General features: G+C 47.3%; 1 protein-coding gene across 5 annotated transcripts; it reads right to left on the minus strand.

The window, feature by feature from the left end:
- Positions 1 to 23,463: 23,463 nt before the first annotated feature.
- Positions 23,464 to 115,253, minus strand: tespa1 (thymocyte expressed, positive selection associated 1). Of its 5 annotated transcripts, none has more exons than XM_041174621.1 (11): positions 115,095 to 115,253; positions 112,624 to 112,765; positions 106,593 to 106,735; positions 83,314 to 83,356; positions 75,416 to 75,465; positions 66,086 to 66,145; positions 46,906 to 46,945; positions 44,843 to 44,893; positions 42,062 to 42,154; positions 26,090 to 26,298; positions 23,464 to 24,479 (listed from the first exon to the last, which is right to left on the minus strand). In XM_041174621.1, exons 3-11 carry the CDS (start codon positions 106,723 to 106,725, stop codon positions 23,647 to 23,649), a joined length of 1,512 nt encoding a protein of 503 aa, XP_041030555.1. In that variant the 5' UTR covers positions 106,726 to 106,735; positions 112,624 to 112,765; positions 115,095 to 115,253; the 3' UTR covers positions 23,464 to 23,646. The 5 variants fall into 5 exon arrangements, with proteins under 5 accessions (XP_041030555.1, XP_041030558.1, XP_041030557.1 ...); XM_041174624.1 differs by having other exon boundaries at positions 106,593 to 106,764; XM_041174623.1 differs by lacking the exon at positions 112,624 to 112,765 and having other exon boundaries at positions 106,593 to 106,764.
- Between the last annotated feature and the right edge of the window lie 28,926 nt (positions 115,254 to 144,179).

The raw sequence follows: 144,179 nt of genomic DNA on the forward strand, positions 1-144,179 counted from the left end.
CTTCACTGATGGGAGCCTCAAACCTGGAGTCCCCATTGATCATTGGAAGACGAGGGCACCATGATGCAGATCTCCATTGTCTCACCAGGATGCCTGACATGCACAGTGACATTGTGATAACTTTAACCAATGACATGTCCTTCTTCTCCCTGTTAGGTTCACCAACAGGCAATCACTCTCTGGATCCAAAAGGGTCACCCCTGATGCTGGAGGACCACCAGGCTTCACTTGCATCTGCGTCACACCCGCTCTCTGAAGCGCAGATACCAGCACCTCAGAGGGTGTTAGGTCAGCGGCTGGTATTTCAGTGCACATTGGTGAGGGCACTTCACACTGGCTTGAGGTGCAGGTGGAGGCAGAGAGTGCCCAGGGCGCCGGCATTCGGAGGACTGCTGGGGACCAGGACGATGCAGAGCATAAGGCAGATGATAAGCCTCTGGAATCATCCATTAGGTGGCAGATGCTGGATGTCCAGCGAGATGTGCAGGAGGATCTGGTGGAGATCCATGAGGGTCTGCGAGCCATGGTCTCCATGATGGAGGAGTCCATGCGGAGCATGAGCACTGCATTGACTATCATGGCCGAGCGCACTGCCTCCTCCATTGAGAGAGTGGCGACTCTCATGGAGAGGTAGCTCCAGGGACAGAATCAGGGTTCCTGGGGTTGCATTTAGACCTGCAGCCCTCACACAGGCAATGACCTCAGGCGGTCAGTGTCAGTGTGGGAGATGTTTGAGGTACCCAGTATCCCAGCTAGGTGCCCGTCCATCAATAGTGAGCAGGGAGGTCCACAGGGACCTCACATTGGTGCATGAGCTACTTGTTATCCTTGCAGGCTCCTCTCAGGCGCTCTAGATGATGGCAGCAGCTCTTCCGTCTCCTTGTTGAGGCTTCGATGACTGGGGAGATACCAGGCGTGGCTCTGGCAACTCCCTCCCAGGCGGGAGCAGCACAGGCTCCATGGGCCAGAGGACGCCTGCCAAGGTCATCAAGGTCAACAGGACAGCAGAGTGACCGGGTGTCTCCGATGCCGGTCAGTGAGGTGGGGGGGGCACCAAGGTGTAGCATTCGCAAGTGTAAGTTAAAGGCACCATGAGCACAAGAGGAACAGGTCACGGGTGATGTTATGTTGATTTATGTTTGGTTTGTTATGTTTGCTGGTATGTCATGAAGACCAATGTGATACTGATTTAAATGTGATGATAACATTAAATTTGCTTTGGCTCTGATGGCCTGAGCATGCTTCACATTTTCTTTTTCTGGTGCAGGGTACGCCAGTATGTAATGCTGGACGTAGATGGCTCTGAACTTTATTGCACAGGCACTGAGTGTCCTTTGTGTTCAAATGAAAGGATCCTTTCAGACATCTTGGATGGAGGAGGCAGCCCTCGTATGTGTTTGAAGCTAATCTTTGGTAGCCTAGCTGAAGGAGCGTTGGATCAAAGCATCCCTGGTATCCCTCCCTCCCTGGAGGTTGCCGAGGTCTGGCTCAATACCCTCAGCCCCTCCTCACCGTGCTCATCCTCAGACTCACTACTGGACTTATCATCTGTGGCCTGTGCAGCTGTGTCAACATCCTCTTCCTCCAGTGGGTCCCTCTTTGCCAGTGCCAGATTGTGGAGAGTGCAGTATGCAACCACGATCAGTGACACCCACTCTGGGCGGTTTTGTAGTGCTCCTCCTGAACGGCCCAGGCACTGGAAGCACATCTTGAGAAGACCTATGGTCCTCTCCACCACCGCTCTTGAGCCAAGACTCATATTGTAGCGCGTCTCTGCCTCGTGCTGTTCAGTGGCAGAGAGGCATCGTGAGCCACCTCTTCAAAGGATAGCACTTGTCACCAGCACCATCCATCCAGACAGGCTGGAGCACTGGGAGTGTCTGAGGATGAAGGCATCGTGGGAGCTGCCTGGGTACCTTGCACAGACTTGTAGAATCTGCATCCTGTGATCACACACTATCTGCACGTTCATGGAGTGAATCCCTTCCTGTTGGTGAAGGCACCGGGCTCACCTGCTGGCGCCTTGATGGCCACATGTGTACAGTCTATAGCACCCTGGACACGGGGGAAGCCAGCAATGGCCGCGAAGCCTCTGGCTTACTGTGTCTGGCTGGCCTCATCCATACGGTAATGATTGAAAGCCAATGCCCTCCTGAACGGCGTCTGTCACCAGTTTGATGCAACTGTGGACAGCTGATTGGGAGACTCCACACAGATCTCCCACTGAGCCCCGGAAAGAGCTGGAGACATAGGAGTTGAGGGCCACTATGACCTTCAGAGCCATTGGCATTAGATGTCCACCCACACAATCGGAGCTGATCTCAGGCCCAATCACTGGCAAATGGAGGACATGGTCTCCCTTGAGAGTCAGAGCCTCCTTCGGCACTGCACCTCAGACATATTGAGGTAGCTGCATCGTTGCTGTAAACCCTGGCAGCAGGAGAGTGGTGTCTTCTGCAGGCCCTTCCACCTTGGACTTCCTGTTGGCCCTGCGCCCCTTGTGCTTAAGCCTCTCCACCCAAAGGTTCCTCCCCTGAGAGCTGAACAGGGACACCTGGCCTCCTCTCCCTTCTGCCCCTCACTTCCTCCTCAGAGGAGGTGCCTCCAGTGGAGACCACAATCCCCATTACCAGGGTAAGGGAAGACTGCCTGATACCTGGAAGGGTCCATATGGTCAGAATTCTGTGGGGGCCTTGGAGACACAAAGAAATCCTAAAATGAAGCCTGGAAATACTAACAATGAAGTCCTGAACAGATGTGAAGCTGCCAATTACCAATAAGTCACCAGCAGCAAACTATGTACCAAACTCCTCACTACTCACACTGGCAATGCAGCTGACCCTTTTTATCCTGCCCGTGGACAGGGTTTTTGAAAATGTCGGCTGGCTGCCTGCCCATTTTGCCCATTTTGCCCATTTGATGACCATGAAATTACACGGGTAACGAGAAATCACCATTAATTGGCCTTAAGTGGCTTCTTAATTAACGGCGGATGTGGCTCTAGCACTGAGCAAAATATTGTGCGAGTGCAGGAAGACATTGAGACACTCACCTGATGTCCTTATGCGCTATTTTATGCGCGAGTGTGTTGGGTGCGTGCCTGCATGCCAAGTGTAACATTCGCCCATAGGGAAACACTATTACTGGAATGGAGAGAGGCTGCAGAATGCTGCAGTACAGGCAGGTCTGGACATTCTTGTTACATGAATCACAAAAAGTCAGCAAGCAGTTACAGCAAGTAATAAGGAAGATAAATGGAGCATTGGCCTTTATTGCAAGAGGGATGGAGTATAAAAGTCGGGAAGTCTTGCAACAGCTATTCAGGGCACTGGTGAGTCACACCGAGAACACTGTGCAGTTTTAGTCACCTTACTGAAGGAGGGATATCCTTGTATTGGAGGCAGTTCGGAGAGCTTCACTGGGCTGACTCTTGGGATGACAGGAAACACTAAATATAAAGGATGAGGTCACAATTATCAGGTGTAGGGCCTTTCTGGCAATTTCAATACTTAACAGCACAAGGAGGCACCTGAATGGGAGTCAGGCGGGCAGAACATTTAATAAAAAGAAGAAAGGCAGAAGTACAAGTAACACCCAGACAATTGAAAGGGACCCAGGCGGTGTATATGTACAAATCATTGAAGGTGGCAGATCAGGGTGAGAGTGCAGGATCCTGGGCTTTCTAGGAACTAGAATACAAAAGCAAGAAAATTATGATAAACCTCCATAAAACATTGGTTTGGCCTCAACTGGAGCATTGTGTCCAGTTCTGGGCATCAGAGTCCTGGAGGGATGTGCAGGCCTTAGAGAGGGTGCAGAAAAGATTCACAAGAATGGTTCCAGGGATGAGGAACTTCAGTTATGAGGATGGATTGGAGAAACTGGGATTGTTTTCCTTGGAGAAGAGAAGGCTGAGAGGTGGTTTGATAGAGATATTCAAAATCATGAGAGGCCTGGACAGAGTAAATAGGGAGAAACTGTTCCCATTGGCAGAAGGATTGAGAACCAGAGGGCACAGTATAACAGCGACATGTGGAAAATCTTTTTCATGCAGTGAGTGGTTAGGATCTGGAGATCTGCCTGAGGGTCCAATTCAATCATGGTTTTAAAAGGGAATTGGATAATTATTTAAAGAGAAATGATTTGCAGGCGATGAGAAAGTCAAACTAGCTGAGTTGCTCCTTCATAGAGCTAGCACAGACATGACTGGCTGAATGGCCTCCTGTGCAGTAACCATGCTATGATTGTATTGCCCAGTCAGACGATCTGGGTGATTGTGGTTTACTGCCTTCTTATCGCTGTAATGGAAACCCCATGGGACCAGCATTTCAATACAAACAATCCAAATGTCTCTCCATCAGCAGCACACCATCTTCAATGGTCATGGCAGTTTCAGCATTACCAATGTGCTCTAGCTGGGGGCCCTGGCGACCTTTGCGACCACCTCATTGATCCGCCTAAGAGCAGGGCCATCCTTCCCCAGGCCTTAACCATTTAACTTTATGGGCACATTTCTTCTGCAAGGGCAAGAAGGAGAGGGAGGTAAGGCATTGTGACCCTGCATGGAGAAGAGCAGCTCCTCCAGATGGTCATTGTCTTCGTGTTGCCATGGTCACCTTCCCCAACATTCACTATAACTCAGACCTTTACTGAGGGATGAGTGAGTGTCCTGGGGAACACTCTCCTCCAACGTTGAGGAGTAGCATGTACCCTGAGTCTCCTCCTGCTGTCAAGTGTAGCATCTTTTATGCCCAAGGTCCAGGCAAATTTGGTGGAATCTCATTCACTTTTCCAGACTGCAAATGACCATTGAGCCTCTTGCAACAGTGTATCCATGTGCAGCAATGGACCCCAGTCATACTCAATATCTTCCCATATTCTCTACCCCTGGCAGTCACTGAGGACAGCCCTTGCTGATTGGGAAAGATAGTCTCCCTCCACTCATTGACCAAATCCACAAACCCCTAGTGTCAAAAAAACATGGTTCTTCTGGCTACTCATTATCGGTGACATCCTGACATAAGAATGGAATGAGAATACAGAAGTCAAATGTTTGCTTCATGCTGAGTACATCAGAAGGTGGAAATATTCCCACAGTGTGAGGAGCCAGTGACTTCTGGGTAACATCCATGTGATAAGAGTCTCACGTGAAGGCCTGGGTACATCACTGGAAAGTGTCCATGCCCACATGGCATGGTTTTCTTTTGTGTAGCAAGATTAATTGTAGACCTGATTGAGTCCCTCACTCTCAGCGGATGGTGACAAATTTGGACAGCGCAAGGCATTGTTCATTTGATGGCCTCACATTTTTAGGTTTGTTATATGGGGCTTTGTTAAATTCATTCACAGGATGTGGGCATCACTGGCTAGGTCAGCATTTATTGCCCATCCCATGGCAAGCCATCTCCTCGAACTGCTGCAGTCTGTGTGGTGTAGGTACACCCACAGTGCTGTTAGGGAGGGCGTTCCAGGATTTTGACCCAGCGACAGTGAAGGAATGGGGATATATTTCCAAGTCAGGATGGTGGTTGACTTGGAGAGGAACTTCCAGGTGGTGGTGTTCCCTCTGTCTGCTGCCCTTGTCCTTCTAGATGGTAGAGGTCGTGGGTTTGGAAGGTGCTGTTGAAGGAGCCTTGGTGAGTTGCTGCAGTGCATCTTGTAGATGGTACACACACTGCTGCCACTGTAGGTGGAATTTCTGTGCCCATTGGCATTGGGTGTCATGGCTGGCATGAGCAGACAATATGGTGGGAAGACCAAAAATCAGTTTCACGAGGTTGTTAAACCAGTTTGCAATCGTCTGCTGCGCCCGTCAATGGCAGGGTACATTTCTCACTGCTGCACGTTGGGAACTTCATTTTAATACATCTGCATATCATTATTAGCCCTGCTCACCGGAATCACACCCCACCCCCCCCCACCCCCAACACAGCTAGATCACCCCACAGCTATCTCGACTACAGCTCCTCACACCTCGCTTCCTGTAAGGACTCCATCCCATTCTCTCAGTTCCTTCGCCTCTGTCGCATCTGTTCTGATGATGCTACCTTCAAAAACAGTTCCTCTGACATGTCCTCCTTCTTCCTTAACCGAGGTTTTCCACCCACGGTCGTTGACAGGGCCCTCAACCGTGTCCGGCTCATCTCCCGCGCATCCATCCTCACGCCTTCTCCTCCCTCCCAGAAACATGATAGGGTCCCCCTTGTCCTCACTTATCACCCCACCAGCCTCCGCATTCAAAGGATCATCCTCCGCCATTTCCGCCAACTCCAGCATGATGCCACCATCAAACACATCTTCCCTTCACCCCCCTTATCGGCATTCTGTAGGGATCGCTCCCTCTGGGACACCCTGGTCCACTCCTCCATCACCCCCTACTCCTCAACCCCCTCCTATGGCACCACCCCATGCCCACGCAAAAGATGCAATACCTGCCCCTTCACTTCCTCTCTCCTCACCGTCCAAGGGCCCAAACACTCCTTTCAAGTGAAGCAGCATTTCACTTACATTTCCCCCAACTTAGTCTACTGCATTCGTTGCTCCCAATGTGGTCTCCTCTACATTGGAGAGACCAAACGTAAACTGGGTGACCGCTTTGCAGAACACCTGTGGTCTGTCCGCAAGAATGACCCAAACCTCCCTGTCGCTTGCCATTTTAACACTCCACCCTGCTCTCTTGCCCACATGTCTGTCCTTGGCTTACTGCATTGTTCCAGTGAAGCCCAACGCAAACTGGAGGAACAACACCTCATCTTCCGACTAGGCACTTTACAGCCATCCGGACTGAATATTGAATTCAACAACTTTAGGTCGTGAGCTCCCTCCCCCTTCCCCACCCCCTTTCTGTTTCCCCCTTCCTTTTCTTTTTTTTCCAATAAATTATATAGATTTTCCTTTTCCCACCTATTTCCATTATAAAAAGAGAAAAAGAAAAAAAAAAATATTTATTTATTTATTTTTTACATCTTTTATGCTCTCCCCACCCCCACTAGAGCTGTACCTTGAGTGCTCTACCATCCATTCTTAATTAGCACATTCGTTTAGATAATATTACCAACTTTAACTTTAACACCTATGTGTTCTTTTGTACTATTGTTGTTGACATCTTTTAATGATCTGCTTCTATCACTGCTTGTTTGTCCCTACAACCACACCCCCACTCCACTTCTCTCTCTCTCTCTCTCTCCGCCCCCCACACACACACCTTAAACCAGCTTATATTTCAACTCTTTCTTGGACTCAAACTCAAGTTCTGTCGAAGGGTCATGAGGACTCGAAACGTCAACTCTTTTCTTCTCCGCCGATGCTGCCAGACCTGCTGAGTTTTTCCAAGGTAATTCTGTTTTTGTTTTTGTTTTGAAATTCTACAGAGATGGGTCAGCAATGCTGGGTAATAAAACCCATTCTAACTAGCTATCTAATTAACTCATTGTAGCTGCCTCTCCAGCAGGGAACTTTTTATACCCGGCTAAGACTGAAAGAAACTTAACTTTAACAGTAAATTATAGCTAAATTCAAAATAGACTGGATTTAACCCTTAAAATTAACCAATAAAATTCTCTCACTCATCAAATTCCCAAGCTCACACTTTGTCTCAAGATGTACTTGGTGATGAGCTGCTAACTTTGTGCTTTCTTCCCACTGCATTCTGCAGTCTCTCTCCATATCAGGGTCGGTGAAGCACCCCATGATTATAATTCTATGTTTTTACTCAATTCCATAATGTATCTGCATATTTCTTCTTTCACCTCCCACCCACGTTAGGTGGTCTGTAGGCTACACCTATTAGTCTCATGGATTTATTTTTATAGCTTTACCTATGTGGTGTCTGGGACATTATCTGTAAGGTATGATTCTGTGAGGATGACAATGTCAGGCTGTTGCTTGACTAGTCTATGAGACAGCTCTCCCAATTTTGGCATGTCCCCCCAGATGTTAGTAAGGAGGACTTTACAGGGTCGACAGGGCTGAGTGTGCTGTTGTTGTTTCTGGTGCCTAGGTTGAAGCCGGGTGGTCCGTCAAGTTTCATTCCTTTTTTGTGACTTTGTTACAACTGAGTGTCTGGCTCGGCCATTGCTGTGCTCTGGAGTCACATGTAGGCCAGACCAGGTAAGGACAAATGATTTCCTTCCCTAAAGGGCATTAGTGAACCAGATGGGTTTTTACAACAATTGGCAACGGTTTCATGGTTTCTACTGAATTCAAATCCCACCATCTGCTGTGGCGAGATTCGAACCTGGGTCTCCAGAGCATCACTCTGGGTCTCTAGCAACAATATCACTGCACCATCGCCTCCACAGATGGTACTGTGACAGGTAGGTCAGTGAGGACAAGTAGGTTTCTCCCTCTTGTTTGTTCTCTCACTGCCTGCCACAAGCTTAGTCTGGCACTTATATCCTTCAGGACTTGGCAGTACAACTGAGCCACTCTTGGTGATGGACATTGATATTCCCCACCCAGAGTACATTCTGTGCTCTTACCACCCTCTGTGGTGTTCAACATGGGGAATATTCATCAGCTGAGAGAGGGCGTAAGGTGGAAATCAGTCAGAGTTTCTCCATCTCTTCGCCAGTGGGAACAGTTGTTCCTGATCTTCTTTGTCCAGGCACCTTGTGATTTTGAACAGCTTTAGCAAATCTCCTTTCAACCTTTCATTCTGTAAGAAGCCCCAGCTTCACCAACTCTTCCACATAAAATACCCCATCACCCCTGAAACCACTCTTGTAAATCCTTTCTGCATCTAAAACTTAGGGATAGCAAGATGCCATTCAATTCCCTCATGTCTGTTGCAGTAACAGGAGAAGGCCATTCAGCCCCTCATAGCAATTACACAGGAACAGGAGCCAGCATTATACCCCTGACAGCAAGTTAGAGGAGGGGAAGCCAGAGCCAGTCTTTACTTGGAATAGATTTATTCAGAGTGAAACACTACAGGTATATATCGCCTGACACCACGTACTCCTGTGTAAGTATTTCTTTGATGTAATTCTCTCCAACTATATGCACTTAATTTCAATTGATACAATTAACAGAGGCCATTCAACCCCTCAAGCTTCTATACAGGAGCTGTGGGTGGCTTTAGACATATGATTCTTCCACACAGGAACAAGAGGGGGCCATTCAACCCCTTAAGTCAGTTGTTTGAGAACAGGAGGAAGGTAATTCAGCCCCTCAGCCTGTTACACTGGAACATGAATAAGGTCAATAATTCCCCATATGCAATAACTGCTGCAGGACATTCAGCCCAGCAAGCTCCACTCTGCCTGTACCATCAAACCCGCCCAGGATCATAAATACAGGGTAAATCTTCCTCCGCACTGCCCTATCAAATACGCTTAGGACAAGTACAGTACTGGTTAAATACACAGTAAATCTTCTTCTATACTGCCTTCATGAATACCCAGGGTAGTTAAAGGACATGTTAGATAGACAGTAATGATGCCTGTACAATGCATCATAACTCTCTCCCATGGCATGTACAGAACAGTTAAATACAGAGTAAATCTCACTCTAGACTGTCCTTTGAAACATTCCCAGGACAGGAACAACATGGATTAGATACAGAGCAAAGTTCTCTCTATAGTCTCCCATTCAGCACTCCCAGTGCAGGTACAGAGTAAAGCATGCTCTACACTACCCAAGCAAACCCACCCAATGCAGTTGCAGCATGGGTTAATTGGAGATTAAATCTTCCTCCAGATTTTTCAAAAATTCTTTCATGGAATGTGGGCACCGGTGGCAAGGCCAGCATTTGTTATCCATCCCTAATTGCCCTAGAGCTGATCTTGCTAGGCAGTTAGATGCATGGGGTTAGATACAGAGTAAAGCTCCCTCTATACTGTCCCCACCAAACACTCCCAGGACAGGTACAGCACGGGGTTAGATACAGAGTAAAGCTCCCTCTCTACTGTCCCCATCAAACACTCCCAGGACAGGTACAGCACGGGGTTAGATACAGAGTAGCTCCCTCTACACTGTCCCCATCAAACACTCCCAGGACAGGTACAGCACGGGGTTAGATACAGAGTAAAGCTCCCTCTACACTGTCCCCATCAAACACTCCCAGGACAGGTACAGCACGGGGTTAGATACAGAGTAAAGCTTCCTCTACACTGTCCCCATCAAACACTCCCAGGACAGGTACAGCACGGAGTTAGATACAGAGTAAAGCTCCCTCTGCACTGTCCCCATCAAACACTCCCAGGACAGGTACAGCACGGAGTTAGATACAGAGTAAAGCTCCCTCTCTACTGTCCCCATCAAACACTCCCAGGACAGGTACAGCACGGGGTTAGATACAGAGTGAAGCTCCCTCTACACTGTCCCCATCAAACAGTCCCATGACAGCTGCAGCACAGGGTTAGGTACAGAGTAAGCTTCCTCTACACTGTCCCCATCAAACACTCCCAGGACAGGAACAGCACGGGTTTAGATACAGAGTAAAACTCCCTCAACATTATCCCCATCAAACCTTACTAGGACAGGTACAGCACGGGGTTAGATACAGAGTAAAGCTCCCTCTACACTGTCCCCATCAAACACTCCCAGGACAGGTACAACACAGGGTTAGATACAGAGTAAACCTCCCTCTACACCATCCCCATCAAACACTCCCAGGACAGGTACAACACAGGGTTAGATACAGAGTAGCTCCCTCTACACTGTCCCCATCAAACACTCCCAGGACAGGTACAACACAGGGTTAGATACAGAGTAGCTCCCTCTACACTGTCCCCATCAAACACTCCCAGGACAGGTACAGCACAGGGTTAGATACAGAGTAAAGCTTCCTCTACACTGTCCCCATCAAACACTCCCAGGACAGGTACAGCACGGGGTTAGATACAGAGTAAAGCTCCCTCTACACCGTCCCCATCAAACACTCCCAGGACAGGTACAGCACGGGGTTAGATACAGAGTAAAGCTCCCTCTACACTGTCCACATCAAACACTCCCAGGACAGGTACAGCACGGGGTTAGATACAGAGTAGCTCCCTCTACACTGTCCCCATCAAACACTCCCAGGACAGGTACAGCACGGGGTTAGATACAGAGTAAAGCTCCCTCTACACTGTCCCCATCAAACACTCCCAGGACAGGTACAGCACGGGGTTAGATACAGAGTAAAGCTTCCTCTACACTGTCCCCATCAAACACTCCCAGGACAGGTACAGGACGGGGTTAGATACAGAGTAAAGCTTCCTCTACACTGTCCCCATCAAACACTCCCAGGACAGGTACAGTACGGGGTTAGATACAGAGTAAAGCTCCCTCTACACTGTCCCCATCAAACACTCCCAGGACAGGTACAGCACGGGGTTAGATACAGAGTAGCTCCCTCTACACTGTCCCCATCAAACACTCCCAGGACAGGTACAACACGGGGTTAGATACAGGGTAAAGCTCCCTCTACACTGTCCCCATCAAACACTCCCAGGACAGGTACAGCACGGGGTTAGATACAGAGTAAAGCTCCCTCTACACCGTCCCCATCAAACACTCCCAGGACAGGTACAGCACGGGGTTAGATACAGAGTAAAGCTCCCTCTACACTGTCCCCATCAAACACTCCCAGGACAGGTACAGCACGGGGTTAGATACAGAGTAAGCTCCTCGACACTGTCGCCATCAAACACTCCCAGGATAGGTATAGCATGGGGTTAGATACAGAGTAAAGCTCCATCTGCACTGTCACATCAAACACTCCCAGGACAGGTACAGCATGGGGTTAGATACAGAGTAAGCTCCCTCTACACTGCCCCCATCAAACACTCCCAGGACAGGTACAGCACGGGGTTAGGTACAGAGTAAAGCTCCCTCTACACTGTCCCCATCAAACACTCCCAGGACAGGTACAGCACAGGGTTAGATACAGAGTAAAGCTCCCTCTACATGTCCCCATCAAACACTCCCAGGACAGGTACAGCACAGGGTTAGATACAGAGTAGCTCCCTCTACACTGTCGCCATCAAACACTCCCAGGACAGGTACAGCACGGGGTTAGATACAGAGTAAAGCTCCCTCTATACTGTACCCATCAAACACTCCCAGGACAGGTACAGCACGGGGTTAGATACAGAGTAAATCTCCCTCTACACTGTCCCCATCAAACACTCCCAGGACAGGTACAGCACGGGGTTAGGTACAGAGTAAAGCTCCCTCTACACTGTCCCCATCAAACACTCCCAGGACAGGTACAGCACGGGGTTAGATACAGAGTAAATCTCCCTCTACACTGTCCCCATCAAACACTCCCAGGACAGGTACAGCACAGGGTTAGATACAGAGTGAAGCTCCCTCTATACTGTCCCCATCAAACACTCCCAGGACAGGTACAGCACGGGGTTAGGTACAGAGTAGCTCCCTCTACACCGTCCCCATCAAACACTCCCAGGACAGGTACAACACAGGGTTAGATACAGAGTAAACCTCCCTCTACACCATCCCCATCAAACACTCCCAGGACAGGTACAACACAGGGTTAGATACAGAGTAGCTCCCTCTACACTGTCCCCATCAAACACTCCCAGGACAGGTACAACACAGGGTTAGATACAGAGTAGCTCCCTCTACACTGTCCCCATCAAACACCCCCAGGACAGGTACAGCACAGGGTTAGATACAGAGTAAACCTCCCTCTACACTGTCGCCATCAAACACTCCCAGGACAGATATAGCACAGGGTTAGATACAGAGTAAAGCTCCCTCTATACTGTCCCCATCAAACACTCCCAGGACAGGTACAGCATGGGGTTAGATACAGAGTAAAGCTCCCTCTACACTGTCCCCATCAAACACTCCCAGGACAGGTACAGCACGGGGTTAGATACAGAGTAAAGCTCCCTCTACACCGTCCCCATCAAACACTCCCAGGACAGGTACAGCACGGGGTTAGCTACAGAGTAGCTCCCTCTACACTGTCGCCATCAAACACTCCCAGGACAGATATAGCACAGGGTTAGATACAGAGTAAAGCTCCCTCTACACTGTCCCCATCAAACACTCCCAGGACAGGTACAGCACGGGGTTAGATACAGAGTAAAGCTTCCTCTACACTGTCCCCATCAAACACTCCCAGGACAGGTACAGCACAGGGTTAGATACAGAGTAAATCTCCCTCTATACTGTCCCCATCAAACACTCCCAGGACAGGTACAGCACGGGGTTAGATACAGAGTAAATCTCCCTCTACACTGTCCCATCAAACACTCCCAGGACAGGTACAACACAGGGTTAGATACAGAGTAAAGCTCCCTCTACACTGTCCCCATCAAACACTCCCAGGAAAGGTACAGCACGGGGTTAGATACAGAGTAAAGCTCCCTCTACACTGTCCCCATCAAACACACCCAGGACAGGTACAGCACGGGGTTAGATACAGAGTAAAGCTCCCTCTACACTGTCCCCATCAAACACTCCCAGGACAGGTACAGCACGGGGTTAGATACAGAGTAAAGCTCCCTCTACACCATCCCCATCAAACACTCCCAGGACAGGTACAGCACGGAGTTAGATACAGAGTAAAGCTTCCTCTACACTGTCCCCATCAAACACTCCCAGGACAGGTACAGAACAGGGTTAGATACAGAGTAAAGCTCCCTCTACACTGTCCCCATCAAACACTCCCAGGACAGGTACAGCACGGGGTTAGATACAGAGTAAAGCTCCCTCTACACTGTCCCCATCAAACACTCCCAGGACAGGTACAGCACCCGGTTAGGTACAGAGTAAAGCTCCCTCTACACTGTCCCCATCAAATACTCCCAGGACAGGTACAGCACGGGGTTAGATACAGAGTAAATCTCCCTCTACACTGTCCCCATCAAACACTCACAGGACAGGTACAGGACGGGGTTAGATACAGAGTAAACCTCCCTCTACACTGTCCCCATCAAACACTCCCAGGACAGGTACAGCACGGGGTTAGATACAGAGTAAAGCTCCCTCTACACTGTCCCCATCAAACACTCCCAGGACAGGTACAGCACGGGGTTAGATACAGAGTAAAGCTCCCTCTACACTGTCCCCATCAAACACTCCCAGGACAGGTACAGCACGGGGTTAGATACAGAGTAAAGCTCCCTCTACAGTGTCCCCATCAAACACTCCCAGGACAGGTACAGCACGGGGTTAGATACAGAGTAAAGCTCTCTCTATACCGTCCCCATCAAACACTCCCAGGACAGGTACAGCACGGGGTTAGATACAGAGTAAAGCTCCCTCTACACTGTCCCCATCAAACACTCCCAGGACAGGTACAGCACGGGGTTAGGTACAGAGTAAAGCTCCCTCTACACTGTCCCCATCAAACACTCCCAGGACAGGTACAGCACGGGGTTAGATACAGAGTAAAGCTCTCTCTATACCGTCCCCATCAAACACTCCCAGGACAGGTACAGCACGGGGTTAGATACAGAGTAAAGCTTCCTCTACACCATCCCCATCAAACACTCCCAGGACAGGTACAGCACGGGGTTAGATACAGAGTAAAGCTCCCTCTACACCGTCCCCATCAAACACTCCCAGGACAGGTACAGCACCCGGTTAGGTACAGAGTAAAGCTCCCTCTACACTGTCCCCATCAAACACTCCCAGGACAGATACAGCACGGGGTTAGATACAGAGTAAAGCTCCCTCTACACTGTCCCCATCAAACACTCCCAGGACAGGTACAGCAAGGGGTTAGATACAGAGTAAAGCTTCCTCTACACTGTCCCCATCAAACACTCCCAGGACAGGTACAGCACGGGGTTAGATACAGAGTAAATCTCCCTCTACACTGTCCCCATCAAACACTCCCAGGACAGGTACAGCACGGGGTTAGATACAGAGTAAAGCTCCCTCTATACTGTCCCCATCAAACACTCCCAGGACAGGTACAGGACGGGGTTAGATACAGAGTAAAGCTCCCTCTCTACTGTCCCCATCAAACACTCCCAGGACAGGTACAGCACGGGGTTAGATACAGAGTAGCTCCCTCTACACTGTCCCCATCAAACACTCCCAGGACAGATACAGCAGAGGGTTAGATACAGAGTAAATCTCCCTCTACACCGTCCCCATCAAACACTCCCAGGACAGGTACAGCACGGGGTTAGATACAGAGTAAAGCTCCCTCTACACTGTCCCCATCAAACACTCCCAGGACAGGTACAGCACGGGGTTAGATACAGAGTAAAGCTTCCTCTACACTGTCCCCATCAAACACTCCCAGGACAGGTACAGCACGGGGTTAGATACAGAGTAAATCTCCCTCTACACCGTCCCCATCAAACACTCCCAGGACAGGTACAACACAGGGTTAGATACAGAGTAAAGCTCCCTCTACACTGTCCTCATCAAACACTCCCAGGACAGGTACAACACAGGGTTAGATACAGAGTAAAGCTCCCTCTACACTGTCCCCATCAAACACTCCCAGGACAGGTACAGCACGGGGTTAGATAGAGAGTAAAGCTTCCTCTACACTGTCCCCATCAAACACTCCCAGGACAGGTACAGCACGGGGTTAGATACAGAGTAAATCTCCCTCTACACTGTCCCCATCAAACACTCCCAGGACAGGTACAACACAGGGTTAGATACAGAGTAAAGCTCCCTCTATACTGTACCCATCAAACACTCCCAGGACAGGTACAACACAGGGTTAGATACAGAGTAGCTCCCTCTACACTGTCGCCATCAAACACTCCCAGGACAGGTACAGCACAGTGTTAGATACAGAGTAAAGCTCCCTCTACACTGTCCCCATCAAACACTCCCAGGACAGGTACAGCACAGTGTTAGATACAGAGTAAAGCTCCCTCTACACTGTCCCCATCAAACACTCCCAGGACAGGTACAGCACGGGGTTAGATACAGAGTAAAGCTCCCTCTATACTGTACCCATCAAACACTCCCAGGACAGGTACAGCACGGGGTTAGATACAGAGTAAAGCTCCCTCTACACTGTCCCCATCAAACACTCCCAGGACAGTTACAGCACGGGGTTAGATACAGAGTAAAGCTTCCTCTACACTGACCCCATCAAACACTCCCAGGACAGGGACAGCACGGGGTTAGATACAGAGTGATGCTCCCTCTACACTGTCCCCATCAAACACTCCCAGGACAGGTACAGCACGGGGTTAGGTACAGAGTAGCTTCCTCTACACTGTCCTCATCAAACACTCCCAGGACAGTTACAGCACGGGGTTAGATACAGAGTAAAGCTTCCTCTACACTGTCCCCATCAAACACTCCCAGGACAGGTACAGCACGGGGTTAGATACAGAGTAAAGCTTCCTCTACACTGTCCCCATCAAACACTCCCAGGACAGGTACAGCACGGGGTTAGATACAGAGTAAAGCTCCCTCTACACTGTCCCCATCAAACACTCCCAGGACAGGTACAGCACGGGGTTAGATACAGAGTAAAGCTCCCTCTATACTGTCCCCATCAAACACTCCCAGGACAGGTACAGCACGGGGTTAGATACAGAGTAAAGCTCCCCCTACACTGTCCCCATCAAACACTCCCAGGACAGGTACAGCACGGGGTTAGATACAGAGTAAAGCTCCCCCTACACTGTCCCCATCAAACACTCCCAGGACAGGTACAGCACGGGGTTAGATACAGAGTAAAGCTTCCTCTACACTGTTCCCATCAAACACTCCCAGGGCAGGTACAGCACGGGGTTAGATACAGAGTAAAGCTCCCTCTATACTGTCCCCATCAAACACTCCCAGGACAGGTACAGCACGGGGTTAGATACAGAGTAAAGCTCCCTCTACACTGTCCCCATCAAACACTCCCAGGACAGGTACAGCACGGGGTTAGATACAGAGTAAAGCTCCCTCTACACTGTCCCCATCAAACACTCCCAGGACAGGTACAGCACGGGGTTAGATACAGAGTAAATCTCCCTCTACACTGTCCCCATCAAACACTCCCAGGACAGGTACAGCACGGGGTTAGATACAGAGTAAAGCTCCCTCTACACTGTCCCCATCAAACACTCCCAGGACAGGTACAGCACGGGGTTAGATACAGAGTAAAGCTCCCTCTATACTGTCCCCATCAAACACTCCCAGGACAGGTACAGCACGAGGTTAGATACAGAGTAAAGCTTCCTCTACACTGTCCCCATCAAACACTCCCAGGACAGGTACAGGACGGGGTTAGATACAGAGTAAATCTCCCTCTACACTGTCCCCATCAAACACTCCCAGGACAGGTACAGCACGGGGTTAGATACAGAGTAAAGCTCCCTCTACACCGTCCCCATCAAACACTCCCAGGACAGGTACAGCACGGGGTTAGATACAGAGTAAAGCTCCCTCTATACTGTCCCCATCAAACACTCCCAGGACAGGTACAGCACGGGGTTAGATAAAGAGTAAAGCTCCCTCTACACTGTCCCCATCAAACACTTCCAGGACAGGTACAGCACGGGGTTAGATACAGAGTAAAGCTCCCTCTACACTGTCCCCATCAAACACTCCCAGGACAGGTACAGCACGGGGTTAGATACAGAGTAAAGCTCCCTCTACACTGTCCCCATCAAACACTCCCAGGACAGGTACAGCACAGGGTTAGATACAGAGTAGCTCCCTCTACACTGTCGCCATCAAACACTCCCAGGACAGGTACAGCACGGGGTTAGATACAGAGTAAAGCTCCCTCTACAAAGACCCCATCAAACACTTCCAGGACAGGTATTGAATCTGTCAATCACTGATATTGTTAGTTAGCTTTTTTGGAGTGTCATTTTGAAATTTTGAACAGATGATGTATTTAAATGGAAAAGTTATTTATCACATATTAGGCTTATTAGCAAAATTGATACAAGCGGCAGCAGCTAAAGGATAGGAAAAAGAGTTTTTATTGGCTGTTTTTCAGACTTGCGGAGGTCTATAGTGGAGTTCTCCAAGTTTCAGTACTGGGGCCACTGCTGATTTTGATCTCTTCATAACTTGCTTTTGGGAGCACAATTTCAAAATTTGCAAATGATACAATACTTGGAAGTGCTTTAAGCAGTGAAATAAGTAAAATAGATAATAATAGAGGCCAAGGGGACTGACAGACCAAGGTACTGGGTGGACACATGGTCAATGAAATTCAATGCTGCAAATTGTGTGGTTGTTCGTTCATTGAAGAATAAGGAGAGACAACCCATGCTCAATGGGACCATTCCAAGGAGAGAGAGCAGGGGGCATTCATACACAAATCTTTGAAGGTGGCAGGATAGGTTAATAAAATTAATGAAACAAATGGGATCCTGGACATTATAAATACTGTCATAGAATTCAAAAAACAGGAAGCTACGTTGAATCCGATTAAAACATTAGTTTAGCTCCTGCTGGAGGATGGTGTCCAATTCTGGGCCCCAAACTTTAGGAAGGATGTCAAGCCTTTAGAAAGGGTCGATAAAGGTTATCGGAAGGGTTCTAGGACAGAGGACAGTTACATGGGTAGACTGGAGTCCTGGTGCTGTTCTCCTTAAGAATAGAAAAACTAAGAGGATATAGGTGTTTAAAATTATACACTCATAGATCTTTACAGCATAGGAGGCCATTTGGCCAATCAAGTCCACGCCGGTCAGCAAAGATCTGACTACACTAATCCCATTTTCCAGCGATTGGCCCATAGCCCTGGAGGCTGTGGTAACGTAAGAGAAAATCCAAATAATTCTTAAATGTTACGAGAGTTTCTGACTGAATCACCCTTTCAGGCAGTGAGTTCCAGACTCCCACCACCGTCTGGGTGAAAACATTTCTCCTCAACACCCCTCTTAGCCTCCTACCTCTTACCTTAAATCTATGCCTCCTGGTTATTGACCCCTCTACTAATGGAAAAAATGCTTTCCTATCCACCCTACCTATGCCCCTCATAATCTTATCCACCTCTATCAGGTCCCCTCTCAACCTTCGCTGCTCCAAGGAAAACAACCCCAGCCTATCCAATCTTTCCTCATAGCTCAGACCTTCCAGCCCAGACAGCATCCTGGTAAATCTCCTCTGCACCCTCTCCAATGTAATCACATCCTTTCTGTACAAAAACAAAAATACCTGGAAAAACTCAGCAGGTCTGACAGCATCTGCGGAGAGGAATACAGTTAACGTTTCGAGTCTGTATGACTCTTCAACAGAACTAAGGAGAAATAGAAAAGAGGTGAAATATAAGCTGGTTTAAGGGGGTGTGGGACAGGTAGAGTTGGATAGAGGGCCAGTGATAGGTCGAAATAACCAAAAGATGTCACAGACAAAAGGACAAAGAGGTGCTGAAGGTGGTGATATTATCTAATAAATGTGGTAATAGGTGACACTAAGGGTAGAAAGCAGGACAAGCAAGGTACAGATAGCCCTAGTGGGGGTGGGGTGGGGGGGAAGGAATCAAAAAAGGCTAAAAGGTAGAGATAAAACAATGCATGGAAATTCCATTATTTTTAAATGTAAGAGGTGGGAAAAGAAAAATCTACATAAATTATTGGGGAAAAGGAGCGGGGGGGATCGGAAGGGGGGTGGGGATGGAGGAGAGAGAGTTCATGATTTAAAGTTGTTGAACTCAATATTCAGTCCAGAAGGCTGTAAAGTGCCTAGTCGGAAGATGAGGTGCTGTTCCTCCAGTTTGCGTTGAGCTTCACTGGAACAATGCAGCAGGCCAAGGACGGACATGTGGGCATGAGAGCAGGGTGGTGTGTTGAAATGGCAAGCGACAGGGAGGGCTGGGTCATGCTTGTGGACAGACCGAAGGTGTTCCGCAAAGCGGTCACCCAGTCTGCGTTTGGTCTCTCCAATGTAGAGGAAACCGCATTGGGAGCAATGAATACAGTAGACTAAATTGAGGGAAGTGCAAATGAAATGCTGCTTCACTTGAAAGGAGTGTTTGGGCCCTTGGACAGTGAGGAGAGGAGAAGTAAAGGGGCAGGTGTTACACATTCTGTGGTTGCACAGGAAGGTGCTGTGGGAAGGGGTTGAGGTGTAGAGGGTGATGGAGGAGTGGACCAGGGTGTCCCGGAGGGAATAATCCCTGTGGAATGCCACCAGGGGGGTGAAGGGAAGATGTGTTTGGTGGTGGCATCATGCTGGAGTTGGCGGAAATGGCGGAGGATTATCCTTTGAATGCGAAGGCTGGTGAGGTGATAAGTGAGGACAAGGGAGTCCCTATCATGTTTCTGGGAGGGAGAGAAAGGTGTGAGGGCAGATGCGTGGGAGATGGGCCGGACACGGTTGAGGGCCCTGTCAACAACAGTGGGTGGAAAACCTCGGTTAAAGAAGAAGGAGGACATGTCAGAGGAACTGCTTTTGAAAGTCTGATCATCAGAACAGATGCGACGGAGGTGAAGGAACTGAGAGAATGGGATGGAGTCCTTACAGGAAGCGGGGTGTGAGGAGCTGTATTCGAGGTAGCTGTGGGAGTCGGTAGGCTTGTAATGAATATTAGTGGACAGTCTATCACCAGAAATTGAGACAGAGAGGTCAAGGAAGGGAAGGGAAGTGTCAGAGATGAACCATGTGAAAATGATGGAGGGGTGGAATCCTTCTTTCCTATAATGTGGTGACCAGAACTGCATGCAGTACTACAGTTGTGGCCTAACCAGCGTTTTATTCAGTTCCAGCATAACCTCCCTGCTCTTGTATTCTATGCCTGGGCTAATAAAGGTAAGTATCCCATATGCCTTCTTAACCACCTTATCTCCCTGCCCTGCTACCTTCAAGGATCTGTGGTGATGTACACCAAGGTCCCTCTGATCTTCAATATTTTCCAGGATCCTACCATTCATAGTGTAATTCCTTTGCCTTGTTAGCCCTCCCCAAGTGCATTACCGCACACTTTTCTGGGTTGAATTCCATTTGCCACTGCTCTGCCCACCTGACCAATCCATTGATATCCTCCTGCAGTTTACACTATCCTCCTCACTATTTACCACCCGACCAATTGTCATCTCATCTGCGACCTTCTTGATCATACCCCCTACATTTAAGTCCAAATCATTTTTGTGAACCACAAACAGCAAGGGCCCCAGCACCGAGCCCTGTGGAACCCCATTGGAAACAGGTTTCCAGTCGCTGAAACATCCCTCTCACCTTACCCTCTGCTTCCTGCCTCTCAGCCAATTTTGGATCCAACATGCCACTTTGCCTTGGATCTCATAGGCTCTTACTTTCTTGACCAGTCTGCCATGAGGGACCTTATTAAAAGCCTTATTAAAGTCCATGTAGACCACATCAAAAGCATTACACTCATCAACACGCCTGGTTACCTCCTTAAAAATTCAATCAAATTTGTGAAACACGACCTTCCCTTAACAAACCCATGCTGTCTATCACTGATTAACCTGTGTCTCTCCAATTGCAGATATAGTCTGTCCCTCAGAATTCTTTCTAGTAACTTCCCCACCACCAAGGTTAGACTGACTGGCCTGTAATTTCCTGGTCTAGCCTTTCCTCCTTTTTCAATAATGGGACAATGTTAGCAGCCCCCAGTCCTCTGGCACCTCACCTGTGGCCAGAGAGGATTTGAAAATTACTGCCAGGGCCCCTGATATCTCTTCCCTTTCCTCCCTCAACAGCCTGGGATACATCTCATCCGGGCCTGTGGATTTATCCGCTTTTAAGGCTGTTAAACCCATTGGTACCTCTTCCTCTCTCTATGTTAATTTCCTCTAATATTTCACAGCTCTCCACCCTGATGTCTATACCCATGTTGTCCTTTTCCATTGTGGAGACTGATGCAAAGTATTCATTGAGGACTGTCCCCACATCTTCTGGGTCCACACACACATTAACCTCTATGGTCCCTAATTGACCCTACTCTTTCCCTAGTTATTCTCTTACTCTTTGTATATTTAAAAAACCCCTTTGGGTTTTCTTTATTCTACCCACCAATGTTTCCTCATTCACTCTTAGCTTTCCTAATTTCCTTTTTAAGCTCCTCTGCACTTTTTATACTGCTCTAGAGACTCTGCCGTAAGGAGCCCTCGGTATCTGCCATAAGCTTCTCGTTTTATCTTAATCCTAACCTTTATGTCCCTTGACCTCAGGGTTCTCTGTACTTGGTCCCCCACCTCCCCACCACCCCCCCCCACCCCCACCCACCCCCCCTTTGTCTTTATGGGAAAAGATTTGCCCTGTACTCTCGCTATTTCCTCCTTGAATGCCTCCCACTGCTCTGATACAGTTGTGTCTGCAAATAGCTGCTCCCAGTCCACTTGGGCCAAATCATATCTCATCTTAGTAAAATTAGCCTTTCCCCAGTTTAGAACTTTTATTCTCGGCCCAACCTTATCCTTTTCCATAACTGTCCTAAATGTAACTGAGTTATGGTCACTGTCTCCAAAATGCTCCCCTACTGATACACCTACTGATACAATGAGCCCAGGCTCATTTCCGAATAACTGCCCTCTCCCTTGTTGGGCTTTCTATGTATTGGCTGAAAACATTCTCCTGGATGAAGCTTAAACATTTTGCACCCTCCCCATCCTTGCACACTAACACTATCCCAGTTAATATTTGGGTAGTTAAAATCCCCAACTATTACTGCCCTATTATCCTTACACCTCTCTGAAATGTGATTACATATTTGATCCTCTATCTCTCCCTGGCTGTTTGGGGGCCTATAGTACCCACGCAACAGTGTGTTTGCCCCTCTTGTGTTTTTTCTACCCACATGGCCTCATTTGATGATCCTTCCAGGATATCGTCCTCCTCACTGCTAGAATCGATTCCTTGATCAGTATTGCAGCCCCCCCTCCTCTTCTATCCTCCTCCCTATCTCGTCTGAATACCCTATAACCGGGAATGTTGAGCTGCCAATCCTGCCCTTCTTTTAGCCAAGTCTTGGTCACAGCTATGACACCTTAGTCCCACGTACCTATCTGTGCCCTCAGCTCACCTGTCTTATTCCTCAGGATCCTTGCATTAAAATATATTCCATTTAGCCTTCCTACACCCACTTCTTTCTTATCTAGCCTTTGTTTCCTCTGCCTTCCAGACTCACTTACTAGTGTTTTAACTTCTAATTCCATCTCAGCTTCTCTCTCCTCTGAACTACTTTTCAGGATCCCACCCTCTGCCATCATGGAGGGTTTAGAAAGTGCAAATAAAAGAAGCAATTGCCAATGGCTGAAGATCTGAAGGGTGCAGGTGATTGGCAAAAGAACAATGAGAAAAAACATCTTTACATGATGAGTGGTTAGGTTGGAAACACACTGCCTGATAGGGATGTGGATAATTGTCTTCAATTGGAATTGGATAACCAATGGAGACAAATTGCAAGCTGAAAAGAGTGGCAGAATGGAACAAACTAGATTGTTGTTCGAAAGAGCCGGTAATGCCTTGATGAACCAAATGGCCTCCTCCTGTGCGACTGTATGATAGTGTAAATGCTCCTGGATCCATTTACAACATGGGGAACAGTGAATTCAGCCCACCTCTCTATTCAGAAACTGGTTCATCAAACACTTAAAAAGCAATAATATGTTGATTGTGAAACCTTAATTTATTGTTTAACAATGACTGTTATTTGCAGCTCCACTCATGTCTAAGGAGTGTCCAGGCTGCAAAAGGATAATTCTCAGTCCAGGGTGGTGCAGGTTCATTTGATGTAGTGAGGTGAGTCGATGATCTGTGTTAATGTTGATGTGAACACACCAGGTACCTGCCTCAGTTCCTTCTCACCTGTGTCTCTGTGAGGCTCTGTGCTGTGTGAACACTGAGTTCCAGGCCATTCTTTGTATTTTGGTCAACACTTTTTTGGAATAATGACCCAGCAGAATCATCTGTTTGCAGAACGTTCTGGAGATCCAAATCATGTTTCAAAGCTTCACTTTCTTCTGAGCTGCTTTGGCTGTTCCACTGAAATAATGAGATGGGTTTGACTTCCTGTACATCAATAGACTGCTTCCCAATCTTAACACAGTCCCAAACAGTATCTGAGGAACGGAATGGCTCAGGATTGGAATGCTTCTGCTTACTAGGAATTTCTATTTCCCAGGATTGGTCAGATTCTGTACTGAAGCCATACAGTCTGGATCTCCCAGTGTCTTCCCTCCACATCTCCTTGATCACTGCGCTGCTAGGCTTTCTACCTCCTTCATAATTGGGCTGAGGAGACCCATTGTTAAAAGTTTGTTTACACACTGTTTCCAGGCCTTTCACCTCAGTTCTCACAGAGTTGGCCTTCATGCTGAGATCACCAGACAGCTCCAGTCCTGGGCTCTTCCTGCTTGGAGACCCTGTCTTTTGTTTTGGAGACTCCAAGTCCCGGGACGCTCCGTATAAACATAACTTAGTAATTGTTTTCCTCAGTTTCTGAACTGCTTTTCCAGCTGGCTGCTTCCCTTCCTTATTGGAAGCACCTCCAATGGATTTATCAGGACTGAAAGAAAACTGGTGAGCAGGTCCGATCTTTTGCACTGGTGTCTTCGAAACATGAGAATACAAAGAAGTGAGAGCGTTCGCCATCGTCGTGAGCACCTCGATTTGCCGGAACCGACCTGCAACGAGGATTGAAAGTGTAAGACCGACAGACTCCCTTTGTCTCGTTCTGCAGTACAATTCCCACAGGCATAGGCCTCAACTTTACCCTCCGAATGCACCAAACCTAGAGCGGCCGGAAGTGGATGTAAAACCCGCTCCCAGCTGAGATTGCGCTGTGAACATGATCTTACCCTGGCTGACCAATTAACGGCCATCCAGCATGAAACATGCACTGAGAGCAGCTCAGCACTGGGGTGGGGATGGGAAGAAGGTGACCACCAACATCACTGTGGATGCTGGTGAGCTCTCTGGACAGACAGCTGCCTCGGGGAGCTGCAGACCTCCAGCTAAGAAAATAAAACCCAAAAATGCTGCAAAAAATGCCCAGGCAGCACAATTAATCACCTGAAAGTAGAACTCGTAAACAGAACAGTCCCCAGATATTTCTTTCCATTTTAAATCGTAGCGAAGACTTCATCCCACTCTTGGGTGAGGTTTCATCAAAATACTTTAAACAAAACACCTTTAAAATAATACACTTTACAGGAGAGATCATCATATAAACTTTACACAGAGCAACCTAAGAGTTAGCCTGACAGGTGACAAGAAGTTTGGTCAAAGAGCTAAGTTTTAAGGAACAAGGTGGAAAAAGAGAGTGAGAGAGACACAGAAGCTCAGGAAGGAAATTTCAGAGCTTCAGGAGAGGCAGCTGAAGGCACAGCCGCCAATGGTGAAGCGGAAATTGGAGGAACACTGAGATCTTGGGGGATTCGAGGAGAATGGAAGCTGACAGGAGAGTTAGAGCAGGGGTTGGCTATTTAACATCCTGAGCATATTGCACTGTACAACATCATGACTGACATATGATCTAACTCTGCATACCCTTTCATGCCTATGGATAACACAAATCTATGAATCGCTGGATTAAAATGAACAATTTATCTAGCATCAGTTGCTCTTTGCAGAAGAGAGTTCCAAACACCTTCCATCCTTTCCATGAGGAAGTGTTTTCTAATCTCAAGCCATAATGTCTGGCTCTATTTTCTAGACTCTGCTCCCTGGTCCGAGACTCCCCAGTGAGTGGGAATAGTTTCTTTCTAGCAACCCTATCTGTTCCCCTTAATAACTAGAAACTTCAATCAAGTCACCCCTTAACTTTTTTAATTCAAGGGAATGCAACCCTAAATTTGTGTAATCTTTGCCTGTAATTTAACCCTTAGAGTCCAGATATCATTCTGGTAAATCTAGGCTGCACTCCCTCCCCGACCATTGTATCCTTCCTAAGGTGTGATACCCAGAACTGAACGCAGTCAGTCCAGCTGAGACTTAACCAGGGTTTTGTTTAGCTGAGGCATGACTTCTCCTTCCCTGTCTTTTAGTCCCCTATAAAGATAAAGATCTAAAGACCAACAATCCATGAATGTTTTTGATTATTTCCTGCACCTGTTCATGACATTTTAATGAAGGATCAATGGGTAGTTAAAGACCTTGGGAATTTTGATGAAAGGTTTACAAATTAGAGAGATGATCTTCGCTTGGAGATTTAGGGTGCAGGAAGGTTGGGCTTTGATGGGCCACATGGCCTTTTCCATTCTATAACTCTTCTTGGTTTGAGGTTGTGACTTACTTGCCAGGGTGTAACAGGGATTTTCCTCTCCCAGTCTCTTCACCTGAGCTTCTAAGAAGACCCTGAAGTTAATTCCATTCGCATGAGATGCATAGCTGAAAAAGCGGGATGGAATTTTTGCTGTAATGTTGGGCTCTTCCATTCCAAAGCCAAGGTTATATAGAATCTCCTCAGGATCTTCTTTGTACATATCCAAGATTTCAGCAACGCTAGGAACAAAGAATGCTCAGACTGAGTGAGTACACTATGACCATTTCAATGGGTGTGAAGACAGATGGGACAGTATCTGTGGGGATTCTCACCAAACTCATTTGATATGGTTAAACCTGAACCCAGTGAATAGAGAATCTTCACAGTCAGAAATTAAATTTGTGTTTCTTGTGTAGGAAGGAATTGCTGGTGCACTTCCTGCTCCATTGTCACTGACGGACAAGGTGTAACTTTAAGTATAACAGTGAGGCTGTGAATCTCATTGTTGTGCAGCTTTTGAAATATAACAATTAGCAACCAGTTTCTCAAGGCTTGGGGGATCCCAGCAGCTTCCTCTAGGTGAAGGCTTAGTGGATCCAGGAGGTAAGTGCCTGCACACCTCCCCATTCGATTCAGGTATCTGCCTGATGAACCTCCACATTCTGTGACTCCCCCCTCCCTCAGCAACATTCCCACCAGACCCTGAACCCCCATGAAGTCTCTGATTCCCTTTGACATGAGAGCTCCAACATTCCCCATCTCAGACCCTGAACTCTTGCCTGAGATCAAAAGCCCACCTGATCAGGGGAATCCTGTATTGTGGGCTCCCCTCACTGACAGCCAAGGGAATCAGCCTCCGGCCTTGGACTCCATTGACAGCAGCCACCTCACAAAGGCTTTGAAACTAAACCACCAACAGCCATCTGATCAACTCATGTCATTCCAGACAGCATCATCTCCACCTCAGTCACCACCTCCCTGAGTCCACATCATGTGGAGATCAAACAGTGTGAAGAACGTCCCAAAAACCATCCAAAATTTACCCTCAGAGGTAGCAAGTTCCAGGTTACCACTCACTGCGTGGCTAAAAGGATTCTTCCCCACACCCCCTTTATATCTCCTGTCCAAAACCTTAAATCTGTGTCCCCTGCTCCTTGTACCATCATCATGGATGGGCTAAAAATTGATCAAGATGACATATTAGTTAGGCTGGCTAAACGTTAACATGTATAAGTCACCGGAGCAGGATGAGATGAATTGAGGGACAGTGAGGGTGGAAATCATGTAGCTACTGGCCATAATCCTCCAATCCTCCTTACATATAGCGGTGATGTTAGGGGACTGGAGAATTGCAAATGTTACACACTTGTACAAAAAGGGGTGTAAGGATAAACTTAGCAACAACAGGCCAGTTAGTGGGGAAGTTTTTAGAAATGATAATCTGGGACAAAACTAACAGTCACTGAGAAAGATGTGGATTAATTGGTTAAGGTTTGATACTTGCTTGAGCTTCCTGATGAGGTGACAGAGAAGGTTGATGAGGGAAAGGTGCAGCATACAGACTTCCGAGTGGTTCTTGATAAATGCCAAATAACAGACTTGTCAGCAAAGTTAAAGCCCATGGTATAAAAAGGCAAGTGACAACATGGGCCCAAAATTGGCTGAGTGACAGGGAGCAGAGAATAATGATGAATGGATGCTTTTTAGCCTTGAGGAGGGTTTATAATAGTATTCCCCAGGGTTGGTATTTGGACTCATGCTTTTCTTGACCTAGACTTGGGGGTCCATGGCACAGAGACAAAATTTGCAGTTGAGACAAATCTTGGAAGTATACTGAAATGTGAGGAGGGTAGTGATACATTTCAAGAGGATATACTCAGGTTGGTGAAATGCAATGTCATGTGGCAGACTGACAGCCAGACTGAGCCCTCACTTACCAGTAGTAATAATCAGACTGAGCCCACACTGACTGCCACTCACAGTCAGACTGAGCCCGCACTGACTGCCACTCACAGTCAGACTGAGCCCGCACTGACTGCCACTCACAGTCAGACTGAGCCCGCACTGACTGCCACTCACGGTCAGACTGAGCCCGCACTGACTGCCACTCACAGTCAGACTGAGCCCGCACTGGCTGGCGCTCATAGTCAGACTGAGCTCTCACTCACTGGCACTCACAGTCAGACAGAGCCCTCACTGACTGGCACTCACAGTCAGACTGAGCCCTCACTGACTGGCACTCACAGTCAGACTGAGCCCTCACTGACTGGCGCTCACAGTCAGACTGAGCTCTCACTCACTGGCACTCACAGTCAGTCTGAGCCCTCACTCACCACCAGTCACAGTCAGTCTGAGCCCTCACTCACCACCAGTCACAGTCAGTCTGAGCCCTCACTCATCGGAACTCACAGTCAAACTGAACGCTCACACACCAGCATACACAGTCAGGTTGAGCCTTGACTCAGCAGCACTCACAGTCAGACCGACCCCTCACTGACCACTCCACATGGTCAGACTGACCCCTCACTGACCACTCCACATGGTCAGACTGACCCCTCACTGACCACTCCACATGGTCAGACTGACCCCTCACTGACCACTCCACATGGTCAGACTGACCCCTCACTGACCACTCCACACAGTCAGACTGACCCCTCACTGACCACTCCATACAGTCAGACTGGCCCTTCCCTCACCATCATTCAGAGTCAGACTGACCCCTCACTGACAAGTACATAAATAATTAAATGTTTTTTTACTGTATTTAACTTTAATTAAGGGTTTTTATTTTCAACTAGAGGCTTGGCAGGGCAGCTCAGTCCCGTGTTATGTGCCGCCTGCAACATGTGGGAAGTCCTAGACGCTCCTTGAGCTCTGACTGATCACGTGTGCAGGAAGTGCCACCAGCTGCAGCTACTTGAACTAAGTTTCAGAGTTTCAGCGGCAGCTGGAAGCACTGAGGTACATCCGCAAGGCTGAGAGTTTTGTGGATAGCACGTTTTTAGACGTGGTCACCCCACAGCATATGGAAGTGCAGACAGAGGGAATGGATGACCATTAGTCAGAAGAAAGGTGTCAGGCAGGTAGTCAGGAAATCCCCAGTATGCATCACGCTTGAGAACCATTTTTCTGTGTTGGAAAACGGTGAGAGTGATGCTCTCTGGGGAGAGCAGCCACACTCATGGCACTGAGTGGCTCAGCTGCACAGGGTGGGGAAGTGGTGGGGGGAGAGAAAAGAGGGGGAAGAGCAATAGTGGTAGGAGGCTCGATAGTAAGAGGAACAGACAGGCGTTTCTGCGGCTGTAGATGTGATTCCAGGATGATATGTCGCCTCCCTAGTGCCAGGGTCAAGCATGTCACTGAACAGCTGCAGGGCATTCTAAAGGGGGAGGGCAAACAGACAGAGATCGTGGTGCATATTGGTATCAACGACATAGGTAGAAAGAGGGATGAGGTCCTGCAAGCAGAATTTAGGGAGCTAGGAAACAGATTAAAAACCAGCATCTAAAAAAGTAGGAATCTCTAGATTACCTCCGGTGCCACGCACTAGTGAGTATAGAAATAGGAGGTTAGTCCAGGTGAATGTGTGACTGGAGAGATGGTGCAGGAGGGAGGGCTTTAGATTTCTGGGATATTGGGACCGTTTCTGGGGGCGGTGGGACCTGTACAAGGCGGATGGGTTGTACCTGAGCCGGAATGGGACCAACCTCCTGGCGGGGAGGTTTGCTAGTGCTGTTGGTGAGGGTTTAAACTAACTTGGCAGAGGGGTGGGATCCTGAGAGGAGGTTCAGCAGGGGGAGATGCACAGCCAAAATTAGGTGAGAGCACAAGTGAGCCTGGGAGACATAGAAATTATAGGCCAGGTAAGGCACAAGGGAGTTTGGCAAGGTTGGATGGTATTTCATTTTAATGCAAGGAGCCTGACGAATAAAGCAGATGAGTTGAGGGCACAAATTAACACATGGAAGTATGATGTCATTGCTGTTACAGAGACATGGCTGAGAAAGGGGCAGGATTGGCAGCTCAATATTCCAGGATATAGGGTCTTCAGGTGAGACAGGGAAGGAGGTAAAGGAGGAGGGGGTATCGCAATATTGATTAAGGAATCAACTATAGCACTGAGGAGGGATGACATCTTAGAAGGCTCCTCAAATGAAGCCATATGAGTAGAACTGAAAAACAACAAAGGAGCAATCACATTGCTGGGAGTGTACTGTAGGCCCCCAAACAGTCAGAGAGAAATAGAAGAGCAGCTGTGTAGGCAAATTTCAGAGAAGTGTAAAAATAATAGGGTAGTAATAGTGGGGGATATCAACTTTGCCAATATTAACTGGGTTAGTCATAGTGTAATAGGTTTAGAGGGAGCGGAGTTCTTAAAATGCATCCAGGAGAGTTTTTTAAGCCAGTACATAGAAGGTCCTACAAGGTCCTGGACTGCATTTTAGGGAATAAAGTCAGGCAAGTGGTAGAGGTATCAGTGGGGAGCATTTTGCAGATAGTGATCATAACTCAGTTAGATTCAAGATTGTTATGGAAAAGCTCAAGAATGGGTCAGAAATCAGAGTTCTAAATTGGGGGAAGGCTGACTTTAATAAGGTCAGATATGATTTGGCCAGAGTGGACTGGGAGCAGCTACTTTTAGGTAAATCTGTGTCAGAGCAGTGGGACTCATCCAAGAGGAAATAGGGAGAGTACAGGGCCAACACATTCCAATAAAGACAAAGGATGGAACTAACAAATCCAGGGAACCATGCATGTCAAGGATTGGATAAAGAGAAAAAGGGAGGCATATGGTAGATACCGAGGGCTCAAAACAGCAGAAGCTCTAGAGGAGTATAGAATGTGTAGGGGGGAAATTAAAAAGGAAATTAGGGGAGCAAAAAGGGGACATGAGAAAACATTAGCAGGTAAAATAAAGGAAAATCCAAAGTTATTTTGCAAGTACATTAAGTGTAAGAGGATAACTAGGGAAAAAGTAGGGCCCATTAAGGACCATAGTGGTAATGTGTGTGTGGAGCCGGAAGATGTAGGTAGGGTTCTAAATGAATACTTTGTGTCGGTGTTCACAAGTGAGAGGGACGACATGGGTATGGAAATCAGGCAGAAGGACTATGATATAATTAAAGAAATTAGCATAGAAAGGGAGGAGGTTCTAAGTGGTCTGGCAGGCTTGAAAGTAGATAAATCTCCAGGCCTGGATGAAATGTATCCCAGGCTGTTGAGTGAGGCAAGGGATGAGATAGCAGGGGCGCTGGCAATTATTTTCAATACCTCTCTGGCCACAGGAGAGGTGCCAGAGGACTGGAGGACAGCCAATGTGGTACTGTTATTCAAGAAGGGATAAACCAGGGAATTACAGGCCAGTCAGTCTAACCTCAGTGATGGGGAAACTATTGGAAGCAATTCTGAGGGACAGAATTAATCTACAATTGGAAAGGCAGGGATTAATCAAGGACAGTCAGCATGGTTTTGTTAAGGGGAGGTCATGTCTGGCCAATTTGATTGAATTTTTCAAAGAGGTGACCAGATGTGTAGATGAGGGCAATGCATTTGACATAGTCTACTTGGACCTCAGCAAGGCTTTTGATAAGGTCCCGCATGGGAGACTGATAAAGAAGGTAAGAGCCCATAGGATCCAAGGCAATTTGGCAAATTGGATCCAGAATTGGCTGAGTGGCAGGAAGCAGAGTGTGATGATCGAGGGGTGTTTTTGTGACTGGATGCCTGTGTCCAGTGGGGTTCCACAGGGATCGGTGTTGGGTCCCTTGCTGTTTGCGGTATATATAAATGATTTCGACTTGAATGTGGGAGGGTTGATCAGTAAGTTCGCGGGTGACACGAAAATTGGTGGGGTGGTAAATAGTGAGGAGGATAGCCTTAGATTACAGGAGGATATAGACGGGCTGGTCAGATGGGTTAATCAGTGGCAAATGGAATATATTCTGGATAAGTGTGAGGTGATGCATTCGGGCAGGACAAATAAGGCACGGGAATACACGATGAATGGTAGGACCCTGGGAAGTACCGAGGATCAGAGGGACCTTGGTGTGCATGTCCACCAGTCCCTTAATGTAGTGGGAAGGGTAGATAAGGTGGTTAAGAAGGCAGATGGGATACATGCTTTTATTAGCCAAGGCATAGAACATAAGATCAGGGAGGTTATGCTGGGTGGGAGGGTGAGCTGTGAGGAGGATGCAGAGATGCTTCAGTATGATTTGGACAAGCTGAGTGAGTGGGCAAATGCATGGCAGATGCAGTATAATGTGGATAAATGTGAGGTTATCCACTTTAGCAGCAAAAACAGGAAGGCAGATTATTATCTGAATGGCTATAAATTGAGAGAGGGGAATGTGCAACGAGACCTGGGTGTCCTTGTACACCAGTGGCTGAAGGTAAGCATGCAGGTACAGCAGGCGGTAAAGAAGGCAAATGGTATGTTGGCCTTCATAGCCAGAGGATTCGAGTACAGGAACAGGGATGTCTTGCTGCAATTATACAGGGCCTAGGTGAGACCACACCTGGAATATTGTGTGCAGTTTTGGCCTCCTTATCTGAGGAAGGATGTATTTGCTATAGAGGGAGTGCAGCGACGGTTTACCAGACTGATTCCTGGGATGGTGGGACTGACATATGAGGAGAGATTGAGTCGGTTAGGATTATATTCGCTGGAGTTCAGAATAATGAGGGGGGATCTCATAGAAACCTATAAAATTCTAACAGGACTAGACAGGGTAGATGTAGGAAGGATGTTCCCGATGGTGGGGGAGTCCAGAACCAGGGGTCACAGTCTGAGGATATGGGGTAGACCATTTAGGACTGAGATGAAGAGAAATTTCTTCACCCAGAGAGTGGTGAGCCTGTGGAATTCGCTACCACAGAAAGTAGTTGAGACCAAAACATTGTATGTTTTCAAGAAGGAGTTAGATATAGCTCTTGGGGTGAAAGGGATCAAAGGATATGGGGAGAAAGCGGGAATTGTATTGAGTTGGATGATCAGCCATGATCATAATGAATGGTGGAGCAGGCTCAAAGGGCTGAATGGCCTACTCCTGCTCCTAGTTTCTATGTTTCTATGCTGGAACTGTATAAAACGCTGATTAGGCCACAGCTGGAGTATTGCGTGCAGTTCTGGAATCCGCATTATAGGAAGAATGTGATTGCAGTGGACAGAGGGCAGAGGAGATTTACCAGCATGTTGCCTGGGCTGGAGAGTTTTAGTTATGAGGAGAGATTGGACAGACTGGGGTTATTTTCCCTGGAGCTGAGGAGATATGGGGGGGACGTGATTGAAGTGTATAAAATTATGAAGGGCATAGATAGGGTAGACAGGAAGGAACTTTTCCCCTTGGTGGAGGGATCAATAACCGGGGGGCATAGATTTAAGGTAAGGGACAGGAGGTCTAGAGGGGATGTGGGAGAATTTTTTCACCCAGAGTGTGGTGGGAATCTGGAACTCACCGCCTGAAAGGGTGGTAGAGGCAGAAACCCTCATAACATTTAAGTAGTATTTGGATGTGCACTTGCGATGCCATGGCATACAAGGCCAAGGGCCTAGTGCTGGAAAATGGGATTAGAATAGTTAGATACTTGTTTGACCGGCAAAGGCTCGATGGGCGCAAGGGCCTTTTTCTGTGCTTTAGACCTTTATGACTCTATGACAACTTCACACAGACTGACCCCTCACTGACAACTCCACACAGTCAGACTGACTCCTCACTGACCACTCCACACAGTCAGACTGACTCCTCACTGACCACTCCACACAGTCAGACTGACCCCTCACTGACCATTCCACACAGTCAGACTGAGCACTCACTGACAACTCCACAGTCATAAAGACCCCTCACTGACCACTCCACACAGTCAGACTGACTCCTCACTGACCACTCCACACAGTCAGACTGACCCCTCACTGACCATTCCACACAGTCAGACTGACCACTCACTGACAACTCCACAGTCATAAAGACCCCTCACTGACCACTCCACACAGTCAGACTGACTCCTCACTGACCACTCCACACAGTCAGACTGACCCCTCACTGACCATTCCACACAGTCAGACTGACCACTCACTGACAACTCCACAGTCATAAAGACCCCTCACTGACCACTCCACACAGTCAGACTGACTCCTCACTGACCACTCCACACAGTCAGACGGACTCCTCACTGACCACTCCACACAGTCAGACTGACCCCTCACTGACCACTCCACACAGTCAGACTGACCCCTCACTGACCACTCCACACAGTCAGACTGACCCCTCACTGAACACTCCACACAGTCAGACTGACCCCTCACTGACAACTCCACAGTCATAAAGACCCCTCACTGACAACTCCACAGTCATAAAGACCCCTCACTGACCACTCCACACAGTCAGACTGACTCCTCACTGACCACTCCACACAGTCAGACTGACTCCTCACTGACCACTCCACACAGTCGGACTGACTCTTCACTCACTGTCTCACTCACAGTCAGACAGATCCCTTACTGACAATTCCACACAGTCAGATTGTCCCCTCACTCACTGCCACTCACATTCAGGCTGACCCCCCACCGACCACACCGTCAGACTGACCCTTCAGTCAACAACATTCACAGTCAGACTGATCCCTCACTGACCACTCCACACAGCCGGACTGACCCCTCACTGTCCATTCCATGAAGTCAGACTGACCCTTAGCAGATTGCTCCTTACACAGCCTTACCCCCTCTGACACTGAAGTGAATCAATGTACTGGCAATGGTGCTGAACATTGTGAAATCATCAGTGAACATCCCCACTTCTGACCTTATGATGGAAGGAAGGTCATTGATGAAGCAGAGGAAGATGGTTGGGCCTAGGACACTACCCTGAGGAACTCCTGCACTGATGTCCTGGAGCTGAGATAACTGACCTCCAACAACCACAACCATCTTCCTTTGTGCTAGGTATGACTCCAACCAGCAGAGAGTTTTCCCCCTGATTCCCATTGGCACCAGTTTTGCTAGGGCTCCTTGGCGCTACACTCGGTCAAATGCTGCTTTGATGTCAAGGGCAGTCACTCTCACCTCACCTCAGGAGTTCAGCTCTTTTGTCAATGTCTGAACCAAGGCTGTAATGAGGTCAGGAGCTGAGTGGCCCTGGCGGAACCAAAACTGGGCATCAGTGAGCAGATAATTGCTAAGCAAGTGCCGCTTGACAGCACTGTTGATGACCCCTTCCATTATTTTACTGATGATGGAGAGTAGACTGGTGGGGCGGTAATTGGCCGGGTTGGATTTGTCCTGCTTTTTGTGTACAGGACACACCTGGCAATTATCCACATAGCCGGGTAGATGCCAGTGTTGTAACTGTACTGGAACAGCTTGGCTAGGGATGAGGCAAGTTCTGGAACACAAGTCTTCAGTACTATTGCTGGAATATTGTCAGGGCCCATAGCCTTTGCACTATCCAGCGCCTTCAGCTATTTCTTGATATCATGTGGAGTGAATCAAATTACCTGAAGACTGGCATCTGTGATGCTGGGGATCTCCGGAGGAGGCCGAGATGGATCATCCACTCAGCACTTCTGGCTGAAGATTGTAGTGAATGCTTCAGTCTTATCTTCTGCACTGATGTGCTGGGCTCCTTCATCATTGAGGATGGGGATATTTGTGGGGCCTCCTCCTCCAGTGAGTTGTTTAATTGTCCACCACCATTCACAACTTGGTTGTGGGATCACTTAGCTATTTCTATCACTTGCTGCTTATGCTGTTTGACACACAAGTAGTCCTGTGTTATAGCTTCAACAGGTTGATACCTCATTTTGAGGTATGCCTGGTGCTGCTCCTGGCATGCCCTCCTGCACTCTTCAGTGAACCAGGGTTGATCCCCGGGCTTGATGGTAATGGTAGAGTGGGGGACATGCCGGGCCATGAGGTTACAGGTTGTGTTTGAGTACAATTCTGCTGCTGCTGATGGCCCACAGCACCTCATGGATGCCCAGTCTTGAGTTGCTAGAGCTGTTCGCAATCTATTCCATTTAGTACAGTGGTAGTGCCACACAACACGATGGAGGGTATCCTCAATGTGAAGACGGGATTTCATCTCCACAATGACTGTGCGGTGGTCATTCCTACTGATACTGTCATGGACAGATGCAGCTGGGACAGGCAGGTTGGTAAGGATCAGTCAAGTATGTTTTTCACTACAACTATGTTATTTTGGACTCAGTCAGCTTGGTCAATAGTGGTGCCACTGAGCCACTCATGGTGAAGTCCCCCAGCCAGAGTACGTTCTGCACCCTTGCCACCCTCAGTGCTTCCTCCAAGTGGTATTCAACATGGAGGATCATTGATTCATCAGCTGAAGGAGGGTGGTAAGTGGTAATCAGCAGGAAGTTTCCTTGCCCATGTTTGACCTGATACAAAGAACAAAGAAAAGTACAGCACAGGAACAGGCCCTTCGGCCCTCCAAGCCTGCACCGATCATATTGCCCGTCAACTAAAACATTTTGCATTTCCGGGCTCCGTATCCCTCTATTCTCATCCTATTCATGTATTTGTCAACCATGAGCCTTCATGGGGTCTGGAGTCGATGTTGAGGACTCCCAGGGCAACTCCTTCCCGAGTGTATACCACTGTGCCACCATCTCTGCTGGGTTTGTCCTGCTGGTGGGACAAGGTATAAATCTGCCGGAATTCAAAACCGGGTCCCCAGGGCATTTCCCTGGGTCTCTGGATTACTAGTCCAGCGATAATACCACTACAGTATTGTCCCCCCAACATCGGTCAAATGGTGCCTTGATTTTAAGAGCAGTCACTCTGACTTCACCTCTGGGGTTCAACTCTTTTGTCCATGTTTGAACCAGGATTTAATGAGATCAAGACTGCCATCCAGGGTGGGACCAGACTGATGGGACCCAAACTGAGCATCAAGTAAGTGCTGCTTGGTAGCATCGTGAATGACATCTTCCATTGATTGAGAATAAACTGATGGGCCTGGAATCGGCCGGATTGAATTTTTTGTGCTTTTTGTGGCAGGACACATCTGGGTGATTATCCATATTGTCAGGTAGATGTCAGTGTTGGAGCTGGATTGCAACAGCTTGCCTAGCAACTAGTGCTGGAGAACAAGTTTTTTTAGTACCATAATTGGGATGTTGTTGGGGATCCACAGTAGATGCTGTTAGAGTCTAGTCTTTAAGTTAGAGAATGCTTCGACATGCAAAGTGTGGTAGAGGTTCAGAATTTTCTGCTGCAAAATGCAATTGATTCTGGGTCAATTTTTAATTTTTAATCCGAGAGATAGGTTCTGTTAACCAGAGGTATTAAGTAATAAGGGCGAACACTGATATGGATTTACTTCACAAATTAGTCATGATGCCATTAACATACTTCAGCTGAGGCCTAATCGTGATTTTTAAATTCTACCGTGATCTCTTTGCTTTTATATTTATGTCTCTATTTATAAACCAAAGTAACCTCTGTGCTTTTTGAACAACCTGTTCAACTTGTTCTGCCATCCTTTTGGGGTTGTGTATAGACTAAAGTCTCTCTGCTCAGATTCATGGTGCTCACGCTGTCTTTCCAGATTCTCCATGTTGAACTCCATCAGCTTCTGCCCATTTCATAATGTTTTTGTTTCGAAAAACCAGAACGAGTATTGGACCTAAAACAGGGAACATCACTGCAAAACAAAAACAGAATTACCTGGAAAAACTCAGCAGGTCTGGCAGCATCGGCAGAGAAGAAAAGAGTTGACATTTCGAGTCCTCATGACCCTTCGACAGAACAGTTCTGTCGAAGGGTCATGATGACTCGAAACGTCAACTCTTTTCTTCTCTGCCGATGATGCCAGACCTGCTGAGTTTTTCCAAGTAATTCTGTTTTTGTTTTGGATTTCCAACATCTGCAGTTTTTTGTTTTTAACATCACTGCAAACTGCCTCTGAAAGCCTATACATCCAATATCTACTACACAGCTTTGAACAGCTTTCTCTTTTACCTTATTAAGGAATTCAATCTGGTTGGTCAGGTATGAGCCAGGGTTACACGCCCTCCCCCTCCGTTTCCCCTGGCTCATCTCAATGGAGAGTGAAATGACTGCCACATCCACCAAGGAGACACACCTCACAGGGCCATAAAACCCTGGCCATTCTTTACCTTTAACATTCGATAGTGCTCTGGAGCAGCTGCAATCCCTGCTGAAACATCGAAACATGGTGGAGTTACACTCTTGGCACAGCTGTCCAACCTCGTATCCCTTATCTGGTAAGATGAGTGCATGCCAGGGGATCTTGGGGACACTGTGATTGTGACTATATTCAAGAAGGGAGAAAGTCTGATTGTGGTAAATATAGAGGAGTCACCCTGTTGTCCGTCACAGAGAAGATCATTGTAAGGATCCTCCACAACTGCCTTCTCCCGGTTGCCGAGGAACTCCTTCTAATGTTACAGTGTGGTTTTCACACATCGAGAAGCACCACAGACATGATCTTCAGTGTGTGGAAAATTCAAGAGAAGTGCAAGGAACAGCAGTAACCACTGTACATGGCCTTTTTCAACTTCACAAAATCCTTTGACCCTGTTTATGGTTTATGGAGCACCCTCCTCAAATTTGGCTGCCCACAGAGATTTGTCACCATCCTCTGCCTACTCCACAGTGACATGCAAACTGTGACCTTCACAGACCCTATCTCAGTGAAAACTGGGTTTAAACAAGGCTGTGTCAATTCACCAACTCCCTTCTCCTTTTCCTCACTGCAATTCTTCACCTCCAGCAACTTACCCACAAGTGTGGAGATAATCTACAGAACAGACAGGAACTTTTCAATTTAAGCCGCCTGTGGGATCAAAATCTAAAACTAAAATCACTTCAACTTCAGTGATAGAGCTCCAGTGTGCAGATGACACTGTGTGTGCACTCACTCAGGAACTGAGCTCCAGGCCATTGTCGACTCCTTCATGAAGCTTCTGAGAAAATGGGACTTTCACTAAACGTCAGGAAACAGAACCTCTTCCAACCTGCTCCCACAATGAAACCTCCCTCCATTGATTAAGTTCAACGGCAAGATTCCAGAAATTGTGGATAATGTTTCTGTATCTTGGGAGTCCCCTCTTGATGAAGGCAGACAAAATTCTTCATCGCCTCCAATTTGGCAGCCCAGCCTTCAACTGAGTGAGGAAAAGAGTATTTGAAGACTAGGATCTCAATCCCAGGACTAAGATCAAGGTTCACCTGGCAGCAGTGATTCCCATGCTCCTAATATCTTTCAGAGACTTGGACAACCTACAGCAGGCAGTTCAAAGCACTGGAGAAGTATCACCAGCGAGACCTTCATAAGATCCTCCCAATCCGATGGTAAGAGGGGCAATCCAACAGCAGCGTCCTCTCCCAGGCCAGCTTTTCCAGCATCGAGGTGCTAATCACTCAAAACCAGCTCGGCTGGGAGGACATATCATTCATATGCCTGACACCAGACTCCTGAAGCAACTGCTCTACTCTGAGCTTGGTTGCAGCAGGAGATTCCTAGGAGGACATGCTATACAGCTGCCCTCAAAACATCTCTGAAGAGGTCAGACATCCCCACTGACTCGTGGGTTGTGACCAACCAAATGGAGAAGGTTCATTCGGGAAGACATTGAACACAATGAGAGACTTTTTCAGGAATGGGCTGGAGTGAAATTGAAGCATAGGAGAGAGAGAGAGAGAGAGAGAGTGAGAAAGAGAGAGAGAGTGTGTACAGACCTCCAAACAACTCAAGCCAGCATCCCCTGACATAGCAGAGTCTGTGGATCATGCATTTGACTTGTCAGAATCCATCATACCACAGTGGAAGCAAATATCCTCGATCATAAAGTACTGGCTAATAAGAAATTTAACAAAATCCACACTAGCCCTTCTTGATTAACCCATGACTTTCCAAATGAAAGTTTAATTTGTCCTAATAATGGCTTCCAATAACTTCTTCACCAACAAAGATATGCTGACTCATCTGTAGTTTCTTGATTTATTGAACACTAGTACAAAATTAGCAATCCTACAATCCTCTATCCAATGAGGATTGAAATATTGTGACCAATGCCTCTGATATGTCAATATTTGCTTTCTTCAGCAACCTAGGATGCATTTCATCTCTATCAGGTGACTGACCAACATTTGGCAATGATTTTATCTTAGTATCTTCACTATCTATAATCTAAGCTTTTCCCCTTTTAAAGTAACCTCACATTATCCTCTTCTTTTGAGGAGACTGCTACACTACATTTAATCATTTTAGCCATGTCCTCTGCATTAACTAGCTAACTGCTTTACATGTTTATAAAATGTTTTAGGGTTCAGTTTAATTTCTCATTACCTCTCTCTGCCTCCTTTCCAATTATAATATAGAACCATAGAAAAGTTACAGAACAGAAGGATGCCATTTGGCCCATCTTGTCCATGCCAGCCCGAGGACACCCAGGTGCCCTTTTTAATCCCACCTTCCTGCACCCGGCCCATGGCCCTGCAGCTTACAGCACTTAAGGTGCAGATCCAGGTACTTTTTAAAAGAGTTTAGAGTTTCTGCCTCTACCACCAACTTGGGCAGTGAATTCCAGACACACACTACCCTCTGCGTAAAAAAAGTTCTTCTTCATGTCCCCCCTACACCTCCTGCCACTTATCTTGAATCTATCAGCATTAAGAGGCTCACATTACTTTTAAGCTCCATCTTTCTCTTAATATAATTGTAAAAACCTGCAGTATCCCTCACAAGCTTTTCTCTCATATTCCTAACTTCCAGCTTTTGCTACTTTCTGATTTTTCATTTGATGTTCTTTGTATCTTTTCCAGTAATTAGGATCTCTACTTATCTTTGTCTTCATGTAAGTCATTGTCAATGATGGGGGAGCCAAATACATGAGTGAAAAAGAAAAAGCTGAAGCATTTACAACAATCTTTAACATGAAGTGTTAAGTGGATGGCCCACACCAGCCTCACCCTGAGGTTACCAACATCACAGACGCCAGTCTTCAGCCAATTCGATTCACTCCATGTCATATCAAGAAACGTGTGATATGTGAAACCAAAAAACCTACATTGGATACATCAAAGGCTATAAACCCTGATAACATCCTGCTGAAGACTTGTGCTCTGGAACTAGCTGTGTCCCTAGCCAAAAACTTCCATTACAACCTCAACGCTGGAATCTACTCAGCAACATGGAAAGTTGTTGAGGATGTTTCCAATCCGGTCAATTCCTGCCCCACCAGTCTAGACTCAATCACCAGCACAGCAATGAAAGGTGTCATCAACAATTATACCAAGCAGTACTTACACAGCAATAACCTGCTCACTTCCTGACTCCTGGAATCCTGTCCACTATCTACAAGGCACAAGGCAAGAGTGTGATGGAATACTCTCCACTTGCCTGGATGAGTGTAGCTCCTACAACACTCAAGAAGCTTGACACCATCCAGAACAAAGCAGCCCACTTGATTGGCACCTCATCCACAAACATTCACTCCCTCCACCAACGTGCTACAGTAGCAGCAGTGTGTACCATCCACAAGATGCACTGCAGCAACTCACCAAGGCTCCTTAGGTAGCGCCTTCCTAACCCATAACCACTACCAACTAGAAGGACAAGGGCAGGAGACACATGGGAACACCACCGCCTGGAAGTTCCCCTCCAAGTCACTCACCATCCTGACTTGGAAATATATCGCTGTTCCTTCAATGTCACTGGGTCAAAATCCTGGAACTCCCTTCCTAACAGCACTGTGGGTGTACCTACACCACATGGACTGTGGGGGTTCAAGAAGGCAGCTCACCATCACCTTCTCAAGGGCAACTAGGGATGGGAAATAAATGCTGAACTTATCCAGTAATAATTCTACACAGGATATTATGGTCAATATCTGCCTCATTCCATGTATTGATAATGGAAACCTAGGTGCCTTCTCACCTTTAGATGATTATCGGTCATTTCGGGGCTTTTTACTTTTAAGAAATCAAAGATGACACATAAATGATAGTTATTCTCTTACCTGGAAACTGCTCCAACTGTCCCTTCAGAGACAATAGTTGAGACCTTGCTCCTGCCCATCTGAAAAATCTGTTGATCCTTGGTCACTTGGAAACTGTAATAGATAAGAGGCAGGCTCAGGGTTAGTATACAGGTAGGGACGGTGTTAGTGTACAGGTAGGGACGGTGTTAGTATGCAGCTAGGGACGTTGTTAGTATGTAGGTAGGCTCAGGGTTAGTATACAGCTAGGGACGGTGTCAGTATACAGCTAGGGACGGTGTCAGTATACAGCTAGCGACGGTGTCAGTATACAGCTAGCGACAGTGTCAGAATACCGGTAGGGACAGTGTCAGAATACAGGTAGGGACAGTGTCAGAATACAGGTAGGGACAGTGTCAGAATACAGGTAGGGACAGGGTCAGTATGCAGGTAGGCTCAGGGTCAGTATACAGATGGGGACAGTGTCAGTATACAGATGGGGACAGTGTCAGTATACAGATGGGGACAGTGTCAGTATACAGATGGGGACAGTGTCAGTATACAGATAGGGTCAGAGTTTAATATTGAAACGGGCTCAGTGTCAGCACGCGGACGGGCTCGGTGTCAGCACGCGGACGGGCTCGGTGTCAGCACGCGGACGGGCTCGGTGTCAGCACGCGGACGGGCTCGGTGTCAGTATACAGATGGGGACAGTGTCAGTATACAGATGGGGACAGTGTCAGTATACAGATAGGGTCAGAGTTTAATATTGAAACGGGCTCAGTGTCAGCACGCGGACGGGCTCAGTGTCAGCACGCAGATGGGCTCGGTGTCAGCACGCGGACGGGCTCGGTGTCAGCACGCGGACGGGCTCGGTGTCAGCACGCGGACGGGCTCGGTGTCAGCACGCGGACGGGCTCGGTGTCAGCACGCGGATGGGCTCGGTGTCAGCACGCGGATGGGCTCGGTGTCAGCACGCGGACGGGCTCGGTGTCAGTATACAGATAGGGACAGTGTTAGTACATAGACAGTGTTATTGCAAGTTCACAGATAGGGTCTGTGCTAGGACACAGATAATGTTAGGTTTAATACATAGAGAGGGTCTGTGTTATTACACAGATAGGGTCTGTGGTTAGTACACAGATTGGGTTTGTGTTGGTATACAGATAGGGCCAGTGTTAGTACAGGATAGGTTCAGTGTTAGTACACAGATTATGGCAGTGTTAGTACAGAGATCGGGTCTGTGTTATTACACAGATATTGTCACTGATATTACACTGATAGAGTCTGTGTTAGTGCACAGGTGGTGTCAGCATTAGTACACAGACATGGACATTGTTAGTAAACATATGGCATCAGTGTTAATACACAGATATGGTCAGTGTTAGCATACAGATGGGCTCAGTGGTAGTATAGAGATAGGGTTAATGTTAATATACAGGTAGGGTCAGATTTAGTATAGATATAGGTTCAGTGTTATAATACAAATGGGGTCAGTGTTAGTATACAGATAGGGCCAGTCCTAGTATGCAGATAGTGTTAGATTAATTACACAGATGGGATCAGTGTTAGTACACAGACGGGGTCAGTGTTAGTACACAGACGGGATCAGTGTTAGTACACAGACGGGATCAGTGTTAGTACACAGACGGGATCAGTGTTAGTACACAGACGGGGTCAGTGTTAGTACACAGACGGGGTCAGTGTTAGTACACAGACGGGGTCAGTGTTAGTACACAGACGGGGTCAGTGTTAGTACACAGACGGGGTCAGTGTTAGTACACAGACGGGGTCAGTGTTAGTACACAGACGGGGTCAGTGTTAGTACACAGACGGGGTCAGTGTTAGTACACAGACGGGGTCACTCTTTGTACACAGACGGGATCAGTGTTATTACACAGACGGGGTCAGTGTTAGTACACAGACGGGGTCAGTGTTAGTACACAGACGGGGTGAGTGTTAGTACACAGACGGGGTCAGTGTTAGTACACAGACGGGGTCAGTGTTAGTACACAGATAGCGTCAGAGTTAGTACACAAATAGCGTCAGAGTTAGTACACAGATAGCGTCAGAGTTAGTACACAGATAGCGTCAGTGTTAGTACACAGATAGCGTTAGTGTTAGTACACAGATAGGGACAGTGTTAGTACGCAGACAGTGTCACATGTAGTACATAGATAAGGCCAATGTTAGTACACAGAAATGCTCCTTGTTAGTACACAGATAGGGTCAGTCTTAGAACAGATAGGTCAGAGTCAGTGCGCAGATAGTGTCAGAGTCAGTGCGCACATAGGGTCAGCGTCAGTGCGCAGATAGTGTCAGAGTCAGTGCGCACATAGTGTCAGAGTCAGTGCGCACATAGGGTCAGTGTCAGGGCGCACATAGGGTCAGTGTCAGGGCGCACATAGGGTCAGTGTCAGGGCGCACATAGGGTCAGTGTCAGGGCGCACATAGGGTCAGTGTCAGGGCGCACATAGGGTCAGTGTCAGGGCGCACATAGGGTCAGTGTCAGGGCGCACATAGGGTCAGTGTCAGTGCGCACATAGTGTCAGCGTCAGGGCGCACATAGGGTCAGCGTCAGGGCGCACATAGGGTCAGTGTCAGTGCGCACATAGGGTCAATGTCAGGACGCAGATAGGGTCAGTGTTAGTATGCAGATAGGGTCAGTGTCAGTACGCAGATAGGGTCAGTGTTAGTATGCAGATAGGGTCAGTGTTAGTACGCAGATAGGGTCAGCGTTAGCACGCAAAGAGGTCTGGTGTTAGGACTCAGGTGGGGTCAGTGTGACTGATGAGGACAGGATGTTCTCACAACCTGACATACCTGGAGTTTGAGTTTTCAAGGCTTCTCAATGGTTTTGTTTTGCCCTCAGACCTATCCACAAGGGGATAAATGATTAGTGAAAGCCTGCATGTCAGTCCTGAGGAACATAACTGTACCATGACAACTTTGTTTCACTTAAAGGAAGGACTGCCATTTCGATAGAAAATTTCACAAGCCTGTGTGGTCTTTAGAGTTGACTAGAGCCTTAGGCATTACAGTTACTGCTACAATGTAGGACATTGGCAAGCTCACACAAACTGGACTTCAGAATGACCAGATGAAGATATTTGATTAATGTTGGTTGAGGGATAAATATTGGCCAGAACGCCAGATGAACCATACTGCTCACCTTCAAATATTATCATGGGCTAATTTACTTCCATTTGAGAGGACAGACATCAAATGCAAAAGGAAACAACTCTGACAATGCAGCACTCCCTAGTTACTGCCCCTCCAACAGTGCAGCACTGTCTCAGTACTGACCCTCTGACAATGCAGCACTCCCTCAGTACCGACTCATTCAGTACTGTCCCTCCAACAGCGCAGCATTCCCTCACTACTGACCCTCTGACAGTGCAGCAGTCCTTCAGTAGTGAGCCTCCAACAGTGCAGCACTCCCTTATTAAAGGATAAGTGGAGAAAGTGGGAACAGGATATTGAGTTGGATGATCAGCCATGATCATAATGAATGGTGGAGCAGGCTCGAAGGGCTGAATGGCCTACTCCTGATCCTTGTTTCTATGTTTCTATTACTGACCTGCCAACAATACAGAACTCCCTCAAAACTGCCTCCCTGACAGTGTAGCACTCCGTCTGTACTGATCCTCCAACATTGTGGCATTGCATCAGCACTGACCCCTCCGACAGTGAGGAACTCCCTCAGTACTGTCCCTCCAACAGTGCAGCATTCTCTCCGTATTAACCTTCCAACACTGCAGCACTCCCTCAGTACAGGCCCTCCAACAATGCAGCACTCCCTCAGTACCGACTTGCTGAAAGTGCATTATTCCCTCAGTACTGACCCATTGACCATCAGCAGTCCCTCAGTACTGACCCTCCAAGAGTGCAGCATTCCCTCATTACTGACCCTCTGACAATGTAGCATTCCCTCATTACTGACCCTCGGACAATGCAGCACTCCCTCAGCACTGAGCCTCTGACAGCGCTGCGCTCCCTCAGTACTGACCCTCTGACAGTGCAGCACTCCCTCAGCACTGACCCTCTGACAGCGCAGCGCTCCTTCAGTACTGACCCTCTGACAGCGCAGCACTCCCTCAGTACTGACCCTCTGACAGCACAGCACTCCCTCAGTACTGACCCTCTGACAGCGCAGCACTCCCTCTGTACTGACCCTCTGACAGCGCGGCACTCCCTCAGTACTGACCCTCTGACAGTGCGGCACTCCCTCAGTACTGAACCTCTGACAGCGCGGCATTCCCTCAGTACTGACCCTTTGACAGTGCGGCACTCCCTCAGTACTGAACCTCTGACAGCGCGGCATTCCCTCAGTACTGACCCTCTGACAGTGCGGTGCTTCCTCAATACTGACACTCTGACAGTGCAGCACTCCCTCAGTACTGACCCTCTGACAGTGCAGCACTCCCTCAGTACTGACCCTCTGACAGTGCGGTGCTTCCTCAATACTGACACTCTGACAGTGCAGCACTCCCTCAGTACTGACCCTCTGACAGTGCAGCACTCCCTCAGTACTGACCCTCTGACAGTGCAGCACTCCCTCAGTACTGACCCTCTGACAGTGCAGCACTCCCTCAGTACTGACCCTCTGACAGTGCAGCACTCCCTCAGTACTGACCCTCTGACAGTGCAGCACTCCCTCAGTGCTTCCTTGCCAGTTTCAAGGTACATTTTCAGCTCTCGTGTGAGCTTTGGATACAGAGGAAATTGTGCTACCTACTGAGCCATGGCTGACCCCTAATCTGTTCCCCTGGTAGCCCCGTGAGAATGGCACCACCTTATACAACTCTCAGCTGTACTGACTTGCTAAAATCATTTTCCTGGGTGTAGGAAATGTAATGAGAGAGAATGCAAAGGCCTGTACTTACTGTGTTGTGATTGGCTGTGTTGGACTCTGTAACAGGATGGCTAGGGATGAGAATGCACAAAGTTATTCACTATTATAAGAGAAAGTCATTCTAAAGAACAACCCCAAACATGAAACATTCGTCCTGTATTTCTCTCCGCAGGTGCTGCCTGACCTGTTGAGGATTTCCAGAGTTTTCTGTTTTTATTTCAGATTTGAACATCCACAGCATTTTTCTTTTTTTTTTACAATTCCTGACCTTCCCACAATTTGAGGATAAATCTTGAATTGAGGGTATCCTCTGCATTTGGAGGCAGGAAGCCCATTTGATGTAAGTCTTTGCCCCACTTGCTTTGCTCATCAACAGATTGACTCATTCAATTGAAACATTCTGGCCTGAGTCAGTGATCAAACTCCCAAAGTGTTCAGTTATAGGTGTTGGTTGTTGGACACAAAGAATAGGAACCGATTGCTCAGAACTTTAGAGATTGACAGGTTACTTACATATTCCCAGAGTAAAAGGTGTCAGGGGTATTGAAATACAGTCAGAAGACTTATCAAAGACAAGGCTTTTGGTGAATGTCATTTAGTTATTTGTAGAAGTAACTGGTTGGTGGTGGTGTGCTGTGGATATGGATTTTTGGAAGACATTTGATAAAGTATCACATAATAAATTAGTAGAAAAACAAAAGCCCATGGGGTTCAAGGGATGTTGGCAATGTGGGTAAGAAATTGGATAAGGAATAGAAAGCAGAGAGTGATGATGAATGACTGCTACACTGGAGGGAGAGCAATCCTAAGAGATTAGTATCCACATCTCTGTTCTTTCTGAGATAAATATTAATGACCTGGATAATTGTAAAATTTGCAGATAATGTGAAATTTGGAAAAGTAGTAAACACTAAAGGAGGCAATAACAGGCTTCAAGAAGACCGAGATGGACTGTTGAAATTGTCAGACACATTGGCAGTTCAAATTTAATGAAGAAGTGAAACATTTTGGAAGCAGAAATGAAGGAAAAGCAACAGAAATTAAATGGCACAATTTTAAAGAGGATGCAGGAACTGAGAGACTTTACGGATGTAAATGCACAAACCTCTGAACAAGATAAGTTGAAAAGATTGCTAAAAAGAACCAGAGGTGATCCTACATTAATACATGACTCAAGTCTGAAAGCAAGGCATTGCTGAGCCTTTTATAAAACACTGGTTAGGCCCAGCCAGGGTAATGGCCCAGAATTTGCTGTAACTGCTCACAGCACATTCGTTACTCTGACATTGGCCCATTTAATCTCCATGATAGTGTACATTGCAAATTGCAGTCAGTAGGAGTTAGAATCAGTGTGTTGCCAACTACAGTGCATCTGATTGAAAAGGACAAGCAACTGCACATCTCTTCAACCAATTACTTTGAAGAATTATGAAATTAATAGCACAAAGATTGAGTCGGAATAATTAATTCAATGGCAAATCAGATATAGAAAGCGAAAAAAGAGGGAAAGAAAGACTAGATTAAACTCAACAGACAAAAAGTAACAGAGAGGAAGATGTGAAAATAAAATATAAATTTCCTCCAACAACAGTTAAAACCTGATGTAATGAGACTCCACACTTGTAGTACTTAGGAGCTGCATCTATTTGCAACACTGTGGGCTGGACTAGATTTCTGATTGGTCCCCTTAGAAGATGATATACACCCAATAGTTTATCAATATTGTCTATAATGTGTAATTTTATTCTGGGTGGGGTGGAGTAATTCAATGTTCTCTGCAATTTCCAACCAGGACAAAGCAGCCCGGGTGATTTGCACCCCACCCACCAACTTAAACACATGCTCTCTCCTGCCTTACAGTCACTGCAGTGTGTGTACCATCTACAAGATGCACTGCAGTGTGTGTACCATCTACAAGATGCACTGCAGTGTGTGTACCATCTACAAGATGCACTGCAGTGTGTGTACCATCTACAAGATGCACTGCAGTGTGTGTACCATCTACAAGATGCACTGCAGTGTGTGTACCATCTACAAGATGCACAGCAGTGTGTGTACCATCTACAAGATGCATAGCAGTGTGTGTGCCGTCTACACGATGCACAGCAGTGTGTGTGCCATCTACACGGTGCACTGCAGTGTGTGTGCAATCTACACGGTGCACTGCAGTGTGCATGCCATCTACAAGATGCACAGCAGTGTGCGTACCATCTACACGGTGCACTGCAGTGTGTGTGCCATCTACACGGTGCACTGCAGTGTGCATGCCATCTACAAGATGCACAGCAGTGTGTGTACCATCTACACGGTGCACTGCAGTGTGTGTGCCATCTACAAGATGCACTGCAGTGTGTGTACCATCTACAAGATGCACAGCAGTGTGTGTACCATCTACAAGATGCATAGCAGTGTGTGTGCCGTCTACACGATGCACAGCAGTGTGTGTACCATCTACAAGATGCATAGCAGTGTGTGTGCCGTCTACACGATGCACAGCAGTGTGTGTACCGTCTACACGATGCACAGCAGTGTGTGTACCGTCTACATGATGCACAGCAGTGTGTGTACCATCTACAAGATGCACTGCAGTGTGCGTGCCATCTACAAGATGCACAGCAGTGTGTGTACCATCTACAAGATGCACAGCAGTGTGTGTACCATTTACAAGATGCACTGCAGTGTGTGTACCATCTACAAGATGCACAGCAGTGTGAGAACCATCTACAAGATGCACAGCAGTGTGTGTACCATCTATAAGATGCACAGCAGTGTGTGTACCATCTACAAGATGCACAGCAGTGTGTGTACCATCTACAAGATGCACAGCAGTGTGTGTACCATCTACAAGATGCACAGCAGTGTGTGTACCATCTACAAGATGCACAGCAGTGTGTGTACCATCTACAAGATGCACAGCAGTGTGTGTACCATCTACAAGATGCACAGCAGTGTGTGTACCATCTACACGGTGCACTGCAGTGTGTGTACCATCTACACGATGCACTGCAGTGTGCGTGCCACCTACAAGATGCGCAGCAGTGTGTGTACCATCTACACGGTGCACTGCAGTGTGTGTGCCATCTTCATGGTGCACTGCAGTGTGCGTGCCATCTACAAGATGCGCAGCAGTGTGTGTACCATCTACAAGATGCACAGCAGTGTGCGTACCATCTACAAGATGCGCAGCAGTGTGTGTACCATCTACAAGATGCATAGCAGAGTGTGTGCCGTCTACACAATGCACTGCAGTGTGTGTGCCATCTACAAGATGCACAGCAGTGTGTGTACCATCTACAAGATGCACAGCAGTGTGTGTACCATCTACAAGATGCACAGCAGTGTGTGTACCATCTACAAGATGCACAGCAGTGTGTGTACCATCTACAAGATGCACAGCAGTGTGTGTACCATCTACAAGATGCACAGCAGTGTGTGTACCATCTACAAGATGCACAGCAGTGTGTGTACCATCTACAAGATGCACAGCAGTGTGTGTACCATCTACACGGTGCACTGCAGTGTGCGTACCATCTACACGATGCACTGCAGTGTGCGTGCCATCTACAAGATGCGCAGCAGTGTGTGTACCATCTACACGGTGCACTGCAGTGTGTGTGCCATCTACATGGTGCACTGCAGTGTGCGTGCCATCTACAAGATGCGCAGCAGTGTGTGTACCATCTACAAGATGCACAGCAGTGTGTGTACCATCTACAAGATGCGCAGCAGTGTGTGTACCATCTACAAGATGCATAGCAGTGTGTGTGCCGTCTACACGATGCACAGCAGTGTGTGTGCCATCTACACGGTGCACTGCAGTGTGCATGCCATCTACACGGTGCACTGCAGTGTGCATGCCATCTACAAGATGCGCAGCAGTGTGTGTACCATCTACACGGTGCACTGCAGTGTGTGTGCCATCTACAAGATGCACTGCAGCGTGTGTACCATCTACAAGATGCACAGCAGTGTGTGTACCATCTACAAGATGCACTGCAGTGTGTGTACCATCTACAAAATGCGCTGCAGTGTGTGTACCATCTACAAGATGCGCAGCAGTGTGTGTACCATCTACAAGATGCGCAGCAGTGTGTGTACCATCTACAAGATGCACTGCAGTGTGTGTACCATCTACAAGATGCACAGCAGTGTGTGTACCATCTACAAGATGCACAGCAGTGTGTGTACCATCTACAAGATGCACAGCAGTGTGTGTACCATCTACAAGATGCACAGCAGTGTGTGTACCATCTACAAGATGCACAGCAGTGTGTGTACCATCTACAAGATGCACAGCAGTGTGTGTACCATCTACACGGTGCACTGCAGTGTGTGTGCCATCTACACGGTGCACTGCAGTGTGCATGCCATCTACAAGATGCGCAGCAGTGTGTGTACCATCTACACGGTGCACTGCAGTGTGTGTGCCATCTACAAGATGCACTGCAGTGTGTGTACCATCTACAAGATGCACAGCAGTGTGTGTACCATCTACAAGATGCACTGCAGTGTGTGTACCATCTACAAGATGCACTGCAGTGTGTGTACCATCTACAAGATGCACAGCAGTGTGTGTACCATCTACAAGATGCATAGCAGTGTGTGTGCCGTCTACACGATGCACAGCAGTGTGTGTGCCATCTACACGGTGCACTGCAGTGTGTGTGCAATCTACACGGTGCACTGCAGTGTGCATGCCATCTACAAGATGCACAGCAGTGTGCGTACCATCTACACGGTGCACTGCAGTGTGTGTGCCATCTACACGGTGCACTGCAGTGTGCATGCCATCTACAAGATGCACAGCAGTGTGTGTACCATCTACACGGTGCACTGCAGTGTGTGTGCCATCTACAAGATGCACTGCAGTGTGTGTACCATCTACAAGATGCACAGCAGTGTGTGTACCATCTACAAGATGCATAGCAGTGTGTGTGCCGTCTACACGATGCACAGCAGTGTGTGTACCATCTACAAGATGCATAGCAGTGTGTGTGCCGTCTACACGATGCACAGCAGTGTGTGTACCGTCTACACGATGCACAGCAGTGTGTGTACCGTCTACATGATGCACAGCAGTGTGTGTACCATCTACAAGATGCACTGCAGTGTGCGTGCCATCTACAAGATGCACAGCAGTGTGTGTACCATCTACAAGATGCACAGCAGTGTGTGTACCATTTACAAGATGCACTGCAGTGTGTGTACCATCTACAAGATGCACAGCAGTGTGAGAACCATCTACAAGATGCACAGCAGTGTGTGTACCATCTATAAGATGCACAGCAGTGTGTGTACCATCTACAAGATGCACAGCAGTGTGTGTACCATCTACAAGATGCACAGCAGTGTGTGTACCATCTACAAGATGCACAGCAGTGTGTGTACCATCTACAAGATGCACAGCAGTGTGTGTACCATCTACAAGATGCACAGCAGTGTGTGTACCATCTACACGGTGCACTGCAGTGTGTGTACCATCTACACGATGCACTGCAGTGTGCGTGCCACCTACAAGATGCGCAGCAGTGTGTGTACCATCTACACGGTGCACTGCAGTGTGTGTGCCATCTTCATGGTGCACTGCAGTGTGCGTGCCATCTACAAGATGCGCAGCAGTGTGTGTACCATCTACAAGATGCACAGCAGTGTGCGTACCATCTACAAGATGCGCAGCAGTGTGTGTACCATCTACAAGATGCATAGCAGAGTGTGTGCCGTCTACACAATGCACTGCAGTGTGTGTGCCATCTACAAGATGCACAGCAGTGTGTGTACCATCTACAAGATGCACAGCAGTGTGTGTACCATCTACAAGATGCACAGCAGTGTGTGTACCATCTACAAGATGCACAGCAGTGTGTGTACCATCTACAAGATGCACAGCAGTGTGTGTACCATCTACAAGATGCACAGCAGTGTGTGTACCATCTACAAGATGCACAGCAGTGTGTGTACCATCTACAAGATGCACAGCAGTGTGTGTACCATCTACACGGTGCACTGCAGTGTGCGTACCATCTACACGATGCACTGCAGTGTGCGTGCCATCTACAAGATGCGCAGCAGTGTGTGTACCATCTACACGGTGCACTGCAGTGTGTGTGCCATCTACATGGTGCACTGCAGTGTGCGTGCCATCTACAAGATGCGCAGCAGTGTGTGTACCATCTACAAGATGCACAGCAGTGTGTGTACCATCTACAAGATGCGCAGCAGTGTGTGTACCATCTACAAGATGCATAGCAGTGTGTGTGCCGTCTACACGATGCACAGCAGTGTGTGTGCCATCTACACGGTGCACTGCAGTGTGCATGCCATCTACACGGTGCACTGCAGTGTGCATGCCATCTACAAGATGCGCAGCAGTGTGTGTACCATCTACACGGTGCACTGCAGTGTGTGTGCCATCTACAAGATGCACTGCAGCGTGTGTACCATCTACAAGATGCACAGCAGTGTGTGTACCATCTACAAGATGCACTGCAGTGTGTGTACCATCTACAAAATGCGCTGCAGTGTGTGTACCATCTACAAGATGCGCAGCAGTGTGTGTACCATCTACAAGATGCGCAGCAGTGTGTGTACCATCTACAAGATGCACTGCAGTGTGTGTACCATCTACAAGATGCACAGCAGTGTGTGTACCATCTACAAGATGCACAGCAGTGTGTGTACCATCTACAAGATGCACAGCAGTGTGTGTACCATCTACAAGATGCACAGCAGTGTGTGTACCATCTACAAGATGCACAGCAGTGTGTGTACCATCTACAAGATGCACAGCAGTGTGTGTACCATCTACACGGTGCACTGCAGTGTGCGTACCATCTACACGATGCACTGCAGTGTGCGTGCCATCTACAAGATGCGCAGCAGTGTGTGTACCATCTACACGGTGCACTGCAGTGTGTGTGCCATCTACATGGTGCACTGCAGTGTGCGTGCCATCTACAAGATGCGCAGCAGTGTGTGTACCATCTACAAGATGCACAGCAGTGTGCGTACCATCTACAAGATGCGCAGCAGTGTGTGTACCATCTACAAGATGCATAGCAGTGTGTGTGCCGTCTACACGATGCACAGCAGTGTGTGTGCCATCTACACGGTGCACTGCAGTGTGTGTGCAATCTACACGGTGCACTGCAGTGTGCATGCCATCTACAAGATGCACAGCAGTGTGCGTACCATCTACACGGTGCACTGCAGTGTGTGTGCCATCTACACGGTGCACTGCAGTGTGCATGCCATCTACAAGATGCGCAGCAGTGTGTGTACCATCTACACGGTGCACTGCAGTGTGTGTGCCATCTACAAGATGCACTGCAGTGTGTGTACCATCTACAAGATGCACAGCAGTGTGTGTACCATCTACAAGATGCACTGCAGTGTGTGTACCATCTACAAAATGCGCTGCAGTGTGTGTACCATCTACAAGATGCGCAGCAGTGTGTGTACCATCTACAAGATGCGCAGCAGTGTGTGTACCATCTACAAGATGCACTGCAGTGTGTGTACCATCTACAAGATGCACTGCAGTGTGTGTACCATCTACAAGATGCACAGCAGTGTGTGTACCATCTACAAGATGCACAGCAGTGTGTGTACCATTTACAAGATGCACAGCAGTGTGTGTACCATCTACAAGATGCACTGCAGTGTGTGTGCCATCTACATGGTGCACTGCAGTGTGTGTACCATCTACAAGATGCACAGCAGTGTGTGTACCATCTACAAGATGCATAGCAGTGTGTGTGCCGTCTACACGATGCACAGCAGTGTGTGTACCATCTACAAGATGCATAGCAGTGTGTGTGCCGTCTACACGATGCACAGCAGTGTGTGTGCCATCTACACGGTGCACTGCAGTGTGTGTGCCATCTACACGGTGCACTGCAGTGTGCATGCCATCTACAAGATGCGCAGCAGTGTGTGTACCATCTACACGGTGCACTGCAGTGTGTGTGCCATCTACAAGATGCACTGCAGTGTGTGTACCATCTACAAGATGCACAGCAGTGTGTGTACCATCTACAAGATGCACTGCAGTGTGTGTACCATCTACAAAATGCGCTGCAGTGTGTGTACCATCTACAAGATGCGCAGCAGTGTGTGTACCATCTACAAGATGCGCAGCAGTGTGTGTACCATCTACAAGATGCACTGCAGTGTGTGTACCATCTACAAGATGCACTGCAGTGTGTGTACCATCTACAAGATGCACAGCAGTGTGTGTACCATCTACAAGATGCACAGCAGTGTGTGTACCATTTACAAGATGCACAGCAGTGTGTGTACCATCTACAAGATGCACAGCAGTGTGTGTACCGTCTACAAGATGCACAGCAGTGTGTGTACCATCTACAAGATGCACAGCAGTGTGTGTACCATCTACAAGATGCACAGCAGTGTGTGTACCATCTACACGGTGCACTGCAGTGTGCGTACCATCTACACGATGCACTGCAGTGTGCGTGCCATCTACAAGATGCGCAGCAGTGTGTGTACCATCTACAAGATGCACAGCAGTGTGTGTACCATCTACAAGATGCGCAGCAGTGTGTGTACCATCTACAAGATGCATAGCAGTGTGTGTGCCGTCTACACGATGCATAGCAGTGTGTGTGCCGTCTACAAGATGCGCAGCAGTGTGTGTACCATCTACAAGATGCACAGCAGTGTGTGTGCCGTCTACACGATGCACAGCAGTGTGTGTGCCATCTACACGGTGCACTGCAGTGTGTGTGCCATCTACACGGTGCACTGCAGTGTGCGTACCATCTACAAGATGCACAGCAGTGTGTGTACCATCTACACGGTGCACTGCAGTGTGTGTGCCATCTACAAGATGCACTGCAGTGTGTGTACCATCTACAAGATGCACAGCAGTGTGTGTACCATCTACAAGATGCATAGCAGTGTGTGTGCCGTCTACACGATGCACAGCAGTGTGTGTGCCATCTACACGGTGCACTGCAGTGTGTGTGCCATCTACATGGTGCACTGCAGTGTGCATGCCATCTACAAGATGCACAGCAGTGTGTGTACCATCTACACGGTGCACTGCAGTGTGTGTGCCATCTACACGGTGCACTGCAGTGTGCATGCCATCTACAAGATGCACAGCAGTGTGTGTACCATCTACACGGTGCACTGCAGTGTGTGTGCCATCTACAAGATGCACTGCAGTGTGTGTACCATCTACAAGATGCACAGCAGTGTGTGTACCATCTACAAGATGCATAGCAGTGTGTGTGCCGTCTACACGATGCAGAGCAGTGTGTGTACCATCTACAAGATGCATAGCAGTGTGTGTGCCGTCTACACGATGCACAGCAGTGTGTGTACCGTCTACACGATGCACAGCAGTGTGTGTACCATCTACACGGTGCACTGCAGTGTGCGTACCATCTACACGATGCACTGCAGTGTGCGTGCCATCTACAAGATGCGCAGCAGTGTGTGTACCATCTACAAGATGCACAGCAGTGTGTGTACCATCTACAAGATGCGCAGCAGTGTGTGTACCATCTACAAGATGCATAGCAGTGTGTGTGCCGTCTACACGATGCATAGCAGTGTGTGTGCCGTCTACAAGATGCGCAGCAGTGTGTGTACCATCTACAAGATGCACAGCAGTGTGTGTGCCGTCTACACGATGCACAGCAGTGTGTGTGCCATCTACACGGTGCACTGCAGTGTGTGTGCCATCTACACGGTGCACTGCAGTGTGCGTACCATCTACAAGATGCACAGCAGTGTGTGTACCATCTACACGGTGCACTGCAGTGTGTGTGCCATCTACAAGATGCACTGCAGTGTGTGTACCATCTACAAGATGCACAGCAGTGTGTGTACCATCTACAAGATGCATAGCAGTGTGTGTGCCGTCTACACGATGCACAGCAGTGTGTGTGCCATCTACACGGTGCACTGCAGTGTGTGTGCCATCTACATGGTGCACTGCAGTGTGCATGCCATCTACAAGATGCACAGCAGTGTGTGTACCATCTACACGGTGCACTGCAGTGTGTGTGCCATCTACACGGTGCACTGCAGTGTGCATGCCATCTACAAGATGCACAGCAGTGTGTGTACCATCTACACGGTGCACTGCAGTGTGTGTGCCATCTACAAGATGCACTGCAGTGTGTGTACCATCTACAAGATGCACAGCAGTGTGTGTACCATCTACAAGATGCATAGCAGTGTGTGTGCCGTCTACACGATGCAGAGCAGTGTGTGTACCATCTACAAGATGCATAGCAGTGTGTGTGCCGTCTACACGATGCACAGCAGTGTGTGTACCGTCTACACGATGCACAGCAGTGTGTGTACCATCTACAAGATGCACTGCAGTGTGCGTGCCATCTACAAGATGCACAGCAGTGTGTGTACCGTCTACAAGATGCGCAGCAGTGTGTGTACCATCTACAAAATGCACAGCAGTGTGTGTACCATTTACAAGATGAACTGCAGTGTGTGTACCATCTACAAGATGCACAGCAGTGTGAGAACCATCTACAAGATGCACAGCAGTGTGTGTACCATCTATAAGATGCACAGCAGTGTGTGTACCATCTACAAGATGCACAGCAGTGTGTGTACCATCTACAAGATGCACAGCAGTGTGTGTACCATCTACAAGATGCACAGCAGTGTGTGTACCATCTACAAGATGCACAGCAGTGTGTGTACCTTCTACAAGATGCACTGCAGTGTGTGTACCATCTACACGATGCACTGCAGTGTGCGTGCCACCTACAAGATGCGCAGCAGTGTGTGTACCATCTACACGGTGCACTGCAGTGTGTGTGCCATCTACATGGTGCACTGCAGTGTGCGTGCCATGTACAAGATGGGCAGCAGTGTGTGTACCATCTACAAGATGCACAGCAGTGTGCGTACCATCTACAAGATGCGCAGCAGTGTGTGTACCATCTACAAGATGCATAGCAGAGTGTGTGCCGTCTACACAATGCACTGCAGTGTGTGTGCCATCTACACGATGCACTGCAGTGTGTGTGCCATCTACACGGTGCACTGCAGTGTGTGTACCATCTACAAGATGCGCAGCAGTGTGTGTACCATCTACAAGATGCGCAGCAGTGTGTGTACCATCTACAAGATGCACTGCAGTGTGTGTACCATCTACAAGATGCACTGCAGTGTGTGTACCATCTACAAGATGCACTGCAGTGTGTGTACCATCTACAAGATGCGCTGCAGTGTGTGTACCATCTACAAGATGCGCAGCAGTGTGTGTACCATCTACAAGATGCGCAGCAGTGTGTGTACCATCTACAAGATGCACTGCAGTGTGTGTACCATCTACAAGATGCACAGCAGTGTGTGTACCATCTACAAGATGCACAGCAGTGTGTGTACCATCTACAAGATGCACAGCAGTGTGTGTACCATCTACAAGATGCACAGCAGTGTGTGTACCATCTACAAGATGCACAGCAGTGTTTGTACCATCTACAAGATGCACAGCAGTGTGTGTACCATCTACAAGATGCACAGCAGTGTGTGTACCATCTACACGGTGCACTGCAGTGTGCGTACCACCTACACGATGCACTGCAGTGTGCGTGCCATCTACAAGATGCGCAGCAGTGTGTGTACCATCTACACGGTGCACTGCAGTGTGTGTGCCATCTACATGGTGCACTGCAGTGTGCGTGCCATCTACAAGATGCGCAGCAGTGTGTGTACCATCTACAAGATGCATAGCAGTGTGTGTGCCGTCTACACGATGCACAGCAGTGTGTGTGCCATCTACACGGTGCACTGCAGTGTGTGTGCCATCTACACGGTGCACTGCAGTGTGCATGCCATCTACAAGATGCGCAGCAGTGTGTGTACCATCTACAAGATGCACTGCAGTGTGTGTACCATCTACAAGATGCACAGCAGTGTGTGTACCATCTACAAGATGCATAGCAGTGTGTGTACCGTCTACAAGATGCATAGCAGTGTGTGTGCCGTCTACACGATGCATAGCAGTGTGTGTGCCGTCTACACGATGCACAGCAGTGTGTGTACCATCTACAAGATGCACAGCAGTGTGCGTGCCATCTACAAGATGCACTGCAGTGTGTGTACCATCTACAAGATGCACAGCAGTGTGTGTACCATCTACAAGATGCGCAGCAGTGTGCGTACCATCTACAAGATGCACTGCAGTGTGCGTGCCATCTACAAGATGCACAGCAGTGTGCGTACCATCTACAAGATGCGCAGCAGTGTGTGTACCGTCTACAAGATGCATAGCAGTGTGTGTGCCGTCTACACGATGCACAGCAGTGTGTGTGCCATCTACACGGTGCACTGCAGTGTGTGTGCCATCTACACGGTGCACTGCAGTGTGCATGCCATCTACACGGTGCACTGCAGTGTGCATGCCATCTACAAGATGCACAGCAGTGTGTGTACCATCTACACGGTGCACTGCAGTGTGTGTGCCATCTACAAGATGCACTGCAGTGTGTGTACCATCTACAAGATGCACAGCAGTGTGTATACCATCTACAAGATGCATAGCAGTGTGTGTGCCGTCTACACGATGCACAGCAGTGTGTGTACCATCTACAAGATGCATAGCAGTGTGTGTGCCGTCTACACGATGCACAGCAGTGTGTGTACCGTCTACACGATGCACAGCAGTGTGTGTACCATCTACAAGATGCACTGCAGTGTGCGTGCCATCTACAAGATGCACAGCAGTGTGTGTACCATCTACAAGATGCGCAGCAGTGTGTGTACCATCTACAAGATGCACAGCAGTGTGTGTACCATTTACAAGATGCACTGCAGTGTGTGTACCATCTACAAGATGCACAGCAGTGTGAGAACCATCTACAAGATGCACAGCAGTGTGTGTACCATCTACAAGATGCACAGCAGTGTGTGTACCATCTACAAGATGCACAGCAGTGTGTGTACCATCTACAAGATGCACAGCAGTGTGTGTACCATCTACAAGATGCACAGCAGTGTGTGTACCATCTACAAGATGCACTGCAGTGTGTGTACCATCTACAAGATGCACAGCAGTGTGTGTACCATCTACACGGTGCACTGCAGTGTGTGTACCATCTACACGATGCACTGCAGTGTGCTTGCCATCTACAAGATGCGCAGCAGTGTGTGTACCATCTACACGGTGCACTGCAGTGTGTGTGCCATCTACATGGTGCACTGCAGTGTGCGTGCCATCTACAAGATGCGCAGCCGTGTGTGTACCATCTACAAGATGCACAGCAGTGTGCGTACCATCTACAAGATGCGCAGCAGTGTGTGTACCATCTACAAGATGCATAGCAGAGTGTGTGCCGTCTACACAATGCACTGCAGTGTGTGTGCCATCTACACGATGCACTGCAGTGTGTGTGCCATCTACACGATGCACTGCAGTGTGTGTGCCATCTACACGGTGCACTGCAGTGTGTGTGCCATCTACACGGTGCACTGCAGTGTGCATGCCATCTACAAGATGCGCAGCAGTGTGTGTACCATCTACACGGTGCACTGCAGTGTGTGTGCCATCTACAAGATGCACTGCAGTGTGTGTACCATCTACAAGATGCACAGCAGTGTGTGTACCATCTACAAGATGCACAGCAGTGTGTGTACCATCTACAAGACGCATAGCAGTGTGTGTACCATCTACAAGACGCATAGCAGTGTGTGTGCCGTCTACACGATGCACAGCAGTGTGTGTACCATCTACAAGATGCACTGCAGTGTGCGTGCCATCTACAAGATGCACTGCAGTGTGAGTGCCATCTACAAGATGCACTGCAGTGTGGGTATCATCTACAAGATGCACTGCAGTGTGTGTACCATCTACAAGATGCACAGCAGAGTGTGTACCATCTACAAGATGCACAGCAGTGTGTGTACCGTCTACAAGATGCACAGCAGTGTGTGTACCATCTACAAGATGCACTGCAGAAACTCACCAAGGTCAACATAAAAGGAAACCCAAAAATCTTCTAAATAGTAAATGGTAGTAAGCAGTGGAGTGGGCCTTATTAGGGACAAGGAAGATGAAATATTTTAGAAGCACAGGACAAGGCTGGGTTAATTACTGAGTATTTTGTATTGGCGTTTACAAAGGAGGAGAAGGCTGACAAAGTATTAATAGAAGTGGAGATAGCAGAAGCACTGGATGGGGTGATAATTGAGAGGAAGAAAGTCCTGGAAAAGCTGGCTAAACTTAGGGTAGAAAGTCACCTGGTCTGGAAGGCTGAAGGTGATCGAAGCAAAAAGTAAAGAGGACACTCAGTAGAGTGCATACCTTTGCCATGCTGTGTTAACTTAATGTTATTACAGTTATGCAGCTCTTGAGACTGTCTCCTGCCTCGTAGGTGCTCTGTAACTACAAAGATGACAAAAAGAAATATATTTTTTAAGAGCTTTCATCTCACCGAGGAAGCTTCAAGCCAATCCACATCCAACAACCTGTGCTGAAAACTCTGCTCACATTTTGACAGCTGTGACAAAATTCACCACAACAGCTGAGACAATCCCCACCATTCAGCCTTCAGCGGGGTGGTGGTCAATGATTTCAAAAAGAAATTGGATGGGCAGCTGAAGGGAATACATTTGCAGGGCTATGGGGATAAAGCAGGAGAATGGGACTGACTGGATTGCTTCTCGGAGACATGGCATGGATTCAATTGGCCAATGGCCTCCTGTTATACCATAAATTATGACTGACGCTCTGTCCCTTTGGCCCCTTCAACAGCACCTTCTTATCCTATGATCTCTACTGCCTTTAAGAACAAGGGCAGCAGGTGCATAGGAACACCACCACATGCAGGTTCCTGTCCAGGTCACATACCATCTTGACTTGAAAACATATCACCATTCCTTTATTATTGCTAGGCCCAAATCCTGGAACCCTGTCCCTAATAGCGCTGTGGGTGTATCTACACCACACAAGCTGCTGCTATTCAAGAAGACAACTCACTGCCACATATATAAGGGCAATTAGGGATGGGCAATGAATACAGACCTTGCCAGTGGCGCTCATGTCCAAAGAATAAATAATTTGATCCAGTCATTCACATACGAAATATAGAGTTCAACCAAGGTACAGTGCCAACAGGATGCCTTCAAACAACACACAGCTCTGATACTACCGAGTTCAGGGAACGCACAGCTCTGATACTATCGAGTTCAGGGAACACACAGCTCTGATACTACCGAGTTCAGGGAACACACAGCTCTGATACTACCGAGTTCAGGGAACACACAGCTCTGATACTACCGAGTTCAGGGAACACACAGCTCTGATACTTCCGAGTTCAGGGAACACACAGCTCTGATACTACCGAGTTCAGAGAACACACAGCTGTCTCTGCCAAATTCAGAGAACACACAATGCTCACACAACAGATAGTGAGAGACAGAGAGAGTGAGTCAGAGAGGAAACGGTGCCTGAGACCAATAGATAAGGAGCATGGATCTGAAGGAGCTGTGGGCCAGAACCCAGAGTGAGTGTGAATGTGAGGGAACAAGTTAACAAAAAAAATCTAAAAATTACCTCAGCACAAGAGATGGTTTGGATTGATGAGAAACTGTTGAAGTTTATATGAATCCCTAGTCTATTTCTGATGGTGGCATTTAAATTCAAATAATAAACTCTATTAATTATTAATAATAAGAAATCTGGAATTGTAAAATAATCCCAGTAATGATGACCATGAAACCATCATCAGTTGTTGTAAAAATCCATCTGGTTCACTAATGCCCTTTAGGGAAGGAAATCTGCTGTCCTTACCTGGTCTGACCTACAGGTGTCTCCAGACCCACAGCAATGTGGTTGACTCTTAACTGGCCCCTGAAATGGCCGAGCAAGCCACTCAGTTTCAAGGGCAATTAGGGATGGGCAATAGATGATGGTCATGCCAGGGATACCCACATCCCATGGAAAGAATAAAAAAGAGTTAGTCTGATAACTAAAGGCATGGCAGAGCACCCCATTCCCATGGAATACACATCCTGTTCAATGTGGAAATCCCAGGACACTTCTTTCCTGAACTTCCAAATGTGCAGGACTTTGAGGTGAGTAAAATGGTTTACCAGCTTAGTTGTATTTGACTCTGTGGAAAACTCTCTGCTGCTTGGAGTCATACCTAGCACAAAGGAAGATGGTTGTTGGAGTTCAATCATCTCAGCTCCAGGACATCACTGCAGGAGTTCCTCAGGGTAGTGTCCTCGGCCCAACCATCTTCAGCTGCTTCATCAATAACCTTCCCTCCATCATAGGGTTGGGATGTTCACTGATGATTGCACAACATGCAGCACCATTCACAACTCTTCAGAGACTGAAACAGTCCATGTCCATATGCAGCAAGACATGGATGATATTCAGGCTTGGGCTGACAAGTGGCAAGTTACATTACGGCCACACAAGTGCCAGGCAATGATCATCTCCATCAAGAGAAAATCTAACAATCGCCCCTTGACCTTAATGGCATTACTATTGCTGAATGTCCCACTATCAACATCCTAGGAGTTACCATTGACCAGAAACTGAACTGGATTGGCCATATAAATACTGTGGCTACAAGAGCAGGTCAGAGGCTAGGAATCCTGCAGAGAGTAACTCATCTCCTGACTCCCTAAATCCTGTCCACCATCTACAATGCACAAATCAGGGGTGTGATGGAATACTGCCCACTTGCCTATACAACACTCAAGAAGCTTGACACCATCCAGGACAAAGCAGCCCATTTGACTGGCACCCCATCCACAAACATTCACTCCCTCCACCACCGATGCACAGTAGCAGCAGTGTGTACCACCTACAAGATGCACAGCAGGAATTCACCAAGGCTCCTTCAACAGCACCTTACAAACCCACAACCACTACCATCTAGAAGGACAAGGGCAGCAGACACATGGGAACACCATCACCTGGAAGTTCCCCTCCAAGTCACACACCATCCTGACTTGGAAATATATCTCTGTTCCTTCACTGTCGCTGGGTCAAATCCTGGAACTCCCTCCCTAACAGCACTGTGGGTGTACCTACACCACATGGACTGCAGCAGTTCAAGAAGGCAGCTCACCACCACCTTCTCAAGGGCAATTAGGGATAGGCAATAAATGCTGGCCCAGCCAGCGATGCTCACATTCCTTGAATGAGTTAAAAAAAATAAAGCCAAGGTTCCTGTCGCCTAATTAAGTAATTAGGAAGGCAAATGGGAACTTGTCCTTTATTGCAAGGGTGATTGAGTATAAAAGTGGAGAAGGCTACCTGACTCTGTGCAACCCATTGGTGAGTCACTCCTAGAGACACCTACTATACTGGTCGCCACACTTAAGGAGGGATATACCTGCACTGGAAGCAGTTCAGAGAAGATTCATTAGGCTGATTCCTGGGATGAAGGGGCTGTCTTATAAGGAAAGATTGAGCAGGCTGGGCCTATACTGATTGGAGTTTAGTAGAATGAGAGGTGATCTTATTAGAAAATTGAGGGGGCTTGCAGGTAGATGCTGGGAGGATGTTTTCTCTCATGGGGGAATCTAGAACTAGGTGGCACACTTTAAAGGGCGTCCATTTAAGTTAGAAATGAAGAGAAATTTCTTTTCTCAGATCGTTGATAATCTTTGGAATTCTCTTCCCCAGGGAGCAGAAGAAGCTGGGTCACTGGGTATATTCAAAGCTGAGTTAGACAGAATTTTGATTTACAAGAGAGTCAAGGTTTATGGGGACAGACAGGAAAGTGGAGTTAAGACCACAACTGATCCGCCATGATCTTACTGAATGGTGGTGCTGGCTCGATGGGCTGAATGGCCTACTCCTGCTCCTATTTCTTATGGTCTTTCACCAGTACTTCCTTTTTCACTCCCCCATCAGCCCACCCATAGCAGATGGAATTCAATATGGAGAAGTGTGAAGCAATGATGAACTTTGGGGGTGTTCATATGGAAGGCACTATAGTATAAGTGGTGTACATAAGTAATTGAGTTTGACATCCTATACCTCATGTCATGAAGAAATTGTGCTACAACTTTCTAAATCACTGGCTTGTATAAGGATTGTGTTTCGTGTATTGGTCATAATCCAATAGGTCATTCTGATGAGGTTTCGCTGTCTGGGGATGGCAGAGAACAGACAAAGAAGTCAAAGTTAATGCATGAAGTCTTGGCTCAGCAAGAACAGGAGGGGTTGGTTTAAAAGTGACTGATACTCTGAGGAGTCAGGGCATCAGGGTCTTGGGGGTTGAGCCTAGGAGCCAATCCATTCAACTTAAGAGCTGTGAATATTTGAAAGCCCAAAGTAAGTAATGGACAATTTTCAGAAAGTAGCCAAACTTTGCCTCTTAGCATTCCATGGAACCTTGGAACTAGACCTTAAATAAAACCCTGAGAACCAGGCATTGACACAATGAGTGACTTTTTCAATGTTAGTAAAAAGATGGCTGAGCCCATCACACCACAGAATGAGTATCCACCTATGAGGTCATTCCAATATGTAAGGATTTTCCAGTTTGAGGAGTGCTTTGTGATAGTCATGGTCACAGTGGTGGTTTCTGGTAGTTTTAGGAAATGTGTGTTTAGCAGTAACAGGAGTAGCGGCACTATACAGGATGGGGTTTCTCAAAACATCAGTTTAATAAGGGGAAAGATAAAAACAAAAAGCTGTGGATGCTGGAAATCCAAAACAAAAACAAAAATACCTGGAAAAACTCAGCAGGTCTGACAACATCTGTGGAGAGGAATACAGTTAAAGTTTCAAGTCCATATGACTCATCAGAACTTCTGTTGAAGAGTCATACGGACTGGAAATGTTAACTGTGTTCCTCTCCGCAAATGCTGTCAGACCTGCTGAGTTTTTCCAGGTAGGTTAATAAGGGGTTTGGATGAACTAAAATGGGACCAGCTAAACTAAGGAGCAGCAGGAATAGAAGCAGCAACTTGGCCAGGTTTTTCACAGTGTAAGGTACAGCGCAGAAGCTATGGGAACAATGTTTGTGAATATGGCACTGATTTCAGTTAAGAGCGAGGTGGGTAGTGATGTATGTAAGTCTATTGATGTTATGATAAACTATTAAAGAGAAACATGAGCCTTGACCAATTTCTGAGTTCAATCTTTACCTTAAAGTTCAGAGTGTGAGGGGAGATGGGGGTTGAATGACCCACAGGTTCAATACACGAGGCTCTCCATCAAGAAAGAAAATGCCACTTACCCTCAGCTCCAAGACTCAGATCATCCTCGAAACTGTTCCCAGCACTCAAACCAGAGGCATCTATAAGAAATTAGGGGATAGAGTTTCAATCAAAAAACAACACCAGCTTAGATACCTTGAGCACAGCAAAATCTACATGAGGAGCGTCCCCAAGACTATGAGTAATAAAATCTGACACCAAGACAATGGATTCAGATGTGGGGAGAGGTGAACAAACACTCAGCGAAAGAGGCAAGAGTACAGGAGCTGAAAAGTGGTGGTGGTGGTGGGGGGGGTGGGGGTAATGCCAAGAGAGAGTGAGGTACAGAGTTTAAGGAAGGAAATCCAGATCTCAGGACCTGAGCAGCTAAAGGCAAAATCAGGGACAGCCAAGTCAGGACCAGAGAAGTGTTAGATTGTAGGAGTGTTTGCAAAATGAGTTGAGCTAACAGTCACAGAGAGGGCCAATCACAGAGAGGGCCAATCACAGAGAGGGCCAATCACAGAGAGGGCCAAACAAAGGAAGGGCCAAGCACAGGGAGGGCCAATCACAGGGAGGGCCAAACAAAGGAAGGGCCAAGCACAGGGAGGGCCAAGCACAGAGAGGGCCAATCATAGGGAGGGGCAATCACAGGGAGGGGCAATCACAGGGAGGGTCAATCACAGGGAGGGCCAAACATAGGGAGGGGCAATCACAGGGAGGGGCAATCACAGGGAGGGTCAATCACAGGGAGGGTCAATCACAGGGAGGGTCAATCATAGGGAGGGCCAATCACAGACAGTTAGGTGAAAACAAGGATATGAAAGTTAAAATTGACGGTTTGCCTGAAAGGAAAAAAAAATTCATTCAGTGAGCAGGTCAGTGGGAAGCGAGCGGGTCAGTGAGAAGTGAGCAGGTCAGTGGGAAGCGAGCAGGTCAGTGAGAAGCGAGCGGGTCAGTGAGAAGTGAGCAGGTCAGTGGGAAGCGATCAGGTCAGTGAGAAGTGAGCGGGTCAGTGGGAAGCGAGCGGGTCAGTGAGAAGCGAGCAGGTCAGTGGGAAGCGAGCAGGTCAGTGAGAAGCGAGCGGGTCAGTGAGAAGCGAGCGGGTCAGTGAGAAGCGAGCGGGTCAGTGAGAAGCGAGCGGGTCAGTGGGAAGCGAGTGGGTCAGTGGGAAGCGAGTGGGTCAGTGAGAAGCGAGCGGGTCAGTGAGAGGGGAGCGGGTCAGTGGGAAGCGAGCGGGTCAGTGGGAAGCGAGCGGGTCAGTGAGAAGCGAGCGGGTCAGTGAGAAGCGAGCAGGTCAGTGTGAAGCGAGCGGGTCAGTGAGAAGAGAGCAGGGCAGTGAGAAGCGAGCGGGTCAGTGGGAAGCGAGCGGGTCAGTGAGAAGCGAGCGGGTCAGTGGGAAGCGAGCGGGTCAGTGAGAAGCGAGCGGGTCAGTGGGAAGTGAGCGGGTCAGTGAGAAGAGAGCAGGGCAGTGAGAAGCGAGCGGGTCAGTGGGAAGCGAGCGGGTCAGTGAGAAGCGAGCGGGTCAGTGGGAAGTGAGCGGGTCAGTGAGAAGCGAGCGGGTCAGTGGGAAGCGAGCGGGTCAGTGAGAAGCGAGCGGGTCAGTGGGAAGCGAGCGGGTCAGTGAGAAGAGAGCAGGGCAGTGAGAAGCGAGCGGGTCAGTGGGAAGCGAGCGGGTCAGTGGGAAGCGAGCGGGTCAGTGAGAAGCGAGCGGGTCAGTGGGAAGCGAGCGGGTCAGTGAGAAGCGAGCGGGTCAGTGGGAAGCGAGCGGGTCAGTGAGAAGCGAGCGGGTCAGTGGGAAGCGAGCGGGTCAGTGGGAAGCGAGCGGGTCAGTGAGAAGCGAGCGGGTCAGTGAGAAGCGAGCGGGTTAGTGAGAAGCGAACGGGTCAGTGGGAAGCGAGCGGGTCAGTGGGAAGCGAGCGGGTCAGTGGGAAGCGAGTGGGTCAGTGAGAAGCGAGCGGGTCAGTGGGAAGCGAGCGGGTCAGTGAGAAGCGAGCGGGTCAGTGAGAAGCGAGCAGGTCAGTGGGAAGCGAGCGGGTCAGGTGGGAAGCGAGCGGGTCAGTGGGAAGCGAGCGGGTCAGTGAGAAGCGAGCGGGTCAGTGAGAAGCGAGCGGGTCAGTGGGAAGCGAGCGGGTCAGTGAGAAGTGAGCGGGTCAGTGGGAAGCGAGCGGGTCAGTGAGAAGCGAGCGGGTCAGTGAGAAGCGAGCGGGTCAGTGGGAAGCGAGCGGGTCAGTGAGAAGCGAGCGGGTCCGTGGGAAGCGAGTGGGTCAGTGAGAAGGGAGCGGGTCAGTGGGAAGCGAGTGGGTCAGTGGGAAGCGAGCGGGTCAGTGAGAAGCGAGCGGGTCTGTGGGAAGCAAGCGGGTCAGTGAGAAGCGAGCGGGTCAGTGGGAAGCGAGCGGGTCAGTGAGAAGCGAGCGGGTCAGTGGGAAGCGAGCGGGTCAGTGAGAAGCGAGCGGGTCAGTGGGAAGCGAGCGGGTCAGTGAGAAGCGAACGGGTCAGTGGGAAGCGAGCGGGTCAGTGAGAAGCGAGCGGGTCAGTAGGAAGCGAGCGGGTCAGTGAGAAGCGAGCGGGTCAGTGGGAAGCGAGCGGGTCAGTGAGAAGCGAGCGGGTCAGTGGGAAGCGAGCGGGTCAGTGGGAAGCGAGCAGTCCAATCACAGAGTGGGCCAATCACAGGGAGTTAGGTGAAAACAAAGATAAGAAAGTTAAAATTGACGGTTTGCCTGAAAGGGAAATAAATTCATTCAGTGTGCAGGTCAGTGAGAAGTGAGCAGGGCAGTGATCACAGAATCACAAAATCACACAGAGCAGAAGAGGCCCTTCGGCCCATCGAGTCTGCACCGACACGTGAGAAACACCTGACCTACCTACCTAATCCCATTTACCAGCACCTGGCCCATAGCCTTGAATGTTATGACGTGCCAAGTGCTCATCCAGGTACTTTTTAAAGGATGTGAGGCAACCCACCTCCACCACCCTCCCAGGCAGCGCATTCCAGACCGTCACCACCCTCTGGGTAAAAGGTTTTCCTCACATCCCCCCTAAACCTCCTGCCCCTCACCTTGAACTTATGTCCCCTTGTGACTGACCCTTCAACTAAGGGGAACAGCTGCTCCCTATCCACCCTGTCCATGCCCCTCATAATCTTGTACACCTCGATCAGGTCGCCCCTCAGTCTTCTCTGCTCCAACGAAAACAACCCAAGTCCATCCAACCTCTCTTCATAACTTAAATGTTTCATCCCAGGCAACATCCTGGTGAATCTCCTCTGCACCCCCTCCAGTGTATTCATCCTTTCTATAACGTGGTGACCAGAACTGCACACAGTACTCCAGCTGTGGCCTCGCCAAGCTTCTATACAACTCCAACATTGGATTTGGAATGTTAACTCTGTTTCCCTCTCTCTCCACAGACAATGCCAGACCTGCCGAGTTTTTACAGCACTCCTTGTTTTCAGGTCAGTATGTGTGGGTTTTCTGTTGACTCAAAGTTCTATGAAACAAGTATATCCCTTGTTCAATGCTTTTAGAAATGGCTTGTCAGAAAAGCTAAGATGCAACAATTAAAAACGTTAGTGCTTTCTAATGAATACCATTATTAACTCAGCTTTTTGCTGTTATGAAGTGCATTATTTTAACTTTCCTAAAGAAATTAATATTCTAAATATTGTACAGCAGGAGCCTTTGTAAATACTGAGTTACCTAAGTAGCCAGATTAAAATTCTGCAACTTTAAAATAGAGATATTATCAATGATACACAGTTGTTATATTTAATATTTCGATTGTGTGCAGATGTTCAGTGCTTCTCTTTTGTTACATAAATCTTAGCGAAAAAGTGCAAAGTAAAATCTCTTAATCTTTTAGACCTGCAAATTTGAGGCTGCTGAAAACACTCATGATTTCTGATAGTTGGATAAACAATTGCTTATGCCAAAGAAACACTGGACAGAACTGTCCGTCCCAGATTTGCACTAAGTGCAGTAGCGTAAAACATTTTACCCCTGGCGGGTATTCTCGCCGTATTGTCCCAAACCCACCACATTATTTTTTTAATTCATCCATAGGATGTGGGCATTGCTGACTAGGCTAACATATATTACCCATCCCTAGTTGCCCTTGTTCAGAGGGTGTTTAAGAGTCAACCACATTGCTGTGGGTCTGGAGTCACATGTAGACCAGACCAGGTAAGGACAGCAGATTTCCTTCCCTAAAGGACATTAGTGATTGAACCAGGTGGGTTTTTACAACAATCAGCAATGGTTTCATGGTCATCTTAGATTTTTAATTTCAGATTTTCATTGGATTCAAATTGCACCATCTGCTGTGGTGAGATTCAAACCTGGATCCCCAGAGCATAACCCTGAGTGTCTGGATTACGAATCCAGCAACGATACCGCTCTAGCATCTCCTCCCCCTAGTTCTGCAATCCCAGGAAAGACACATTTCGATGACAGGCAGGCTCTCATTCACCTGTCACACCATCACCTCGCCGCTTCATCACACCGGGCACCATATTTAAAGTCCAGACACGTGGACCCATCTCAGCACTTCCAGCCCAGGGTGACTGCAGGGAAAATCTCCACAAAAGGTTTAGTGACGCATTAATAGAACATCTTTTAGACACTGAGGAGGCCTCTACACCCATCCTGGCTGCAGGATGGGCAGCAGCAAGACCAGCCAGGCATGGGAAGGGCTGGCAGTGCTGGTCAGTGCCAATGCTGCACATAAGAGGTGGGTCATCCAATACAGATAGAGTAATGGTGACCTTGACCTTGATTGTTGTAAGAACACATTTGATTGATCTGCTGGCCTCGCCTCCATGTGACTCCAGACCCACACTGTGGTTTACTCTTCACTGTCCTCCAGCAATTAGGGATGGGCTGTGAAAGGGTAAAGAAAACTAAACATGTGCATTATGGTTCTCCAGTCCCACATTAACCTTTGCTCTGCCTGAATGCACACATAACACCTCCCACCCTAATCCTTACCCAGATAGATTTAAATACAAGCTTCTACACTTGCTACCCCTTCTCCCTGACCACTAACCGCCACCACTACCCACCACCACCACCCCCCCACCCCCCACCCCTCGAGTGGCAGCGCCCAGCTCTCTGTCTTTATAAATCCAGACGGTCTGCAGGCTTGACTATTCTCCCAGACCTTGTCCCTGTCATGTTGGAGGAACAGTTGTCTCTTTGTTGATTTGACATTGAAATTGTGGTACACTGTGTTTTCACACTGGGCTGTCTCCATTTGATTCACTTTTTTAGCTCCTTCACGTTGTGTTTCTCTGTATCGACAGCCCGTCTGCTTTGTTCAGACACTGTGGGTTTGTCCTGTTCCCTCCAAAGGGAATGTTTGCTCCGTTCATTCCTAGAGAGGACTCCGAATTTCTTTTTCTGTGGGACCCACCATGACCTTGCTGGACACAAAGGAATGTTTCAAAAATGGAACATTCATTTCCACTTGTTCCACAATTTCAGCCAACTATGTGTTTACTCCCTTACTTTCCAATCATTTTTCAAGCTCAGACATCTTTTCATTCAGCTCAGTGACCATGCGCTGGTCAGTTCAGTTGCCTTTTTTTCAGAGTTATATGTGGAATCCTTATACAAGCTTAACAACTTTACAAAGGCCTTCAGCAGGCCCCTACAGAATCTTTCTAGATGCTCCTTCAGCTTTTTAAATTCACTCATTAGATCCTCAATCTGTTTCTGAGCATTTTCCTTTTCTGCTTTTAGAGTCTGGGTCTGCCCTTCCACACTGTGCATCTCACCTTTCATGCTCTTCAGATTGGATCAAAGTTCAAGAATTTCATTGCTCTTTTCATGATGAATTTCCAACATTTCATCAGCTTTGGTTGTTAATTCTGCATTCATCCAACTGTTCTGATTCATCAACAATTCCTTCTCCTGTTCCAGGCACCTTTCACAATCCTGAATAAACATTTCTGATACCGGACGTTCATCAAGTTTCAATTTTTCATTAGTAAACTTGTCTTTCATGCATGTTCAGTTCTTTGCACTAACAGCTTTTCCTTAGCAGAGTCTAATCCCTGTGTGCTAACCTTCAGGCGCACATTCTTTACTCTTATTTCTGCCAGTTGTTTCTGAGATTCTTCACACTCCTTTGTGAGAACTTCAATTTTCTTTTGCAACTATTCAACATTTTCTTAATGTCCTAGGTTCTTAATTTTCACTTCAGTTGTCATTTTTCAACAACTCAGTGGTTCTCAGTATATTTGAACCATCCAGTACTTATTCTTCTCGTTCCTGGAACTTCAGCAATGGATTTACATTTTCCAATCCTATTTCTGTCTTTTCTTCCTTTGTGTGCAGCACAGCTTTGTCCTGGTCCTTTGTTTTCATTTCACTACTGCCCAGGCCTGTCTCCAGCAGAGCCTTAACTTGTTTCAGTTCTGTAGTCATGTTACTCATGCTTTCATTATTGACTCGCAGCTTGGAAAGTTCTATAGCTTTTTCTTTCAATGCCGCCTCTTTTCCATTCAGTAGGTTCGCCAGGCTCCTCAGTCTCTTTCTTGTACATCTTGGCTTCCTTCTGGAAGTTAGGACATTGCTGAGTCTTTTTCATCAACTGGTTCTTCAATGCATTCAGAGTGACATTAAATTAATTTTACTTCTCTCTGTAATTTTCCAAATGAACAAACTTTGACCTGAGAGATCCTGATAGCATGTGAAGGTCATTCAACAGGTTTTCCTGTTCCTTGCTCAATTACTTCATCTTGAGTTTGTTTATACTTCAACAGGGTCTCTTTGACTTTGTTCTGTTGTTCTTCTATTCTGCTGTTCAAGACAGTCTTCATGTCTTCATGCTGCTGAAGGCTTATGTACTCCTTTTACATTTTATCTTGAAGGACAATCAGCTGTTCTTTCAATTGTTTACTTTCTTTTTGACCTCTTGCCCAATCATGCTGCACTTCAGTGCATTAGTTTGTAATTACTGATTGTTCCAACGCAGCTTTTTCTGAAGTTATATCCAACACCTTTTTTAATTACTCATGTTTTTCCAGGGCCATGAATTGGATCTTCAAAGTCTTTCAGGGCAGAGAGTTCTTTGAGTTCTTTATCTTCCCGCTGTTGTGCCTGGCTGTACTTCTGGTTGAGTTCCCTCTACTCAGCATTGAAACAAACATTTTCTTGTGAATAGCTTCATCTTATTTTTGTAGGTTCTGTTTCTTTTGGGTTACCTCAGATAGCCTTCCTTCATTCCCAGCCACCCGCTTGCTCCATATTGCCACCTGCTGTTACAATTTGGTAATGTGTTAGCATTTTCAAAAAGACCTATTTTTAAGCCATTCGGCTGCATCCCAGCCTCTTCTATCCTCTGCACTAAACTCTTCAGTTCGTGCACTTCATTGCACTGACATGGTCTATGACTATCTTGTGGTTTGCTTAGGTATTGTCTACCTAGGTATGGGTCTCCCTCCTGTCTCCTGTCTCCCTTGGCCTGGGCTCTCCTGTCACCCTCGGCCTGGGCTCTCCTGTCTCTCTTTCTCTCTCTGTTGCCCCTTCAGTGCCTTATTGGGGGTGTTCTAGACCTTCTTTTAAGGTCTGCGCTTTCCACAACTTGGAGTTTAAAACATTTGTCAAAAGCTCTTAAATATCACTAAATGAGTTTGATTCATCAATTCCTTCTCTTAAGATTACTTCATCTGTAAATACACCAAACAAGTATAAAAATGTATTAACGTAGACTTCTCTGATTTCTTGCCTAATCCTGATGCACTCCTGTAATCTAAACATTCTCTTCTCTATGACACCCAATTTTGCTTCAGGTCTGGTATTTGACTGGACTATCCAGGGCCGATTTCCATAAGGGGAAGGCACCTCTGTCGTTTCTTGTTCTTTAAGGTGACTCTGCAGCTGCTGTTTGTTTTTCTTCTGGTCTTTATTCTTCCTGTGCCTGTGGGGTTTCGGCAGGCTCTCCTTTTCTCAGTTTATCAGCTCTGCTTGAATTCTTCAAACTAGCAGCTTCCACCATCGTTTAGATTGGAGGAAATGTACTGGGAGGGCGATTTGTAAGCTGAGCCATCAGTTTTAAAATGTCTTTCTCTTTGGTGTGAATTTTTCAGGGGGTGGAGGGAACAAGAGTTTCAATCTCCCTGAGGCACAGAGCTGCCTCATCGAGACTGAAGGGCTATTGTAATTATTAACTAAGTGGTTTAAAAATGGATTTAAACATGTCACATGAGCTGGGACATGTTTTGATATTTATGAAGAGTTATTTATTTATTTCATACAGGATTTAGGATCCCTGGCCCCGCTCGTGGATGGGGTTTCCTAAACACCAGGAAGGCCGCTTGGGCTCTTGGCCTGCCGGCCAGCGTTAAGGTTGGGTAGGCAGCATTGACCATTACTTCACTTACTTTCTTAATGGCCTTGACAGGTCGTTTACATATTGGTGGTCGTGCAGCTGACCTCCAGCGAGTGCCCAACGAACGAAATATCGCAGGACTGCGCAATAACGTCAGGATACACGCCCGACAGCATCACGCATCACTTTACACATCGGCATGTCAGGCCCATCCAGGCACACCTACTGAAAAATCCTGCCCTTTCAGCTGAGCTCAGTGTGATGGGGCTGGTGCTGGTGCTTTCTTTGCTGCTGTGTCTGGGGTGCTAATCTTGATCCTGATAGCTGCCTATTTAAAAAAGCTCATCTGAGCTTTTTTGGAGTTTTGCTCACTTTTTTGTGATCTGGCTAGATGCTTTGACTCTGTGTCCAATCAGATCTGGCAGGGGGACCTCCACGTGCTCTGGTGGAGTCCTTCAGCCTCCTGGTCTGCAACAGGGCCTCTTTTTAGGCAATCTCCAATCATGTCTTCAATTTAGGTACACTTTGCTCAGGGTTAGGCTCTAGTTTCTTTACTTTTCCATTCTTTTGGGTTTTTAAAGTCCATCATTCACTGCCACCATGTTGTAAGGTTGTTTGGTGACTAACTGAGAGATCAGGAGGCTCGTATGTTTGAACATAAATCATTTATTGGTGACCCATAACTATAAACATCTCCAAGGCAGAGCCATGCTGGCTCCTTCCAGATCCTACTGGACTGACAGCCCTACCATCATGTGACTCTCTACATCATACCATAGGTGGTACTGTTCTCCAGTCCCACATTAACCCTTGCTCTGCCTGAATGTCCTTTTCTACACTGTCCTTTCCTGGTCTGACCTCATGTGATTTTTACTGCCCTCTGAAATGGTGTAACAAGCTACTTGCTGCAATTAAGGATGGGCAACAAATCCGGGCATTGCCAGCGACACCCACATCCCATGAACGAATAAAAGAAAAATCACATAGATGTTGTTGAACAGCCTGATACTCTGGATTAGCTCAGATGGGACAAATGATACCATTTAATCCGGGTGGGTTGCTCTCTTCCTGTAGGCTCACGTGACAGGACCTGTAAAAAGAAACTTGGTGAAAGTCACATTTAATCACCCATTACAATAGCAAACTAGCCAGCTTAACATGCATTCTTCACATGATTCTGGGCAACTTAATTAGTTTGGAAAAATCTGGTTTAATAAATGGAAAGCAGGGCAGATTTGTTAAAGGCAAGTTGGTTATTAGAGTCCTTACAGCACAGGTGGCCATTCAGCCCTTCCAAGTGATAAGTTTGATTAACTTGATTAGCTTTTTGATGAGTAATGGAGAGGATTAATGAGAATAATGTGGTTAATAGACTTTCAAAACACATTGACAAATTGTAATATTAGCAAATTTAAAATTTGTGAAATTAAAGAGACAGTGACCGTATGGATACAAAATTTGCTAAAAATTATAAAGCAGAGAGTTGAAGTGAATCCAAAAGCAAAATATTGATGATGCTGGAAATCTGAAATAAAAGCTGAAAATGCTGGAAATACTCAGCAGGTCAGACAGCAGCTGTGGAGAGAAAGAGTGAACGTTTCTGATCGTAACCCTTCAAGAGCTGAAGCACATGGTTGTTTTTATATGAGAGGAAGTGCCCGGTATTGTTCCCAGGGTCAGTATTAGGACCACTGTTCTTTTTAATATATATTAATAAGCTGGAGTTGGGTATGTAGGTGGAATTTCAGTGTCAGGATGACACAAAACTAGGAAGTATAGCAAACATTGAGGAAGGTTGTTATAGACTTCAGGAGGACATAGATGCCAGGTGAAATGGACAGATGTAATTTAACGTAGATTTAACAAGTGTGAAATAATTCATTTTTGTAGACAGAATGAAGAGGGGCAATATAAACTAAATGATACAATTTTAGAGAGTTACTTAATTCATTAATGCAATGTAGACATTGCTGACTAGGCCCACCCCTAGTTGCCCTTGAGAAGGTGGTGGTGAGCTGCCTCCTCGAACCGCTGCAGTCCATATGGTGTAGGTACACCCACAGTGCTGTTAGGGAGGGAGTTCCAGGATTTTGACCCAACGACAGTGAAGAAACGAGAATATGTTTCCAAGGCAGAATGGTCTGGGGATTGGTAGATAACTAGCAGGTGGTGGTGTTCCCATGTATCTGCCGCCGTTGTCCTTCTGGATGGTAAAGGTCATGCGTTTGAAAGATGCTATTAAATGAGCCTTGGCAAGTTGCTGTCATGCATCAAGTATCTGGTATACATTGTTGCCACTGTGTGTTGGTGGTGGCGGGAGTGAATGTTGAAGGTGGTGTCAATCCAGCAGTTTGCTTTTTCCTGAATGGTGTTGAGGTGTTGTAGGAGCTGCACAGATCCAGGCAAGTGGGGACTATTCCATCACACTCCTGACTTGTGCCTTATAGATGGTGGACAGGCTTTGGGAGTTAGGAGGTGAGTTACTCACTGCAGAATTCCCAGAGTCTGACCTGCTCTTGTAGCCACAGTATTTATCTGGCTAGTCCAGTTCAGTTTCTGGTTAACGGTAACCCACACCATCCCTTGTCCCATGATAATGATGGTGGGGAGTTCAGCTACTGAATGTCAAAGGGAGGTGGTTAGATTCTCTCTTGTTAGGGGTGGTCATTACTTGGCACTTGTGTGGTGTGAGTATTACTTTTCACTTTTCAGCCCGAAAGTGAGTGTAAATCCATGCCTTACTATCTGTGGACATGGACAATTCATTACCTGAGGGGATGGGGATGAACATTGTGCAATTATCAGAAAACAATCCCCACTTCTGACCTTGTGATTGGGGGGGGTGGGGGGGAGGGGGGTGGGGCAGAGGTGATTGAAGAAGCAGCTGTAGATGGCTGGACCTATGATCTCCAACAACTACAATCTTCTTCCTTTATGCTAGGCATGACTCCAACCAGTAGAGAGTTTTCCTGTGATTCCTACTGACTCCAATTTTACCAGGTTTTTTGATTCCACACTTGATTAAGTTAAGCCTTGATGTCAAGGTCAGTCACTCTCACTTCACCCCCTGAGTTCAGCTGTTTTGCTCGTGTTGGATTAAGACTCTAACGAGGTCAGCAGCCAAATGTTACTGGCAGGAAACAAACCCAGCATAAATGGGCAGATTGTTGGGAGTAAATACAGTTCAATAGTACTATTAATGACACCTTCCATCACTTGGTTGTTGCTTAGGAGTAGACTGATGGGGCGGTAGTTGGCCAGGTTGGATTGTCCTGCTTTTTGTGTACAGGACATACCTGGGAAATTTACCACATAGCCGGGTAGATGCCAGTGTTGTAGCTGTACTGGAACAGCTTGGCTAGGGGTGAGGCAAGTTCTGGAGCACAAGTCTTCAGTACTATTGCTGGAATATTGTCAGGAGTCTTCAGCCATTCCTTGATATTACAGGGATTATGCACTCACAAATACCGACTGTAGGTGGTTGGAACCCTTTTCTTTTTGTGCTTGCTTGCTGCTCCTTGTTTAATTGTCCATCACTATTCATGACTGGATATGGCAGGACTGCAGAGGTTTGATGTGATGCATTAGATGTGGGACCATTTAGCTCTATCAAAGCTGCTTCCACAGTTTAGCATGCATGAAGTCCTGTGTTGTAACCTCACCAGGTTGGTACCTCATTCCTGGAATGTTCTCCGACACTCCCTATTGAACAAGGGCTGATCCCAGGGCTTGGAGGATGCAGGAACAGAGAAATTGGGAGATTAATGAATCATATTAATCAATAAAAGTGGAAGGACAAGTTTATCAGGCTGTTAAGAAAGCTGGCTTTATACAGCAGAATAGAGCACAAAAGCAGGGAGCTATGATACACCTTTTGTAGCAAGATGATTGGGGGTTGGTTGATCAGCCACTGGCTGATGAATGTTCTGATCCTTGAATAAGGAAATGGCCCCTTTAAGAACTTCCCTGAACCAGGAGGACACTTTCCCCAGTCAGGTGAGCATAAAAGGAAACGTTCAGGGCAAGTCAACACAAGGGAGATTGGGAGTTAAAGAGGTGGAAGAGACACTGTGTGATCTTGCTTCATGTTAGGCACATTCAGAGAAGGTGTCTGAAACTTTGAGGATTACTGTTTGTAAAAGAGGGAGGAAGAGCTCCATCAATCCTCGAGCATGTGGTGTATAATTTCAATGTCTAATAGAGAAAGTAACCATTCCAAAATGGAAGAACTATTGAGAAGTGATGTGGGTCACATGAGCTCTATAAAAAGATTCTTGGAGTTGTACAAGAAAGAATGACTCAGGTCCCTGAAGCACAGCAGGAGACAACCTGGTTACTATTGAAACAGTTTGTGCAGAGCTGGATAGCGAATGTGGAATTGAAACACCAGTGAGTCAGGGTGGATGGACAGCAATTCCCCTTCCAACAATCTGAACCAGTCTAATGTTCCAGGAAATGATTCCAGATGGTGATGTGAAGTCATGTCACTTGGCCTTTGAAAGATGTGCAGAGTCAGAGGCAGTCACCAGAATTGTGCTACTATCAGGGGATGCTGCTTCAAAGGTTTACTTTGACCTGGAGCTTCAATCCAACTCCCCACTGGTGAAGATGGAGATCCTCGTCAAGGCTGCACCCCATTTGTGGTACAGCTTCAAGGGTTCATTGCCTGGTCCTCCCAGAAAACCAAAGCACCCACTCAAATGTTTGACTTGGTACAGATACCAATGGTGGTTTCAACCTGATAACAAGCCCTCAGCTAAGATTGTGGAGTTTCTGGTAATGGGTCACTATCTGTCCTTTCCACTCTAAGCCAGGGAGTGGGGATATCAAGCAGACTCAGTCAATCCCAAGAGTTTGTGAAAGATTGAGGCTGCTGAAAGACTGAGAGACTGCTGGGGAACTGTTCAGAGACCCAGTGTTCTCCAACCCATGAAATGTCGGTGGTCCCTGAGCCTAAAGAATTGGACTGAACCTCGGCAGATTAAACGCTAGCTTGGACTAAAAGGGTTGCTGAAGGGTGGCAAAGGGAAGCCAATGGAGTAGTGGGTGGAGCCTATATAGTAAAAACCAGGAAAAATGTATTCGACATACCAGTGTGATGATGGGGACTATGCAGCAGCATCCTGGCCCACTCTCTCCTAATTAGACCATAGCTAGACAGTTCTGAGTACCATATTTCAGGAAGGATGACAGGTTTTTCGAGAGGGTGTGGAAGGGTTTTCTGGAATAGTATCAGGGGTGAAGGATTTTGATGATGTGGAGTGACTGAAAGAACTCAGTGCTGAGTTCAAACAGACTCCATTTTCACTAGAGAAAGGGCCTTACCCCGCAGTGTGAGAGTTACAATTTTTTACAGTAGACATGAATGCTCTTGAAGGGAAGCAGTGAAGGTTCAGGCAGGATGGCTGAATTGATTAGGGAAAATTTGGTAATGTTGGGAAGAGGGGGCAAGGGCAGAATCCATTTCTTACAGTTGAGAAGAAACAAAAGTATAGTTGCACTGCTGGGTGTATTCCATAGACCTCCAGATTGTGAGGTAGATAGAGGAGCAAATTTGCAGAGATATCACAGGGATAAGCCAGAACTACACAGATTTTAATTACCTAAATATTGGTTGGAATAATTTTAGAGTAAAGGGAAATTTCTGAAATGTATTCAGGAGAACTATTTTGACCAAAAAGCTCTCAGTCCAATGTGTCAGGAGGCACTGCTGGATCTGCTGCTGTGGGATGAGATAGACCACATGGAACAAATGTATGCGAGGAACAGGGATTAAACTGGTCACCTAGTCCAGATGGCTTCCATCTCAGGTTACTCAAGAAAGTTGGAATGGAAACAACAGGAGGGCTTGCCTTAATCTTCAGCTGCATTTACCTATGCTGCAACTCCAATGGGAGCACTTCCTACACATGCTCAGATACAGTGTCAGTCTCAGTAACTCAGGGCGTGACAACTGGACAGCCTCTTAAATTAATTTTGAGAAGCAAACTGAAACTTGGCATTAGGAAGTAAAACCAAGCAGAATCATGTTTAGGACTGACTCCCCAAAGCGTTCTCTTCATTTGTTGGTCATTATTATCCTTAAAATTCTTATCAAAAATACATTGGAGTGTTGCTTTTCTACTAGATCGTTTTTGCAGATGCTATCAAAAAGTCTTTGATAAGTATCAAAACGTAGGAGCTTACTCTACATGATTAACTTTTAGGTTTGGAGTCTCACAGAGTCATGGAGACTCCACAGTCTAACCAAAATGATGGACAGACCCCAGATCTGGAAGTCCTACCCCCATATCCGGCAGAAAACATTTCTGCTGGGGTGGGGGTAGGGGGAAGAATTGGGTGGGGGATGTGACTTTCACATCAGGGAAACCCAGACTCAACAAGGCCATTTGAACTCAGTGCTGAGTTCAAACAGATCCCATTTTTACTAGAGAAAGGGCTTTACCCCGCAGTGTGAGAGTTACAATTTTTTAGAGTGGACATGAATGCTCTTGAAGGGAAGATATGGTATGTAAAATGGTCAATTTGTCAAATTATTTAGATCCCCTGCCCTTCAAAATTGAAAAAAAAACTGCCTGCCTGTGTCTGTGAGCTGCAAAAACTATTCTATCAGTTTCAATAGCTGTTTGTTGACACAACCTAAGTTCTATCATTATAGCATTAGTAATGCTTCACTGCTTTCCATAACCTATTGTTATCACAGTTGGGTGGGCTATAATTTCACAGTTTGATGGATCGCTCAAAGAGGTACTTAAAGGACTTGCTGCCTTTGATATGGGATTATGAATACAAATGTTTGTTTTTATAAGGGATTAAGTACTTGTGGGGATATAAATGTTTAGAATGATCTTTCATCAATGAAATGTTTTATCATATTGTGAAGCCTATAATTGATACTTAGAACTTTATTTTATTTCATTTCAGCAGTACTCCTGAGACTGCCCATGATGGATATTAGGTGAGTTGGCACGGAGAGTATAAGGCAAAGGCTGGTATGGAGGGGTCATGAGTTGATGTGAATAGGCACTAAGTTGGCACAGGGGCTTTAAGGAGACATGGGTGTGGGTGGGGGTCCATGTAGAGGTAGTGGGGGAGTATGAGGACCTAATGTTTAAGAAAATAACTGGGACAAAGTTCCAGAAAAACCAAGGTGGGCCTTTTAAACACCCACCTCAGTGCTCAGCAGCCCCTGTGGCCTTCTCCGATCTGCGCCTGGGGGCGGTGAGCCTGATTCCATCCCACGTTCACCCCTGGAATGAAGACCCTGCATTCAGGCACTTTTTTCCAAAGCAGGTGTGGTGAGTCGGGAGATTTCCAGACTGTGCACCTGCCTTTGGAGCAAAAACCCAGGCCTCACTATTTTCTATAAATTATTATATTCTTCAGCAAATAAGTAATAAAGAATCAATAATAAAATGAAAAATCATCACCCAACATGAGGTTCAGACTATGACTGAGAGAGTGAGCACTAACTGAGCATTCACAAAGCCTCTCCGACCTGCCTGAAAGACTTACCTAAACCTGCAATCACTGTTTTCATTTGCTGTCTATCTGTGATGCATTGTACACTCAGCAGATTTACCCCCACTAAAAAAGCAGAAATCTGAAGTGGGATTTGATGCTCTGTAGCTCCAGGTGCACTACTGATGTTCCTGAATGGGAAGGTATCAGGGTCAGTTGTCTACACACCAGTGGCTGCAGCGCAAGCTGAGCGTGTGTATGTGCAACTGCTCCTGAGACCTTTCCAGTCAGCGGAGGAGTTCCAGTGTTAATCTCTCAAATTTCCCCAGATACGAACCAGAAAATTGGAGAGTGGCAAATCTGACATCTCTATTCAAGAAAGGATATGGGAGCATTCTTAGTAGCTACAGGCCAGTCAGTTTAACATGCGAGGTGGGTAAGATTTTAGAAACAATAATCAGGGGGAAAAAAATCAACAGGCACTTGGAGAGATTGGAGTTAAATAATGAGATTCAGCATGGATTTGAAGATGACCAATCTAATGGAATTTTTTGGTGAAGTAAGAGTGAAGATTGAAGATGAAAGGAACACAGCGGATTTTCACACCATGAAAGCCTTTGACAATTAGGCAGCTTAAAAAAATTGAGGCTCATGGAATAGATGGGTCAGTGGCAACTTGGGTAAGAAACATTGGGTGGGATTTTCCGGTCTTGCCAGCAGGTTGCTCTCCAAACTTTTCCAGCCTGCCCACAATGATACCCGCAGGAACCGGAAAATCTTGCCAATTGGCTTTGGGACAGTAGACAATAAGTCATGGTAAATGGTTGTTTTACACCATTTTAATGTGATCTGGAATGCAGTGCCTGAAAGGGTGATGGAAGCTCATTCAATAGTAATTCCCTCAAAAGCAGTTGTATAAGTAGTCAGAGGTCTAGAAACATATGGCAAGGAGCTGTTCAGTCTGATGTACTGTATTCCTAGACCCACATCCCTGCTAGTTATCCACAACCCTCATCCTTAAGAATCTTTCTAACTCCCGTTGAAATTATTTATGGAATTGCCTTCAAACATTTTTTGAAGCAGCACATTTCAGATCCTAACATATCCAAAAAAAACTCATTTCCCCTTAAGAGTTTTGCCACAATTTTTCAATCTCTGACCGCTGGTTATTGACTGACACAAGAGGCTACAACCTACTCTATCAACACCTCTTGTCATCTTGGAAACCTACTTTAAACATTTCAAATTTACAATGTTACAGTGAAACTAGGGGAGGTGAATTATTTGGATATCCTTTCAAAGAGTAGGTGCAATGGGCTTCCTTCAGTTTTGAAAGTCTACACTTACCACAGAGCACAGCGGGTGAAAAGTTCTGAAACATCCGAAAATGTTAACTCTATTTTTCTCTCCACAGACTTTCTGTTTTTATTTCAGATTTCAGAATAGAAAAAGCTTCAGAATTCAGGCATCGTCTTACCCACAATCTTCCAGCCAACTCTTTATTTTGTCAACAGAAGCTCCTGTGAAAACCAACAGGAAACTCACATCAGTCAGAGAGAGAGAGAGAGAGAGAGAGAGAAAACCTCCTCTTCATTACTCCCATTCCCCACGGCTCGGTTACTCCCCTCCGCACTCCATGTTTTTCGGTTGCTCCAGAGGTCAGGCCATCGGGCCAGGCTCTTGCACCCCCACTGAACACCTCCCACTGTTAACAGCACAGAGTTCACTTTGGGTGAACGGGAGGTGAGTGCACAGCCATGTACTGCAGAGCTCGCCAGGGTCACCTGTTGCTTTGCAGGCTTCAGGGGCACCAGGGGGTCGGGGTTAAGTGCTTCCCTGCCTCGGAGCGACTTGTGAGGGTGAAGTGGAGTGGGGGGGGGCAGGTGCAGCCCTGCCTCTGAGGCAATTTGTGAGGGTGAGGGGGAGCAGGGGGCAAGTGCAGCCTTGCAGTTGAGGCAACTTGTGAGGTGGGGGCAAGTGCAGCTTTGCCGTTGAGGCGACCAGTAGTGGGGGGAAGAGGGTGGGGGGGTGGTGGCGGGGGTGGTTAAAGGCAGCCCTGCCTTTGAGGCAACTGGTGGTGGGGTTGGAGGGGATGGTCAAGGGCAGCCCTGCCGTTGAATATAGCACACATTCAGGGTGGGGAGGTAGGGTGGGTGAGGAAAGTGGCCACTTATTCGGGAAACCTGTAGGAAGTGACCATTCTTCTGCGACTGAGAGAGTTCAGGTGCAGCCACATTGATAGGCACCTTCAACACCTCTTTGTTCCATTGTCTGTGACATCTTTTGATTAATTGCTCCTATCACTGTTTGCTTGTCCCTACAACCACACCACACCCCCCCCCCACCCAACTCCCCCACCTTAAACCAGCTTATATTTCACCCCTCTCCTAATATTCACTCAGTTCTGTTGAAGGGTCACAAGGACTCGAAACATCAACTCTTTTCTTCTCCGCCGATGTTGCCAGACCTGCTGAGTTTTTCCAGGTAATTCTGTTTTTGTTTTGATATGGTTGGGGTTGGGCTCCAAGCTTATCTGCCCACTCAAGCAATGCAGAGGCATCAAAGTGCCACCAAGTTCTCCAGAGCTCCCACCACTTGCTGCCACCCCCCCCGCGCCTGCCCACCACCCCCGGCCAACCCTGGCACAAACTGCAAATTCATGAATACTTGAGTGGACTGCAGAGCAGTTGTACTGTACACATTGTAGAATCTCCTTGCTAAAGCTGGCTATATAGCAGTCACTGCTGGAGGCGCTCACAGCCCCTTGCAATGTCACCATTCCGGTTTGGATCAGTCTCCCCCATGGTTCAATCTAACAGGGCAGCCATGCAGCACATTAATCTCTGACCATCCAAGTGGAGGCCAGCACTCTCCAGGAAATGTTAAGGGGCCATCACACTTAACCAGGACAAGTTCTTCGTACACCCATGCTAACCATGTCTCGCTCTTTCATCCCGCAGGAGCAGTATATCAGGATCATGGAGCTTGGTGAACTAGCTGTGTGCCTGATAGCCTACAGAGCGTGAAGAAGATGAGGGAGACAGCGACTGAGAATCCTGGCTGCACAGAGGCAGAAGCAGCAACCTCAGGAAGAAGGGGTGCCTGGGGCTCCTGCACACACTGCCCAAGAGCCACAGCGAACCATCAGAGGCCGGAGCCTAGCCACACCCAGGGTCTATGGAAGCCACCTTTCATTCCTGCAGATGACCAAGAACCAGTGTCGCCGAAGACTGCAAATGTCTAGGGAACTGGTCGCTCACATCCTGCCAATTACTGCAGGAATGGGCGCCAAGGGGACATGGAGGGCATCCACTGCCAGTGGCTGTGAAAGTGACCACGGTACTCCATTTCTATGCCAGCGGCTCCTTTCAGGGCTCTACAGATGACCTCCGTGGGATCTCTCAAGCCTCCACCTACAAATGCATCCATGAGGTCACAGATGTCATCTTCTCCATGTCACACAACTTAATGCATTTTTCCTGGGACTGGGACAGCCAGGATGCCAGGGCCATCGGATTCTCCTGGATCTCGGGGTTCCCACAGGTGCAGGATGCGATTGACTGCACTCCTGTGGCACTCAGGTCTCTGTCACTGCACTTGTTGAACTTCATCAACCACAGGGGCTTCCACTCACTGAACGTGCAGCTGGTATGCGATCACCAGAAACCCATCCTGCAAGCATGTGCACAGTTTACAGGGAGTGTGCACAACACCTACATCCTGAGTCGATCTCAGATCCCTGCAGCCTTCCAGGGTCCACAGAAGCTGCAGGGTTGGCTCCTCGGGGTAAGGGCTACCTGCAGAGGCCGTGGCTGATAACACCCATGTGGTGGCCTCAGACTGCAGCAGAGCGAAGGTATAACGAGACTCATGCTGCAACTCGCAACTTGGTGGAGCAGACCGTCGGGATGCTGAAGATGCGGTTCCGGTGTGTGGGCCGGTCTGGTGGAGCCCTGCAATGCAGTCCGTAGGGGGTGTCACACATCGTCGTCGTCTGCTGTGCCCTTTACTACCTGGTGCTGCAACAGGGAGAGGAGCTGGCTGAGCAGGAGATGGAGGAGCTGGAGGTCTCCTCTGATGAGGAGGACGCTGACAGGGATGAGGATGAGGGAGTCATTGGTGATGACAATGACAAGGATGAGGCCCTCACACTGGCTAGACAAGGCAGGCGCGCTCGGGAGGCCCTCAAAGCTGCCAGATTTGTGGAGGAGGATGACGATATGCAATGAGGTGTCCCCATAGATCCTCACATCACAGTTGTGAACGTTTGACTCCAGTCTGGCTTATCTCCATTGGCAGTGCCAATACCCTCTGTCATGGAGATACAATGGAGGCCCTAATAGTCGCTCAATTGCAGGAGGATAATGACACCATGCAGTGAGGGCACTCCACAGATCTTCACATAACCTCTGAGAATGTCTGACTCCTGTCTGGCCGAGGGCAGGTTGCTTGCGCTCCATGATCAGGACCCTCTCAGAGATGCAGCCATGAAACTTTAGACGCATCTGATGCTGTGTCCGCCTTCAGCACCTCAGCCCTTCAGGAGCTGGTGCACAGCATCACTGGTCGCAGATGCTGGTGTGACGGGGGCCAACCCTGCCTTAAAGTTGCAGAGAGCACACAGAGAGAATGAGAGAACTCTGTGATGCCTGCCCACTACATTCTGGCAGCAATGACCAGCACCGCCGAGGTGCAGGCATCAGTAATGTTTCCAGGGAGTGTGAGGCCAGACCGTCATTTTGTTTTGAAAGCTGCACGAAGCACAGGGAAGAGGCCCTGGACTGAGACACCTGCCATTATCTTGTGCAGAAAGGTTTCACATCGGAGTGGCACAAACACTGCTCATCAGAACAAGGAGCCATAGGCAGGAAGACAATTGTGGGAGTTTATTGACAATAGTGAACATTATGTACAAGTGATTAACACCTGTGTCCAGGCTGTGGAAGTAATCCTCTTTAACCATCCTAATCCTGCCGTCTTGTTGCTTCCCAGACATCCACAGCGGAGGTGGAGCAGCCTGCTGACTGCGACACTCTGTCTGTGATGACTTTAAAGGGCCGAGATCTGGAGGACCCTGGCCTGCATTCAGGCAGTAGCATCTTCTTCAGCCTGTGGAGCTGGAGCTGCTGAGGTCACAGGGAAAGGGGAGTGAGATGTGCCGGACACTCCCAGAGTCACTGGATGGATGGATCCAGAGTGTGCACCTCATCCTCCTCCCTACAGGTGCCCGAGGGCCCCTGGCTGATTCCTTGAGGAGAAGGGGTAGCTCGAGTGAGATCGAACTGACCTGCACCCTTCTCACATACACACTGTTGGAGGCCAAATATGGCATCAGCAATGGAGCCAAACCCACGCAGCAGTGCAGGAGCAACGTCCTGGACCAAGGTCTCTATGCCAGCCACCATCCTGCCAGTGTTGACAGTGCGTTGGCATGCTGGCGCTATCACCCCAGCCTGAAGGTGGGCGGACTCCTCTATCATGTCTTGCAATCTGAGGAGTGCAGTGGACATCCCCTCCTGGTGTTCCCGAACTTGCCTCTACAGCTCCAGCAACTGAGGTAGAACCAAGTCCAGACAGAGGCTCGTCATCTGACTCAGACTCAGCAGATTTCTGGCCTACAGAAGCCCTCTGAGTGCCAGGAGCCTGGTAAGTCCCTGCCGCTGCCTGCTGTGGGTCAGACAGTGCGATGTGCTCACCAGATTGTGATCCTGAGGGTACTCTAGAACAGGGTCCCACTGAGGTGTGTGTCCCTGCGATGGTTGTGGGTGCGGGTGAGCGCTGTGACTGGTCTTCAATTGGGGCTTCAGCAGATGCCTCTTCAGAGGTGTTTTCGGGCCTTAAGTCAAAGACCTGGGTCATGGACTCTGTCGCCTGTTTGGCAGATGTGCCTGTGAAAGCAAGGCGAGATAATTGGTGCATGGCAGTGGCCTGTGAAAGAGGACACATCATTCACAGCATTGTGTCTGATGGATGTTGCACTGCTGGATCCTCACTCAGTAGAGCAGCACCAACCTCAGCGGCAGCACAGGACAGGACCAGATCCTCACCGCCCAGCTGGATGGCTCTGTTTTCAAAGTTCATGAGGACCTTGATTTCAGGCATTCCTCCACCAGTCTGTGGCCTCTCTGTTTTGTTGCATGTCAGTGTGCCTTGAATATGGGGAGAGTGTGAGCAGGACGCCCGACAGGCCAGGTGATAACTATGCCTGGTATGTATGGGTGGTGAGTGGTCCCATGGAAGGGATAAGGACAACAAAGGTGTGAGTGAGAGAGTGAATGGTGATGTACTTTGAAATGTAAGTGAGATCCCTATGGATGTGTGATGGGTTTGTGAGTGTGTGAGTTGAGAGTGATGATCAGAGTGACTTACCCTGGCAGAGCGGAGATCATCACTCATCCTCTTCTGGCACTGGGTGGCTGTCCTCTTTTGCAGGGCATTGACACTGACCAGCACTGCCCCCACCTCCCAGGCTGGATTGGTGATATTGCTGCCCCTCCTGTGGCCAGAGGACATCACAGTGAACCTCCACCACATTGAAAAAGTGTTCCAGGGGCGTGTCGCTGAATCGGGGGCTGTAGTCTTCTTGCCTTTCAGGGCCATGTCTTCTGTTCAGCAGTCCTGGGCTGGAAGCACTGAGAGGGGTGTGTGCAGCTGGACTTTAAATATATTGCACCCAGTTTGTTGAAGCGCTGAGGGCGAATGGGAGCCTGCTCACCATCGAAACGGCGCTTTTCCCAGGAATGCATGATCAGTGAGGGGGGTTCGGGCTGATAGTGTGAAAGGTCACCATTCTGGCCTGTGGGTAAAACAGTCTTTTTCCTGTTCACAACCGCGCTTAACACAAACCTGCAATGATCCCGCCCCAGTACCAAAAATGCAGAAAACCGACAACAGTGATTGTGGAGAACACAGCTGGACTACAGCAAAAGAACATACAAAGGCAGCAAAGAATTGTAAAGTCTTCCCAACATTGAGGGCTGATGGCAGAACTGGTCAACATGAAACCAAAATAGGAGCAGACAAGAGGCAGACAGAACATCAGGAGGAGGAAGCTCAAAGATCCATAAATGAAGGGGTAAGTCAGACAGCAGCTGGAGAGACAACTAAAAGAAATAGAAGAAGTTACAACAGACACCTTGGAAGACGTAGAAGATAGGAACATAGGTGGTAGGACTTAGGAGCAGGAGTAGATCATAGTGAGCCTGCTCCACCACTCAATAAGATCATGGCTGATCTGGTTGTGGTGTCAACTCCGCTTTCCTGTCTGCCCCCAATAACCTTGACTCTCTTGTTTATCAAACATCTAACTCAAGCTTGAATAAATTCCATGACCCAGCCTCCACAGCCTTCTGGGAAAGAGACATTCAAAGACAAGTCCCCCTTGTCCTCACTTATCACCCCACCAGCCTCCACATTCAAAGGATCATCCTCCGCCATTTCCGCCAACTCCAACATGATGACACCACCAAATAAATCTTCCCTTCACCCCTCATCAGCATTCTAGAGGGACCATTCCCTCCGGGACACCCTGGTCCACTCCTCCATCACCCCCTACACCTCATCCCCTTCCCACGGCACCTTCCCATGCAACCACAGAAGGTACAACACCTGCCCCCTTTACTTCCCCCCTCCTCAACGTCCAAGGGCCCAAACAGTCTCTTCAAGTGAAGCAGCATTTCACTTGTACATCCCTCAACTTAGTCTACTGCATTCGCTGCTCCCAATGCAGTTTCCTCTACATCGGAGAGACCAAATGAACACCTTCGGTCTGTCCACAAGCATGACCCAGACACCCCTGTCACTTACCATTTCAACACACCACCCTGCTCTCAGGCCCACATGTCTGTCCTTGGCTTGCTGCATTGTTCCAGTGAAGCTCAACGCAAACTGGAGGAACAGCACCTCATCTTCCGACTAGGCACTTTACAGCCTTCCGGACTGAATATTGAGCTCAACAATTTCAGATCATGAACTGTCTCCTCCATCCCCACCTCCTTTTTGATCCCCTGTTTTCAATATTCATTTTTATTTTGAAATTTTTATTTATTTTTTCCCACTTATCTTTATTATTATTATTTCTTAAATTTATTTCCATTTTTATTCGTTATTTTATCCCCAGCTTTTAGCCTATTTTCGATCTTTTTCCCCATCACCATCCCTTCCCCCCACCCCACTCCCACTAGGGCCATTGTCACTTGCTCATTCTGCTTTCTACTCTTAATGTCACTATTAACATCTCCTTTAGCCAGTATCACCACCATCAACACCCCTTTGACCTTTTGTTCATGACATCTTTTGCAATCTCTCCTTTGCCTCCACCTGTCGCTGGTCTTCTATCCAGCTTCACCTGTTCCACCCCCCTTAAACATTATATATTTCATCAGATTTGTACTTCTCTTTAGCTCTGAAGAGTCATAGACTCAAAACGTTAACTCTGTCTTTCTTTCTAGAGATGCTGTCAGACCTGCTGAGTTTTTCCTGCAGTTTTTGCTTTTGTTTCAGCATCCACAGTATTTTGCCATAATCATCTGTAAATACCTTGCTATATCCTCCTTACTAATGAGATAGTAGAGGCGTAGTGGCGATCTTCAGGAATCACTGGAGTCAGGGAAGGTCCCAGAGGACTGGAAAATTGCTAATGTAACCCCTCTATTTAAGAAGGGAGTGAGGCAAAAGACAGGAAATTACAGGCCGATTAGCCTGACCTCGGTCGTTGGTAAGATTTTAGAGTCCATTATTAAGGACGAGATTTCAGAATACTTGGAAGTGCATGGTAAAATAGGGCAAAGTCAGCATGGTTTCATCAAGGGGAGGTCATGCCTGACAAATCTGTTAGAATTCTTTGAGGAGGTAACAAGTAGGTTAGACAAAGGAGAGCCAATGGATGTTATCTACTTGGACTTCCAGAAGGCCTTTGACAAGGTGCTGCACAGGAGGCTGCTCAGTAAGATAAGAGCCCATGGTGTTAGAGGCAAGGTACTAGCATGGATAGAAGATTGGCTGTCTGGCAGGAGGCAGAGAGTGGGGATAAGGGGGTCCTTCTCAGGATGGCGGCCAGTGACTAGTGGAGTTCCGCAGGGGTCAGTGTTGGGACCACAACTTTTTACTTTATACATTAATGATTTAGATGAAGGAACTGAGGGCATCCTGGCTAAGTTTGCAGATGATACAAAGATAGGTGGAGGAACAGGTAGTATTGAGGAGGCGGGGAGGCTGCAGAAGGAGTTGGACAAGTTAGGAGAATGGGCAAGGAAGTGGCAGATGGAATACAACGTGGGGAAGTGTGAGGTCATGCACTTTGGTGGGAAGAATAGAGGCATAGACTATTTTCTAAATGGGGAGAGAATTCAGAAATCTGGAGTGCAAAGGGACTTGGGAGTCCTAGTCCAGGATTCTCTTAAGGTTGAGTCGGTAGTCTGGAAGGCAAATGCAAAACAAAAACAGAATTACTTGGAAAAACTCAGCAGGTCTGGTAGCATCGGCGGAGAAGAAAAGAGTTGATGTTTTGAGTCCTCATGACCCTTCGACAAATGCAATGCTGGCATTTATTTCGAGAGGACTAGAATATAAAAGCAGAGATGTTCTGCTGATGCTTTATAAGGCTCTGGTCAGACCACATGTAGAATATTGTGAGCAATTTTGGGCTCCATATCTCAGGAAGGATGTGCTGGCCCTGGAGAGGGTCCAGAGGAGGTTCACGAGAATGATCCCAGGAATGAAGGGCTTAACATATGAGGAACGTTTGAGGACTCTGGGTCTATACTCGATGGAGTTTAGAAGGATGAGGGAGGATCTGATTGAAACTTACAGAATACTGAAAGGCCTAGATAGAGTGGACGTGGGGAAGATGTTTCCATTAGTAGGAGAGACTAGCACCCGAGGGCACAGCCTCAAAGTAAAGGGAAGACCTTTTAGAACAGAGATGAGGAGAAACTTCTTTAGCCAGAGAGTGGTGAATCTATGGAATTCATTGCCACAGAAGACTGTGGAGGCCAGGTCATTGAGTATATTTAAGACTGAGATAGATAAGTTCTTGATAAGTAAGGGGATCAAAGGTTACGGGGAGAAGGCGGGAGAATGGGGTTGAGAAACTTATCAGCCATGATTGAATGGTGGAGCAGACTCGATGAGCTGAATGGCCTAATTTCTGCTCCTATATCTTATGGTTTTATGGATTGCAGCAATTTCCCTTTGACAGACGTTAGGCTAAGTGGCCCTGCAGTTTCCTGCTTTCTGTCTCCCTGATTCCCTGAATAAAGGTGTTACATGAGTCACTGTCCAATCCACTGGGACACTTTCAGAATCTAAGGAGAAGTTTATAACCAGTGCATCTACTATCTCTGTTTTCAGTTCCTTCCTTCCTTTTACCTTTTGATTTGCCGTTTCCTATTTAAATACTTGTAGAAACTCTTACTATCTGTTTTTATATGACTGGCTAGCTTTCTCTCATGTTTTTATTTCTCCCTCTTTATTATTTTTTAAAATCATTATTTGCTAGTTCTTAAAATCTGTCCAATCTTCCAACCTACCTCTAATATTTACCGATCTGAAGAGTCATACAGACTCGAAACGTTATCTCTGTCTCTCTCTCTCCACAGATGCTGTCAGATGTGCTGAGCTTTTCCAGCATTTTTTAGTTTTTGTTTCTAGCATTGCAGATTTGACTGTGTTTCTTTCAATTTGATACTATCCTTAAACTCCTTGTTCAGCCATGGATGATATATCCTTCTCAAAGAGCCTTTCTTTCTCACTGGGCTAAGTCTTTCCTGAGAGTTATTTAATATCTCCTTAAAAGTCTGTCACTACATCTCTACTGTCCTACCTTTTAATCTAGTTTCCTAATTCACATTAGCTGCTTTAATACCCCTAGAATTACCTTTATTCAGGTTTAGACTGACATTTCTACCCTTCAACCTGAACATGCAATTCCATCATGTTATGATCACTGTGACATAGAGGCTCCTTAACCATGAGGTTATTGATTAATCTAGTTCTGTCGAAGGGTCATGAGGACTCGAAACGTCAACTCTTTTCTTCTCCGCCGATGCTGCCAGACCTGCTGAGTTTTTCCAGGTAATTCTGTTTTTGTTTTGGATTTCCAGCATCCGCAGTTTTTTTGTTTTTATATTGATTAATCCTGTCTCATTGCTTATTACCAGGTCAAGGGTCCAGGTTCCCTGGTTGGCTCTAGAGTGTATTGCTCTAAGAAATTGTCCCAAATATACTCGATGAACTCATTTTCCAGACTACCTTTCCCAACCTGATTCTCCCAGCCTGTCTATAGATTAGGCCAGACATTGCAAAAATGCTAAAAAAGCATAGATATCGATTAAAGTCACCCATGATTATTGCACGCCCCATTTATTTCTTCCTATATACTCTGTCTTGCAGTGTAACTACTGATAGGGGTTTTTAAACTACTCCCACAAATGACCTCTTAACTTTACTATTTCTTAACTCTACCCAAACTGATTCTATATCTGCTCTTTTGAGATAAGTTCATCCCTCAATACTGTACTAATGACATCTTTAATTAGCAGAGCTACATCAACGTTTCCTCGCTTCCTATCTTATCGAAACATCAAATACCCTTCAACATTCAGGTTCCAGCCTTGGTCATCTTGCAACTATGTCTCTGTAATGACTATCAGATCATACATATTTGTTTCTATCTGTGCTAACAATTCACCCATTTTGTTATAAATGCTGCATGCATTCAGATACAGAGCCTTTAACTCTGCTTTTTTACAATTTTTGCAATCTCTGGCCTTATCTACTGGTGCACTCTTATGTTTGTACTCTCTGTCACTTCTTGCCACACCCTGGTTATCATTACTGAAATCGCTACTCTGCTGTATTACCTCATTGTTTCCCTTTGATTGGTACATCTTCTTTCACACAATCCCTTCCTCCCACTATTTAGGTTAAAGCTCCCTCTATCACCAGCTCACCAGAACAGTTCATGTGTAGACCATTAAACAGTGCAACTCCCACTTTCCCCAACACTGGAGCAAGTGCCCCATGAATCAAAGCCCATTTCTCCCACACCAATCTTTGAGCCATGGATTCATCTCTCGAATCTTATTTGCTCTATGCCAATTTGCTCGTGGCTCAGGTAATAATCCAAAGATTATTACCTTTGAAGTTTTGCTCTTTATTTTAGCAACTGGCTGCTCATGATACTTAAGCAGAACCTCTTTCCTAGTCTTAGCTATGCAAATGGTACCCACATGGACCACAATCACTGGTCCCCCTTATTTCCACTGCAAGTTCCTCTCCAGCCCTAAGTAGATGCCACGAGCCCTGGCATTGGGCAGGCAACACGGCTGTCTAGACACTCGCACTCAGCTGCAGAGAACCTTGGACTATGACATCCCTTACTATCACTACCTTCCTATTTTCCCCCCCCGCCCTCCCATCCCGCTTGCATGGTTTCCTGTACCATGATGCCATGGTTATCACCCTCTTCCAACCTGCATCCCCCACTTTCATCTGTGCAGGCTGCATCAACCTTGAACCTGTTGGACAATTGCAAAGGCTGAGGCTCTTCCACTTCTATCACCTAGATCCCCATACCTGCCTCACTTGTAGTCACATGCTCCTGTCCCTGACCGCTGACCAAATCAGATGACCCTATCCTAAGGGTGTGACTGGATCCTGGAATAAAGTGTCCAGGTAGCTTTCCGCCTCCCTGATCCATGGTTGTTGTCTGTATCTCAGCCCCCCAGCTCAATGAGTCAGCAGAAGCTCCTTAAGCTGTAGACACTTACTACACGGTGTTTGCATGGATCGCACTAGCATCTAAGAGTCCCACATTCTGCAGTTGCAACACGTCACCTGCCCTGCCATCTTTATTATTTGTTAATTAATTATTATTTTGTTAAATAATTTACAATTAATAAGCCCTACTACTCCCATTAAGCTTTACTACTGCTAGTAAACATTACTACTAATGAAACCTTATAATTATTAATAAATTGCACAAGTTTCAAAGATAAACAAGCAAAAGACTGGTCAAACTTGATTCAGAAAATTGGTGTGAAAAATCAGGGAGGAGAAAGTCTAGAAAAGGAACTTGGTGGTGGAAAAAAACCACGGAATGTGGCATAAAAGAAAAGAAGGAATTGTTAAAGAAGCGTAAAGAGTCAGGGCTTAACAAAGATAAACAACAGTACAAAATGGCCAAAAGGAATACACAGGAAGAGACTGCTATGGAAAACTACCTGGCCATGGAAGAAATATGTGAAATGGACTAAAAGGTATCTCCGGAAAAGCAGCTGCTAGAGATAGGTTAGCAATACTTGTAATATGTACAATCACTGATACATGTGGAGGAACCTTAGTGAAAGAGAATGGAATCAAAGAGAGGTGGGGCTAGTTCTTTAACTAATTTATGAATGAAGAAAACCTGAGAACAAAGGCAGAAGAGTTAGCTGCATATCCAGGAATGACAACGAGCATCAATCTGGAAGAAATCAGAACAGCACTGAAATAGACTTATTCTGGGATGAAGGGCTTATCCTATGAAGAAAGGTTGAACAGGTTGGGCCTATACCCATTGGAGTTTAGAAGAATGAGTGGTGATTTTATTGAAACACATAAGATCTTGAGGGGATTTGAAAGGGTGAGTACCAGGAGGATGTTTCCCCTTGAGGGTGAGACTAGAACTTGGGGCATATTTTAAGATTAAGAGATTTCCCTGTTAAGACAGAAATGAGGAGATTTCTTTTCTCGCAAAGGATCATTAGTGTGTGGAATTCCCTTCCCCAGAAAGCACTGGAGGCTGGGGCTTTAAATTTATTCAAGGCTGAGTTAGACAGATTCTTGTTAGGCAAGGGGTTCAAGGGGCAGACAGGAAAGTGGCACTGAGACAACAACCAGCTCAGCCATGATCTTATTGAATGGTGCAGCAGGCTCAAAGGGCCAAATGGCCTCTTCCTGCTCCTATGTTCCCAATGGGATGAATGAAAAATGGCAAAGCAGTGCAACTAGATGAGATACCAGCAGAAGTATGGACCTGCCTAGGTGAATATGGGATCCAGGCACTGAACCAATGACGCAGTTGTGTTACAAGGGCATGGAGGTATCTTAATTGATACCAACATTCAAAGGAAAGGGGTGCATTCGACATTGCAAAAACTACCAAGGAATTAATCTCCTACTACATACTTTCAAAATATGGGAGAGAATCAAAAGCCAGAGACCGAGAAAAATAATGGAATTGATGAAGGTCAGTCTGAATTCATAACCGGAAGAAGACATTTCTTTTGAGAGCAATATTGGGAAGACCAATGCAACATGAAGACTGTATTCACCAATATAGAGAAGGCTTATGACCAGGTACCTAGGGTGGAAGCTTGGAGATGTGCTAGAACTCGTGGAGACCCTGAGAAGTACATATGGCTGTTACAAGACCAGTAGAAGGAGTGCCAGGCAAGAGTAAGGAGCAGTGTCAGGGAGATGGACAGTTTCAAAGTCAACCTCGGATTGCACTGAGGTTCGGCACTGAGCCCCTTTCTTTACCTGATTGTCATGGATGTTTTAACTGAGCAAGTGAGATAGGAAATGCAATGGTCAATGATGTTTTCAGATAGCTTTATGTGATGTACACATGACTAAGTATCTGGAGAACTGGAGAAAAGTCAGGAGTATTAAGTACAGTGGACCAAAGACCCAATGTAGGATTGTCAGTTTGATCCTATATAGAAGAGAGTTGGAGTGAATATGTAAAGATTATGGGTGAAGACCTGGAGAAAGTGAATAGCTTCCAGTATCCGTGGTGCAGGGGTGGGGCATGGGAAGTAGTGCCAGAAGATGGAATTATGGGAATGGAAATTAAGCAATGGATTAGCTCCAGGTGATATGTTTGTTCATGTAAGGAGTGACAAGATAGCGAAAGCAAAATGTCACATGGCGTTATGATATACTGACTATAAAGGAGACTCAGCTTAAACATGAACAGGAATGGGAATAAAAACATTCCTGGCAGCAATATACTCAGGAGGAATAGGAAAAAGAAGAATAAAAGAGGCAATGGAAGCATTGAACAAAGTTTTATATTATAATCCTACAGAGGGATGTAGACGATTCAAAACTGAATCCATTTGGTTAGAGTTAAGGAAGGGAAAAGGAATCCTTAGATTGCTTCATTTTTATGATAGACCCCAGTTAGTGAGAAGGAGATGAAAGAGCAAGTTTGGAGGCTAACTTCTGAGAATTGTAAAAATAGTAGAGCAATAATGGTAATAGATTTCAAATTCCCTAACCTGGAATTCTCTAACATTATTGTGGGTGTCCCTACACCAGATGGACGGAACTCCATTAGGTGGCTCACCACAACCATCTCAAGGATAATTTAAGATGGGCAATAAATTCCAGCCTTGCCTTGGCAATGTTTACATCCCATAAAATAATAAGTAAAATAAACTTGGAAGAAACAGTGAAGAATAATGAGGGTGATGAATTTATAAACGGTGCGCTGGAAAATTAGCTTCATCACTCTGTTTCTACTCTAATGAGAAATGAAGGAATGCTGGATCTAGTTCTAGGAAACAAAGTAGAGCAACTGAAATGCACTACAGTGGGAGGGCATCTGGGTAATAGTGATCATAAAATAATTTGATTTTTCTTTGTCCCTTTCCATAACTACTTTAAATCTAAGGTGAAAATCATTGGTTAGGCCTCAAACAGAATATTGTATATGATTCCACATTCCAGGAGAGATATAAAGACCTTAGAAAGGATGCTGAGAAAATATAGCAGGAATGAAAAATTTCAGTTATGAAGAGAGTTTGGAACATGGAGAGCTAATCAATAACCTAATAGAAGTTTTCAAGATGACAGGAGGTTTTGATAGAGGAATAGAGAAAAATTATTCCCCCTGGTAAGTGGGTTAATAAGCAGAAACCATAGATTCAAGATCATTGGCAAAAGATTAGAAGGAAGGTGTGGAATAAGCTTTTCACTCAGTTATCGGAATCTGGGACACTCTGTCTGAAAAGGTGGTGGAAGCTGATTCTATAGTTTTAAAAGTGAGTTGGACTAGGACCAGAGGATGAGGGTTATGGTCAAAAAGCAAGGATGTGGAGCCAAGAATGGTTGTTCTTTCAAAGGGCCAGCACAGGCAAGATGGGCTGAATGATTTCCTGCCTTGTTGAATTTCAGTGATGGTGAGAAAGGATCTAGCAGAGATCGGCTGGAAACAAAGAGTCACAGAATCATAGAGCGGTGACAGCACAAAAAGAGCCCATTTGACCCATTGTGTCTGTGCTAGCCCTCTGAAGGGCCTACTCACCTAGTGTCACACCCTCACCTTTTCCCATAATCCTGTAATATCTTTCCTTTTCGGATAATGATCCAATTGCCTTTTGCAAACCTCAATTGACTTTGTCTCCATCACACTATCAGGCAGCGCAGTCCAGATCCTAACCAGTCATTGCGTGAAACAGTTTTTCCTCATGTCACCATCAATTCTTTTGCCAATGACCTTAAACCTGTGCCCTGTAGTTCTTGATCCTTCCACCAGTGGGAACAGTTTCTCCCTATCTACTCTGTCCAGACCCCTCATGATGTTGAATCCATTAACAAATCTCCTCCCAACCTTCTCTCCTCCAAGGAAAATACTCCCAGCATTTTCCACTTGAGCTACATAACTGAAGTTCCTCAACCCTGGAGCCATCCTTGTGAATAATTTGTTTTATCAATTCATGGGATGTGGGCTGACTAGGTCAGTATTTATTGCCCATCTCTATTTGCCCTTGAGAAGGTGGTGGTGAGCTGCCTTCTTGAACCGCTGCAGTCCATGTGGTGTAGGTACACCCACAGTGCTGTTAGGGAGGGAGTTTCCAGGATTTTGACCCAGCGACAGTGAAGGAATGACAATATATTTCCAAGTCAGGATGGTGAGTGACTTGGAGGGGAACTTCCAGGTGGTGGTGTTCCATTGTGTCTGCTGCCCTTGTCCTTCTAGATGGTAGTGGTTGTGGGTTTGGAAGGTGCTGCCTCAGGAGCCTTGGTGGATTCCTGCAGTGCATCTTGTAGATGGTACACACACTGCTGCAACTGTGCATCGGTGATGGAGGGAGTGAATGTTTGTGGAATAACCCTTAACACCCTCTCTAATGCCTTCACATCCTGCCTAAAGTGTGGTCCCCAGAACTGGACACAATACTCCAGTTGAGGCTGAAACAATGTTATATACAAGTTTAACAGAGCTTCCTTACTTTTGTACTCTATGCCCCTATTGATAAAGCCTAGAATACTGTTTGCTTTATTGACTGCTCTCTCAACCTGCCAGCTTCATTGATTTATGAGCATATACACCCGAATTCCTCTGGCTCCAGGGGTCGAGCTGGGGAGGGGTGAGACGGACTGGATTGCAACACAGAGAGAGCCGACATAGATCTGATGGGCCAAATGGACTTGCTCTGTACCATAAATCACTCTATGGATGGAATCTTCTACCTTTAAGGGAATTTAAAGAGATGGGATGGTGTCATACCTGAACCCTGCTGCCTTCCCACCTCCGCCAGAAGTAAGTTCTGGGCATAGGGTCCACGGTGAACCTGCCTGTCCCACTGGTTATTCAGGCCCTTAATGGCCAATTAATGCCCACATAAGGGCCTCATCCTGACACTGCTGGTGTGAACCCAGCTATGGGTGGGCCTGTCGCCATGAGGCAAACACGGCAGCTAAACCATGAAGCAGCTGGTTATCTCTGGGGTGGGAGAGTCCCTTGATTGAAGGCACTCAATGCCTAATCGAGGGACTTGACATCGGTAAGGGGAGGCCCACTGAAATCCCACTAACACCTCCCTCGTGACCCCTCACCCCATGAACTCTGCTCCCCTTGGAAATGTGTTTTGCCTAGCTTGGGCTGGGTCACTCTGGGACCCTGCATCTCCAAGCCCATCCTTCTGGCTTGAAGATTGTCATTGCCTGTGTGGAGTTTAAGAAAGCAATTAGGAGAGGAAAGAGGAGATATGAGAGAGCTCTGGCTGGTAAAAGTAGGGAAAATCCCGAGATATTCTATAGGTATATCAATGGGAAGAGGATAACCAGGGAAAGAGTAGGGCCCATAAGGGACCAAGGGGGCAATCTATGGGTGGAGCCGCAGGACATCGGTAGAGTGTTGAATGAATACTTCACATCCGTCTTCACCCAAGAGGATGAGGATGAAGGTATGGAAATGGGGAGAGAGACTGTGAGCTTCTTGAGCAAATTGATATAGGGAGTGACAAGGTGTTGGAGCTTTACGGAACACCTTCGGTCTGTCCGCAAGAATGACCCAGCCCTCCCTGTCGCTTGCCATTTCAACACTCCACCCTGCTCTCTTGCCCACATGTCCGTCCTTGGCTTGCTGCATTGTTCCAGTGAAGCCCAATGCAAACTGGAGGAACAGCACCTCATCTTCCGACTAGGCACTTTACAGCCTTCTGGACTGAATATTGAGTTCAACAATTTTAGATCATAAACTCTCTCCTCCATCCCCACCCCCTTTCCAATCCCCCCCTTTTTTCCAATAATTTATATATATTTTTCTTTTCCCACCTATTTCCATTATTTTTAAATGTATTTCCATCCATTGTTTTATCTCTACCTTTTAGCCTATTTCGATTCCTTCACCCCACCCCACCCCCACTAGGGCTATCTGTACCTTGCTCGTCCTGCTTTCTACCCTTAATTAGCACATTCCTTAGATAATATCACCACCTTCAACACCTCTTTGTCCTTTTGTCTATGACATCTTTTGGTTATCTCCACCTATCACTGGCCCTTCATCCAGCTCTACTTGTCCCACCCCCCTTAAACCAACTTATATTTCACCTCTCGTCTATTTTTCCTTAGTTCTGTTGAAGAGTTATATGCACTCAAAACGTTAACTGTGTTCCTCTCAGATGCTGTCAGACCTGCTGAGTTTTTCCAGTTATTTTTATTTTTGTTTTGGATTTCCAACATCTGCAGTTTTTGCTTTTATATTAAGGTATTAGAGGTGTTGGCAGGCTTAAAAGTGGACAAATATCCAGGTCCAGATGATTTGGGTCCCAGACTGCTGAGGGAGGCAAGGGAGGAGATCGCAGGGGCTCTGACCCAAATTTTTAATCCCTCTCTGGCCTCGGAGGAGATGCCAGAGGACTGGAGGACAGCTAATGTGGTTCCGCTATTTAAGAAGGGTTGTAGAGATAAGCCAGGGAACTACAGGCCAGTGAGTCTCACATCAGTGGTAGGGAAACTATTGGAGAAAATATTAAGTCCAGAACTGTGTAAAAACAATAACAGTAGGGTAATTATATTAGGTGTTTTCAACTTTCCCAACATTAATTGGGATAGACATAGCGTTCAAGGCTTGGATGGAGTGGATTTCTTGAAATGTGTTCAGGAGAACTTTTTAGGTCAATATGTAGAGGGTCCAACAAGGGACGGTGCATTGCTGGACCTAATTCTGGGGAATGAAGCTGGACAAGTGGCTGAGGTAGTGGTGGGGGAGCACTTTAGTGATAGCGACCACAACATGGTACAGTTTAAGTTTGTTATGGACAAAGAAATAGGCAAGTTACAAAAAAATGTTTTGGACTTGGGGGGTAGTGGATTTTAGTAAAATAAGGCAGGATCTGGCCAAGGTGGACTGGGAACAGTTACTTGTGGGGAAATCTACAGAGGAGCAGTGGGGGGTGTTCAAAAAGGAAATGGGGAGGGTACAGGCTCAACATGTTCCCTCTAGGGTGATAGGAAGGAGTAACAAGCCCAGGGAACCATGGATGGCCAGAGATATTCAAGATACGATGAGAAAGAAAAGAGAAGCTTTTAGCAGGTACAAGGGAAGCAAATCAGCGGAGGCATTAGTGGAGTACAGACAGTGCAGGGTGGAGCTTAAGAAAGCAATTAGGAGAGCAAAGAGGGGATACGAGAGAGCTCTGGCTGGTAAAAGTAGGGAAAATCCCGAGATATTCTATAAGTATATCAATGGGAAGAGGGTAACCAGGGAAAGAGTAGGACCCATAAGGGACCAAGGGGGCAATCTATGGGTGGAGCCAGAGGACATCGGTAGAGTGTTGAATGAATACTTCACATCCGTCTTCACCCAAGAGAATGAGGATGAAGGTATTGAACTCAGGGAGAGAGACTGCGAGGTTCTTAAGCAAATTGATATTGGGAGTGACAAGGTATTGGAGGTGTTGGCAGGCTTAAAAGTGGAAAAATCTCCAGGTCCAGATGATTTGTGTCCCAGACTGCTGAGGGAGGCAAGGGAGGAGAGCGCAGGGGCTCTGACCTGAATTTTTGATCCCTCTCTGGCCTCGGAGGAGATGCCAGAGGACTGGAGAACAGCTCATGTGGTTCCGCTATTTAAGAAGGGTTGTAGAGATAAGCCAGGGAACTGCAGGCCAGTGAATCTCATGTCAGTGGTAGGGAAACTATTGGAGAAAATTCTGAAAGAGAGAATCTATCTCCACTTGGAGATGCAAGGTTTGATCAGGGAAAGTCAGCATGGCTTTGTCAGAGGGAGGTCATGCCTAACAAATTTGATTGAATTTTTTGAGGAGGTGACCAGGTGTGTAGATGAGGGTAGTGCAGTTGATGTAGTTTATATGGATTTCAGCAAAGCCTTTGACAAAGTCCCACATGGGAGACTTATAAAGGCGACAAATGCACATGGGATACAGGGAAATTTGATAAGGCGGATTCAAAATTGGCCTAGTTGTAGGAGACAGAGGGTGATGACAGAAGGATGCTTTAGTGACTGGAAGCCAGTGTCCAGTGGCGTACCACAGGGATCTGTGCTGGGTCCCCTATTATTCGTCATTTATATAAACAACATAGACGACTATGTGGGGGGGTAGGATTAGTAAGTTTGCGGATGACACAAAGATTGGCCGGGTGGTTAACAGTGAGGTTGAGTGTCTTGGGCTACAGGAAGATATAGACGGGATGGTCAAATGGGCAGATAAGCGGCAGATGGAATTTAACCCGGAAAAGTGTGAGGTGATACACTTTGGAAGGAATAATTTGACAAGGCAGTATTCAATGAACAGCATGGCACTAGGAAGTTCTGAGGAACAAAGGGACCTTGGCATGTGTGTCCATAGATCTCTGAAGGTGGAGGGGCATGTTAGTGGGGTGGTTAAAAAGGCATATGGGACGCTTGCCTTTATCAATCGAGGCATAGATTACAAAAGTAGGGAGGTCATGTTGGAGTTGTATAGAACCTTGGTGAGGCCACAGCTGGAGTATTGTGTGCAGTTCTGGTCGCCACATTATAGGAAGGATGTGATTGCACTGGAGGGGGTGCAGAGGAGATTCACCAGGATGTTGCCTGGGATGAAACATTTAAGTTATGAAGAGAGTTTGGATAGACTTGGGTTATTTTCGTTGGAGCAGAGAAGACTGAGGGGCGACCTGATCGAGGTGTACAAGATTATGAGGGGCATGGGCAGGGTGGATAGGGAGCAGCTGTTCCCCTTAGTTGAAGGGTCAGTCACGAGGGGACACAAGTTCAAGGTGAGGTAGAGGAGGTTTAGGGGGATGTGAGGAAAAACCTTTTTACCCAGAGGGTGGTGATGGTCTGGAATGCGCTGCCTGGGAGGGTGGTGGAGGCGAGTTGCCTCACACCCTTTAAAAAGTACCTGGATGAGCACTTGGCACGTCATAACATTCAAGGCTATGGGCCAAGTGCTGGTAAATGGGCTTAGGTAGGTAGGTCAGGTTTTTTTTCACATTTCGGTGCAGACTCGATGGGCCGAAGGGCCTCTTCTGCTCTGTGTGATTCTGTGGAGTTGGCAGAAATGGCGGAGGATGATCCTTTGAATGCGGAGGCTGGTGGGGTGATAAGTGAGGACAAGGGGGACCCTATCATGTTTCTCGGGGGGGGGGGGGAAGTTGTGAGGGCAGAAATGCGGGAGATGGGCTGGACACAGTTGAGGGCCCTGTCAACGACCGTGGGGTGGAAGACCTTGGTTAAGGAAGAAGGAGGACATGTCAGAGGAACTGTTTTTGAAGGTAGCATCATCAGAACAGATGCGACAGAGGTGAAGGAACTGAGAGAATGGGATGGAGTCCTTACAGGAAGCGGGGTGTGAGGAGCTTTAGTCGAGATAGCTGTGGGAGTCGGTGGGTTTGTAATGGATATTGGTGGACAGTCTATCACTAGAGATTGAGACAGAGAGGTCAAGGAAGGGAGGGAAGTGTTAGAGTAACTTACAAAGATTACAAGTGATACTCTGGCTATGATTAGAAAGGGAAGATTGGAACAGGTGAGAGTAGTTCTACTGAGCTGAATGACAGTGGATAGATATTGGAAGAGGATGGCATGGTCACTATGTCAGAGGCCACAGACAGGTCGAGAAGGGGGAGGAGCAATAGTTTACCTTTGTCACAGTCACATTGTGACTTTGATAAGAGCCCTGCATCATTGTGGCAGAGGTGGGAAAATGACTGGAGGAATTCAAACATGGAGTTCCAGGAAAGATGGACATGAATTTGGAAGTCAATAATAAGGTGAAAGAGAGGTTAGAAATGGGCAGCGGTGCTCACGGATGGTAAGGTCAAGGGTTGTTCCAGGGAGATTTAAAGGAGAGAGGGAAAGCATCTGAAGAGAGAGAGAGATGTTAACAATATCAGCTAACTGGTGGACTTGGAAGGGAAGTTAGGAAATGAGAACAGTGATCAATATAGCCCAGGAACAATATATCCCATTAAAAAACAAGACCATGGATGAATAAACAGATGAGGGTAAAATTGAAACTGAAGAAAAAAGGCACCTAGTAAACACACAGACAACATGGCCCGGGGGTGACAAAAGAGGAATCTGAAAACATTAGGAAAGAAGTCAAATAAACAATTAGCAAGCCAAAGATAAACAACATAATTAAATGATCAAGGAATATTAAAAGAAATAGTAAAGTATTCTTTGGAACATGCATAACAGAAGAAAGATCAAGATAGAGATAAGGTTAAAAAGAGACATCTTTTTATATTTTTATAAGTATGTATTACATCTATTTAAACATTCATTAGAAATGCCACAGATCTGACAAACAGCTCATATTATTTCTACATTTAAAGAGCAACATAGAAAAAGTCGAGGCAACTATAGACCATCAGCTTAATGTCAGTGGCAGCAAGGGGAATGGTATCAGAATGAACAACACATTAGCTACAAAACAGAAAAGAGCAGAAGGTTCAAGGTGTTTACCCAGACAAGTAGAAGGTGCCAAGCAATGTTCCACAATAATCAGTGCTGGCCACCATTTATAAAAATGATTTGGACTCAGGAATCAGAAGTACAATATCAAAATATGCAGATGATATCAAATTGGGGGAGCACGTGTTAACAGAGAAGAGGACATAAAAAGATACAGGAAACCATTCGTGAATAATGGGCAGAGTTGTCTGCCTGTCGGGTGGGTAGGCCCAACCCAACCTCCAGTGGGCAGGGAGCCGATCCCCACCAGAGAAGTGGGCCCCGCCGCCATTTTACGTGGGCCAGCCAATTAAGGCCCACCCAGTGTGATGTCCGGCGGGAAGCGCTATGTGCTCCCTGTGCGGGGGGTGGGGGGGGGGATTCCCCAAGAGCGAGAGTGTGCTCTTTCACACATGCACACGACAGAGCCCACATCTCCCTGAAGCTAAGTGCAGCCTCAGGGAGATCGCTTCCACTTTGAAAAAGATTAAATATAGAAAAAAAAATTCCCTAATATGTCCCCCACCCCATGTGACAATGTCACATGTTCATAATTTACAGAATAACTTTAATAAACTTTTAAAAACCCTGTACAAAACCTCATCCCGCCGGTGGATGAGGTTTCATGTTTTCTCTATTCCCCACAGGGGTTCCTGGCCGACCCACTAACCTGAAGGGTGGATGGGCAGGTCCTTTAATTGTATAATTGATCCTGTCAATGGCCTCAATTGGCCATTGACAGGTCGGCGGGAGGACAGCTGATCTCGCTGCGCCCCCACCTTCCTGAAAATTTAACTGGAGGGGGGGTGACATCAGGGGTTCCGCCTGACATCATTCCCCATCATTTTACACATCAGCTAGCGGGCCCCACCCCCTGTTCACAGACAGCAAAATTCTGCCCAGTGTGCGGGCATGTAATTCACAAATAAACTTCAATATGGATTGTGTGAAGTGATACATTTTGGTGGGAAAAATAAGAAGGTCACATGTTCTTTGGAAAATAAGTATTTAAACGAGATAGAAGAGCACAGGGACCTGGGAGTCCACCAAGACACATAAAACCATTAAAAAAACGATCAACTCACTGGGGTTGATTTTTAGGGGATAGATCTTATGTTAAACATGGGTAGAAGATTGGGTAGACCATGCCTGAGGCACTGTGTACAGTTCTGGTCTCCATTGGAGGTGTATGAATCTACTAGAGAGATACAAGTCCTGAGAAGCTATACCCATCAGGAAAGGTTGAACAGGCTGAGGCTCTCTCAGCTCCAGAAAAGGGAAGACTGAGGGGTGAAGGGGATGGGAGTGGGGGAGGGAGGGTGGGGTGATGGTGGCTGGGGATAGTGAGAGGATGAATTTCCATAAGAGAGAAGATTCTGTTCAGCTGACAAAAATTTGAAGAAAGACCAGAGAAATCTGGGAAAACTGGCAAAGATAGCTTGTGAGAAAATTACAAAACAAGTTCACTCCTTAAATTAAATGTCAAACAAGAGTGATCCCAGAGCACACCAGCCTACTGCAAGATCCAAGCACCCACCTTTAAGCTGTTCCAGAGCAACTTTCACCTGAAACACTCTTACCTGAATGAGAGGTTGTGTCTGTGAGATTCTCATCGAGAGTCTGCCACTGATCTCTGCTCTTAGCCCAGGCTTTGCGTTTCCTGGAAGTGCTGCTCTCCCAACAAGATGGGCTTTGAGGGGATGAAAGCTCCATCCGTCACTCACTGCAGAATAACATCAGGTAAAGGGGTTTCTGAAAAGTGACCAATAAGCTCCCATTTCTATAGCATCTTTTGCAACTTCAGAACACCCACAGTGCTATCGAAACGTTGACAATGTGATGTAGAAAACAGTGCACAGCACCCTCCCACAAACAGCAAAATGATAATGAGCAGCTATGTTTTAGTAACGCTGGCTGAAGGATAAATATTACCAGGATCCCAGGTGAACTCTGAAATAAAAGCCAAATACTGCAGATGCTGGAAATCTTAAATAAAAACATAGCTGGAAAAACTCAGCAAGCCCAGCTTCATCTTAGAGCAGGTCAACAAAGAGAGATCGTGTTGGTGTTGGTGATGGAGCTGGTTTCAGTTCAGTTGTTAGTGTTGGTGTTGTTGTTGGTTTAGTTGTTCATGCCGGTGTTGGTTTAATTATTAATGTTTAGTTATTAATGCCGGTGTTGGTTTAGTTATTAGTGTTGGAGTTGGTTTAGTTGTTAGTGCTGGTGTTGTTGATTTAATTATAGCATTGGTGTTGGTTTAGTTATTAGTGCTGGAGTTGTTGGTTTAGTTATTAATGTTGGTGGAGAAGAAAAGAGTTGACGTTTCAAGTCCTCATGACCCTACGACAGAACTTGAGTTCGAGTCCAAGAAAGAGTTGAAATATAAGCCGGTTTAAGGTGGGTGGGGGGGGTGGGTGGAGAGAGAGAGAGAAGTGGAGGGGGTTGGTGTGGTTGTAGGGACAAACAAGCAGTGATAGAAGCAGATCATCAAAAGATATCACAAACAACAGAACAAAAGAACACATAGGTGATAAATTGGTGATATTATCTAAACGAATGTGCTAATTAAGAGTGGATGGTAGGGCACTCAAGGTATAGCTCTAGTGGGGGCGGGGAGAGCATAAAAGATTTAAAAATATTTAAAAATAATGGAAATAGGTGGGAAAAGAAAAATCTATATAATTTATTGGAAAAAAACAAAAGGAAGGGGGAAACAGAAAGGGGGTGGGGAAAGAGGAGGGAGCTCAAGGCCTGACGTTGTTGAATTCAATATTCAGTCCGGAAGGCTGTAAAGTGCCTAGTCGGAAGATGAGGTGTTGTTCCTCCAGTTTGCGTTGGGCTTCACTGGAACAATGCAGCAAGCCAAGGACAGACATGTGGGCAAGAGAGCAGGGTGGAGTGTTAAAATGGCAAGCGACAGGGAGGTTTGGGTCATTCTTGCGGACAGACTGAAGGTGTTCTGCAAAGCGGTCACCCAGTTTACGTTAGGTCTCTCCAATGTAGAGGAGACCACATTGGGAGCAACGAATGCAGTAGACTAAGTTGGGGGAAATGCAAGTGAAATGCTGCTTCACTTGAAAGGAGTGTTTGGGCCCTTGGACGGTGAGGAGAGAGGAAGTGAAGGGGCAGGTATTGCATCTTTTGCGTGGGCATGGGGTGGTGCCATAGGAGGGGGTTGAGGAGTAGGGGGTGATGGACGAGTGGACCAGGGTGTCCCGGAGGGAGCGATCCCTACGGAATGCCGATAGGGGGGGTGAAGGGAAGATGTGTTTGGTGGTGGCATCATGCTGGAGTTGGCGGAAATGGCGGAGGATGATCCTTTGAATGCGGAGGCTGGTGGGGTGATAAGTGAGGACAAGGGGGACCCTATCATGTTTCTGGGAGGGAGGAGAAGGCGTGAGGGCGGATGCGCTGGAGATGGGCTGGACACAGTTGAGGGCCCTGTCAACGACCATGGGTGGAAAACCTCGGCTAAGGAAGAAGGAGGACATGTCAGAGGAACTGTTTTTGAAGGTAGCATCATCAGAACAGATGCGACAGAGGTGAAGGAACTGAGAGAATGGGATGGAGTCCTTACAGGAAGCGGAGTGTGAGGAGCTGTAGTCGATGTCGCTGTGGGAGTCGGTGGGTTTGTAATGGATATTGGTGGACATTCTATCACCAGAGATTGAGACAGAGAGATCAAGGAAGGGAAGGGAAGTGTCAGAGATGGACCACGTGAAAATGATGGAGGGGTGGAGATTGGAAGCAAAATTAATAAATTTTTCCAAGTCCCGACGAGAGCATGAAGCAGCACCGAAGTAATCATCGATGTACCGGAGAAAGAGTTGTGGAAGGGGGCCGGAGTAAGACTGGAACAAGGAATGTTCCACATACCCCATAAAGAGACAGGCATAGCTGGGGCCCATGCGGGTACCCATAGCCACACCTTTTATTTGGAGGAAGTGAGAGGAGTTGAAGGAAAAATTGTTCAGTGTGAGAACAAGTTCAGCCAGACGGAGGAGAGGAGTGGTGGATGGGGATTGTTCGGGCCTCTGTTCGAGGAAGAAGTTAAGGGACCTCAGACCATCCTGGTGGGGGATGGAGGTGTCGAGGGATTGGACGTCCATGATGAAGAGGAAGCAGTTGGGGCCAGGGAACTGGAAATTGTTGATGTGACGTAAGGTGTCAGAGGAATCACGGATGTAGGTGGGAAGGGACTGGACAAGGGGAGAGAGAAGGGAGTCAAGATAACGAGAAATGAGTTCTGTGGGGCAGGAGCAAGCTGACACGATCGGTCTACCGGGGCAGTTCTGTTTGTGGATTTTGGGTAGGAGATAGAAGCTGGCCGTCCGAGGTTGGGCGACTATCAGGTTGGAAGCTGTGGGAGGAAGATCCCCAGAGGAGATGAGGTCAGTGACAGTCCTGGAAACAATGGCTTGATGTTCAGTGGTGGGGTCATGGTCCAGGGAGAGGTAGGAGGAAGTGTCTGCGAGTTGACGCTCAGCCTCCGCGAGGTAGAGGTCAGTGCGCCAGACAACAACAGCACCACCCTTGTCAGCGGGTTTGATGACAATGTCAGGGTTGGACCTGAGAGAATGGAGTGCAGTAAGTTCAGAGAGAGAGAGATTAGAATGGGTGAGAGGAGCAGAGAAATTGAGACGACTAATGTCGCGCCGACAGTTCTCAATGAAAAGATCAAGAGAAGGTAAGAATCCAGAGGGAGGGGTCCAGGTGGAGGGAGAATATTGGAGGTGGGTGAAAGGATCTGTTGAATGGGGAGAGGACTCCTGCCCAAAGAAGTGAGCCCGGAGACGAAGACGGCGGTAGAACAGTTCAGCATCATGCCGAGCCCAAAATTCATTGAGGTGAGGGTGTAAGGGTATGAAACTAAATCCTTTGCTGAGAACTGAACGTTCAGCATCGGAGAGGGGAAGGTCAGGGGGTATAGTGAATACATGGCTGGGGCTGTGGGGGCACTTCCTGTAAGGACTCCATCCCATTCTCTCAGTTCCTTCGCCTCCGTCGCATCTGTTCTGATGATGCTACCTTCAAAAACAGTTCCTCTGACATGTCCTCCTTCTTCCTTAACCGAGGTTTTCCACCCACGGTCGTTGACAGGGCCCTCAACCGTGTCCGGCCCATCTCCCGCGCATCCGCCCTCATGCTTTCTCCTCCCTCCCAGAAACATGATAGGTCCCCCTTGTCCTCACTTATCACCTCACCAGCCTCCACATTCAAAGGATCATCCTTCGCCATTTCCGCCAACTCCAGCATGATGCCACCACCAAACACATCTTCCCTTCACCCCCCCTATCGGCATTCCATAGGGATCGCTCCCTCCGGGACACCCTGGTCCACTCCTCCATCACCCCCTACTCCTCAACCCCCTCCTATGGCACCACCCCATGCCCACGCAAAAGATGCAACACCTGCCCCTTCACTTCCTCTCTCCTCACCGTCCAAGGGCCCAAACACTCCTTTCAAGTGAAGCAGCATTTCACTTGCATTTCCCCCAACTTAGTCTACTGCATTCGTTGCTCCCAATGCGGTCTCCTCTACATTGGAGAGACCTAACGTAAACTGGGCGACAGCTTTGCAGAACACCTGCGGTCTGTCCGCAAGAATGACCCAAACCTCCCTGTCGCTTGCCATTTTAACACTCCACCCTGCTCTCTTGCCCACATGTCTGTCCTTGGCTTGCTACATTGTTCCAGTGAAGCCCAACGCAAACTGGAGGAACAACACCTCATCTTCCGACTAGGCACTTTACAGCCTTCTGGACTGAATATTGAGTTCAACAACTTTAGTTCTTGAGCTCCCTCCCCCACCCCACCCCCTTTCTGTTTCTTCCCCCTTCCTTTTGTTTTTTTCCAATAAGTTATATAGATTTTTCTTTTCCCACTTATTCCCATTATTTTTAAATATTTTTAAATCTTTTATGCTCTCCCCACCCCCACTAGAGCTATACCTTGAGTGCCCTACCATCCATTCTTAATTAGCACATTCGTTTAGATAATATCACCAATTTAACACCTATGTGTTCTTTTGTTCTGTTGTTTGTGACATCTTTTGATGATCTGCTTCTATCACTGCTTGTTTGTCCCTACAACCACACCAACCCCCTCCACTTCTCTCTCTCTCTCTCTCTCTCCCCCCACCCCCCCACACACCTTAAACCAGCTTATATTTCAACTCTTTCTTGGACTCGAACTCAAGTTCTGTCGAAGGGTCATGAGGCCTCAAAACGTCAACTCTTTTCTTCTCCGCCGATGCTGCCAGACCTGCTGAGTTTTTCCAGGTAATTCTGTTTTTGTTTTGAATTTCCAGCATCCGCAGTTTTTTTGTTTATATATATATTAATGTTGGTATTGGTTTAGTTATTAATGTTTAGTTATTATTGTCGACATTGGTTTAGTTATTAATGTTGGTGTTGGTTTAGTTATTAGTGTTGGAGTTAGTTTAGTTATTAGTGTCAGTGTTGGTTTAGTTATTAGTGCTGGTGTTGGATTAGTTATTAGTGTCAGTGTTGGTTTAGTTATTGGCATTGGTGTTGTTATTAATGTTGGTGTTGATTTAGTTATTAATGTTTAGTTATCAGTGTCGGTGTTGGTTTAGTTATTAATGTTTAGTTATTAGTATCGGTGTTTGTTTAGTTATTGGTGTTGGTGTTGTTGGTTTAGTTATTAATGTTGGTGTTGGTTTAGTTATTAGTGTTGGTGTTGGTTTAGTTATTGGTGTTGGTGTTGGTTTAGTTATTAATGTTGGTGTTGTTGGTTTAGTTATTGGTGTCGGTGTTGGTTTAGTTATTAGTGTCGGTGTTGGTTTAGTTATTGGTGTTGATGTTGTTGGTTTAGTTATTAGTGTCGGTGTTGGTTTAGGTATTGGTGTCGGTTTTAGTTATTGGTGTTGATGTTGTTGGTTTAGTTATTAGTGTCGGTGTTGGTTTAGTTACTGGTGTTGGTGTTGTTGGTTTAGTTATTAGTGTTGGTGTTGGTTTAGTTATTGGTGTTGGTGTTGTTGGTTTAGTTATTAATGTTGGTGTTGGTTTAGTTATTAGTGTCAGTGTTGGTTTAGTTATTGGTGTTGGTGTTGGTTTAGTTATTGGTGTTGGTGTTGTTGGTTTAGTTATTAGTGTCGGTGTTGGTTTAGTTATTAGTGTTGGTGTTGGTTTAGTTATTAGTGTCGGTGTTGGTTTAGTTATTAGTATCGGTGTTGGTTTAGTTATTGGTGTTGATGTTGTTGGTTTAGTTATTAGTGTCGGTGTTGGTTTAGTTATTAGTGCTGGTGTTGGTTTAGTTATTGGTGTTGATGTTGTTGGTTTAGTTATTAAATTTGGTGTTGGTTTAGTTATTAGTGTCGGGTTGGTTTAGTTATTAGTATCGGTGTTGGTTTAGTTATTGGTGTTGATGTTGTTGGTTTAGTTATTAATGTTGGTGTTGGTTTAGTTATTAATGTTGGTGTTGGTTTAGTTATTAGTGTCGGAGTTGCTGCTGGTTCTGATGTTGGTCATGGTTTGTTGTTGGTCATTTGACCCTCATCTGAGTTCCAACCTAAGGCTACCAAGCACCAATCAACCTGAAGGGATTATGAAATCTCCAAGAATAGAAAGTAAACTCTACCCAAAATTACCGTGATCAAAACCTTTCCCACTAGTCAGCAAGAAAACAACTGTGAAAACTCAGTATTTGGTGCAGTAGTTCCAAGAGTTTGTTTCACTTGTTCTTTTGCCATTGGTTTCTTCCCACAACTTCACTAGCCAGATTCAGGAATCCTATGAAACCAAAGGATGTGAAATTAAATTTAAAATTGTGCTCCAAATCCACTCAAGTTAAACAAAGATGGCAGCAGCTGCCAGGCAGCTTCTCAGCTTTTCTCCAATGTTTGCTGATGTGACTGCCTCAGTTACACCCAATGTCAGGTGATCCACCAGCTTAAATTTCCTCCAGATGATTCTATCAACCCATTTTATAATTAGATGCAGCAATTTTTAAAAAATATACAAAGTGTAAGAGAATAACTAGGGAAAGAGTGGGGCCAATTAGGGACCATAGAGGTTAATCTGTGTGTGGACCCAGAAGATGTGGGGACAGTCCTCAATGAATACTTTGCGTTGGTCTTCACAATGGAAAAGGACAACACGGGTATAGACATCAGGGTGGAGAGCTGTGAAATATTAGAGGAAATTAACATAGAGAGAAGAGCAGGTACTAGCGGGTTTAGCAGCCTTAAAAGTGGATAAATCCATAGGCCTGGATGAGATGTATCCCAGGCTGTTGAGGGAGGAAAGGGAAGAGATATCAGGGGCCCTGGCAGTAATTTTCAAATCCTCTCTGGCCACAGGTGAGGTGTCAGAGGACTGGAGGGCTGCTAACATGGTCCCATTATTGAAAAAGGGAGGAAAGGATAGATCAGGAAATTACAGGCCACTCAGTCTAACCTCGGTGGTGGGGAAGTTACTAGAAAGAATTCTGAGGGACAGAATATATCTACAGTTGGAGAGACACAGGTTAATCAGGGATAGTCAGCATGGGTTTGTTAAGGAAAGGTTTGACAAATTTGATTGAAATTTTAAGGAGGTAACCAGGAGTGTTGATGAGTGTAATGCATTTGATGTAGTCTACATGGACTTTAATAAGGCTTTTGATAAGGTCCCTCATGGCAGGCTGGTCAAGAAAGTAAGAGCCCATGAGATCCAAGGCAAAGTGGCATGTTGGATCCAAAATTGGCTGAGAGGCAGGAAGCAGAGGGTAAGGTAAGAGGGATGTTTCAGCGACTGGAAGTCTGTTTCCAATGGGGTTCCACAGGGCTCGGTGCTGGGGCCCTTGCTGTTTGTAGTTCACATAAATGATTTGGACTTAAATGTAGGGCATATGATCAAGAAGGTCGCAGATGAGATGAAAATTGGTCGGGTGGTAAATAGTGAGGAGGATAGTGTAAACTGCAGGAGGATATCAATGGACTGGTCAGGTGGGCAGAGCAGTGGCAAATGGAATTCAACCCAGAAAAATGTGAGGTAATGCACTTGGGGAGGGCTAACAAGGCAAAGGAATTACACTATGAGAGGTAGGATCCTGGAGAGTACTGAAGATCAGAGGGACCTTGGTGTACATATCCACAGATCTCTGAAGGTAGCGGGACAGGTAGGTAAGGTGGTTAAGAAGACACATAGGATATTTGTCTTTATTAGCCGAGGCATAGAATACAAGAGCAGGGAGGTTATGCTGGAACTGTATAAAACGCTGGTTAGGCCACAGCTGGAGTACTGCATGCAGTTCTGGTCACCACATTATAGGAAGGATGTGATTGCACTGGAGAGGGTGCAGAGGAGATTTACCAGGATGCTGCCTGGGCTGGATGGTCTGAGTTATGAGGAAAGATTGGATAGGCTGGGGTTGTTTTCCTTGGAGCAGTGGAGGTTGAGAGGGGACCTGATAGAGGTGGATAAGATTATGAGGGGCATAGGTAGGGTAGATAGGAAGGCACTTATTCCATTAGTAGAGGGATCATTAACCAGAGGACTTGGATTTAAGGTAAGAGGTAAGAGGCTAAGAGGGGAGTTGAGGAGAATGTTTTCACCCAGAGGTTGGTGGGAGTCTGGAACTCACTGCCTGAAAGGGTGGTTGAGTCAGAAACTCTCGTAACATTTAAGAAGTATTTAAGTATACACTTGTGTTGCCATAGCCTCCAGGGCTATGGACCAAGCCCTGGAAAATGGGATTAGTGAAGTCAGATCTTTGTTACCAGTGTGGACATGATGGGCCAAATGGCCTCCTTCTGTGCTGTAAACATCTATGAATCTACAAGAATATAAATTAGGATCAGAGACAAAAAATGGTTTTCAAACAGATATTAGAAGCAATTTGGTCAAATGGAGCAGGAAGAAAAGTTGGGAGGGAGTCAGAATGAGACCAGATGCTATGAGAGGAGAGTTAGCGACCAAAGAGATAAACTCTGAACAACGTTTCTCACAGTGACTCCTGTTACGCGCTTATTCAACATATATGATATGGAGGCCTCTCTACACTATTTGAAGTTTGAACAGATAAAGGCCTGTCTACCTCTGGCAATACACTGCATTTCACTCAAAATGCTTCACTTACCCAATGTCTGCAATGGTCACACGGATCAATTGTATCATTTATTTCAACAACAGGAGCCACAGGCTGTGACACAATGTCCAGCGATTGGTTTGCTCCAGCAAACACTAACTTCAGTCCCGAGTCTTTCACAGTGGGAGTAGGAAGGAGGAAGCTGAGTGACTTCAACAGCGTAACCGCTCTGCTAAACCACTTCCTGTGTATGTACCAGCTTTGAGTTGATGCACAACACCCATATCCTCAATTCTTAGCAGACATGGATGCTTTGGCGTGTATTGATGTGCTGAAGGATGTTGTCTACATATGGTTGAGCAAATGAATGATGGATTATGTCCTAAGTAACAAAATATTTTCTATTGTCATTGTCAGTGTCCTGGTGCATCTGCCACTGCCCACTAGTCAGTATTTTAGTTTCACTTTCTCAGCCCTTAAACACATCTAATCAGCTTTTCTTGCCTAGTTGTTTAATTGCTTCATCATGAAATTTACTGGGAAGGAAAATGTTGTTCCGCTCATCAAAGCTGTGCTGGTGTTTTGCATAACCTGAGTCTGCAGACTCAGCCCACTCTCTCCACACTGGCAGTATATTTCAATACCCTAGCACTCTCCTGTTTACAACCTGCACAATTTAATGTCCTATCCTGTCAAATCCCAATTTACTCCTTACACCCTGCACTCTTTAATATCCAACCTAGCCTATCACAATCACCCCAACACTCCTTTCTGACCCTATTCTCCATAACATTAACACCCAATTTAATTCCACTTGCCTGATACTGCCTATACAACTTAATATCCCAACCTGTCTAATCTCTCCCCCATGCTCACTTCCCATAACCTATAATATCCCATCCAGATTAATTCTAGTGTCCTGCTTGAACCCCATACCCCAGATCAATGCCACTCTCATACTCACTACTTTTTCACATACTCTCACACTCTTTAATATCTAACGCAGCCCTATTGCTGTCTCACTCACAATAACTTTTAATAGGGCAACACCTTTAGTGCCACTGTCCCAATTACTCACATTTTAATATGGCAGACATATTAATCTTACTCTCTTGCTCAATGTTCGCACCCCTTAAAATCCCACACTATCTTAATTAAGTTGCTCAGTTCCCATTAACTTTAAAATCCTATTAGTCAACAAAAACTATTTATATTTATGTAGCACCTTTAATTAATAACACATCCCTAGGTGCTTCACAGGAGGATTTAAAAAAACATGTCACTGGGCCACATAAGCAGATATTAGGACAGATGACTAAAAGCTTTGTCAATGAGGTAGGTTTTAAAAAATGCCCTAAAGGTAGGAAAGCAAATGAAACAGGAGGAGGTTTCGGGAAAGAATTCCAAAGATTAGGGCCTAGGAAGCTGAAGACACAGCCAACAATGGTGGAGTAATTAATATCGGGGATGATGAAACGGCACAGGGATCTCGACAGGTTGTGGGCTGGAGGAGATTACAGAGGTAGGGAGGAACTCATTCAAGGAGGAAGGTAAAATCAAGGGTGAGAATTTTACAATCAACATGTTGTTTAACCAGGAGCCAAAGAAGGTCAGTGAGCACAGGAGTGAGAGGGGAACAGGATTTTGTGTGAGTTAGGACATCGACAGAAGAGTTTTAGCTGATCTCAAGCTTATGGAGGACAGAATGTGGGAGGAGAGCATTGGAATAGTCAAGTTTAGAGGTAATGAAGACATGACTGAGGTTTCAGCAGTGGAAAAGCTGAGGCAGAGGTGGAGCGAAACAATATTAATGAGGTGGAAGTAGGTGGTTCCAGACAGGCATGTCATGTTATAAACTTTTAAACATGGGGCATAAAAAAGCTGTTAAAATGGCTGTCACAATTCATATAACTTTAAGCATTTGGACTACAAACAGTATCAAGTCTCCGGTGAATACCTAATAATATATGGACATGAGTGAGGGTATCTCACAGCATTCTGTGGAATTCACACATCTCATTGTTTAAAGATGGGCCAACACCAAGACTATGAAGTTTCCAGACTGTTATTGTCCATGCTTCATACCTAACAAAAGGGAAAACTGAAACTCAATGGCTATTATTAATTCCCCATCCAAATGTCCTTCCCCATCCAAACTAGACTGAATGGGCCTCAGTCAAAATTGGTTTCAGGGGCTGTACCTTTCTTATCTCTGGACCCAGCAGTTCCTTCAGAATCATTAGTCATCAGCCAGTCTGAGAAAAGGACACCGAAACTAGCTGTAAGTCATCAAACATTCACAGTAATTAAACTGTTCCAGTTTCAATGTTCACCTGGGAACCAACCTCCTAGATATTTGACTACAAGTAAACTCACAACCCACAATGAACCATTCACTTTACAAAACCCTCACTTCAACTTTAAATCATTGAATCCATTCAAGAAACCACACCACTGGGAGAGTGGAAATTGTAAATCAGAGGCTGAATTGACCATATTCTGTAGATGTGCACTGTGTTTATCAGTATTCAATCTCTGCATAGGTGCATGTGTGAGGCTGAATGAGTGGCATTGCGTTAATTCATTGTGTGTGTGAGAATAAATAACCTTCTTTATTTAAAACTCCCAAAAGCGTTGGTGCTGCATTTTTTTAATTGGAATACACACTCGAAGGTTAAGGAGAGACACATCATGTCCATGACATAGTGATGATGCAGGCATGTGGTCATAAACTCATCTCGAGCTCAAATGTGACACCATGACAGCAAACAGATTGGTTCTGGCTTGGACTGTTGCCAGGAAAAGGGTTGGAGCTGGTGGCAAGTGAGCAGAGAGCAAAGACAATGGATGGAATCATCCCAGATTTGCACTAAGTGAAATGAAAAAAGTCACTTTAACCCGCCGGTCGCAGGTTTTTGCATTATATTGTCTCTTTCCCGGCTCGTCCTGTCTCATTAATAATGCATTCCCAGGAAACATGCCAGATCGCTGGCGCGCAGGCTCGGATTTTCCAGCCCTGCCGTGACCCCAGTGTTTCCTCACTCCAGGTGCTGTATTTAAAGTGTTCCAGAGTGTAGCCTACCTCCTATCTCCAGACCAGGACTGCTCCAGCTGGTCCCAACAGCAAAGAAAATGGCAGCCCCCAAATTTAGTGCTGCCTCTCTGGGCAGAGTGAAAATCCTCCGCGATGTCCTCTACCCCCACTCTGGTCCACCAGAGTTACCAGCCTGGCCTGGGGGGCAGTGGCAGCAGTGGTCAGCACCACTGGAGCACAGAGGAGCACTGGGTCAGCCATCCAGTGCAGGAAGAGCATGAATGATCTCATCTGCTCCCCAGGGTAAGGCAACCACCTCATCGCTGTCAACTCACACACTCCCAAACCCATCACACATCCACAGGGATCTCACACCTCAAGGGACAACACCACGAACTCTCACACACACCCTTACATCTCCATCAGGCTGATACCCTCTGGAGCTCACACCCTCATCCAGTCCATGGCTCCACTCACTACACAAACAGTCCACACAGTGCCATGTGTCCTGCTCACACTCTCTCCATCTGTTCTCATACAGGAGAAACCTGCTCACATCAGCAGGAAGAGGTCTCAGACTGGGGGTGGAGTGGCCCACATTAGGCCCCTCACTCACTTTGAGGAGTGTGCCATTGCGCTGACTGGTGAGGACATGGACCGTGTCTGTGGTGATCGTGAGGTCAGTGGCAAACATCCTTGTGAGGATTCTGCACCACATCATCCCTCTCTCAACGGAAATGTGAGTGCTCTCTCTCCTGTTTTTGACTCTGCTGCCATTCACTACTTATCTACTTTGGTTCACAGGGAGCTCTGACCAACACCCTCAACCAGCCAGTCCCGCAGCTCCATCCAGGTCCTCCCCTCCAGCCAAGAGGACACTTCCTCCATTGAAGAGCTGGAAATAAGCAGCCTGGAAGACCCATCACAGCGCTTACCCACACCCTGCACCAGCGCAGAGACACACACACCTCGGTGGGACTTGGATCTAGAGCAGTCTCGGGTTCACAATCTGGTGGTCACCACATGGAAACATGTCCGCAGCAGTAGGAGGCAGGTTTGTGTGAGCTCCCCAGCACTCGGAGGACTGATGGGGATCAGGAATCAGTGAAGTCTGAGTCACATGACGAGCTTCTGGATTTGGCCTCCCAACTCATCCTGGAGAGTCAGCAGAAGGTGTGGGAACATCACACAGAGCTGTTAGAAGCTCTTAGCAGAGTGGCATGAGAGTTGGAGGAGTTTGTCCGCCTGCTCTCTGATGAAGTGGTGCCTACATGTGCGTTTATGGAGCTCTCCATGGGGAGGATGGTGGACACCATGGAGACCCTTGTCCAGGAGAATGCAGAGATGTATGCAGAGCTGCCCTCCATCGTGGGAGCCATGGGTCATCCACTCAGGAATCTCAGAGGCTGTCCTCTCCCCTGAGTCCCTTTTACCTGTGACTCCCTCAGTCCCAACCTCTGTCACCGCACAGGGAGCAGCCGGCCCACAGGAGGACAGCCAAAGCAAACTGGGAGCCTCGAGGCTTCATCCCCCAGAGGACACACATGGAAGTCATCAGAGGCAACAGGACCAACCATTACAGGACCACAGTGTTTTCTATATATATATGACTTGGATATTGGGACACAGAGTAAAATCCCAAAATTTGCCAATGGTACCAGCAATAGAGGTAGGGAAATCAGTGATACCAATGGTATCATAATTGAGACCAATTGACTGCAACAGGACCTGGATAGGCTGGCAGAATGGGCAGACAAAGAGCAGGTGGAATTTTATACAGTGTAAGGTAATACAATTTGAGAAAAGGAACAAGGAGAGGCAATATATAATGGCACAGTTCTAATGAATCTGCAGGAATAGAGAGACATGGGGGGTGTCATGTGCATAGATCTTTGTTGGAGGCAGCACATATTATGAGACTAGTTATCAAAGAATATGGATCTTGGGTTTCATATGGAGTATTGAGTTCAAAAGCATAGAAATTATGCTGAAGCCATATAAAGCTCTGCTTAGGTCACAATTGAAGTATTGTGTCCAGTTCTGGTCACTGCCACATGTCAAGGAGAGACTTTGAGAAAAGGTGAGTGTTCTTGAGACGCTGCAGAGGAGATTTACCAGAATGGCTCCAGCGATGAGGGATATTAGCTCCAAGGTTGGGTTGGAGATGCTCGGGTTGTTTCACATAATGCTGTAAAGGAGACAAGGGAAGAGTGTTCTCATTAGCTGATAGTACAAGGATGAAGAGACACAGATTTAATGTTTAATTTTAAATAGGCAAGAGATGCAAGGTGAGCATGGGGATTAACTTTTTGAAGCAGCGAATGGTAATGACCTGGAACTTACTGCAGGGGGATGATGGAGGAAGTGGGACAATCAGTGATAGGAAATTGGATGTGCAAATCAGGGAAATAAACTTGCAAACGCTTTGTGGATAGAGTGGGAAAATGGGATTGACTGAATTGTTCTACAGAGAGCTGGCATGGAGCTGATGGGCAGAATGGGCTCCTCTGTTGTAATAATTCAATGAGTTGAATTTGACCAGCCGGAGGAGGTGGGGTGAAAGGTAGACTGGCCATTATGATCAAGGGGAATCGTGTTGGATCAGATCCTCAACACTGTCCGGCCATCGGGGTACTTTACCCACATTGGGACTGGAAGCCATAAATTATAAATCCACAAATAAAGGCCCAATTAGTGTCCATTTTACAGTGCCATTTGCATCTTACCGCTGGCTGAGGTTCAATCCCTACACCATGTCAAGAAGCCACTAGCTAAATGGAGGCTGCTTCCCAGTGGCAGCTATAAAGCAGAGGGGCCTTTGGCAGAAAAGTCAGGATAGTGAGTGCCTTGGAGGGGAACTTCCTGGCGGTGGTGTTTCCATCTATCTGCTGCCCTTCTCCTTCTAGATGGTGGTGGTGGTGAGTTTGGAAGGTGCTGTCGAAGGAGCCTTGGTGAGTTCCTGCAGTGCATCTTGTAGATGGTACACACTGCTGCTACTGTGCGCCGGTGGTGGTGAATATTTGTGGATGGGGTGCTAATCAAGTGGGCTGCTTTGTCCTGGACGGTGTCAAACTTCTTCAGTGTTGTTGGAGCTGCACTCATCCAGACAAGTGGGGAGTATTCCATCACACTCCTGACTTGTGCTTTATAGATGGTGACAGGCTTTGGGGAGTCAGGAGGTGAGTTACTCTCCACAGAACTCCCAGCATCTGACCTGCCCTTGTAGCCACAGTATTTATATGATTAGTCCAGTTGAGTTTCTGGACCCCCAGGATGGTGGAGATTCAAGTGTTGGTAATCACATTGAATGTGAATCTCCTGGTTCCTATTAACCTGAGTTTTGCTGGGGCTCCCTGATGCCACACTTGGTCAAATGCTGCCTCGATGTTGAGGGCAGTCACTCTCATCACCTCTTGGGCTCTTTTGTTCATGTTCCAAGGCTGAAATGAGGCCAGGAGCTGAGTGGCCCTGGCGGAACCCAAACTGAGCATCAGTGAGCAAGTTTGGTCTCCTTATTTGAAAAAAAAAAGATAGAAGTGCTTTAGAAGCAGTTCTGAGAAGGTTCACTTGACTCATTCCTGGGATGAAGAAAGGTTGAGCAGGTTGGGCCTGTACTTATTGGAGTTTAGAAGAATGAGAGGCGATCTTATTAAAACATATAAGATGCTGAGGAGAATTGATAGGGTGGATACTCAGAGGCTGTTTCCTCTTTTGAGGAGACTAAAACTTGGGGACATGGCTTAAGGAGAAACATTCTCCATTTAAAAACAGAGATGAGAATTTTTTTCTCTCATAGAGTTGTTTGTCTGTGGAATTCTCTTCCCCAGAAAGCAGTGGAGGCTGGATCTTCAAATTTATTCAAGGCTGAGTAAGATAGAGTCTTGATAGAGTCAAGGATGATGGAGGCAGAGAGGAAAGTGGAGGTGAAACCTCAATGATTTCAGCCATGACCATACTGAATGCTGGAGCAGGCTCGAAGGGCCAAATAGCCTCCTCCTGTTCCTATGTTCTGCTTCATGCTATGTAATATCCAGCCTTGTTCTGATCTAGAACGATTTCATAATAGTTATAGATCAAAAACAGTCATTTTAGCCAACATATAAAGCCTGGTGTGGTCTGTGTTATTTACATGTTCAAATTAAGAGAGATTCTACATAAATTCTAGTGCAGTGTTACTGAAACACTGGGGAGCGGGTGCTGGCAGGCACAGAGCTGCTCACTGCCCGCGATTGGCTCCGCACTGCTATCTTACGCGGGCGAGCCAAGCGTGAAGGCCCGCCCAGTGTGAAGCGCATCTCCTAAGGATAGCGGGAGTGGGCAGGTAGTGGTGGGAGAGCAATGGCTACCAGGTCCAATGGTGACCCAGCGGCCTGTTCAGATACAGCATTGGCAGCCCTGCAAAGGCTGTGAATCACAGCCAGTGGGAGGGCTCTCCAGAGCCCTGCTGGAGAACAGGCCAGGCAGGGGTGGGGGGGGGGGTACAGCAGGGCAGTGTGCCCCTCAGTTTCCTGATGAGTGCCTAGCTGCCCTCCTGGAGGAGGTGGCAGCACGGTGGGAGGTCCTCGTTCTGAGGGACAGGAGGGGGAGGTTCTCTCACCTGGTCAAACGTGCCTGGAAGGAGGTGGCAGAGATAGTCAGCTCCCAGGACGTGGGTCCAGTGCCGCAAGAGATTCAACGACCTCTGGCGCTGGGGAAGGGTGAGTGCCAGGTTGGCAGAGGTTACTTCATACAGATGGTAGCCTTTCCGCTCAAGGACTCCACCCCACCCCACCAACAACTACAGCATTGAACCCTTCACATCATATTTCCCTCGCTGGGTGAACCATGCCTAGTTCACCCTGAGATGGTTGAGCCGAGATGGGTTCTGCACCCAAAGCATGTGTGACACTGACACTCATTTTGGGGGCAACCTCAAGGATCTGCCCCTAGGCACAGGGCTGGAAGTGGGAAACATGTCAAAGTCAGGGTGCTGACACACTGGGAGAGGAGCTTCCAGCTGGTGGGGCATCGATCCATCTGCTGCCCTTGTCGTTCCCCGTGCTTGTACGTCCTTGTTTTGCAAGGTTAGACCATGTGGTGCCAAACGTGATGGAGGCAGCATGTGGGCAAAGGGGGGTCAGCCCTGGTATCTTGGTGTGAGTGTGGGGCAGCAGCTAGGTGAGGAAGAACTGGAGTCCTGCAAGGTCCCAGGGACACGATGGGAATCCAGATCCAGGCTGGACTAATCAATGCTCTTCTCTCCTTTTCAGGAGAAGACTGCACACAATGCTGCCAAGCAGATGTGGACTGGCAGAGGCCAGGCCCAGTTGGCCATTATGACTAGACATAAGCCGGAGGCGATGGATCTCGAGAGGCGCCATGCGCCCAGGTCCACCGGTAGCGGTGAGGCTGGGTTGCCATGGGGAGGTATGTTTACCGAGTACTGAGCTCACCGTGTGTGTCCCAGCAGCCATGGCACTGCTGAACGCTCAGTGACTGAAGCTTGTAACATGGGTTGACCATTGATTTTGGAAGGATGAGCGCATGATGATCCGGGGGACAGGGGTGCACATTGACATTGTCTCCACTTTAACAAATGTCCTTGTTCTTCCTTTCAGCATCACTGGAGCAGGGCCGGGAGGAGGAGGCAGAGCGGTCCCCTCTCACACCTGAGGGCCCTGAACAATTGGACTCACCAGCATCAAACCATCTCTGCCAGGCAGGCACCAACACAGATACTAGCACCTCGGTGGGAATTAGATCATCGGCTGGTGTCCTGGAGCACAGTGGTGAGGGCACTTCACACTTGCTTGAGGTGTGGGCAGAGACAGAGAGTGCCCAGGGCACCAGCAGTCGGAGAGCTGCAGGGGACCAGGTATATGCTCAGTTGGTGGCTGATGATGGGCCTCTGGAATCGTACATAAGGTAACTGACGCTGGAAATCCAGCAGAGTGTGTGGGAGGATCTGTCGGAGATACATGAGGGTATGTGTGGCATGGTGCCCGTGCTGGAGGAGTCCACACGGAGCATCACCAATGCAATGAGCCTCATGGCCGAGCGCCAGGCTTCCTCCATGGAGAGAGTGGCGACTCTCGTGGAGAGGCTCCTCCAGGAGAACAATCAGGTCCTCCTGGGGTTGTGCCGGGAACACCAAGCCCTCACATCGGCATTGGCCACAGCTGGTCAGTGCCAGTATGGGGGATGGCCTGGGCACCAAGTATCCCAGCTCGGTGCCCATCCTTCCATGGTGAGCAGGGAGGTCCAATGGGACCTCACGTTGGCACAGCAGCTGCCTGTCGTCTCTGCGAGCTCCTCTCAGGGCGCCCCGAGTGAGGGCAGCAGCTCCTCCGCCCCTCTGCCAGTGACCATTGTACCCGATGAGGCTGCGGTGACTGGGGAGATGCCAGCTGTGGAACTGGCAGCTCCCTCCCAGGTGGGGCCAGCACAGGCTCCACGGGTCAGAGGACACCCACCAAGGTCATCGAGGCCAACAGGACAGCAGAGTGGGCAGGCTGGCTCAGATACCATTCCCAGTGAGGGGGGAGAACCAAGACACAGCACCCGGAAACATAGACTTAAGGCTCCTTAGGCAGACCACAGGTTTCTCACTGGTGGTTTTTTGTTGCCCCGCTATTAGTTCATGACCACTTGGTGTGATGCATAACACCTTTATAATTACTTTTTTTTGTATTTCAGAAGGACTTAGCGGTCGATTTGTCTAGGGAAGAGTGTGTAGATAGCCTGGATCATGTTGAGATCAAAAAAGAGGAGGTGTTAGGCATCTTGAAGAATATTAAGGTGGATAAGTCCCCAGGGCCAGATGGGATCTACTCCAGAGTACTGAGGGAGGCAAGGGAGGAGATTGCTGGGGCCTTGACAGAAATCTTTGTATCCTCACTGGCTACGGGTGAGGTCCCAGAGGACTGGAGAATGGCCAATGTTGTTCCATTGTTTAAGAAGGGTAGCAGGGATAATCCAGGAAATTACAGGCCAGTGAGCCTTACGTCAGTGGTAGGGAAATTATTGGAGAAGATTCTTCGTGACAGGATTTACTACCATTTGGAAGCAATTGGGTGTATTAGTGAGAGGCAGCATGGTTTTGTGAAGTGGAGGTCGTGTCTCACTAACTGGATCGAGATTTTCGAGGAAGTGACAAAGATGATCGACGATGGTAGGGCAGTGGATGTTATATACATGGATTTCAGTAAGGCCTTTGACAAGGTCCCTCATGGCAGACTGGTACAGAAGGTAAAGTCACATGGGATCAGAGGTGAGCTGGCAAGATGGATACAGAATTGGCTTGGTCATAGAAGACAGAGGGTAGCAGTGGAAGGGTGCTTTTCTGAATGGAGAGCTGTGACTAGTGGAGTTCCACAGGGATCAGTGCTGGGACCTTTGCTGTTTGTGGTATACGTAAGTGATTTGGAGGAAAATGTAACTGTTTGTGGTATACGTAAATGATTTGGAGGAAAATGTAACTGCAGACACCACTAAGGTTGGAGGAGTTGCAGATAGTGAAGAGGATTGTCAAAGGATACAATGAGATATAGATCAGTTGGAGACTTGGGGGGAGAAATGGCAGATGGAGTTTAATCCAGACAAATGCGAGGTAATGCATTTTGGAAGGTCTAATACAGGTAGGAATTACACAGTAAATGACAGAACCCTTAGTTGCATCGACGGGTAGAGGGATCTGGGTGTACAGGTCCACAGGTCACTGAAAGTGGCAACGCAGGTGAATAAGGTAATCAGGAAGGCATGTGGCATGCTTGCCTTCATTGGCAGGGGTCTTGGGTATAAAAGCTGGGAAGTCATGCTGCAGCTGTATAGAACCTTGGTTAGGCCACACTTGGAATATTGCGTGCAATTCTGGTCACCACATTACCAGAAGGATATGGAGGCATTGGAGAGGGTGCAGAGGAGGTTTACCAGGATGCTGCCTGGTCTGGAGGTTATTAGCTATGAGGAGAGGTTGGAGAAACTCGGATTGTTCTCACTAGAGTGACGGAGATTGAGGGGCGACTTGATAGAAGTTTACAAAATTATGAGTGGCATGGACAGAGTCGATAGTCAGAAGCTTTTTCCCAGGGTGGAAGAGTCAATTACTAGGGGACATAGATTTAAGGTGAGAGGAGAAAACTATAGAGGAGATGTGCGGGGCAAGTTTTTTACGCAGAGGGTAGTGAGTGTCTGGAATTCGCTGCCAGAGGAGGTGGTGGAAGCAGGTACGATAGTGGTGTTTAAGATGCAGCTTGACAAATACATGAATAGGATGGGAATAATGGGATATGGACCCCAGAAGTGCAAAATGTTTTAGTTGACGGGCAATATGATTGGCGCAGGCTTAGAGGGCCGAAGGGCCTGTTCCTGTGATGTACTTTTCTTTGTTCTTTGTTCTTTGAAAATTATTAAATTTTGATAGGTGAGCCTAGCTCAGGGTGCCTCCTTACTTCTGCAGGTGCAAAGGAACGCTTAATGTAATGAGTGAGTTGTTTGACACTGAGCTTTATTGATAAGGCTCTTAGTTAATGTTCCTACCCAGACAGATTTAGCACTCAGGTATCGAGTATGGAGCCTGCAGCCTGCAGTGTTGGAGTTCCATCTATGGTGTGCTAGCTGCAGGTTCATTGGAGTAAAGCCTCCTGGGTGTCCCTGCCTCCCTGGAGTATACCCAGGTCAGTGTCTACCCCCTCAGCATTCCCCTGCGTGTGCTCGTCCTCGGACTCACTGCTGGACTCATCATGTGCAGCCACAGACACTGTATCTACATCTTCCTCGTCCACTCATCCCCCCTTTCCAGCGCCAAATTGTGGAGAGTGCAGAATGCAACCACTGTTACTGAGGCAAGATCTTGGGGGGGTACTGGAATGCACCCCCTGAACAGTTCAGGCATCGGAAGTTCATCTTGAGAAGACCGATGGCTCTCTCCACCACAGCCCTTGTGGACACATGGTTCCTATTGTACACTGCTCAGCTTCTGTTCTTGGATGGGGTGAGGTGAGATGAGCCACCTTCTGAGGGGATAGCCCTTGTCACCCAGCAGCCATCCATCCAGCCGGGCTGGAGCACTGAAGAGCCCCGACACCTGGGAGTGTCTGAGGATGTAAGCATCGTGGGAGCTGCCTGGGTACCTTGCACAGACTTGTAGAATCAGCATCCTGTGATCACACACTATCTGCACGTTCATGGAGTGGAAGCTCTTCCTGTTGGTGAAGGCACCGGGCTCACCTGCTGGCACCTTGATGGCCACATGTGTACAGTCTATAGCACCCTGGACACGGGGGAAGCCAGCAATGGCCGCGAAGCCTCTGACTCACTGTGTCTGGCTTGTCTGGTCCCAGTGGAATTGGATGAAGGTCAATGCCCGTCTGAACAGAGCATCTGTAACCTGCTTGACACAAGTGTGGACAGCTGATTGGGAGACACCACAAAGATCACCCACCGAACCCTGGAAAGAGCCAGAGGCATAGAAGTTGAGGGCAGCTGTGACCTTCAGAGCCATTGGCATGGGGTGTCCGCCCACAGTTAGGGAAGATCTCAGGGCCAATCATCTGACAGAGATAGTTGACTGTCTCCCTTAAGGGGTCAGAGCCTCCTTTGGCACTGCACCTCAGACATGTTGAGGTAGCTGCTTCACCACCTATAAACCCTGGCAGCAGGATAGTGGCATCTTCTGTGGCCCCCTCTGCCTTGGACTATCTCTTGGCCCTGTGCCCCTTGTGCCTGCGCCTGTCCTCCCAAAGGTGGCTCCCCTGGAGGCTGAATGTGGACTCCTGGCTTCCTCCCCCTTCTGACTCTCCCTTCCTCAGAGGAGGAGGTGCCTCCAGTGGAGAGCACAACTCCCATTCCCAGGCTAAGGGGAGGCTTCCTGAAAGCTGCAAGCCCCAGAGTCCTGGCCTGAAGCTTGTTCCTCCTGTCCAAGCAGCTGTGAAGAGTTTTGAAGTATTCCTGCTCACACAGGCAAATATCAATAACTCCCACAATTAAATATCTAACAGAAACCACTCGCGACCCCACTCACCCCCTTATCCCGCCCGTGGATGAGGTTTGTACAAATGTCTCCTACCCGCCTGCCCGTTGTGCCTGTGTCCTGAAGATCACACGGGCCCCGAAAAATCCCCTATAATTGCTGCCTCGAGGGCCTTAAGTGGATCATTAATTAATGGCGGGCGAGCATCGGAGATCATCACGCGCCTGCTCACCTAAACATCACGATGGCGCAGTGAGATTGGAATGGGCGTCATTTTATGCGTTGGCGGGTGGGGCCCACTCCTGATGCCGACGAGAAAATCCTGGACATAGGATAATCATATAACTTATGTAACCCAAGGCATGGACTCCCAGATTATAAGGGTATTGCTTCCTGACAGAGAGTCCACTACAAATGTTCAAAGAGAAATTGCTGCACAACTGGTGGGGCAAAGATTAGACTGAATTGACAGTGAGTACATGAGTGAGGGGAGGCAGTGATGCTTGGTGCATTGCAAACAGGAATCCACTGAGTCACTCATTGATTTCTCTCGGGTTCATCTAGGACACAATGACCAGATTGTGTTTTTTATACACTCAGGGGGTGAAAGCATCCCAGGCTTGGCCAGCGTTTATTACCCATCCCTGATTACCCCTGACAAGGTGTTAGTGAGCTGCCTTCTTAAAATGCAGCAGTCCATGTGATGTCGATGCACCCACAATGCTGTTGGGAGGGAGCTTCAGCAGACCCTTAATTGGCTTGAGGTGGGACTTCTGCCCCAATCCGAGCAGGAAGCCCCGCCTCCGAGAGGTGCCAGCCAATCAAATCGTCGGCAGCTCTCTGCTCCCAGTGGGGCCACAAGGAGCTGGGACTGCACCAAACCCCAATGGCCATCATCACTGGAGCTGGAAAGCAGGGGGCAGAGGGGCTACTATCACCAGCAGCTGCCAGCCTGGTCCCCTGGCAAAAGGGACAAGGAGAGTGGGGGGTCAGGGCGGACAGGTAAGGGGTGGAAGGGGAAGCTGAGAAGGGTGAAGGAAGAGCTTGGGGTTTGGGGTTGTGAAGGAGGGATACCCATCGCCAGCCTGTGCAGTGACACCTGCCTGGTGACCTCCCACTACAGCAACAGGAGGGGCAGAGGCTCTGAAGTGGCCATTACTCTGTCACTTAAGGGTCTTAATTGTCCTATTGGGGGGGGGGGGGGCGGTGTGGGGGGGGTGGCACGGGTGGGTGGGTGGTGAGGAGGTGGGCTAGGGGCAGACTGCTCAACTCCTAACTCCTCAACTCCTCCCTCATTACATGTAAAGCTGCAGAGGTGTGGGAGTGAGCAGGTAGGCACCAGGAATGGTGCACTTGGCATTGCACCCAAATTCACAACCCCAGCCCACCTGCCATACCTCACCCAAAGTAACATAAAACTCAGCCCATTGATCCAAATCAGGATGGAGGGTGGTTTGGAGAAGAATTCGCAGCTGGTGGTGTTGCCTAGTGTCTGCTGCACTTGTCCTTCTGGTGATAAAGGTCATAGATTTGGAAGGTGCTGTCGAAGGAGCAGTGGAAGTTGCTGCAGTCTATCTCATAGTTGGTACACACTGCAATCGTGGCATGCCAGTGGGTGAGGGAGTGAATTTTTAAGTTGGTAGATGGGGTGCCAATCAAGCAGGCTGCTTTGTCCTGCATGGTGTCAAGCTTCCTGAGTGTTGTGGGAGCTGCACTCATCCAGGCAAGTGGGGAGGATTCCATCACACTCCTGACTTGTGCCTTGTAGATGGTGGGCAGGCTTTGGGGAGTCAGGAGGTGGGTTACTCGTCACAGGATTCCCAGTTTCTGACCTGCTCTTGTAGCCACTAGTCCAGTTCAGTTTCTGATCATTGGTGACCCTGGGATTTTAATGATTGGGAATTTACCCTATTAGATTTGATATAAAAACTGAAAAAGAGAGAGCATTTAATGATAAATTTATTTTAGTGGTGCCAATTTCAACAAGTGTTAGCGGGAAATAGTCCTGATATATTGGAAAACAATGGCAATAGGGGCAAGTGCAGAAAGTGTTTATACTGGAGATGATTGGAATACTGAATTCAGACTATCACATTTGACACTGACAGATACACTGATCAATAACACAGGTACATGTATAGATAAAATCAAATACTCCTAAACTAATAAATAGATATACCCAAACATTTACAAATATCATGGATAAGTACTTTGATAATGAACACAAGTGTTCACAAAGACACATTAAAATTAATATTTACAACCCAATTGATTGAATGATAAAAGAAACAGATTGCTCTAACAGACTGATATATATATGTATTAAAATGATGATCAGCCCTCACCTCTTTGTGCCCAGCAGCTCACAGTTCTACATTTGGTGACTTTTGCTGCAAGTTTAACAAGAGAATGTGACATTTGATCTCTCTGACTTAGGTGTGATCCTGCTCTGAAGAAGGGTCAGACAAACTCAAAATGTTAACTCTGCCATAGTTCTCCACAGAGGCTGTCAGGCCTGCTGAGATTTTCTAGCATCTTCTGTTTTTGTTTCAGATTTCCAGTATCTGCAGTATTTTACTTTTATCTTAGTGACCATGATCTTAGTGACCATGATCTTAGTGACCATGACTATATCCAGATAACATGTAAGATTTTCAAAAGTTTTCCACAAATCGTTTTCAGATGCCTAGATTTGGTTTTTGTAAAGAACATTGCTCTGTTGGAGATTAAATAATCCATAATGATGTTCATAAATCAACTGTCAATCTATACTGATTGATGTTTGAAAATAAATAACAACTCATGATTTTTTTTATACCAAATGCCTCAATTTTGAGTTTGTCTCATGTTATGAGGTGACAGGGTCAACCTGACTGAATGGATGTCACTCTCCTGCTCACACCCCCAGCATGGTCCAATCACATTCCCCAGTTACTCCAGTTAAACTTTAATATCTCACACAGTTTAATTCTACTCGCCTGCTCACTTCACATACTGTTTAATATTGTACCCTGTCTCTTGCTTACCCACTTGGATGTTAATAAATACCTATGTTTGCGTTCTAACGATGTTTGCCAGGACGTTAGACTGATAAAGTGGACAGGTAGTGTTAAGAGGAAAGGACAAAAACCACAAAGTCCAGCAATGCTAAGGAAACACTTCAGGGCACTTTCAGTGTGACCCACGGGTGCTGGTAAGGACATTATTGTGACATGAAGTTCAGACAGTGGGCAGACTGTGACAGCAAGCCCACCTCTCGCTGCTGCCAGTTTGGTGCTCACAGTTTCAGTGAATGCTGTGTCCTGACTACTCCCAGCTGAAAATGCCTTCAGCTTCACAACCAAACCTCTCACTAGTTAAAAAGTCAGCCACCTAACTTGCAAGTGAGTTGATTTTGATGAACAAGATGTGTTGTAAATTTGTGGAAGTGGCCTTGGAGGGTTTTGTGTCTTATCGGATTTTGGATGGGAGTGTTCAGCACCCCTTGCAGAGATGTTCGAGAAGTTTTCTATCCTGTGGATGGGGAGTCTGCTGGAGTTCTGGAGATGGGTTTTAACATGACAGGGAGATGAAACTGAAGCTGCAAAGTGGGGACAACGTATACAGACCTATTTGTGTTTTAAGTTGTTGTCTAATCTATACTGAGAAGGATTCCCTCTGCTCATGAGTGACTGAGGTCTAACTCAGCTAGGTTTCTTCAAAACTACTTTATTTACCCTATAAACACGATAAGCTACTAGGTAAGTACATCTCTCTTGAGTACAGACTATTTCAACTTTCCAACAGAGCCTCTAGCACATGACTGCTGATATCACTGTTACATCTCAATACACAGCACTATCTCATTACCAGAACTATTAGCCCATGAAGTTGCATCTCCACCCAAGAATAATGTCAAGTCTTTTTAATAACAATATTAAATTATTTCCTTAAACTATTTATATTATATTATCAAACTTACCTCCTGCACTGTTACAGATTCTATCCAACTCCAACTCGTACTCTTCCCCGCTGCACACCCCCCACCCTCCATGTCACCGTCATAGAGGATTCAATCTCCCACGGTGTTCTCAGCTCTTTGGAAGGACATTGTGGACATATACAACCACCCATCTTTTCCCTGGAAGACAAGCAGATTGGCCGAGTGGGATAGCAGCTTTCCATGACTGCTGGTAACGAGCTGTGATCTCTACAACAACTGAACTAAGGGTCATGAAACCTTTTCAATGAAAGACTAATCAAGAGAGAAGACTTCAGGACATGGACGATTGCACTCTCTTGAACAGGAAGAGGACAAACTGGCATTCTCTCTGGAATCTTCTGCTCCCTCTTAGCACACTGGAGAAAGGTCTGAGAAGGTGAAGTATCTTCAAATCCAATGAAGAATTGCACATCTGTATCATTCACTGTTGCATTGGGGACGTGAAAGGTATTCAACATCTGAGATTTGAATAAATCTGAATGATGGAAGAGACAACATTCCAGTAGACATTGCAGAGAATTAAGAAAATATGACATAGAAACATAGAAACTAGGAGCAGGAGTAGGCCATTCAGCCCTTCGAGCCTACTCCGTCATTCATTATGTTCATGGCTGATCATCCAACTCAATATCCTGCTCCTGCTTTCTCCCCATATCCTGTGATCCCTTTCACCCCAAGAGCTATATCTAACTCCTTCCTCAACTTCCCAACAACTCTTTGGAAACTCTTTTCACTTTCTGTAGACAGTGCTGACGTTGCTACACTTGTTTCAGTGTGAGGCTGCAGGCAATGGGATGATGGTGTCAACATAAGTAGATGAGACAACACCATCTTCAACAATGGAATAAACTAAATCTAGACAAGTTCTTGTACAGGACTCTTGAACTGTAGAAGCTCTGTAGTTTTGACTTCTGTTTCTACACTGAAAGAAAACATTAGTGGAAGAATGGCTTACTGATGTGGTTGAAATATGGCATCAACTTACTTTCACCCAGGCTAATGGGTTGTACTGATGTTCCAGCAGTCTGAACCGCCTTGGAGCCAAGAATTTCATAGACTCTTAAACTCAAAGATGTTTACAGCACAGAAGGAGGCCATTCAGCCCATTGTATCCACGCCAGCCAATGGTCTGACTACACTAATCCCATTTTCCAGGGCTTGGCCCATAGCCCTGGAGGCTATGGCAACACAAGTGTATACTTAAATACTTCTTAAATGTTACGAGAGTTTCTGACTAAACCACCCTTTCAGGCAGTGAGTTCCAGACTCCCACCAACCTCTGGGTGAAAACATTTCTCCTCAACTCCCCTCTTAGCCTTCTACCTCTTACCTTAAATCTATAACCCCTGTTATTGACCCCTCTACTAATGGAAAAAGTGCCTTCCTACCCACCCTAACTATGCCCCTCATAATCTTATCCACCTCTGTCAGGTCCATTCTCACCTCCACTGCTCCAAAGAAAACAACCCCAGCCTATCCAATCTTTCCTCATAACTCAGACCGTCCAGCCCAGACAGCATCCTGGTAAATCTCCTCTGCACCCTCTCCAGTGTAATCACATCCTTCCTATAATGCGGATTCTAGAACTGCACACAGTACTCCAGCTGTGGTCTCACCAGCATTTTATACAGTTCCAGCATAACCTTCCTGCTCTTGGATTCCACGCCTTGGCTAATAAAGTATCCCATATGCCTTCTTAACCACTTTATCTACCTGCTCTGCTACCCTCAGGGGTCTATGGTTATGTATACCAAGGTCCCTCTGATATTCAGTACTCTCCAGGGTCCTACCACTCATTGTGTAATTCCTTTGCCTTGTTAGCCCTCCCCAAGTGCATTACCTCACACTTTTCTGGGTTGAATTCCATTTGCCACTGCTCTGCCCACCTGACCAGTCCATTGATATCCTCCTGCAGTTTACACTATCCTCCTCACTATTTACCACCCGACCAATTGTCAACTCATCTGTGACCTTCTTGATCATATCCCCTACATTTAAGTCCAAATCATTTATGTACACCACAAACAGCAAGGGCCCCAGCACCGAGCCCTGTGGAACCCCACTGGAAACAGGTTTCCAGTCACAGAAACATCCCTCTTACCTTATCCTCTGCTTCCTGCCTCTCAGCCAATTTTGGATCCAACATGCCACTTTGCCTTGGATCCTATGGGCTCTTATTTCTTGACCAGTCTGCCATGAGGGACCTTATCAAAAGCCTTGTTAGTCCATGTAGACCACATCAAATGCATTACACTCATCAACACTCCTGGTTACCTCCTTAAAAATTGAATCAAATTCGTCAAACACAACCTTTCCTTAACAAACCCATGCTGACTATCCCTGATTAACCTGTATCTCTCCAACTGCAGATATAGTCTGTCCCTCAGAATTCTTTCTCGTAACTTCCCCACCATCGAGGTTAGACTGACTGGCCTGTAATTTCCTGGTCTATCCCTTCCTCCCTTTTTTAATAATGGGACGATGTTAGCAGCCCTCCAGTCCTCTGACACCTCACCTGTGGCCAGAGAGGATTTGAAATTTACTGCCAGGGCCTCTGATATCTCTTCCCTTTCCTCCCTCAACAGCCTGGGATACATCTCATCCGGGCCTATGGATTTATCCACTTTTAAGGCCATTAAACCCCCAGAGCAATTTCTTGGGGCAATTCCACTTTGAGCAATTTCCCTCCGTGGAGCAACTCCTCCCCCCTTCTTGGAGCAATTCCATTAGTGTCCCCCCTCCCCCCACAGGAGAAATTCCCCCCTCAATCCTCAGAGTAAATCCCCACCCCCATCCCTGAAACAATTCACCCCAACTGGAGCAAATTCCCACCCTTGGAGCAATTTCCCCTCCCCCCTGAAAGAAATTCCCCCGCCCCAGAGCAATTTCCCCTCCCTCCCAGAGCAATTTCCCCCCCCACCCAGAGCAATTCCCCCTCCCCCCCAGAGCAATTCCCCCTCCCCCCCAGAGCAATTTCCCCTCCCTCCCAGAGCAATTTCCCCCCCCACCCAGAGCAATTCCCCCTCCCCCCCAGAGCAATTCCCCCTCCCCCCCCAAGAGCAATTTCCCCTCCCTCCCAGAGCAATTTCCCCTCCCTCCCAGAGCAATTTCCCCCCCCACCCAGAGCAATTCCCCCTCCCCCCCCAGAGCAATTTCCACTCCCCCCCCAGAGCAATTTTCTTACCCTCTTGGATCAATGGGGAAGTGGTAGTGTAGTAGGATTGTCACTGGACTAGTCATCCAGGGTAATTCTCCGGGGATTTGGGTTCGAATCCCACCCTGGCAGATGGTGAAATTTGAATTCAATAACAATGAACTGGAATGATGACCATGAAAACGATTGCTGATTGTTGTGAAAATCCCCTGGTTCATTCATGTCCTTTAGGGAAGGCCTGGCCTACATGTGACTCCAGACACACAGCAACATGCTCGACTCTTAAAATGCCCTCTGAAATGACCGAGCAAGCCGTTCAGTTCTCAGGGGCAATTAGGGATGGGCAATAAATGCTGGCCCAGCCAGCGATGCCCCCGTCCCATGAATGAATTTTTTAAAATCGTCTCACCCCAGCCCAAAGCTTTTCCCCAAATAATTACCAAATCCCCGAATTGTGTGTCTTTGAGATATTTGAAGGGTTTCTTTCTCTGTCTGCAGAGTCTCACAAAGGCATCAGAAAGCAGATGGCAACATCCTGTATCCGAGTGCTAAAAGGTTGGGGCAGTGCTGTTGGGAGTGACAGCAGCGCAGACAATGTTCCCGTCAAGTATTGATTGAAGGAGGGCATTGGAAAACGCTACTAAAGCCTGGGTACATGTTCTCTAGCAACGACACATTGTTTATAATCACGTTGGTTAATATTGTATTCTCACAGACCTAAATGAACAATAATGTGCTTAAAAGCAAATAGTGCATGGAACTTGTTTGCCTGCTCACATCAAACATGCCAGCAACCTTGTTAACATCTAATTTCTTTTTCCAGATAGAGGGATAAGATTGACCGGACATATGCCACCCAACGCAACCAGCTGAGGAACAGAGTAAACTAGTGGCTAATGGTAAAGATAAAGCTAGCATTTCCTGAGCCCCAGTGCAGAACCCAGCCAGGGTCAGGGGGACATGATGGGCCGAATGGCCTCCTTCTACACTGTATCAATTCTGTGATTCTGTAAGGAGTTGCTGACCAATCAGAGGCAGCGGCGCTTCAGCAGAAGCTGGGATACATAATACCCTTCAGCGGAAACTGGGGTACAGAATACCCTTCGGCAGCAGCTGGGGTACAGAATACCCTTCGGCAGCAGCTGGGGTACAGAATACCCTTCAGCAGAAGCTGGGGTACAGAATACCCCTCACCAGAAGCTGGGGTACAGAATACCCTTCAGCGGAAGCTGGGGTACACAATACACTTCAGCGGAAGCTGGGGTACACAATACCCTTCGGCAGCAGCTGGGGTACAGAATACCCTTCAGCGGAAGCTGGGGTACAGAATACCCTTCAGCGGAAACTGGGGTACAGAACACCCTTCAGCGGAAGCTGGGGTACAGAACACCCTTCAGCGGAAGCTGGGGTACAGAATACCCTTCAGCGGAAGCTGGGGTACAGAACACCCTTCAGCGGAAACTGGGGTACAGAATACCCTTCAGCAGAAGTTGGTGTACAGAACACCATTCAGCAGAAGCTGGGGTACACAATACCGTTCAGCAGAAGCTGGGGTACACAATACCCTTCACCAGAAGCTGGGGTACAGAATACCCTTCACCAGAAGTTGGGGTACAGAGTACCCTTCAGCAGAAGCTGGGGTACAGAATACCCTTCAGCAGCAGCTGGGGTACAGAATAACCTTCAGCAGAAGCTGGGGTACACAATACCCTTCAGCAGAAGCTGGAGTACACAATACCCTTCACCAGAAGCTGGGGTACACAATACCCTTCAGCAGAAGCTAGGGTACACAATACCCTTCACCAGAAGCTGGGGTACAGAATACCCTTCATGAGAAGCTGGGGTACACAATACCCTTCAGCAGAAGGTGGAGGAGGGTTTTGTGAATAATCAAGATCTCAAAGAGGGGTTTGTGGAGGAATCAAGGCTCAATTCAGACTCTAGGATCAATTTCTCAGGCTACACACACGCTAACATTTGTCTTTATATAACTGCAACCCTTTTGTTTAATGCCACGGCTGTCTTGGCGCTGATGAATCAGATCAGATTAACCTTTTATCTTGCTCTCTACTGCAGCACGAGAAACCTGAGCTGCATTGGGTGGAGAAGTTGCAGCCCGAGATCAAGCCCTTTTTAACGACCATCCTGCCCAGATTGATGACCACCCCTCCTCGATTTTCACAGGCGGGGAGACAAGTGCACACACTGAGGCTCTTTACACTATGATGGATGGGGATGATTCTAACATCGCTGCAGGTAAAATCACTGCCAATTCATACAGTGAGCACCTTTTAAGAGTGCTGGACAGGCAGTGATATATATCATCTGCATTCAGTTACAGATCTTGCACGCAGGCTCTGATACTTTCCTTTTTTTCCGCTAAAGGTTCAATTGCAGGGTGACTTAGTGATTACTGAGCAGCAATGGCCAAACTTCACATGCCCATCGACCCTCACACCTTCTTCTCCCTCCCAGAAACATGTTAGGGTCCCCCTTGTCCTCACTTATCACCCCACCAGCCTCCGCATTCAAAGGATCATCCTCCGCCATTTCTGCCAACTCCAGCATGATGCCACCATCAAACACATCTTCCCTTCACCCCCCCCCCCCCCCCGCCCCCCCGGCCCCGGCAGCATTCCTTAGGGATAGTTCCCTACGGAACACCCTGGTCCACTCCTCCATCACCCCCTACACCTCAATCCCCTCCCACAGCACCTTCCCATGTAACTGAAGAAGGTGCAACACCTGCCTCTTCACTTCCTCTCTCCTCACCATCCAATGGCCCAAACACTCCTTTCAAGTGAAGCAGCATTTCACTTGCACTTCCCTCAATTTAGTCTACTGCATTCGCTGCTCCCAAAGCGGTTTCCTCTACACTGGAGAGACCACATGCAGACTGGGTGACTGCTTTACGGAACACCTTCGGTCTGTCCGCAAGCATGATCCAGACCTCCCTGTCGCTTGCCATTTTAACACTCCACCCTGCTCTCTTGCCCACATGTCCCTCCTTAGCCTGCTGCATTGTTCCAGTGAAGCTCAACGCAAACTGGAGAAACAACACCTCATCTTCCGACTAAGCACTTTAGAGCCTTCCGGTCTGAATATTGAGTTCAATAATTTCAGATCATGAACTCTCTCCTCCATACCCACCCCATTTCTGATCCCCCTTTTTCCAATAATTTATAATTTTTTTTAAGAACTATATTTTTCTTTTCCCTCCTGTTTTTAAATTTATTTCGATCTATTGTTTCATCTCCACCTTTTAGCCCATTTCGATCCCTTCGCCCCACCCCACCCCACCCCCACTAGGGCCATCTGCCACTAGCTTGTCCTGCTTGCGACCCTTAATATCCCCATTAGCATATCCTTTAGATAATATCACCACCGTCAACACCTCTTTGTCCTTTTGTCTGTGACATCTTTGGCAATCTCCACCTATCACTGGCCCCCTACCCAGCTCTCCTTGTCCCACCCCCCTACTCTACCAGTTTATATTTCATCTCATTTCTCTATGTCTTAGTTCTGTTGAAGAGTCACACGGACTCGAAACGTTAACTGTGTCCCTCTCCGCAGATACTGTCAGACCTGCTGAGTTTTTCCAGGTATTTTTGTTTTTGTTCACATGCCCATTTGTTGAGTGTCTGTATGGGGGTCAGTTATGCTCAGAGGGCAGTCTATATATGATCACATGTGTCCACACTTTTCATAAACATTGACACACATGACACAGCAAAATCCCCACTCTCACCACGGAAGATGAGCACTTTCCAAGGTGACTTCCCACAAACACTGTTTCTGATTCTACAACATTCACTAGCGATCTGTCTGTTTCAACAACTCCTCTCTCCCCGCGACAGGCGTCGCCCCCGCCTCTCTCCCCACGACAGGGGGCACCCCCGCCTCTCTCCCCACGACAGGGGGCGCCCCCGCCTCTCTCCCCGCGACACGCGTCACCCCCGCCTCTCTCCCCGCGACAGGGGTCAGTACTATCTCAATTGTGACCCTCCCCATCTGCAGCATGTTTCACTCATTGATTGAAGACAAAGAGGTTGGGTGAGGAGAAGATCTTGGAGGAACTAGGCAGGCTGGACAATAACATCATGGAGAAGATCATGGATCCTAACAGGAAATCAAACAGCAGCCTAGTGTAGTGATAACGTTCAGTTATTTGTGTTTCACCCTTCTTTCCAGCAATAAAATTGGTGCAGCTTTTACTGAAACCTCAATCTTCACGTAGTGTTTCCAGAATGCCCAGTTTCATGTAGTGTTTCCAGAATGCCCAGTTTCATGTAGTGTTTCCAGAATGCCCAGTTTTATACATGCTTTTTTTTTTGCAAAAATATACTTTATTCATAAATCTTAAAAAACATTTCGAACATTTTAAATCACCATTACAAAAATACAAACAGGTTCGACTTTTACAAACTGAAAACACAAGGTGTATCAGAAAAAAAAAACAATGAATATTTCAATCATTGGCAGACATACATTTTAATCTGTACAGCCTGAGGGGCTCTTTACAGTTCCCAGCCCCCCAGTGCACTGTGGCAGAAAGGTCTTAGACAGCGACCCTTCCCCATTGCGCCTTTGCGGCGGCTGGCCCAAGCTTAACTGTGTCCCTCAGCACATAGTCCTGGACCTTGGAAAGTGCTAGTCTGCTACACTCGGTTGGGGACAACTCTTTGCGCTGGAAAACCAACAAGTTTCGGACAGACCAAAGAGCGTCTTTCACCGAGTTGATGATCCTCCAGCTGCAGTTGATGTTTGTCTCGGTGTGTGTCCCTGGGAACAGCCCATAGAGCACAGAGTCCTGTGTCACAGAACTGCTCGGGATGAACCTCGACAGCAACCACTGCATCTCTCTCCAGACCTTCTTCGCAAAGGCACAATCTACAAGGAGGTGAACAACGGTCTCTTCCCCACCACAGCCACCTCGAGGGCAACGTGCAGAGGGGGTGAGACTCCTGGCGTGTAGGAAGGATCTGACGGGGAGGGCCTTTCTCACCACCAGCCAAGCTACATCTTGGTGTTTGTTGGAAAGTTCTGGCGATGAGGTATTCTGCCAAATGACTTTGTCAGTCTGCTCAGGGAACCATCCCACAGGATCCACCCTCTCCTTTTCCCTCAGGGCCTTTAAGATGTTACGTGCTGACCACTGCCTGATGGACTTGTGGTCGAAAGTGTTTCTCTGCATAAATTTTCCCATGAGGGACAGGTGGTACAGCACGGTCCAACTACTTGGAGCGTTCCGCGGCATCATGGCCAGACCCATCCTTCACAACACCGGGGACAGGTAGAACCTCAGCATGTAGTGACACTTCGTGTTTGCATACTGAGGGTCTATGCACCGCTTGATGCAACCACACACAAAGGTGGCCATCAGGATGAGGGCGATGTTGGACACATTTTTTCTCCCCTTATCTAGAGGTTTGTACATCTTGTCTCTGCGGACACGATCCATTTTTGACCTCCAGATAAAGCGGAAGATGGCTCGGGTGATCGCCACCACACAGGAGTGTGGAATGGGCCAGACCTGCGCCACGTACAGCAACAGCGAGAGTGCCTCACACCTGATGACCAGGTTCTTACCCGCAATGGAGAGGGAGCGTCGCTCCCACATGCCCAGTTTTCTTTTCACCATAGACACTCGCTCCTTCCAGTTTCTAACTCATTCCCTGGTCCCTCCGAACCATATCTCCAGCACCTTCAGGCTGTCTGACCTGATGGTGAAGGGGATAAAGGATTGGTCAGCCCAGTTCCCAAAGAACATGGCCTCGCTCTTCCCACGATTTACCTTGGCTCCCGAGGCCAGTTCGAAACGGTCGCAGATGTGGATGAGTCTGTGCACCGACAGCGGATCAGAGCAGAAGACGGCGACGTCGTCCATGTACAGGGAGACTTTGATCTGAGTGCCTCCACTACCTGGGATCGTCACTCCTCTTATGCCCGGATCCTTCCTGATGGACTCAGCAAAGGGTTCTATGCAACACACAAACAGGACAGGGGAGAGAGGGCAGCCCTGCCTGATCCAGGTTTAATAGGAAAGCTATCTGTTTCCCACCCATTGATTGAGACTGCACTACTGATGTTAGTGTGGAGCAGTTGGATCCAATTGCGAATTCCCTCCCCAAACCCCATTTTGGAGAGCACATCCACCATGTAGGTGTGTGATATTCTGTCAAAGGCCTTCTCCTGATCCAGGCTGATGAGGCAGGTGTCCACACCCCTGTCCTGTACATAGGCAATCGTATCCCTGAGCAGCACGAGGCTGTCAGAGATCTTCCTGCCCGGCACAGTGCAGGTCTGGTCAGGCTGGATCACCAATTCCAGAGCGGACTTGACCCAATTGGCGATGACCTTGGACAGAATTTTATAGTCCACATTCAACAGTGAAATGGGTCACCAATTTCTAATTTCCTCCCTTTCCCCCTTGTGCTTGTAGATGAGGGTGATGATGCCTTTCCTCATGGATTCTGACATACTGCCGGCCAGGAGCATACTCTCATACACTTCTAGCAGGTCTGGGTTGATCCAGTCCCACAGAGCAGAATACAACTCCGCCGGCAAGCTATCGCTTCCGGGAGTTTTACTCTTCTCGAAGGACTCAAGGGCCTCAGTCATTTTGTCAGGAGTTAGCACTTTGTCCAGACTTTCCCGTGTACTGTCGTCTAAGACCTCCGTGATAGAGGACAGGAAGGACTGGGAGGCCATGCTGTCTGTGGGCTTTACGTCATACAATCCGGCATAGAAGGATTTGCTAATCCTCAAAATGTCAGATTGCAATGACTTAACTGAGCCGTCTTCTTCCTTCAGGCTGCTGATCACAGAGCTCTCTCTGTGTACCTTTTGGAAGAAGAAACGTGAGCAGTGTCATCCTGCTCCACGGAGCGGACTCTGGAACAGAAGATGATCTTGGAGGCCTCCGAGGCAAAGAGTGAGGCTTGCTGGCTCTTCACCTCTTGGAGTTCCTCCTTGATATCGACCCCCATCGACCGCAGCCAGAGCAGATTCTGCATGTTTTTCTGGAGTCGGGACATTTCCCTCTGTTCCTTTCTAGCTTTCTGGGTGCCTTTGAGGACAAAAAAGCTCTTGATGTTTCCCTTGATCGCTTCCCACCAGTGTGTCAGGGACTCAAAGAGGGGTTTCATGGTTCTCCAACCTTTGTAATCCCTCTTGAGCTCCTCAATGTTCTCTGGGGTCAGCAGTTGCATGTTTAGCTTCCATACCCCCCTGCCAACCCTCTGGTCCTTCCCTAAGTGGCAGTCAGCCAGTAGGAGGCAGTGGTCAGAGAAGAACACTGGCTTGACGTCGGTGGATCTGTCTGTGAATACACGGGACACAAACAGGAAATCTATCCTGGAACAGACGGACCCGTCAGGCCGCGACCAGGTGTATCTACGCTGCGCTCCGTCTGCAGGGTTGCTGAAGACGTCGTGCAGCTTGGCATCCTTTACTGTTTCCATCAGGGATCTGGATGTAGCGTCCAATCTGCTGTCAGCCCTGCCGGATCGTCCAGCCGCATTGATGATGCAGTTGAAGTCACCGCCCAGAATGACCGGCCTGGAGGTTGCCAGCAGCTGTGGGAGCTGCTGAAAAACCTCCAGCCGCTCGGCCCCTTGTGACGGGGCGTAGACGTTAATTAACAGGAGTGGAGCATTCTTATACATTACGTCTGCTACAAGGAGGCGCCCGCCCACCACCTCCTTAACCTGGGAGACGGTGAAGCTGCCTCCCCGCAGCAGAATCCCCAGGCCGGAGGAACGAGAGTCATTTCCTCCCGACCAGATCGATGACCCATGGGACCCACCATCGTGACCATTGCCTGTAGGAGCTGAGGTGTGGTATCGCACACTCCTGCAGAAACAACAGGTCAGCTTTGACCTTGGCAAGGTAGTCCAAGGTCGCAACACATCGCGTAGTAGATTTAATGCTACGCTCATTTATGGATACAATCTTTACACCCATTTTAAGGCAGTTAGTCGCTTACCAAACCTGTTGTCTCTGAGAGTTCCTTCATGCCCGTGGTGTGCTCAAATTGCTTCACTTTGGATGGGCTGAGGAAAGCGTCCTGAACCTCCCCATTGGAGATGTTCTGCTCGGGTGGCATCTGGGGGTCCGTGCAGAGAGCGGGGTTTGAAATGTCCTCTGTTGGAGAAGCTTCTCCAATCCTTTCCCCCTCTGGGGCGTTGCTGCTCCCAGCTTCCCGGAGCTGGGGTGCGCTGAGCACCTCACTGCTCCCAGATTCCTGGGGTTGTGGTGCGCTGGCCTCTTTGGGTTGTGAGCCAATTTGGGGTGCGCTGGTCTCCTCATTGTCACCAATGTTCTGGAGCTTGGGTGACTCGTCCTCCAACTCCCTAACGTTTTGCCGCTTCTTCTGTTGGTGCCGCCCTGGCACTTCTTCGTCCGAAGAGCTGCTGCTCTTGTTATCCGTGTCGGATAGGAGATGCCTCTTGACTCTTGTCTGGGAAGTGGCTTGGTTTCTTTTTAGCCCCTTCTTCCTTTTGGCTCTCTTCACCAGCTGCCACTCCCCCTGCTGCTTTCCCACTGCTGCCTCCTCCTCCTCCGTTGATTCGCTCTCCTGAGGAGTGGGTGGTTCCGGGGGCAGTGCTGTTGATTGGCTGTCTGCTGCCTCAATTTTTTCCTCCACCTTGTCTATCTCTGTGTCCTCCTTTTTCCCGATGTTCTCCCTGGGGGCCTTGGTGGTTGGTGTGACACGAGGTATTTCTTCTGCTTCCCCCTCGTTGGCTTTAGCTGCCTGTGCATAGGTACGGCAACGTTTGGGACAGGTCTTGTAGAGGTGTCTTGCCTCGCCACACAGGTTGCAGCACTTAGCCTGTTTACAATCTTTTGTCTGGTGCCCTTCCTTTTTGCAGTTCTTGCAGAGGACAGCACTGCAATTGGCCGCCACATGACCAGACTTGCCGCATGAGCGACAAAGTTTGGGTTGCCCAGTGTAGACAAGGTAACCACGGCTTCCCCCGATAGCGAATCTGGAAGGGGGGTGGAAAATGGCTCCC

This window comes from Carcharodon carcharias, chromosome 25, assembly GCF_017639515.1.
Source record: "Carcharodon carcharias isolate sCarCar2 chromosome 25, sCarCar2.pri, whole genome shotgun sequence".
Classification (NCBI taxonomy): Eukaryota; Metazoa; Chordata; class Chondrichthyes; order Lamniformes; family Lamnidae; genus Carcharodon; species Carcharodon carcharias.

Excerpts from the sequence above, each read along its gene's own strand:
- tespa1 (XM_041174619.1), bottom strand. The coding sequence starts at position 70,767 with ATGTGCAGCATTGGCACTGACCAGCACTGCCAGCCCTTCCCATGCCTG. Across the intron at positions 66,146-70,511 it reads GCGAGGTGATGGTGTGACAG|ATGCCTCTGGTTTGAGTGCT; the intron begins GTGAATGAGAGC and ends AATTTCTTATAG. Across the intron at positions 44,894-46,905 it reads ACACAGCCAATCACAACACA|GTCTGAGGGCAAAACAAAAC; the intron begins GTAAGTACAGGC and ends CCTTGTGGATAG.